This window comes from Tachypleus tridentatus, chromosome 10, assembly GCF_004210375.1.
Source record: "Tachypleus tridentatus isolate NWPU-2018 chromosome 10, ASM421037v1, whole genome shotgun sequence".
Taxonomy (NCBI): Eukaryota; Metazoa; Arthropoda; class Merostomata; order Xiphosura; family Limulidae; genus Tachypleus; species Tachypleus tridentatus.
Window position 1 is genome coordinate 78,738,007 of NC_134834.1, and position 136,235 is coordinate 78,874,241.

At 33.4% G+C, this 136,235-nt stretch overlaps 1 protein-coding gene and 1 non-coding gene across 14 annotated transcripts; one reads left to right on the forward strand and one right to left on the reverse strand.

Annotated features, from left to right (window-relative positions):
- Positions 1–4,022: 4,022 nt before the first annotated feature.
- On the reverse strand, positions 4,023–117,106 carry LOC143229663 (uncharacterized). Of its 13 annotated transcripts, XR_013015991.1 has the most exons (15): positions 116,828–117,103; positions 70,188–70,658; positions 66,541–66,783; positions 47,792–48,049; positions 47,233–47,289; positions 37,878–38,058; positions 32,189–32,424; positions 29,771–29,860; positions 27,950–28,525; positions 26,228–26,318; positions 22,100–22,191; positions 15,701–15,922; positions 11,555–11,768; positions 9,993–10,035; positions 4,023–4,603 (listed from the first exon to the last, which is right to left on the reverse strand). XR_013015991.1 is itself a non-coding variant. In XM_076462286.1 (14 exons), the coding sequence occupies exons 2-13, from the start codon at positions 70,611–70,613 to the stop codon at positions 11,571–11,573; spliced, it is 2,670 nt and encodes an 889-aa protein (XP_076318401.1). In that variant the 5' UTR covers positions 70,614–70,658; positions 116,828–117,103; the 3' UTR covers positions 4,023–10,035; positions 11,555–11,570. The 13 variants fall into 13 exon arrangements, 11 of the variants coding, with proteins under 11 accessions (XP_076318401.1, XP_076318399.1, XP_076318396.1 ...); XR_013015990.1 differs by having other exon boundaries at positions 9,993–11,768; XM_076462286.1 differs by having other exon boundaries at positions 4,023–10,035.
- A 2,791-nt stretch (positions 117,107–119,897) lies between these two features.
- Positions 119,898–119,981, forward strand: TRNAL-CAG (transfer RNA leucine (anticodon CAG)). The gene has a single exon. It is a non-coding gene; the product is annotated as a tRNA-Leu (tRNA).
- The last annotated feature ends 16,254 nt before the right edge of the window (positions 119,982–136,235 follow it).

The window sequence follows — 136,235 nt, forward strand, 5'->3', positions numbered from 1 at the left end:
AAATATAGAAAAGTTACACGAAAAACTACTATTAATATCTCAATTAGTTTCCCTAATCACTGTCGAAGTCCAGTGTACATTTTAAACAGAAATAAATGATTTCACTCAATTTTATTTATATTCAGTTTAATATACACTGAGTCTTTCAACCAACAAAAACCAAAGTACTCAGTTCAGTGTAATACACGTATAAAAACCCGTAGTGGAAGGTTTAAACACAAAATATTAGTTAACACGAAATAACTCCACTTTGTTTCTATCTTTCATACTGGAAATGCAACCGACTTGTTATTTCTTCAGACGTCGGTAATACATGCAACTAAGGATTACATGCTTAAGGTGTTAGATACTCGTTCCGTTATTCAAATTTCGCACCTTCTTAGGCCTAGCAAGGTATATAAACATTTGTTTTACTTACTTCATCGCTCGTCGTCAACGTAACCAATTCCTGTCGTGTAGGGTATAGCCCTAATAAAGCAATTTAAAATGATGTTACATTTGGTAAGGACTAGGTTTAGTGTGTATTAGTGAAGTGATGACACTTGGGCTTCATTTTGAATAAAGTAAGTTATTTTTGTTAAAAAGGGTAACCTAGCTTTGTACAAGAGAATTTCAGCTCATTTTTACGTTCAACAAAGGTTTCCGTTACAGTATCAATTTACATTGTTGAGAAAATTAATAATGTGCGTGTTAAGGCATGTTAAAATTAAAATATATGTCATAATACTTTATCTGATGGCATGCTCCAAATGTTAATAACTGAAGATAAAATAATTTATAAATATCATAAATAATGAATTTCACTTGTTTTGAGAAAGTTCTATGGTTTGTTCTGCGTTAGTCGTCCCTAATTCAGCAGTGAAAGACGATCTGTCTGTCTCTGGTATTTGGGTATATATAATTTTTATACCCAGGAGAGTCAGGTACACCGAGACCTCTTTCTCCTTCCATAACATAGTGTAAGCCTAGAAGGTTTGGTTTGTTTGTTTTGAATTTCGCGCAAAGCTACACGAGGGCAATCTGCGCTGTCTCTAATTTAGTAGTGTAAGATGAGAGGGAAGGTAACTAGTCATCATCACCAACCGCCAACTATTTTACCAACGAATAGTGGGAATGACCATCACGTTGTAACGCCTCCACGGCTGAAAAGGCGAACATGTTTTGGAATGACGGGGATCCGAACCCGCGACCCTCAGATTACAAGTCGAGTGCCTTAACTACCTGGCCATGCCGAGCATTTTTTTTTGTTTGCTGACTACCCTGTTTTTTTAATTATTAAGGAGCTAAGACAGTACAACGACCGTTTCTAATCTTTGCCCAATTTGTGAATAAAAGTTTAAATATATACATATTAATGTTAATTTAGGGTGTAAGTAATATTACACTCGTCGTGTTGACGCAGAATACGGCAATATATGTTGTGTTCATACCTGTAATAAATCTCAACTTTGGTATTTCTAAAAGTTTCCGAGTAGAAGTTTCAAAACTAAAACACTGAAATAACGAACTTTTCAAGCAGTTTTTGCTACAAATGCTAAAACACATTGATATAAAATGGACAACAACGGATCAATCTTTGTTATTGTTTTTTTCTATTTTCCGATATTTGCACAAAGCAACTAGTCGTCGCTAATTATGAACTGAAAAACTTAGATACAAAGCAGCTATTCAATAACACTTACCAGCATCTCTCAAGATACTCTTGTTTGATCGATTAAAGGATTTGACATTCTCGTTTAACAGTGTATTACCATCTGCGATAACAGAACCCGAATATCGAGTACGAAGATTTATAATCCCGCACGCTAACTACTGAGTCATACTCGACCTGATGACTGTCGGCGCTATTAAATATTATTCGATGACTATCAATGTATCTTGTATAACCAGAATGAGTTCATACAAGATGGGATATTACTATAAACAAGCTATTTTTATTAATTAAGTACAGAGCAACCCAATTGGCTATTTGTGCTCTGCCCACCATGGGTATCGAAACCTGATTTCTAGTGTTGTACTTCAGAAAACATACCAATGTGGGGCCAACTATTAAGAACTACCAAGCTATCTGAAAATACCGATCTTAAAATCAATGGTATAAATAAGTACTTTGATGGTAGGTAGTACACGAACTGTTCATTTGTCACAAAAAAAAACAAACAGGCGCGGTGTTAAACGTTCCATTACTGTCTTACTTGATCGGTTGAGCTCTCACTCTTGGCATGAAGACGGTTAAATTGAAATAGCTGGCGACGTCGAACCATTATTACGATTGCTTATTCTACGTATGTTCCCAAATTTTGATAAAATTGCTTCCACAAGTTTTTCACAACTTGCGACACCAGACAAACATCGTCATTTTGACGTTCAACAGTTTTGTTAATTGAAATTTGTTTGACTTATACAACAAAAACTGGAAATAAAGAAACCAAAAAATCGAATAAGCCTTAAATCGTTTTTGCTGAATGTACTGTGTAGTTTGTAAAATGAATCGCTTTTCGTGTATGGACACTTTTAACCTGGGTAGTTGTTTATAAAATACTGTTGTTTGATGAACAGCAGAAAATATTGTTAAAAGGGAGAGTACCCAAGTTATTAAATAATTCTTTCTAATATTTACAATTAAGAACTTCAGAAAACTATACTCATCACCAGATTAATTTTTAGTTTCGTTTTAAATAGGTAGTTTAGCCTGATCGGTAGGTTATATTAATTATACATTTCTCGCGCACCAGAATCAGGCAAATTCTGATTACACACACAAACTACTGCCAGCAATGTGAAACATGCCCTGCTATACTTTAAAGGCTTATTTACGCCACTGACTTTGGCCTCGTAGGAATTTAAATAAAGGCAACGTTACGTAAAAAGGTTAGGCGTAATGAAATGGAGAGTTTGTCTGCGAGATATTCTTGGCCAATCCTTTCAAAGAGTTCCCCCACATAACATATTTGTTCAGAAGGTTTCCTGTATCAGTCCACGTACGTTTTTACTCCAAATAGTCTTAAATAAATAAAATATTTTTAAACATTGATATGAATTCTGTAAATTGATGGTTATGTCAGTTTTTCATCATATTATTTCTAGTTTCTTTTCAAGATATCTTTTCTTTGGCATTGCAACTTTACACATTATTAATAAGCTTTCATCTCAGTAACTAGTTTCAGAAATGGAGAATCAAAAAAACGTTACAAAGCAACAAGATAGAATTTTAATCATGATTGAGGATTCTTATCACAAGGCAGAAAACAAACATATTAATTTCATAAACTTCCTTATTTGCCCTGCACTCATTCCTTTATAGACTTATTGCATAATACTTTCTTGAACTACAGAAAACCTGACAGTTTTAAATTTCCTTCCTCCTACAAACAAACAATAGTTCCATAATAATACTTTGGTGTTGCTGTGAAGATTTGCAATTGAACATTATTTTATATAAAGTCTGAAAAGATTTACAAGTTGTTGAATTTTTCACATTTTGAAAACAGTATAATAAAATACTGAAAGTGTATGTTAAAAAAAATGTTCCCATAGCAGAATCAGAATTTCCTAAAAAAATATGACTATGTAAGGGACAAAGGTAATTTAGATTTTTAGGCAGAAATATGTAAAGCAGCATTATAAATAATTACACCACAAACTGAAATTAAAGTATTAAATGGAAATTTCTTGTATATGTTTAAGTAGAAAGAGGGCTGTTAAGTTTCTTTTAATAAAATCCAAGTAACAGAGTACTGTGTACACAAGTTAACAATTACAGCATGCCCAAGCCACTGTGAATTAAAAAACCCAAGGTTTGGGCCCTGATATACTTCTAAACATACTCTGGACTTTCAGTTGTGTTCATTATAAAAGCTAAAGTTAGTCCCACTATTTGTTTAAGATTAACCGTGTAACTTGTATATAAGAGTATACCTTTGATTTCAAACACATTATTAATGAACCTCTGGAGATAATATGTTGACAATTTAGGCTTTTCATGATAATTCAAGAAGTTATGCATAATAATACAACACACAGTCTGACAAACCTTAGATTTTATTTCACTTCTTAACTTGAAAACCAATGAATTATAAAAGTCTGACACAAGGTAGCCCTGTGAAGTTTGAAACAACAGTGCTATTTGTAGTATATTTAAATGTAACAAAAAGCAACTTTAACAACATACTGCAAATGGCAAGCATTCTCTTAAACATTATTTTGGTTTGAGCTTTAATAAATGAGTATAGAAAAGCAAACTAATTAATTCAATAATATGTAATATGCTAAAATAATTCCAAACATGTTTTTCTAAAATATACTTGAAGATATTTGATGCTGTTCAAATGAAGATTTCCTTTTGAAAACCACTTCCCAAACAGTTCTGTCACATATTATTCAAATGAAAATTGTCACCTCATAATATCTTCCAAGATGATCCTGTCTTATCACATATAGTTAAATGAAGAGTCCTTCTGATAACCACTTCCCAGATAGTCTTGTCATACCACATGTAATGCAAATGAGAATTTCCACTTGTCATTACTTCCAAAATGGTCTTACCCCCATCACACATAATTCAAATTAAACTTTCTTCTTGAAAACCACTTCACAGGTAATCCTGCAATACATAATTTTTTATTTCTGATAATTATCTAAAGACAGTCCAGTCACATTTACTTTAGCCAATAACAGTAAGTGGCCATAACAAATTTAGTATATCATTTTTGACTAGAATATTAAAAATATATATATCTAATATATATACATACAAACAAATTGTAATAAATGTGATATTGACTTTGCACATTAAAATGTGCAACTGGAATTTGAAAGACAATCTTCTTTAACAAAGTGCTGAAATACATGTAACCATACAAACTATACAACACCAATTTAAAACAATAAGTGGTTACATGTGTAGAAAACATGATTAAAACCTTGGATTTTCCAAGCATTCCTTCAAAACTGTAGACACTAATTCAAGCATTACATGTGATTGTCAAGATGTACAAACAAGCCACATCCTTTTTCTTTTACTCATGAATTTTATATACAGACTGAAAACACACCATTCTTATAGTTAAAGAACCCTCAATTGCAATTTTAGTATGCATAAAATATTGAATATACTTTAACATGTCATTCACTTTAAAAATTCACTTTCAGTTTTACCCATATTACAACTTTTGCACAAATTTATTTCATAATATAAGTCAAATAAGTGCTTTTCAGCCACAACAAATCTAGTCGTCAAGAAATATATTTCAAAACTCTATGTTATATCACTCGATAATATATATTTAATTTATAAATATATTTCTTTTTAGTTTATATTTCTAACTTATGTTCCTTATACAGCACACCATAATTGCAAAAGCAGATTAGACTATTAATGAATAAAATCATTACTTGCCATTTCACTCTCATATCTTTTATCTTGTACATATTGCATACACATGCATAAAAGTTAAACAATCCATTTCATCAATTATAACAAACCAAACAATGGTTTACAAAAAAACTACATCTACTTATAAGACAGATTTGCAAGATCAATTTTTTCGTAGCATTTTTCCACAATCACCTTTATTACACCATCCTATTCTATACAATAATAAAATACTCTTATCTAACTAGTCTCATTAACTTTCATCTGCTATTAATGCTAAACTGTTTACAATTTAAATTACTTTATCAGTTTAACAAACATTTTTCAGTAGTAATCTGGCTTTAACTTCAGGGCAAAATATTAAAACAACCATTTTTTTCAATTAACCTTCCTGCTTCAAACCTAATACAGTACTATGAACAATTTACAATAAAATATTCTACTAGTTTTATGTTAGTAGATACATTTTTCTTCATGTTGTAAAATTAAGATCCTCTTCAACAAACACGTTTTAAGAAATGAATCTCTATCAGATGTTAATACAGAAAGCAACAATACAGCCTAATGGATAAATATATTATTACACACAGCATACAAGTTATACTTTAAAATTGACTTTTCAACATCTACAAACAAATCTAACCCAGGCAATATTACAAAATAAATGTTTCTTTTAGTATAACATTTTGTCTATAAATGTTTCCTTGGAATTCTAATGATTTTGCCATTTCTTATTAAGCACATACAACTTGATACTGAATGTCCAATGATTATTGATAATAATCATGTTATAAACCACTAAAATGCTTCATAAACTGTAAGTAAGACAGAGGAGTTATACTGAAAAGGAAATATTCAATGACACTCTGGTCTTGTAAGAAGTTACTATAGGCAGCAGTTTGTTTTTTCCTTTTGAGTCTTAAAACCCTAAAATTTACACAACAAAGAAGATTCTTTTGTAATTCTAGAATTAACTGTTTCTTTTAGACCATTAGGACATGTGACTGAGTTCACTTATATGTTATTGATATCCATATAGCTAGGACCTGGTCATTATTTCTTAAATCATCATGAACTAATCACTCAGATCCACATTTTTTATTCAATGTCAAAAGCATATTTTCTATCATAAGCAATAGCTAAATTATAGAAGTTACCTAAACTTATGAACATACATTATGTAAACACAATTATTTTCACTAGAATACATTTACAAGAAACATTATTAGTAATAAAAAAAACACTTACAGGTATGAGAAAAATAATGAAAACAAAACACAAAGAAGCAAGCATTAGCTTTACTGGTTGTGTGTTATCATTACTACCAATTAATATGTTTCATTCAACTCAAGATTTAACAATAATTTGTATGATTTATTAAGAGTTGTATAGAATTGTTACACATTTTACTACACTGACAAAACCCAAACTTAACTAAATCTCTCACGAGCTAAAAGACATACATATTTGTAATGAAATACACTTGCTGGTCCACAAGTCAAACTTCCAAAACTATTCAACATTCAACCATTACTGGAACTTTGCCCAAAATAAAAATATATATCTCTTTCTGCAAAAAATATTAATTAGTCAATTTTTAAACAAGGAAATATAAAATATAAGATAAATATTTTATATTGTACATTAATACAGAAACAAATTTCAAATCTATCATTTGAAAATATTTCTAAATTATACCTTTCTCAAATCTATGATTCATATTTGTTATTTTAAGCCCAAGTCACCACATTTACTTTTGAAGTTACCTGATATATATAAAAAACATACTGAATACATACACTACCTTTCTTTACTAAGTAATTTATACTTATGATTACTCTTTCATAAACTGCAGTATTATGAAAATTATACAGCTAACTGTGCACCCTAATTATTTGGAATTTATGTATTGGTAGTTAAAAATATTCATGTAAACCTAATGAACCTAAAAGTCTTCTTTCAAAAGAAAAATCACATGTTTTGATTTTGTGACATACAGGTGCACTCAAACTCTTGACAAATATAATCTAGCATGACTATTCATAACTGAATAAACTAAACTAGATCATTCTTCTCACACCATATTAAACTATTGTTTTACAGCTGAAATTTGAGGAATGAGGAATTTTTTAATTACTAAAAATAAGTTGTTTTTTTATCCACAACCACATACTGGAATTTCTAAAACAATCCTATATACATGCTTCAACAATGCCTATTTTAAAATCTAATGCTAAATAGCAGATCCACACTGACATATGAGCCATATATTTTACATAAAATGACAAATCTAACCTTTCATCATCTCATTTAAACCAAGGTTCTTTAAATACTTTAATTTATTAAAAAACAAGAAAAGAATATGAATAGTAAATTTCAAAAATATTAGTATTTTATTGAAAGAAAAAGTGTATACCATTAATAGGACATCTTTACCTAATAGTAACCAGATAAAAAATTTGTACATAAGTTACAGACACTCACAGAACTAGCTAACATATTTTTATGCGTTTTAACCAAGTTTCACATATTGCTAAAATCACATAAAGTAGCTCAACTCTTCTATGACTGTTAAAGATAGAAAAGTTAAACTTGTTCTAACCTTGCTTTTATTTTTTATGTGATGATTTTAACTATGATAAACTTGTTTTCGAATCATCACAGCTTCAATATAAATATTTATAAAGGAAGGAAAGGAGCAAAGCATGCAAGATAATCTACAAAATATATCAACAATCCTGTAAAATGGACAAATATTTAACAACATAGACAAGGTTTTAAAACCTTAAGTAAAAGATACCAATGTATGACATCTTTAGCTTGGTCTCTCATGTCCCACTAACACAAAAACCAATCTCTATACCTAACAGAAATCTGCAGTCAAAAAAAGTAAGCCCAAATTGATAGAATAATTAATTACCTTTTAAATGAAACAAATACTGGCTTACAAAGCAACAACTGTTGTCACTGGATTACAAGCAACTGAATGACAAAGTTGATGAAGCTACACATTTTGACCAGACCAAAAACAAAATTTCTTCCAAAACATCTTATAACTTCAAAATCTACAAGTCATCCATTTGTTAATGAATTTTTAATTGGAATGGATAATCTAATAAGATTTTTGCACAATTAGTGATGTACAAAACATTGATAACATACCTCGAAATGCAGTGAATCATTTACAGGAAAATGACAATTAGCAAACTTCCAAAAATTAATACTTCATTGAAAAAACAACAACATATATGATTAAGAGGACATCTCTGTCTAACAAAACAGAAGGCATATATTAAATTCATGCAGAAGTTAGTCACACACAGAATTAGTTAAAATCTGTCACATCACTAAAATCACAAAAAATATCTCAATTCTTTTATGAATGTTAAAATATTTTAGAAGATACAAAAATAAGAAAGCAGTAGTATTATTAGTGAAAAACATAGCTTTGCAAAAATTAAAAACAACCTACAAACTGAGTAACAAATACAGTCATTGAAGGTAAGACATGGAAAAAAAAATATTACGTTTTTGATACTGGTTAAACCAGAATCTTGATCTCTGTAACATATCCCCCAATCCACTACTGGTTGAACCAGAATCTTGATCTCTGTAACATATCCCCCAATCCACTAATGGTTGAACCAGAATCTTGATCTCTGTAACATATCCCCCAATCCACTAATGGTTGAACCAGAATCTTGATCTCTGTAACATATCCCCAATCCATTACTGGTTGAACCATAATCTTGGTCTCTATAACATATCCCCAATTCACTTTGGGCAAAAACTTTTATATGCAAATTATCTAATAAATTCTATTCCACATGTGAACTTCAAGATTTAGTGCATGTTAGGAAAGGTGAATTTGAAAACACAAAGATAGAAAAATGTAAATACAGTATTGGTGAAACATCATTCTTATAGATTATCATAATTCCATTCTTAAAGTTTAGTTTTGGTCAATTATAGATATCTAAGCTCTCCTGATGGTGTCAATATGTAAACTTGAATAAACTTTACCTACTTAGCATACTTAATTCAGTAAACCATAAAATTTTTTCTTGTGTAATCATATTTTGTCAATGGGTAGAGTACAGAGTAAAATATGTATTTACAAAATAACATTTTTTATCTTTTCTCATCAAATACTTAATGCACCCTCAGTCAGTACAGAGCTGTTTTCACAGCACTCATCAAATACTTAATGCACCCTCAGTCAGTACAGAGCTGTTTTCACAGCATCATTATTGCATTGCAATTACATAACATGCAAAAGTGTTAGGTTATAAAGTAAGACTATTATAAAGAAGTTAAAGGTTCTGTTGTTTTTCTAATTCCCATTGCAACAATAAAAAGAATGTTTATAGCACTTAAATATGGTTTATACTGCCTCGTGTGTTACAAGAAAGTATAAATACCTTATGCCTTGAAATAAACCATGATCAATTTGCTTGCTGTCAGAAAAGGAAAATTAATCCAGATATTTGTTTTTCAAAATAGATTCAGTTAAGTGATCCAACAAGAGCATAAGAAGCCTTGGAACTAAGACAAGTTTAGCCTTTTTTTGTTTAAGTTATTTAAACCAATATACTAGATTATAAAAAGCTAGCACCACCTCTCTCATCCTTTTCACTTTTCCATATTTACTTTCTTGATTCCTGTAGAGATACAAAGAGAGAAAACAACTTATCAACATTATGTTTTCCTTTGATTTCACAGACTTCACTACCATAATTTTTTATAGAAATGTCTAAAAAGAAAAACTTTAAAAGAATTTTGATTTATGCTTACAATTTCAACACAATTCATAATTTCAGGTTTATCAAACCCATTAACCAGGTCTGTATTTCAGCACATGCTAGAAAACATTTTTCAAAAAGTTACTTAAGTAAATTTGTATAAAAACTTTTCCTCAAAGTAGATTGTTTGCAAATTTTAAATGTTATACAGCACAAAATTCCAGTTCTAATGAAACTAAACATAACTTGTTATACCAAATATCTTAATATAGAAACAAACACAATCAGTGATGACAAGAAAACCCACTTGTAGAGAAAAATATATATGTAAAAACGGCTGGTTTGGGTTGAGAAAATTTTTTATGTAGAGGAGCGAACAACGTTTTAACCTTCTTTGGTCATTGTCAAGTTCACAAAGAAAGAAAGAGGTAACTGACCGATAGCTGACCACATGTTTATAGGGAGTTGTGTAACTGAGTGTAGGAATGTAGAAGGCATGCTTAGATGTTTGAATATTTTTTTTAATATAGGTATAAAGGAGCAAACAGACAAACTAACTGCTATATACAGTTTCATTTAGGTAAGCATGTTGCAAACCAACTTATAAAAACCTGACCTTGTGATAAAAGAAAATTTTCATAAACAAACAACAGTAAAAAAAAAAAAAGATTACAAAGACTTGGTTTGTAAGCTCTTACTGTAAAATGTGAAAATTTCAAAAGAAAACTAGCTGATCAATAGAAGAGCAAGTTTCATCATCAAAAATGAACAGAAAGAAAATTTACAAAAAAATCTGTCAGATTACAAATATTAAAGAACAACATATATGATGATATGCAAGATTTAGACTGCCAATTTAGAACTTAAACACTGAATTAAGCAGATATTATCACACAATAATTGTACACCACTGTGTCTGCAGAACATGATTTAAAGCTATTGTCTTATGCTACTATCAATGAACCAATACAAGTTTAAAAGACAGAATGAAAAATAAATCTGATGAAACTTGTTACATAAACAACTGATATTCTTAATAAAAAAATGAAAATAATCATTTTTGTCGATGAAACACAGAAAATAAGCACACACATACTTGTATGGTAAATGTCATACAACAACCAACATAACTCACCAAACTGAAAACTAAGATAGGATATAATAATAATCCACTGACATTTAAAGTAAGAAAAACATTTTCAAACTTAAAAACAATTACAATAATAATGATACTTGATTTTCTACAATTGTATTTAAACAGAATTCATGTTGCAACAATCAATACCTAATTCCATACTTAAACATGTGAGTAACTTATGCACTGACCAAAAAGAACGGAATCTATGTTTCTCAGTGATAAACAAAACAAATGCTACAGTTGCACAAGAAATTTAAAAGCCAACACTATTCATTACAATGCCCAGTGTAATAGAGATACCAGTAATTATCAGTTTTCAAGGTATTTCATCCTTTAGAGTGTTGATGCGAGCGCAAATCTTCAAAGCTGGACCAAGTTTCATACACATAGTAGACATTAAGTGGTCTTCTTTGAGCAGTAGGAGAGCTTGACCATCAATCTCTTGAGAACGAAACTCTTCTGCATAAACAGAACATCCAGGAAGCCCACGGATAAACTCATACACTTCTAGAACCTGTTTCATCATAAAAAGACCATTAGTTTCCAATACATTAAATAATAAAAAAAAATTATAAGATGACGGCATGAGTATTGATTAATTTACTTAATCGATAAACTTCAAGAAAAGTTGCATTTTCTACTTACATTTACAATTTCAATAAAGAATTCAAGCTGTTCTCATAGGTTTCAAATTTCATATCTACACAGTGGTGATACTTCCAAGAAAATATCTCTTTCATGTTTTAAGAACAAGAGAAATTAGAAACTTAAACCTACAAGATTTTTTTATCAAGTAAGACAAAATAAGTTGATACAATTTTAAATTTTCCTAGTTGGAAATTCTATCACCAATAAATACTCTTCTCTTGTCACAGAAATGTTATTTCACTCATGCATCTGCTCATTAGATTTTCAAGTCACTAACTTTGAGCTAATTCCCACCTATGTGCTGGTCCATGATATAATATCATCACCAACAGGAAGATGACATCTCCATGTGCAGTAAATCCCCTATGTACTTGCATTCATGATAACTCGAGTATTAGACAAGAAAAGAAAAAAAAAGTGAACTAAAAGTGGGGAAGACAGCTGGGAATGAGTGTATAGAGGTAAGTATCTACTGAAAGTACATTTTCAGACTAGGAAAATGTTAAATTCTGTGATAGTAACTCACCTCTCCACACAGAAATGCTAGATTCCAAAACTGAAGTGTTGGAGTGGTTGGTTCAAAAAGTAAATGTAGATGAGCTCCCTTCAAAAAGCACCCAAAGAGAAAGCCCATAGAATGTGACACCTAGTGGCAGGGGCTTCACAGGGGCACACCCATGGGAAAATATATCTCAACAATAGTTTACTCTTTTACTCAAAATGAAAGGAAGGAAAAAACCAAACGAGTCTGAAGTGTCACACAGATGGGCAAGATGTGATGTTCATCATGACGAAAAACCCACTTGAAGTGAAAAAGTATCTCAAGATGGTTGGTATGGGTACGGGTATTAAAATAAAGCAGAGAACAACTTTTCGGCCTTTGTAGATCATTTTCAGGTTAACAAAGAAGTGTATTAAATCAAACAGCCAAGAACACTTGTATACCATGAGGATATCTTAAGCAGTCTTCCAGAACATTTTCCATTATCTGGGTTTGATACAAATGTTGGGAAATAAACAAATCCAAGAAAGCAACACCAGAAAACTGAAGAGATCCTGTTCAATGGAAAGAAAAATAAACAAAAAGAAAACATTCTTACTTGTATCAAAAGACAAAGGATAGACTGAATTATAGCAACTGGGAGAAGTCAAAATTCTGCAGAAGAAGAAACTGCCAGATGGCAAAGATAATGAGTTATGAACATGTGTGAATTGCTTACATGCTTGCCTGGAGATTCATATCCAAGGGCCAGCAGAAAGAGAAAGCAAGAAAATGAGAAAGATGACAAATTGGATGAAAATAAATGAGAAAGAGCCTGTGAGTGTCACACACAAGGAATAATGCATTAACCAAAGGAGTTGATGCAAAAAACAACAATGGAAATATAAGACTGGATCAAGACCAACTGATCATTCAGAAAGAGTAAGAACTTGGAATATATCTGATGAACAGTGTGAAGTCTGACCACATTGATGCATGATGGCATTCAGAGATGTGCCTAAACCTAAAAGGGAAGCATTAATGAAGAGACAGAGACGTGGTTTTGAGGAGGTGAGAAAAAAATCATGACAATTTCTTAAGAAGAGAAAAGAGAAGGGTCACATTCAGGGATAATGGAATTTGAGAAAGAATCCATTGGATCTGCAAAATTCATTGGAAGAGATTGATGTATGTGTACCCCATAGGAATGAGGGGTCCAAGAGAAGCCAGAATCTTCAAAAGTGAAAGAGCCTCTTTATGACAAGAGACCCACCTGAAATAAAAATGTATCTCAGAATGGTTGGTATGGGTATTAACTTCAGGTTAAGATGACCTAGGAAGGTCGAAAAATTGTTCTCTCCTTACCAATAAAAGTGTTAATACCCATACCAGCCATTCTGAGATACATGAAAGAGCTTCTAATGTACTTCTCACTTCTCATTTTACATATTTTGGTGACCAAGTTTTCCATAGCTTACATGTGGAGAGAAGTCTAAGCTTGGCTGAGACAACAGATGAATAAAACAGCCAGATGTATCAAATACTGAATGGGTATGAGAAAGAACTTGAATGAATACCTTGACAAGCCATTACATTCAAACAACCTTCAGCAAAAGAAGGGAGGCATAACAAGAGAATACTTTCCAAGAATAGGCCAATGGAAACTAATTGTCTAAGAAAAGGAATGACAGCTCCAGGCTGTGAAAATGGTGAAAGAATGCCCTCAAAATCAGAAGAATACAAAAGGGAATGGTATTATATTGAATGAAAGAACAATATGAATTGGAAGATGTGGATCTGGTGTCAGGGATGTACAAGGTGTCCAAACACTGACTATGGTCAACCACAAACTGGATGAAAACAACCACATATTGGGTCAGAGAGAGGGAGAAGAAAATGGTAAGAGTAGCATAGAGAAGTAGGCTGTTAGACACCATGAGAAACAAACATGAAAAACATCTGTCAGCAGAAACAGAAAAAAAAAATCTGGCAAAAAGAAGTGAGTACCCATGCATGTGTGACATGATAAGAGAGAAATTACAGAGTGATGAATCAGATATCAGTTAGTGAGAAGACCTGAAATCTGGAATTGGAAGGGTAAAAATAGACTTATCTAGATGAAGAACATAAGTTAAAGGGCAAGACAGAGAAAGTAGAAAAACTGTGAAGATAATCAGAACAGAAGCATTGCAACATCAATACAGGTCTTCAGTGAGAAATGAAACACCACCAAAGACCTCTGAGTGAAAAGCATGAGTCCAATAAAAACTATGTATACAAGGAGGAAGAGGAAGGTATACAATAAAAATAGAATGCAACTAAACACAACTAAGTAGGGAGGAAAAAAGAAGTGGAACAGACAAAATTAGCAAAAAGAAAATATCTCTTAACAAACCCTTTGTGGACCACAATGAAGTGCCTCAAGCAAACAAATAAAGGAATAAAAAGAACAGAGGAGGGTGATGTGAAAGAGATAAAAATGCCAAAATAGGGGAACCAGACAGCAAAACAGAAGAAAAAAGAACCTGATGCTCAAGCAGAAAATGCAAAAATAAATGAAAAGTGTCTATAAAAGTGCCGGTAAGAGAAAGGAAATTGCATATACCATAAATAACAAAAAACAAAACAATCCCAAGAACTGGGGTCATGGAATAAAGAATAACTAATATTAAAGGACATGGATGAATGATAAGGAAAAGAACATACCTGAGAATGTTATCCATAAATAGATTGGAAGTTTAAGATAAATCCTCAAATAGTAATGCACTGCCCAAAGCAAATACATTGATTCAAAGCACAATAGGCCTTTCAAGACTGAAGAAAAAACCCACTGGCTAAAATTGACAGGAGTAATAGGTCTAATAAGTATGTGATAATTCATGACACACTGAGCAAAAATTGTAACATCCCTAACAGTTAACAACCCTCCAGAATCTATGGTATAAATATGGACAGTATGTATAGCATCATCACTCACTAAGGACTAAGCAGAAATCACCATCATTTGAAACCAAACGTTAAGAATCAACACTTTTGAAACAAAATCAAGGTAAAGAAACAAACTGACAAAAACGAGGAATCTGAATAACCTGCTCCATTTAATGCTGAGGAAAATAACAAAGTTATAAGGAATGGAAGTGTTTAGAAAAAGTGATTCTGCAAAAAGGTCGTATTGCCTTCCAGTTTAAATACATGAATTTAGATAGGAATTAGCTCAAGACTAGTAACATGCAAATCTCAGAGGCAGATTTGCAACAAAAATAGAATTTTTGTGTCAAGAGGCAAGTTATGGTTTCAGAACTTTTAATGTTCCTTACTGTCCATTTTAGTGGATTTTTATTTGGGGTTCCACCAATCTCTTGAGTCTCAACCTCCATCTCTTCTCGATGACTGGAAGGTGTATTTGGAGACACAGAACTCTCTGGTCCTGAAGGTGTGTCTGTGGTCTCTTCTTCTGTTTCCTCCATCTGAGCCACTTGCTTTGTTAACTCTTCATTTATTATCTGAGAATCCATGGCATTAGCTTCATCACCTTTATTCTTAAAATGGAAAATACCAGCAATTTACTCCTTTCTTATTAAATATAGGAAGTTTCTGAAGAGTACAAACAGCTTACACTCAAGGAAATCCAGACACCTAGTTTATACATTTTGAATAAGTAGAATAACATAAAAAGAAACTATAATTTCCCTTTCTACATGGAAATTTTTTCCTTTAAAATTTTTCAAACATAAATTTGGATATTTTATGCTCTTTCAGATATTATACCTTAAATGTACTAAAAACACAAGGATCAATAAACTTTCTCTACATAATTATTTAATCAGTTAAATCTATTCAGCAGATTTAACTATAGTTGTAAAAATGCAAGAAAACTAATTATTACAACGTTTTGGCTAAATGCTCTGTCAGCTAATTGCACTCTATTACATTCTGTTACTACAAAACTTCAACACAATGTTTACAGCTTATACTAGATATTCTGTAGCAAGTGTGCTCTTACATCACTTCCAGCTGTCAGAACTTACAAATTACTGTTGGAGTCAAGTTGATGCAATAGAATTAGTGAATCTGTCTTTCATAGCTGCATTGCTTACTACAATACCTCAAGCTATACAGTGTTACAAAAGATGCTGTCAAAAGTTGTTTCTTGTTACTTACCAAAGTATGCAGAGATGTCAAGAATGTTCATGTTATACATTATGATAATCATACTAATGCAGTGCTGAGCATGTTACTTATTTTAGTATTAAATATGTAAAACTGTTAAGTTTTCTTTCTGTTTTTATCAAGTAGGTCATAATACTATAGTATTGAGTATGTAGGTTGTTCAGTTTAGTGGTCAAGCAACTGCAACATTGAGTAATGTCCTTCTACATGTCGTTTATTGTGGTGGTCATTAATACTGTTGCATTAACTAATGTTCTACTATCTATCTGTTATAGTAATATTGTTTACTATGGTAGTCATTATACTGCAGTACTGAGTATGTTGTACTATTTGTTGTCCCATTATTTATTACGGTGGTCATTATTACTGCAACATTAAGTAAGTTTTACTATCCATTGTTGATACACTGTTTACCATTGTGGTTACACTACTGCAGCATTGAGTATGCTCTATTATATATTGTAGTCTTGTTGTTTACTAATGCAATCACTCTACTGCAGTACTGAACATATATTGTCAGTGGTGTTGGTACTGCAATAAACATAGCCATCGTTATCCTTAGCTTCCAGAAAAAATGGATTAAAATATCAATAACAGTCAAATACTCTTAATGATGAGACTAAAACATGTAAAAGTAGCAGTTATCTGGATACACGTACAGTGTGTGGGTAGAACAAAACTCTTTTCAGGAAAAAAATAAAATCATAATTCAATAATTAAAGCAGCCCGGCATGGCTAGGTGGTTAAGGCACTTAACTTGTAATCTGAGGGTTGCGGGTTCAACTCCCTGTCGCAACAAACATGCTTGCCCTTTCAGCTGTAGGGGCATTATAAAATGATGATCAATTCCACTATTCAATGGTAAAAGAGTAGCCCAAGAGTTGGCAGTGTGTGGTGATGACTAGCTGCCTTCCCTCTAGTCTTACACTGTTAAATTAGGGACAGTTAGTGCAGATAGCCCTCGAGTAGCTTAGTGTGAAATTCAAAACAAACCAAACCAATAATTAAAATATTTAAAAAAAATCAATTAATTTTTAAAAACATTTACACTAGACTATGTGCTATTAAAAACAGAAACAACTGTTGTTAATATCAGTACTATATAAAAAAATATATAGAAACAAACATTACAGCTAAACATTATATAAAAAACAATTTTTTTATATAACATATTATAAATAATATACTGATTCAGATAATTATCATCTGATAAAAGGTATTACTTTCTTGCACTGAACATACATTTCTAATAGATAATTTCTCTTCACACATTTATAATTATTATTGTTTAGTGCTGTTCTCTATATGCAAAATTTTTCCACATATCACTAGCCTTGAAATTCTACTTACCAAATGATTAAAAATGGTTCACTGCTTCTTTGCATGTATATCACCATATGACAATGTGACACCAACTTCACCTCAAGCTGAGCAGTATGGAAGGATATACTTACAATACTGATCCACACAAATCCTCAACCAATCTTACAGGAACCTTACCTCTGACTGACAGGAAGAAGGAATGTGCTAATGTGGTAGTTCATAACAAATCCAAACCCCATTAGATTGGCTTCATACTGTGCAACATCATCTTCAGATAGTAAAACATCTAGAGGTGAAGCACCACAGATATAGCCACTTTCCAAGCCAAAATCAACCTCGGGGACTCGTTGCACACAGAGGAAGATCAGGAAACAAACCTACTAATAGGATAAAGAAGAACAGTTAACATATGTGAATATTTACATTAGCTAGTCCAGCTCCAATAGAAAAACCACTCAGTCAAAACTGACATCTAAGTGATAATAGGGCAATCAATCCAAAACACATGGGTGAACTACAAAGTGGCAATTATACTCAAAAGCAACATTATCCTCCAAATAAGTCTGCAGAGAAACTGGAGCACAATATCAATGTCTCTGAGCCCCATTGTATGGAAATGTATTGCCTCTAAAATATATGAAACTGCATCCTCCAGATAGAACTGTACAGATGCTGGGTGCAGCACCAACCACCTGGTCCTACTGCACAAAAGTGAGTCATCTCTATAAAATACATGCAACCTCACCCTCCATACAGAAGTTGGGTGTAATATCAAACTTCAGGACAAACCACATGGAAGTGGAGCACATGAAATGAGGATCAAATGTCACCTACACCAGTAGAAAACACTGCCACCTTGATCTCAACCAAAGTGAAAAGATAACATTCAGGTCGACTTCTCCATGATTCTCCACCCCAGTGGCTTGGAACTGAAAAGTAGCAAGAACTCTCATACTCTATCAGAAGAACAACAGGAGGGGACAATGTGTAACAATGACTCCAATGAATAACACTGACTTCAGAAACAGTACAACAGGTGACCACAAATGAAATCCCTATTTTGAAAAGCATACTTCCCTTACTTATTCTTCTATCAGTGGTACAGCAGTACATGTGCAGACTGACACTGTTAAAAACTGGGTTTTGATACCCATGGTAGGCAAAGCACAGACAGCTCATTTTGTATCTTTGTGCTTAATTCCAAATAATAAATCAATCAACCTCATTTATTCAACTGAATGATCAGCACCGATGAGCAGCTACCTTTTTCTGCTTTACCCATGTAAGTCTATGGGTCAGAATGATTCAGAACAGGCATATTAAAGAAGCAAACACATCATGAGAAAAAGCCTACTACTGATATTGTGGAACACCCCATCTTCTTACTATGATGGACATAACTAGTATGTATGTATCTATATATGTAACCAGAACTATAGAAAATGTGTCACCATCTACTGAATAGCACTACAAACAAAAATACATAAAACTTCAATTTTTGGATATTCAAGATTCAGAGAATTTGAAAAGTAATTATGGTATGTGAAATAACTTTCTTTATGACAAAACACTAACAAAAATAAAAGTAATCTTCCATACAACAAGTATATTTCTTTCATTAGGACTGTATGTGAGGATTTTATTTATATCTTTATTACTACAATTTTTAAAGGCAGCATTTCTGCTAGCCTCAACAACGTACACTACTGGCCATGAGTATTCATCAAGATTGTTGGAATCAATCACCACCCAAAGGAAACTTCAGTAAGACATCTCATAAAACCCTCATCACGCTACCCCAGATATGACAGCACAGAGACAGAAATGCAGTTACCACCATCAGATCAACCCATGAAACCACAGTTTGCAGTATGATCTGATCTGGGACCACATCAACAGAGATCCACTGCAAGTATATGGAATGACACAGTTACTAGGCATTAAATGAAATACTCTAAAGACATTCATGGCCGTACAAACCAGAATATGAGATATAGGTAGTATACCCATACAGGTAATGCTTTCCAATGAATGGGATCTGATACATAGTATGGACATGCTACTGGAAAGAAAAATAAGATACAGAAAAGATAAATTACTAAGTTATAGCTACACAAATAATGACAGGCAGAAGGTAATGGATGTCCCAACGAGGAAGAAACAGCCACCTCGTACAGTTAGTTGGAGATAAACGTATGAAACGTAGTCCACATACCTGACTGAAGAATTTCTTCCAACAGATGATGGAGGTGAAATGTCAAGGAAAAGGTTAGGTGCCTGATCTGATATGACAATAATGGAACATACTACAGGATAAAGCAGACAAAAAAGAATACGGAAACTGAGTAATTTAATGAACAAACCTGTAAGGGTAGTGGGACAAAGATCACATACAAAAAATAAAAAAGTTGCCAAGAAATATAAAGGCAGGAACAGGAACTACAGAAAGATGCTGTGTGAGAAATATAACTACAAAGGGCATGAATATGACATTGAAGCCTATCCAGATCAAACCAGAAATAAAGTAAGAAATGAATGACAAGGAAAATCAGTGAAAAACAATGTTCATGTTCCTTATGAACTGATGAATTTTTGGGTGGGAAAGATCAAGTCAAGATAAAGATAAAATTTGGAATGCAACAGAGTACATAAAACATTAGTGGCAAAGATATCAGACCAATGAAACCCACAGGCTAAAAGGAGTAGGAAATACATCTTAAGGAGTAGGAGATGCAAGGAACATAAAAATAAAAGTTCCAAAGGTGGAAGAGAGTAAGGCAGTGAAGAACAATACTTACATTTCAATCTGGAAGAACCATATGAAGAGAAGGTTGACAAATCTAGAAAGAATGTAATAAAATGGAAACAATAAGAGAGAAAAATACCATAGGGTACCTGGAAAATGGAGTTAAAGAAAATGAGGAAATCACAGTTATGCTAGCCAGTAATGAGAAATCAGAAGGGCCTGGCAAAGAGTGGAATAGATGACTGAAATCACTATGTGAATGAGTTCAATTGGAGGGTAAACAAAAGATTCTGGTTGGTCCAGTCCTGACTGGAAGCATCCACTGCAAAGGCCTGAGGATAAAGAAAAAAAAAAAGGTAACTTGATGCTGAGAATAGCAGCCAAAGCATACTGAAGTACCTCATGAACTGCAGAATCACTCTAAAGCCTGAGGGACCACTCTTGTGGGATAAACCTGATTGATTTGGGAAATACAATTGGCCACTGGGTTAAAAGCACATGAAACATGACAAATAGTGTGACATATCTGTATCATGTGATCCCAATATAACAGTTCTAATGTTCCACCACGAAGAGACAAGAGCCATTTTGGTGATTGATTCAGGCTACAACAACAAAATGATCAAAAGCACATCACACTGTCACAAGTTCCAAGATGTTGATACAGTATGACACTGCACTCCATTGACTATAAAAGACCTACTGATTCACCCACACACAAACTACAGAAAGAAGCACTAGTGAGCAAATGCAAATAGGGTAGAGAAAGTTATTCCTCTGTCATCATATTGTCGTTGTCCAACCACTAATGAAGGCTGTCTGTAATGAAATAAGGAACAATAACTGGAAAGTCCAAGAAATACCTAAGAAGAATTTTGACTTTGGCCAGAACTTCTTAATAAGTTTGAAAAATATTAAAAAACAATACTAACAAAGTTATTGGTGAAAAAACTACAGAGAACCAAATGTAGCAAAATAATAATAAACTGTATTGCAACATGTGAACAGAGCACAATTGAAAATGTCTACACTAAAAAAATGCATAACAAGAAGTGATAATTTTGTGGAACCTAAAACAGGGGTCACTTGTATCAGGAGGGTGTGTGACACCACTTTTGTTTAAGGGTTGTTGCATGATGATTTACACATGAAGATGCAGTGAACTACGTTAATTGTTGAGTAAGTGGGAGTTCAAGGTTTGTAGCATGCAAAAATGTTTTTGCATATAGAGGAAAGCACTAAACAAGAATAGCTATATGTGCAAGAAGAGATGAGATGTTATATTGCAATAGCATAATAGCGAGTGCATGAAATTATGTTAATTAATTACAAGAGATAAGCAATAGATTCAGATGCACATGCAGGTCCTGACATTAAAAAAGGAAGATAAAGCTTTTATGATTTTTAACCCCCCCATTTTTCAAATCCTAACGTTTCCAAATTTCTGGTTACCTTGACGAAATATGTGTACACTTACCCAGTTATTAACAGCTTTATAAGTTGTTTTTTCACTTTGCTTTCTCCATTTTTTCCATGATTTACGACCTCTCTTTTTCTTTCCAACTTTTCCTGTAAAACAAGGAATTAAATCTAAGATATAGTCAGTTAGGTAGTTAAAAAGGACAAAATTAATGTTGTAAATAAATAGTAAACATTTCCTCAGAAATCAGAGAAAAGTATAATAAAAATAAAAATTATAAGAAGTGTTACACGTAATGAAAATATTCAACTTTAATATAGTAATGTAACACATTAAGTATACATAATCAAGAAGGTCTTACACACTGTATCCTGGTAAAAATCCTTTGTACCAAAAATTCAATTTGAACATCTTTTCCTACTCATGGCTATCAGCATGTCACTATATTAGTATAGTCAGTGAAGCTAAATGTGCCAAACCACTTAGATACTGGTATACTAACTTCATGGAAAATGTTTAAAGTTTGACTTTTATACATTCGAAATGTCTGCAGCAAAAACATTTAAAGATGTAGTTTTATGCATCTCATTACCACTTTGGTGTATTCAGGTGAACAGGATATATGTTCAAGAAATCAAATAGCCACACCAAATAATAAGAGATTGTTTCAATATATAAATTACAAAGAGTATCTTAAATGCTTACTTAATTGAATCAATACAAAATAATGATATTGGACAAGACCATGTTTCACATTAGACTGACTAGTTGGAAGAGAAATTTCAGACTAACCAGATATCAGGTTGCTTAATTTCTGAAAATACCTTACATTTTATCACACTGACATGCAACACCCAAACAACTGTCATTGTTATTACAACTTTTGAAGGATACAGTTATTGACATTAAGTAATGTCATATTAACCAGTGTTCTTCACATGCAGTAATAGGTATTGCCTACTTTGAGATTAACAAAGAAACAAAGGTAACTTGAAATGAGATCAATATGACAGTTTTTTTGGACCATGTGTTATTGAAACCTGCTTATATCAGAACAATTAATAAACTGAGAACATGAGCAAAAGGTACAATAATGAAGTATAATCACACATAACACCACCAAATAGTGAAAACAAAAAATTCATACCAGAAATGACCTAGACACAAAGCTCATTTTATAAAAAATATACATTTTCCTATTTTTGTTAAAATCTTCTAGCAGTTAATGGCCTTAATGCAATGCTTTGACAATCTATAAACAGTTCTTACCTGAACACAAAACAAAATTTTAAGGTTTTAAGAAATGGAACATTTTTTTGTTTTCTTTAAGTTTCCATTTTCAAACTATTATTTGTCAGGTTTACAAGCAGTAGTTTAAATTCTTAATACTCACTCATTCATTAGTTTTGGAAAGCTTAACACAATGGCACTAAAAAAGGTTTTATCGTTATTATCTTTCCAAGTCTATTTTCAAATCCTCATCACACCAAACATTCTTGCCCTTTCAGCCATGGGGGTGGTATAATGTGATGGTCAATCCCACTATACATTGGTAAAAGAGTAGCCCAAGAGTTGACTGTGGGTAGTAATGAGTAGCTGCCTTCCCTCTAGTCTTACATTGCTAAATTAGGGATGGCTAGAGCAGGTAGCCCTTGTGTAGCTTTGTGCAAAATTCAAAAAACAAACAAAAAAAAGCAATCTAAGACTATCACCCAAACATCTAAAAACACTTCTAGCTGACACACACACACTTAATTGCAAATTGTTTATCATCTTTACTATTCCTCGTCTGCATAAAGTGCAAACTTTTCTTCAGAAAAAATAATGCTTTTTAAAAAACACATTTCAGCTAAAGACACAATTACACAACCACTTTAATCCTGGAAATTACTGTATGTATAATCTGATATTAAAATTTACAAAAAGAAAACTATATTGCAGCAATCATGCAAAATGTACAACATATAATAATAAAAACAAATCCTCTATCTGGTTAAAATGTTTATCAAATGAATAGAGGCAAAATAACTACAGGATTGAAACACAACCTTCTCAAGAAGTAATAATATATTTTCTTGAACCCAAAAACTTTATAATGTTACTGAATGATTTACAAGAAGCATGAGTGCATTGTGTTCACTCAAAACTTGTATCACAAAGGATTATAGTTACTTAAAAATTTCATTAAAATACTAGATCTAAAAAGCACACAACTTCCTCTATAACAACAGAACAAAGTACACAAAAAAAATCACTCTTCAAATGTAAAAGCTAAAACTATTAAAATACAAACTATAAAATCTTCCACTATCATGCAATTAAAATGAGTTTTAAATTTACAAGTCTTATGCTCAAGTGCTACACTACGTGGAATTATTTTACTGTACTTTATATATTACAATATATTTCTTTACTTCTAATACCACCATGTAAGGTAAGTCTGTCTTCTTTCAGCATGTTAATTATCTCAGACACACATGAAATGGAAACTGCAAACTGTATAGGTAGTTAATACAAGCAGAGCTCACGTTTTAAATGAGAAAACTTTAACTCACATATTATTCCAAATATTTCTTCACATAACAAAAAAGTGACTAATACATTGACAATTGTTAAATGTGTATTTCACACTCAACAGTATTCAAAAATCAGTATCATCATTTCTCACAAACAGGCATATAAATTAAAGTAATTTTGATAATATGAGGAAAACAACTGATATAATGCCATTCAGTAAACAGTTTCTATTGTGCTACACTACACATGCACTTCCACTGAAAGCATTTTAACTAGGAAATTTCTCAGCTGCTTGAGCTTATACGTAAATACAAAATTAAAGCATCTTTCTAAAATCTTCTCAATTTAAAGGTTCTCAAGAAGCTATGTGAGCCATGCAACTTCCAGTATCGTGGAATGAGAAAAATGAAACTTAAAATGACTTCGATAGTTGTTTATAATATAGTTTTAATATTAGAGCACACCTAGCTATCAACTTTTATATTACAAATTGTGTTTTTACAACTTTTCTTTTAAATTAATATACTATTAATATATAATGAATGGTTCCAACAACTTATTTCTCCAAGCACAGATGTAGCATAACATTAACAAAAAAATAAACTTGTGCCATTAAGTAAAACTGGCTAATATCAACAGTTCCATCCAGAATAATGTAACCTATTTCACTGAAACTATAAGCTCCAGTATTTTTTCCAATTCAGACCAATATTTATTTATATTTGAAACAAGTTTAAATTGCTCTGTGCACAAAGCCAGCAACATAACTATTTACACCTGTGTAATGATTGTTTGTGGCTCATAAAAATACTTGTGTTAAAGCAAGTTCTCAGGTGTTACATTCTCTATTATAAAAATAAATGGCCAGCAAATAAAAAGTGACAGACTTATCCCTTTTATAAAAATAATGTGCATTTTCTTATAGCAAAGCTACATCAGGCTATCTGCTGTGTCCACAGAGGGGAATCAAATCCCCAGATTTTAGCGTTGTAATTCTGTAAACTTACAGATGTTCCCTCAAGGGATGATATACAAATGTCAATAACATTTTTAATTTCTAGGCATTTTAGTAACTTAGTGGTTATGGTGTTCAACATGGGATATACAAGTCATGGAATCAAATATTGGGTGGCCACCCTAATTTAGTCTGTGCTACAACACTGCTGCAACAAAAGACTCCAAGTGTTTTGTGCAGGAAGGAACACCTGGGCTATTATAACAGCTAGTGCTATTATCCCTCTAATGTGCACCTTTATCTGTTATGTTAAGCACTTATCTTTCCTGAGCCCCAAACATGAATACATGAAGGTATAACAATGAATACCCAGCTTTATTCTTTACAATGCTGTTCAGTATTCTTTTATCAACGAGCTTTACAAAGATTAATATTAATAACAGTTTTTAAAGATTTTGAACACTGTGTTCAAATTATTTTAAGCTCCAACTTCAGGTAAGGACAAGCTTCTCTTAATGCATAACATAAATGGATACATATAAATGTGCTGGACATCAAAGTTGTACATCACTAAGAATAAAAGTAATGTTGGGGTATGACAAAAAAAAATTCTTCAATACATAAAAATGATAAAATCAAGCATTTTTCTATTTATAATTCAGTGCATAGCAAAACATTAAACCTGATACTCAATTTAACTCTTCAAAACAAACCTTTAAGTGATGGAGCGACACCTGTCATCACGGGTTTTCCTGATAAAACATGTTTAGCTTGAGAAGAGGCTGTTAAAACTGATCTGCTCACCTAGAAATTATTTTAAATTTTGAACTGGTATATTATACAATCATTACATACACAATAAATAAATTACATGAACTTCAGTAAACAGTATTATTTTTCAAAAACTTAAAAAACATCTTGACTCTTTAGAACAAACAGTGATGTCACTAATCTCTGAGCTATCAGTTAAATACATAAAATATTTTATTTTTAGGTATCACACACACTATGGCTATACTTATGTGATAAGTCAGAATTAGATCACACCTATAACATTTCTGAGAGTAAAATTCATCTGTTTCCAACACATACTTCAAAAATAAAGCACCATAAATTGTACTTTTTCTCAGATTTAAATCTCTACTAAAATGCAAATTGTTTCTTTGATTTTGCATATATAAAACTATGCATACCTGTATGCAGTCCATCACATGAAATCAAATCCCTAATATTGGCATTATAAACCCATAAACTTACTTTTGACACACTGGAAAACTAAAAGCAGTGTTATTTGTTATTGACTTTTACATTTTCAGTAGACACAATACTCTCTGCTCCCCAACCTAAACTGATATATAACACCTTGTACATTATCACTTATTTATATATACCTAACACCTCCCTGTTCATTAAAGACCAATAAATTATACACAATACACTAATACAAAAAAAATTCAACATGAGCTTTCAAAAGAGGTGTTTGTAGGGTATTTAATCACATGATTTCTTTAAGTGATAATATATCTTAATGAGTAGCTATAAAACAGTTTTTCTGCTACAAATGGGCATTGACTTGGTAAAGAATTAAGTGCAATATCTAACATCCACATAAAGTTAAATATCAAAGATTATTGCCTTCTTATCTGTTAATAGAGGAAAGTAAAGGGATCAAGATATTTCCCAGAAGGAATCTTAGAGTAGCCAATTTTATATATAGATCTAATTTTAACCTGTTCAGTGCCATAGAAAAGATAACTCGTCCAAGCTGATCGGTAACACAGTGCCATGGACAAGTTAATTCATTCTCAATAATACCTAACTTCAACGCTAGATGTCAGCACCATACATGCATTTGACTTGCAAATTGTTTCACTTTGGATCCAAAATGGCGTCATGAAAAAAGTTACAAAATGAAGAAGCATTAGAGTTGTATTATAGCAGCTGAAATACTTGAATGTGAAATTAAAGATTATGTGTACACTCTAGTATTCTTACAATCAAAGGGTTACTTTTACCACAGTACTTCAAAATTCTAGGTGCATACCATTTATGGCAATAAGGCAAATTTGACTCTCTGTTTATGAGGATTAGAGTATTATAGTTGAAAGCATATCATATTCCAAAAAATTATTGTAATAAATCTATACCACTTAATCCCACAATATAGGTTTAGATTGTATGGGGGGGGGTCACAGTTACCCCACATTAACATTATAGAGTTTAGCATGGAAGAAATGTTACTATAATGCAGTCAGCCTACTTGTAATCTACATGTAATTATGTACATTTCTCACAGTTCTAATTAAAATAAAAAGTAATATTAGTAACTTCCAACCAATTTTTATTTTTGATCTTATAAAATGATAAATCCTACTATTTTTGTATTTAAAGACATTTTACATTAATATGTTACAATGCTGTAGATAAACACTTACTGGAAAAGGATCTAGAGCTTCCTGAATAACATAGCCTTCTATCACGTGTGTTAAAACATGCGGTTTGACAATAGCTTTCTGTGGCTGTTTCACTTTGGCCTGCTCTTGCAGTAAAGGATAGATATGAGCATCATTTCCTGTGGCAGCATCTTTCTTCTCAAGTAATCTAGGAACAGCAGGGATTTTGGTTAGTGTTTGAGTGGAAACTTCATTCTCTTTTTTCACCTCTTCTCGTTTTTCTTTCTTGTTCACCATCACAGGAAGGCTAATGTTAGTATTAGTGTTTGTTGCAGTAGTGGCTGTCACAAGAGCTGTTGTTATAGGGATGACAGGAATATGAGTGGGCTTTATTTGGGCTGACTGTTGTTTTGTCTCAGTGCCAGTTGACTTATACTGTATATTATGACTATGAGCATCAATAGAGAGCTTCGTCTGATTAGCTGCATCAGCCTTCATACTCTGAGGAGAATTAGTTTGAGTCTGGCTACTGGTTGTTTGGGAAACTTGTTGTGCTTGTGTTCCTGAGGCTTGAGATGAAGTCTGTCGAGCAATCTGAGCACGAACTTTCTGTTTAACCTTTTTTCAAAGGATTAAAGAATCAAAGTTAATATCTTAAACAGTAAAAAACTTTTGTCCAAACTACTTGTGTTCAACATCATAGTTATGGAGCAATTTAATATGAATATGTGGGAGATGCTTGATCAAAAGATATTTACAAAAAAAAAACTGATGCTAGTGTTTAAACATTTTGAAATTCAGTTGTTATTTCAAGATAATACTATCAACTTAATATGCACCACAAGATATCAACATATGGCATTTGTACTTCTTATCAATAAAATATCTGTGAAAATTTGATGTTTAATGAAAGTTATTGAATATAACATATGGATGTAAAACACAATAATATATCTATTGTAACACATATTCCTCAAAAAAACTTAAGATACATATAAATGGAATATTAAAAGCTCTGTAGACACAGCTGTATATATCCTTTAGAACTGTATCATTAATGACAATGGCTGACTTTAGCCTAACAAATGAAGACATCAACCCCACTTTACAAAACTGATCGATACATTCCACCCCTTGAATAAAACAAAACTAAACAAATGTAGTGCCCTTGACACTCACAGGACTTATGTCCCATGGAAAAAAGTTTGAGATGCTCTTGAAAGAGATATATGTTCTTCAAACAGCTTTTAATGAAGTGAGAAGTGGTTAAGGATAACTTGGGATGATTTTAAGCTCTCAACTTCCATGCCAGGCTATTATAATATCCATACTCTTGTATGTTAAATACACTAAGTTAAACATGTAATAGAACATCTATAAAATTTTAATTCACAAGAGACAACTGAGTCAACTTACATTTCAGATCATAAACTGATCAGATGCTTGGTTTACATAAAGGTTTGCTGAAAGTTGGTTGATACTATTTCCCATTAGATGTTTTATTTTGTTATGATTAATATTACATATCCAATTATCCTTCAGAAGTTTAGAATGATGTATAATTAAAATGCATAACATACCAGATGTTTATAAATATCCAACAATTTTAAATCCAATTCATAAAACTATTTATCTTTATGTTTGAAGCATATGTCATGTAAATTAAAAGGGATATTTGATTTCATTTTGAAACCAAATGAAATATTACTTATACTCCAAAAAACAATAATAGTTCTAATTACTGATACAGCCTTACTTGCAAGAGTGTCTATCAGTTGCCAACAGCTGGAATGAATTTTATGTTTTTTAAGTGAATATGATCTGGTCTTAAGAATTTTTTGCATGTGTAAGACATACACTTACCTGAGAACGAACAGAAGTATTCGACTGGTAATGTGAAGATGAAGATGTAGAAATTGCTGTTTGAGTAGCCACCGAACTTGCAGGACGTACCTGTATCCACACACAGACAAAACAAATATATACAACTGAACTATACATGCTATAGTTACTTTAATTTTAATAACATGCTAAAAATATTTATTAATATTTGAAAAATTATCAGTATCTTATAGTTTTCAGTTTATTAAGTCATGATGATCCAGCAAATTGTGACAAATATGCATATTCTGCTAAAGGTTACCAGTAGAAATTGTCTTATAACATCAGAATTTTTGTAAAAACTAGCTTGACAAACTGTAAATGAAAACTTTGTTAACACTTATAGATTGTGGGAAAGTAACAAAGTATAGTGACATAATTAAAGATTTAAAGAAAATTCTTCAGTGTTTATGTGATGAGAATTATTGGTTTCATATCTCATTAAAATTATTTTTTTTCCTTTTCGGAACTTCAAACAGGTACTTGCTTCTTAAATAATGAAAGCCTTTCCTTGCCGAGTTTCAACTCATATTGTCAAGTAGTTGAATCAAAATGTTCCAATGTTCTTTACATGTTTTCATATATACAACATTTACCCCTGAAATTCCATTCTTCCACCTTCCTTATCACTTATTCAGCATGCTTCAGTGGATCATACAGAAGCTATGTTTTTCACTCTAATTTAAGATTTGTTGGAAAGTTGCAGTATTGATTACAGTTTTGTTGTAGGAAGGTGGGACAGATGATGTATCAAAGAAGAAAGCAAGTACATGTTTGAAATTCACATTAATTCTAAATATGTAAGTTTCAAATCAGGTTAGATTTATCCACATTGTAAACCCCAAACTGAACAAAAAGTAATGTAAATATAAGTATAAAAATTATTTTATTTGACATAATTACCTTCAAATGTAGCTGAAATGGGTTTAATACTGAAAAGATAAAACATTCCTCAGAGTAAAAGCTGAAACCAACAGAAGTGTTCAGGATTAGAGATAACACTGTAGCAGATAAATTCAATTATGCACAGGCTCTAAAAGCAATAAGGTCTGATCAATCAATGACTGTCATAAACAAAAACAAACTCAGAGTGGTACACAAATAAGGCATCCACCCAAACAGCATACTAATCAGTAATATCAAAATGCAATTGAATCAATGCAGGGAGCTATCAATGCTGAGAATGTATTAGTAATGTCAACCTGCATAGTACAGGCAATTTTCAGAAGACCTCCAACAAAGGCATACAACCAAAGTTGTTACACCACAACTGTCAAAGTAATCTAACTTATGGCAGGAAAGCAGAGTTTACAGTTGTTAGTTTTATAAATTGTGCATAAAGCTATTCAAATGCTATCTGCACTAATCATCTCTAATTTAGAAGTGACAGGATAGAAGGGAAGACAGTTAATCAACAACTCCACTCACCATCAAATCTTGGTTTGCTGTTTTACCAAAAAATAGCGACATTTATCTCCACAATATAATACCAACACAGCTGAAAAATAAACATGTTTGAAGACAGGATTCAAACCCGTGACTTACAGATTGAGAGTCAACTGCTATAACTAACAAGCCATGTCAGGTAAAGAGCTTATGTAAGACACAATGATGTACAAATAATAAATTGTGAGAAAGGTAGGAGAGTTAATAATTATGGATAAGTAAAGTATATGCTAAGCAAATATATAAAGGATATTCAGAAATTTAACTACATGTTTTGTTGGCAGCACGAGTTCACATTTGAGAAAAATCATTCAGTATTTCAGGGGTAAATCTGCCTGATTTGAACCTCATATTTCTAGCTCTATTTCTCCTACATCTTATGTACAGTTTTTTGTTGTTGTTGCTGCTGTTTCTTTCAGCATTATTAGGCAGTGGTTATAATCCTAACAGAAAAGCTTGCTTGATACTGTTAAGCACAATATATAGGGTTCCTAAACTGTCACACAAGAGAGTGTGTGTAACATAATTTGTATCTTCAGTGATTACTGAAACATGATTATCTCATCATACTGTGTAATTATATACATGGTGTAACAAATGTTATACACATGTGATATATTTTGGATGCTATCTGTTTTAGGTATAGAAGATCTAAATAAGTTGCCTGTGATATAGCTTAAGATTTTCACACATCAAACAATATGATACAATTAAAAGACATCACCTGCAATAGGTGTATCTCTGAGGTCGCCAGCACTGATTGAATGTTTTATGTAATTATACTTGGTGTGTTACTTTTAATGAGCTTCATATTATAACATGTTATTAAAAATGCAAATAAAATTGCTTATTGTTTACTGAAGTCCCTGAAAACCTCTACTTAAAGCTTATGTTGTTTTTTAACAGAACATCTTAATGACAAAAATACTGTTCAAATTATTATGTATATTTTACCTGCTTTTGTTTCTGTACTTGGATACCAGTGGCAGAGACTGATACAGCACCTGTGCTTGCCATTGGCACAGCCTGTAATGCTGCTGGTGCTGGAGAAGGTGACTGAATAAACATGTCAGAATGTTGGCTCCTGATGAATATAGGATTCTGAGTTAGAACAGCAGGAGACTGAAGGCCCCCTGGAGTAGCCCATGCTATTGGTTGACCCAAAGGAGCACCAAGTGTTTGGATAGATCCTGAAATAATAATTACAGAAATACATGTTTTAATAAAACTATGTTAATTGCCATAAACTGTATAAAGCACTAGGAATCTAAGTCTCAAAGACCCAACCACTCAGAAAAAAATTAAGTTCCTTTAATCTTTTACACAAGACATCAGAATAAATGTTTTAACTTTCTCATTTGCCACTAACTGTATTAATGTTTGAGCATTTTTTGCATTACATAATTTTCTCATGACATTTTCCTTCTTTCTTCCACCATAAGGTCTTCCATATCAGATAGTACATTATTTTAAAGACAAATGATGCTGCATCCAAGTCAACTTGCCATGTGGTGAATTCTGTAAAATGGGACAGAACATTTCTGCCCTGAACACCACAGGAAAGAGTATGGATATAGTAGTGTCAGATCAAAGTAACATGCAGCCAAAACATCCCAATTTCAATAAAAACTATACAATGTTTATTCTAAACATTTTTTAATCAACCACCAATAATTTATTCCTTGACAAACTGACTTGAAACTTGGTATGGTTATACATTTGACCAATAAGCAGAGATACCACTTTTAACATTTTAGATTCAGGCATTTTTAAGGACTTTATGGGTCAAAGGTCAAACAATCCAAAAATGCATACTTTGTACTTCTGTGTAATTATAATTACAGCAGCCAAGATGAAAATTGGCACAAATATCAGTTTTCATGCACCCAATACAAAAACATTGGATATGACCATTTTGAGTCTCTTTATGAGGGGTCAGAGGGTCCTAAAAATATAATTTTGGGGGTCTTGGTCATTTACATGAATGTATTATGCCCAATTCACATGAGACTTGGCACAAATATACTTTTTTTTCAATTTATTTACAGGTCCCACACACACTGACAAGCAAAATTGATGGATTTGCCATTTTAAGTAATTATAGGAGGATCAAGATGACACAAAATCATAATTTTAGGATTTTAAAAAATTACTTTATTAAATTTCAGTCAATTTTCATGGTATTTGGTATAAAGATACTTTTTCACAAGACCCTTCGATATACATTTAAAAATGTGGAATATGCCCACTATTGGTTATTTTAGAGTAAGTCAAAAGGTTAAATAAATCCACAATTTGAGGGGATTTGGTCAATTACTTAGCTATGTTTGGGCCAACTTACATGGAATTTGGTATAAAGAAGCTTTTATACAGGCAACACATGTTGACAAATAAACATGATGAACTTGCCTATTTTTTCTTTTTCACAATTGTTTAATGTCAAAATCAGCTATGATACTATTGCATAGAAGAAACAGGTTGCATTAGCCCACAAATGTTGGGCTCTTTTAATTTAGTCTGCATACATGGAGTGTATTATAAGGCAAATTTTTTTTGTCCCAAACATTAAAATTTGCACATTTACATGTAGAAAATACATAGCATAAAACACTGGCAACTAACCTCTTTTGTCTTAGGCCTGATTACAACAATTAAGAAAACAAATGAAGCACAGTCAGAGTTTTATTAACTGTGCAGCAAGTGGTATCATTGATTAAACTTTAGAAATACAAATTATAAAATTACTACACTGATGTTTGATACAAAACTTTGGTACATAGGTACACAAAGAGACAACTGCACAAATGAAAAAAGTTCTAAAGTTCTACATATTGTCCAATTTTTTTCAACCCAAGACAAGCAGATAATGGAAAAAAAAAGTTCATAATTTACAAATTCATTTAACATGGCATTAGGTGTAGACTTGCACAATGAAATTCTATGATATTTATCTGACAGCAAATATTACTGAATTTTTTTAAAATGCCTCACTAACAACAGACTACTTACATAAACATGTTTTTGTACAATAAAACCTCTGACAAAATGAAAGTTATAATTTTTTCTACACTGAAGATGTATTTCTAACAAACTTAACTCTTTTCACCTAAATGTATAATATTGTTCAGTGCTATCCAATATATGCAAAAGAAACTTTACACATGCCACAAGCCTTCTATTTCCCCTCCACTGGAATTGAATGTTTCCAATGCATCTCTCATGCAAATCATCATGCATCAACCCTTTACCAATAAGAGTGCAACATAACTGCATGACATACACGACTCCTTCTATTCAATTCTACCAATCTGTCACATCAAGTTTTGATAAAAGATGAAAGCACCAGTTCTTAGTAGGGAGGTAGGAGTAGGAAGTGTGAAAGGGAACAACTACCTATTGGAAATACATTTTCATTGAAGGAAAATTATAACTTCCAACAGTGCATTGCTTCTTCTCACACAACTATTTAAGAATCCTATATTGAATAGGTGGAGGAACTGCTGCAAGGGAAACAAAAGAAGTATCTTTCAAAAGCATCCAAAGAACATTCCTTAGAGTAGACAGATTTGAAGATCTAATGTGGAGAACTGCACCATTCCTGGTAACTGTCAACCAACACTTATGTGGGAATATGGTGAAGAATCCCAATCACAGGGGTTAACTGCAATTTTGACAGCTCACCCCCATTTCTGTTTCTTTCATTAATGGAGGATATCATTTCATCTACAACAGCAGAACACCACCACCCTACTCTTAACTGAATGATTGTATAGTTATTTCTATTTTAATTTTATTTCATATTTCATTAACTCATTCAGGAGAATGCCTTTATAGTCCACCACAACAGTGGCTTGGAACTGGAAAGTGATAAGGACTGTCAAACACTACTAGAAGAAAAGAGGGGTGAGAATGCAACAGAGAATCTAGAAGAATGACAATACCCAAGACAGTGCAATGGGTAACCATGAAACCCTACTTTTAAAAGCAGACCATATCAGTTTATTCAATACAAGTCATAGGGATGGATAGCTATCTCCTTCAGCTTTACTCATGCAGTCCGTTGGCGAGTACAGTCTGAAACAGGCACATTTCTTGTTAAAATTCCATTACAAGTATAAACTTGTAAGTTATCTTATGGAACAACCATCTTTGCAGCATGGATTTCATGGCCACAGAAATATAATATGCAAGTCAAAATGGCTTTACAGTGTGGATCTGACATCTTTAAAGAACACCTTGTCAGATCATTACTGGCCAAATAGAGGTAATGAACCAAAATATGACATACAACAAAAATTTCAATGACACTGATGGGATAAAACCTCTTGGCCACAGATCAAAACCCTGAATCTTCAAGTTGATCAATTCATGCACTCCATCCTTGAAGAGATGCATCCATGAAATGTGGGAAATTTGATGAAGACAAGGAAACAATATACCTGCCAATGTGAGAGTTGTAACTAACCACCAACTGACAACAATAGTAGGAGGAAGGGTAATAAAGATCCTTGCAAAATTCTACTGTTTGTAACAAACTCACAGAAGAGCCTGATTTAAGGGGATAAGGGCTACTATGGAAGACCAGATCCTCAAAAGTGAAAGAACTTGCAACAATGGTGTTGCAATGACATTCCTCTTTGTCCTTGATAAACCAGGAGAAAAAGCCGATCAAGAGACAAGAAATGACTCCAAGGTAAAATGAGGTAAACTTAAAATTAGAATGAGGTTGGACAAACCTAGTACAGGCTGCCAGTCTCCAGTTTGGCATGAAGACAACAAACAGCTTGGAGAAAGATAATAAACAGGAGCAACAGCCTGTGGAGACAAAAATCTTGTGGAGCCTTGGGCAGACACCAGGCTGGCAGCAGGATTCCAAGTCATGAGGAAGGAAAACGGTACTTAAAACAAAGGAGTTGGGAAAAGAAACAGTACAACAAATTCCTCCAATAAAACCAAAGAATCCATAGAACTGTAACAAAGGATTGCCAAAGGTTAACAATATAACATAATTAAGATCCCACTGAACCAGAACCCTCTGGTTAGTCTCCAATACAGTTGACAACATGCCCATCAACTTTGAATAAAATGAGGGGGGGAGCTAGGACAGATAAATAAGGACCAGGATAGGAAAGAAACAGGAGCATGTTGTGGCTTCAACTACAACAAATGTGTAATCAAAGAGGAAAGGGTCAAGGGTTGTATACAACATTCTAATTTATCAGATATATGATTATAAATATAACATTAAAGAAAACCTACAGAATTCCCAAAAATAGAGAGGTGGCAAACATACCTGAGACAAGGTTGCATCTCGACCCAAAGAAACCCAACTACAGTGAAGATGACAAATGAACAACATCAAGGGATGCTAATAAGTCAAATGAGACAAGGCATATTTTGGGGTGATCAAGACAAGCAATGGACTCCTCATGTTGTGTGCCACTGTAACTGACTGTTATTTCTGCATGGTAAACACAACGGGTGTTGGGAAGAAAAACCGAAGATGAATGATTTAGTGTGGGATTTAGGTCTTTCAAAGAAAGCAAATCTTGTTGATCACTCTGTTAAAGTATCATATTTCAGTGTTTTTTGTGAACTATGACATCAAGGGCTTCTCAAAGAACTGGGTGTACCTTACTATAGTCAACATCAAGGAAATAAGAAATGATAGAAAAATGGGGAATTACATAAAACATAAAATGTCTGAGAAATCATGTAAAAAAAAAAAAAAAAAAAGCGCCATATTAAGCCTAGTTCATCCTACAAGAAAGGGACAAGAAAAATCTAGTGGTGTAAAAAGGCTATTAAATTATTTATCATTGGCCAAAACAGGTTTGGCTTGTTCAGGAGGTTGAAGTTTACTCATATAACAATCAATTCCATGATGGCTAATATAAAAGAAATTCAATGATAGGTCTCCCCCATCTACAGCATGTGAAACAGTTCTAAAGGTATAACATCCAAAAACGAAATACAAGCCTCAAAATTTATTGTAAAAATACATAAATCACACAAGTGTTTGATGTAAAATATGTAAATGTAAGAAAGAAAATAAAGACTGGGAAATTATGTTAAAATATTTCTTCAATGTAAAGAAACAAATAATAATGAAGAAACCCCACTTCAGTAACTCAAATATTAAGATCACAATTCACCCAAACATCACTAAAAGGGAGAATTTCTGAACACAAGTACTGCCAGATAAGAGAGAAATGACAGCTCAGTAGAATAGGGAGAGTCACAAGTCAAGACAGTATGTTGCACTCTTATTGGTGAAGAGTTGACTCATGATAATTTGCATGAGAAACACAATGGAATCAGTCAATTCCAATGGAGAGGAGACAGAAGGCTTTTGTCACACATAAAAATTGTTTCTGCATACAGAGGGCAGCACTGGACAAGAACAGTTATTTATGTGAGCAAAATTAATGTACCATATTGGTAATAACATGCACTTGTAAATAATTCCAGTTTTTGGAAATGAATAATTGCATAAATTATCTTAATGCACATGAACTGAGCATGCACTTGTATGCAGAGAGTATTATTATCTTAGATTAAATTTATGTAATGAAAATGTAAAATGGAAGAAAGTGTCAAAATTAATAACAATAATCATGCTTTGTGCAAGAAAATTCCTCACCTAGAATCTGAGAATGACTAGCTATCATGGCTGCTGGAGTTTGTGATGATATGATTTGGGGTGAGGAGGTGAACTGCTTCAGTTGAGTGCTAGTGAAAGACTGAGGTGAAGACCCAATTGACGATATAGGAGTAGGATAAATGGGTGACCTGGGTTGTAGCGCAGCACCTTGGCTCATAATCTATAAGAAATAAATTATTTTTCAACACACATCATTTTTTTTAGGTAATATGTGATCATTTGGTTTAAGATTATTAAAATCTTGTTCACATATCATTGATTATTGTTTTTTGTGAATCTATCTGTCATATTAAACAAACTATAAAAAAAAATTAAATGTCATCACAGCAAAACCAAATGCCTCAAATTGATTCATAAAGATGTTAAATATTATTTCAATATCTTATGTTTTTTGGTGGTTTTTTTTAAGAGAAATAAAATTTCAAAGTTCAATTCTCCCAGAGGACTTATTGTACTTGCATCAGAAGAATATATATAATATTTGCTTTTGGATTTAAAAGTTACAGTTGTGATGTAAACCACACATTTTATGGTGTTTGGCAGGTGGAGGGTATGTACTTCAAAATTAGCCACCTATTTGAATTTCATTTTAATTCTAAAAGCCAAAATATGTACATTGTAATGAAGGAGGATCCAGAGTTGAACCTACTTTGGTTCTGAATTCCCTTCAACTCACATTTTCAGTTGTTGAAATCTGTATTGTTTGTTCCCCTTCTGCCCAAGAACCCAACTTGAGCAGTACCACATCTTCATCACCTTCTAAACAACATATGAAACAAAAGTCATATGATATTTATTTACCTGTGAATCTATCACAGGTGGTAACTTTAGAGGTAATTAGGGTCAGATTGCAATTCATTGTTTTGTTTTTTTGATAAAAGAGTTTAAGAGGAACAGAACAATAATAGCTAACAACTGGATATACTCGTAACATTATAGATTGTTAAATCCACATACAACTCACAAAGTTGACCCAGTACCAGGGTAGGATAACAAAAAAGATGAAGGCAGACATGAGGACAGGCTCTAAAACTCAAGGACAGTGAAACAGAAACACCAGATAGGTTAAGAAAGATAAATAAAGCAGTAAGGTGCTCTTCATCCTGGTGTCTTAAATCTCAAATTCTCTGCAAGGATGTTCATGAGAAGGTTGGAAACATAACCACAAAGGAAACATCAGACAACATCCTCTGTCCTTTCTCATGATGTACAAGCACAGAAGTTCCATTTTAAATATAGGAAAATTATATCTCTGACAGGTACTTACCTCCTTTCACAAGATTACCTATTCTCATTCAGTGCTGCTTCTATATATATATATATAAGCTTTCTGATAAGATTCAATACTATTGTAAATTTCTGCCTCAGAATTAACACTGGTTTCTGAATTCATTGTAGAAATATCAACAATATAACTGTAAACAATAAAATTGGGATTACTAGGGGAAAGCAGAACTTAATACATATCCTCCTGGTACAAGTGCATTAAGTGGAAAATGGGATATGGAAGAGCTATGGGTAAGTTGATACAAGCTCTATATTATATCTAAGAGATTCAGGGCTTTAATCACATATTTATTAAAACCATTAAAGCAACTCAATAAGAAAATACTTTTTATATTTCAGAGATAAATATGCCTGTTATGAATACACTCTTATAATAACTAACTAAAATCTGAATATTTTATCCATAATAAAATAACTTCATGAATAATATACAAGTTAATACATTGTTCTAAAAATCTCAATTTGCACATGTGCTATAGCTTGCATACACATTTATTAGCAACTTTGATGTTGAAAATAATTTTGTTGCCAGATAATCCAATAATGTACGTTATTTTGAAAGCAAAAGCTCCATTTTTATTTCTCAATTTCAATTTTTTAAAACCATAATATGAGGGTAATACCAACAGCATCATTAATTCTTAAAGTACGAGGGCTGTTCAAAAAATACGAGGACTGACGTCATAAAACAAAATGTACTTTATTTAGAAGTTACAGGTCTGGGACCCCTTCAAAGTACTCTCCTCCCCAACGCACACACTTATCCCAACGGTGTTTCCACTTGTTGAAACAGTCCTGGTATGCTTCTTTTGTAATGTCCTCCAGCTCCTTCGTCGCATTTGCCTTAATCTCGGGAATCGTCTCAAATCTTCTTCCTTTCAAGGGTCTTTTGAGTTTGGGGAACAAGAAAAAGTTGCAAGGAACAAGGTCAGGTGAGTAGGGGAGGTGGGGAAGAACAGTGATCGAGTGTTTGTCCAAAAACTCATGAGTTCAGAGGCACAAATTTCGCAGCAACGAGGTGCATCTTCAATTTTTCGGTCAAAATCTCGTAACAAGATCCAACTGATATCCCACACTCTTCAGCAAGCTCCCTGACAGTCAGACGTCGATTTTCCCGCACCAGGGTGTTGATTTTGTCGACGTATGGGTCGTCAGTTGACGTGGAAGGACGTCCAGGATGCTCATCATCTTCAATGGACTGTCGACCATCCTTAAAATGTTCATGCCACTTGAAACATGCCGTACGCTTCATAGCAACATCACCGTAAGCCGTGTTAAGCATAGCAAAAGTTTCAGTCTCAAGTTTAACACAAAATTTCACAGCAAGTCGTTGCTCCTTCAGATCATTCATTCTGAAATCCGCCAAACGAAAAACTCACACTTCACTTAAAACAGCGTAGCTAATACACAAATAAAGATATCTGCAATTGGGAAATGGCGTCGTAATCAGCTGATCTGTGCGAACCTAGTGACACCAAGCGGATTCCCCTGGAACCAACTGGAGCCGCGCAATTCAAACAGTCCGCGTATTTTTTGAACAGACCTCGTATATATATTTTCAAAAATTATTTTTTGGAATTTACAGGTAATAAATTAAATTGACACTTAAGCATTAACTTCTCCAAAGTAATTAAAAAATAAAGCATAAATCAAAACATTTTACTTCAGTTAAACTTCCTCAGCTGGTAAAAAAGAAATAGAACAAAAATCTACATTGGCTTTTAAATTGGAGTTGTATGTGATAAAAGGCATTCAATAATCATAAAGAAGAAACCCTTTATAAACATTTAAGTCTGTGTAGTTTTGTTAATTATGCTTCTTTAAATCTATCTTTTACTTACATCTTGTCCTTTGCCCATTACTTGTCTGTGAATGATAATTAAGGAAGCATTATTCATAAAAGTAAATAAACCTGACATTGAAATGATTCTACACCTGAGCTAAAATAACCTTCCTAAAACCAATCCTGAAAACTAGAATTCATTTCTGCATATACCAGAAAGGAAAAATAATTCATTTGGAGTAAAAGTGATGAAAGGTTTTGTAGCCTGCCCACTGACATTAATTTTATAATATTTTAACACTTCATTATGCTCACAAGATTAGCTATTCCTTTTCAGTGTTGCCTTCAATATGCAAATATTTTTTCTTTATGACTGTCACAAGCCTTTTCTCTCCCCCTACTGGAATTAAATTATTCCAATATGTCTCTTATGTAAATTATCATTGTGACACATGTGACTCCCTCCATATGCTTCTACTGAACTATCACTGAGGTTTGATGGAAGATTTAAGCACTAGAAGGGTGGGAAGTGTGAGGGGAAAGAAGTACCTATTGGAAGTACATTTTCAGCATAGGAAAATAATTTTTAGAGTACCTTTCTCCATTCCTAAGATTAGCTAGAATCCCCCATTGATTATGCGATAGAACCAGAGTAAGGGAATGGTAAAAATATCCCCCAAAAGCATCTGAAGAATACCACTCAAAGAGACAAGTCCGAATATCTGATAAGTGGAATTTCACCACTTCTAACTAGGTATACCTTTCATCCATCCATGAAATATGCAGTAAATATTGGTAGAAAAAGACAGGAGCACATCCAAGTGAGAGAGAACTGTGGCAGGATAGTGATCCTAATCATGTAACTATTATGCAACTTAATCCCACAAAGTATAAAAGTGGGTAAATCAATGGATGTGCTTCTAGATGTACAGTGGCTAAGGCTCGATGGACCATACATGGCAAGTCACCTGCATCTGAATCCCATGTTGTTGAGAATCAGCATCCATGAGGATCATACAATCTTCACCTCAAGTTCAAGAGGTCAGGGGGAACCACTCCGACTCCTGAGCATGACATATGTGTTACCTTTAATCTGTTGATCCAGTGACCTGATATCCAGGTATCAAAAGGATGACTGTATAATTCCAACATTGAAACTGATTGGAATCATCCAAAAGGTAATAACATCCTCAGAATAAGATACAACAAGGAATAGCAAAAAGACCAGGACCAGATAACAATCCCCCTTACTTCTTATGTAACCCACAATACAGAAGGAGTATGATTGAGGGGGGAACATCAACAACTATAAACATGTGTAAGGGCTTATGTTGATTAGTTCTGCTTAAAATTCAAAACCCACCACAAGATACAAACATCCATATGGGGGTAAAATGAGGCCTCCTAACTGAAGGGGTGAACTGTAATTTGACATTCATTCCTTTGTGGCTGTGTATTGCATTTAGGAGCATAGCACATCATCTACATTTACAGAAGTCTACCACCTTACTCTGAACAGAATGGCTTCAACCATCTTTGTGTGGAACTCAATCAGTAAGGTGCCTCCATGGTTAACCACCTCAGTGACTTGGAACTGGAAAGTAGTAAGGACTCCCATACTCCACAAGTAGAAAAGGGATTGACAGAACAGTTGAAATGTCCAAAAGGAACATCACCACAAAAGACAGTACAATGGGTGACCATAAAACCCTATTTTGAAAAGTAGATGACAGTGATTTATTCAATACAAAGCATGGTTTTGCTTTACCCATTTAGTCCCTGAGTGGTATGGCCTATAACAGTGAAGTTTAAGAATCAATTACATTGTGAGGTTATTAACTTACAAATGATCTTATGGTACACTTCATCTCAACAGTGAGCATTACAAAACCATGAAAACTAAAGAGTGAGTCAACATGGTTGTACAGTGCAGATTTCAAGTTGAAGAATACCTGGTCACACACCACTTGCGACAAAGCGAGATCCATATAACAAGTAGATAAAGAAAAGCTTCTGAAAAGAAAAGTATGAATATAAACTTGCCCAAAGTTGCACTGAAGCCTAAAAGACAGCCACAGGCAAAAGATGAAAACACAACAAAAAAAAAACCACAACATATGGCATAAATAATGGGAAATTAATATATTACATGTAGTCCACGTGTAAAACTGTAGGAATGAATATCATAGAAAAACCACAGCATCGAAGAATACAGACCAGACACAGATGGATTGGGACAAGGATAGAGATAAGATATAGAAGGAAACGAAACAGCTGAAAAGGAGGATATACCTTCCCTAGCTGCCAAGGCATTTGGAAGGAAGGAGCGATCTGTATAAAGAAGAAAGGCAAAGTGTTCATGAAATGTCAATGGCAAACAAATCAGACCTTTGACATCTATAGGCTAAGAGAAGAAAATAAGTTTTAAGAGAATGATGAAATACAGAGACTGAGGAAAGTGGTTCAAACAAAGATAAAGCAATGGAATGGAATACCACATTAAAATCCCAGTCCAGAAAAGTAGGCCAGTTGGGGGAGAATGAATCTGAAAAGGTACACATTAACATGGTAAGGACAGGAGAAGCAAAATCTCTCAGTGGTATTGGGAAAAATAAAAAGTATAGGATAATGCAGAACACTTTCCATTTGAGATGATACTCCTAAAAGAAAAGCTTCTAGATGGAAGTAACCTGACATCCTTGCAAATGAAAGTATAGGATAATGCAGAACACTTTCCATTTGAGATGATACTCCTCCATTGAAGGAGGACATATAAAATAAGCTAAAAGGAAAGCTACTAGATGGAAGTAACCTGACATACTTGCAAAGGACCAGATAAAAGTCATGCATGAAGATGGAGGACATGAATGGCTGGATATGGAACAAGTGACCAAGGTTGAAGAATAAAGGAAAAAGACAAAGGGAGAGGTATGAGAAAAAGTTGTAGATGATATAATTGTGGAAACCACAAATGAGCTTCTAATTGCTCCTTATAGGGCAGGAGTTGACATGAAGTAGTACTGATAAGTAAGATCATCTGATGAAGTATTAAGATAGGTTAATAAATATAAAGGAATTTGTGGAAACAACTCTGGTTGAAGGAATCAACAGCCAGAGCCCAAGAAAAAGGTACTAGGAACAACAAAAGAGGGGTAACTTGTGATTAAAGTATGTGACAAATGCATTTACATGTGGAAAACCCCATAAATTGTAAAGCCACTGGAAAATGAGGAGATTAAAAGACCACTAAAATCTATACATTTGGTAAGAATGGGAAATACAATCCACTGTGAGACTGAAAGTGCCCAAAACATGACACAATGAGATGAATGTGGTACATGTGAGCTCAATACAGTAGATCCAATATTTGTGATTGATATGTGCTACCACCATGGAATTGTTGGAATGAATCATCACCAGACATTGTCTGGCAAAAGGAAGGAAGTCATCATAGCCTGATGGACCATAAGAAGCATGAGAACATTAACATGCAGAGACCTTTTGTCTACAAACTAATGACCTGAAGCCTGCTGGTAATTGATCCATGAACTCCAGCCTTGAAAGGATGCATCTGTGAAAAGGTGTAAAAGATGAGGAAGAAGAAGCAGGACACACACCAATGTATGGGACCTGTCTGACCACCAATGCAGATTGTTCATCAGCATCAGAGAAATGGGAAATAACAAAGGATCCTAAACAAGGTTCCATTAATTGTGGAGAGTCCACTCAAGGGATTGCATATATGTACTACCAAAGGAAGACAGTGACGTCAATAAAGACCACATCCCAAAAGTGATAGAACTTCACAAGCAGAAAGTGAGAGAGCTGAAAGGTTGTGGCAAACTAATAGTTCCATGGAACAGAGTCAGACAGGAGAGGGTTGGGCTTAACTGAGATCAAAATGGACGCCTAAGTAGACAAGATTCTGGGTAGATCAGAAGGAGGACTTGAATTTGATTAACCAACCCCCCCAAGTAGCCACTAAAAGGAACTAAAAAGTATGCCTGGTCAAATCCAGTTAGAAAAGAGCAAGAATAATCCAGTCATCCATATAAAGAGGAAACTGCAACTCCAGAGCATGAAGATGGTGAAATAAGCTCTGATCACCCAACAGAAAACATAAGAGGCAGAAGCAAGCCCAAAGGGTATGATGCAAAATTGTTAAACCACCCCATAATAAGTAAAATAAAAGATACAGACAAAACTATAGTGATACAGAGATAAACCTTGAAAATGTCCATCTTGGTCAACCATAGTCCCAGAGAAAATGCCCAATGCAGGATGAGAAATGACTGTATGGTAAAAGGAGGCAATTGAAAAGCAACTGAGGCTGGGTCAATCTGTGACAGGCCTTCAGTCCCTGGTTTTCTTGCAAACAATAGAGAGTCTGGAATAAAAACCTGGGGAAGGATACAGAACAGGTTTAATGGCCTGCAGAAATAGTAGTTCCTGAACCAGCTCCAACAAACACCAGTTGATCATGAGATCCTGAGGAGGAGAGAAAGCAGGGAGACACAGAAAGCAGGGAAACAAACTGGATTATAAATCATTCTGATATAACTTGATGAACTCAATGCTCCTTGACAAAAGGATGCCAGTGATGATAAAAATATATATTGGCAAGTCAAGTTCACATCAGGTAGTTACCATACTGTTAGCAATGTGACATGTGCTGTCAAAGAAAACAAGATAAGGCACACCCAAAGAAGAAGAGACAGGCAAGTGTTGGGAAAGAGATAGATGGAAAATGGTAACAGGTGCCATGTGGAACTTTTACTGAAACAAATGAGCAACAAGATCAGAAAGGATAGACTGTTGTTTTACTGATACATCTGGTGATTCCAAAAACTCTGGGATTATGTCAAAGATGTATTGCCACAGAAATATGGGTTCATACATAAAATCCCAAAGATAAGATGATGGTAAAAGTATGTGATTTAAGGTTGCATCATCACCTAGAAAGTCCTAATAAGAGAATAAACATGTATGTAAAGTGAGAGCCAGAAATGACAAATACACCACTGTAGAGGAAAGAAGAGAAAGAATGTACCCAGAAGTTCCCTCAGGATTTTGGTGGAGAACCTCTGAGATGAGATGGATGGCAGAGAGACACTGTAAAAACAGTTGTGAGAGAAAGAAGAAGAAGACAAGAAAACTGGGTATGGGTCAGAGTTACAGGAGATTTGAGGCCCACACCCTAAACAAGCAAAATGGTCCAAAGCCCACTGAGGGTGATGCATGCTAATCCAATCACTTAACTGTGAAGCAAATTGGTCAACATCGACCTCAATATCCAGTGAAGGAAGAACCTATCAAGGATGAAAAAGATTGGTTATGTGGTAATGAAGAATGCAATGCAGTTTAAAGGAAATAGTGGAATAGGATAAAATGTCACATACATGAGAAATAATATCCATAAAGACTATATTAAGCCTAACTGACCACACATGTGGGCCATGGGAAAGCAAAGCAAAATCAGAAGGTGGCAATAGGCAATAAAAGTCCTCATCCACCTGAACAGGCTCAGCTTGTTTAGGAGGAAGTGGGGCAAGGTCCAGAGACAGAGGTTGACCCATGTAACATTCAATCTTATGGTGAATAAACAAGGATAAAGCCTCCACCAGTTCACCCTCATCTGAGGCCCGAGACATAGTGCTAGCCACAGGTGTGATCCATAAAGTGGTAACATGAGCTTCAGAATTCATAATAAAGAAGAGTCAACCAATAATCAATAATTAACAATGGAACTGCAATAAACTGCGAGTAAAGTGAAGTATGGGGCTTAATAGAAACTAAAAGTGAAATAAATGACGAACACTTCATAAATATACTAAAAGATGAACATAAAATTTTAAACAAACAAAAAGGAACACGTCCATGCACAAAATCTGCCAAATGAGAAGTTATAGTTCGATAGAGGCATATAGAGAGAGTCACAAGCACAACATAAATATGTCATGCTCCTATTGGTGGAAAAGTGATACATGATGATTCACAAGAGAAACCTGTTGGAATCATTTGATTCCTATAGGGGGGGAGCAGAAGGCTTGTGGCATGCATATCTTGTGAGAAAAAAAGAGAAGTAATGAAACAGAATTCATAGTAAAAAGAAAATATTTAAAAAACATCAACATTTTCCACTAAATGTAGTTGCAAATAACACAAAGAACATAATAAAATTGTCAAATGTCTGATATAAAAAATTTGGTACATGTGACAAGCAATAAGTTGCTCTTTAGAAACTTGGTCATTGTACTAACGTACCTTAGGAGGAAGTATAGAAGGGGATCTAAATGACATGGAAGTAATATTTCCCATAACCTACAGTGGGAGAAAAACAAAATAAAAGAAGAAAAAGAAAAAATGTAAACTGAATATCATTTAATAATGTAATAAACAAAAGTACTAAATAAGAACTGAAAAAGAAATAAAAGGTATGCTTAAAACATTTATGAAAAATAATAACAAAACTAATACTGGAACATAAACAAATCTGTCCACTTTGACTCTTAGAACTGTCTCGTTAAAAAAAAAAACTTTTTACTATGCTATGCAAGCACATGCTGGGAAAGCTCACCCTACAAAGTAACACACACTAAAAAATATGGTTTTTGAGATTAATGCTGGTTTATCATAATATACTTCCATTTACATATTACAATACTGAAAAAATCATGGTTCCATTTACTTTTCACTAACAGTCATGAAACCTGTCCCTTTAAACAAAAATGACACACCCATTGCTTCCTGAAATCTGTTTCAGTGGAAAATAATTCAAGAGAGTTGATAAGAATAACATTTTAGTGGTAATTTGAACACTCACAAAAGGTTGCTTCCCTCTGGAATTATCACCAATGACTTTATTATGTGTAGGAAGAAGTGATGCCTGGCTGGAAATCACTCCTAACTGACCAATCACCACTGCCTGCTGGCTTGTGGTAGAAGGAACAAAGCCTGTCTGACCTTGAATAACAGCAGTAGACTTTGCTGAGATCATCTGTCCTACAACACAACTTTTCCCACCTGTTGCAATAACTTGCCCTCCTGCAGATACAAGGTTGGCTGTGCTAATCCCACTTCCCTGTATAAAAAAAAATAAAATCAGAACTGTTAATTCCACTTTTGAACTGAAAGTAAAACAAAAGGTGGGTAGAAAGCAGAAGCCAATAAGCATATTGCATGACCAACATCAAATACAAAGCAACAATTCAACATACCTGTGTATGTATAGTCTGATAATGATAACTAAAAATCTACAAAAATCACTAATACCATGGATGAACCAAAATCTACAAAAATCACTAATACTATGGATGAACCAAAATCTACACACACACACACAAATTAAAAGAGAGACAAACTATTATTTTAAATATTGCTCAAACTTTACACCAGTAAAGTGTTTTACTGAGAAGATTCTCATCAAGTACTTAGGTACATCTCAATATTGCTTTTCTCAAAGACAATGCCAAAAAATTGAAATGTCAAGGTTCAAAAGATTAATTTCATATCCACAACCTTCCTTACATATAGCTACCATGGCTCAAAACATTATACAGTACTTCACATAAAGTATTTCATAAATGAATCAAATTCTTTTCTTGATATCACAGTAAGTCACTTTTACTGCACCATACCACACAATAACTACTGCACAAAAAAGAGCAGATTAAAGTCTTATTAAATATCTTTAATAAGCAGGATAATTATATTTTCACAATTTACTACATTTTAGTTTGTGCACTGTTTTTTATTTTATGGTTTCTGTTTCAGTTTCTTCTAAGTTTCTCTTTAGTGTCTTTAATACTAATCCTTACATAAATGTCATTGAAAAATGTTTTGTTCTATGGAAACAAAATTTTATATCTAATTTTTCCAGTAATAATTCACTCCTCACTGATGAATTTTATTTTTAACACTTGTCTCTTGAAACACATAAAAATTGTTCAAAGCCTAGTTTTCCACATAAGTTCTACTTTACTCTAAATCAAATAAAGCAAGAAATGGTAACCTGAATATTGTCCAATATCTGATTTTTAATAATTGTAAGTAAAATTCAACATTCACCAAGTAATTCACATTCACAAAGTAATTTGACAATTGAAGATTGGTTTTGTATAAACATTTGAATACAATTACAAGTAATGCATGAATTTTGACAGGTGAAAAAAAATACAAAAAAAATGAATGATGTATTATAAATTTTAAATAGCAGTCAAACAGTATGTATGGCTTGCAGTATGGTCATGATATATAGCCAGCCAATTATTCAGAGATCACAGAAATACTAGCAAGTAAAAACCTAAATAAATATAACTTAACAATCACAAGAAAGTAAAAAAATCTTTCTACATAATTTAAGACTAAAGGCTATATATATTCTTGTCTTTAGGCTAACATAGTAAACTGTGGCTTAGCCCTAGTAATAAACTAGAGAGTTTAGATAGCAAAACATGAACATTGATAAATATTAACATTATGTCAAGTGATACTACAGTCAAGAAGAAGATTCAAAGCAAACAAAGTTGTTGTACATAACAGTTTGCATACAAATGACAACAATATCTCTATAAATTACCAAATAAAATTTTACACATTAGAAGAAAAAAAAGTAGCCAATCAAATGGGTAAGTTTACTGATCACAGGAATAGGTTAGTGTTAGGTTAACTTAACTTTCTGACATAATATCTACTATTTACACCATTCTACATCAAGATAAAATACTATAAAAATATAAATATTTATTTAATGTAAATCAAAGTTTAATGATGAACAATAGGACAACAATAAACATTTGACATGTTTGTGTACTGTAATCCTTTAACATTTCAGTATGCACATATTGCATCTTCAACAAACTATATTGAACTATATTAGCCCAGTGGCATAGTGAGGGGGATGCCAAGTTAATGTTTACCCAGAATTAAGCTTTCCATAAAAGTAAAAAGTAAGAGAGTAAAGGGTGGGTGAAGTAGGGATCTCAGGGAAGGGCAAATTATATTTTGTCCCAGGCACAGAATTCCTCACTAAGTCACTGTATCAGGTACAAATAACATATTTTACACCTTGTAAAGTACACTTTTTTCTTAAAAAATACCAGGAAAAACCCCTATGTGTCTTCCAAGACAAAAGTGATGGATTAAGACAAGAGGTTAGTTAAGGGTCTACTCAAAATGGCTTCTTATACAGATCGTAATCTCACTACTTATTAATTACAAGTACTTCCAATAGCATAAAATATTCAATTTAAACTAATAGTGTCAATAAACTGTGAAGAATATGATGTACTTGACTGTATTTACTCAGTAGGTTGAGAAAAAGTCAAGACTGTGTCAAGGTGTTGGTTGCAGAGCCAAAATGTTTTATTTTTTTCTTACAATTGTCTTTCTAAAATTAAGGTGGATCTTCCATGATGTAGTGTCTTACAAGGCATAAATTACAGTATTTTTAAAATCTCTAAAGTTCTGTATTTTCAGTACTCTTTACAAAATGTTAAAGTAAAAGGATGAAATCACTCAAAAGCAGAAACAAGGAAGAACAGAGTAGTGTAACAATTGTACCAATATTCTACAAGTTATTAGATAAAAACAGACTTCATTGTACTAAAGTTGTGTTATTATTTAAATTTGGGAGTTCATTTATAATAAACTTTCTTTATTTAAAAATCAGTATTGGATAGTCCAAATGAGAGGACTTTGAAATGTTTAATCTAGATGGGATGGTTGACATTTTTACCATGTGTGTGTGAACTGCACAGTCTGAAGGAAATTTTATAGTTTATTACCAGTTCATCTTGATACTCCCATATATTTTCAGGTGTAATTTGTGCATAGTTTTGGCAGAGTAAGTATCATTACAGCCACCACATGTGTATTAGCACATGATCTTCAAATGCACAAAAGTAGGTAATAGGTCTTTAGATTTGAATAGATTTTGAATATCATTTGTAGTTTAGTTTATTTAATTATTCTGTAAGGTTGTATTCTAAAGACGGCTAGTACAGGTATTAAAACTTTAATTAAAATAACATACAAGAAAATGTTGACCTTCTTGGGTCATTTTGTCAACCTGAAGATAACCTAAGAAGGTCGAAACGTTATCCTGTACTTTATTTTAATTAAAGTTTTAATACACATACCAGCTGTTGTTAGAATACATTTTTACTTCAAGTGGGTTTCTCATCATGATGAATTATTCTGTAAAGTGGTTATTTCTGAATATTCTAATAAACAACACTGCCCCTTGCATTTTATTCAAGTCTTATCACACAAGTTGCTTTCTGATAAAACTGAACCCCCACAGAAACAATGTACTCTAGACACATATTCGTTAAAATTTATAGTCCCTTTTCTAAGTAAACAAAGTATCACACTATAGTCACAAATTTTAAGAATAATTAAAACTTTTTATCCAAAAGTTGAAGTACAAATGACATTTAAATCATCTTTCAAGATTCAAAATCTATTCACAACAAGACATTTATTGCCTACCCCTATACTTTCCAGGGTTACATATCAAAATACATGTGGTGGCTGTATTGCCACTTATACTAGCAAAACTGTACACTAAATCAACTTACAAACACATGGGAGTATCAAGGTAAACTGGTAACTATAAAATCCTACAAACTGTGGAGTTCACACACACACACACACAGTGAAAACATCAACCATCTCATCCAGTTAAAATTTTCAAAGTAATCTCATCTGGATCATCCAATATTGAACTTTTAATTAAAGAAAGTCTATTACAGAATGATCTCCCAAATTTAAACAACACAAATCTGGTACAATTAAGTCTGTTTTATCTAATAACTTGTAGAATATTAAACCAATTGTTATACTTTTCTATTCTTTCTTGTTTTTTTAATCATCTTCATCATTTTACTCTGTATTTTAGGTGCTCTTTACAAAGTGTTGGAGCTTTAAAAATTTTGAAAATATTTATAACTAATATATTTCCTTGTTCAATACATCTTGCTGAAATTGAAATAAATACATTTTAAAACATTCAAGTATTACATGTTTGTTTCCATTGATAAAGTGTATATTATAAAAAAACATTCTTGTGTAAAAAAGTACAGGCTAGCCATCAACCAATCTGAAAAGCAAAAACACTTCAGTTATCCAAAGCTATGAAATTAAACACTTTTGCCAAAAATGTGGGAAACTTGAATACTTGATGTGCTTTGTGTATCACTTTGATCATAACTGTACCTTTTATTGAAAACCCTTGTCATTTACATGAGAATATCCTAAAATATTAATGACAAAAAGTTATTTACAACAGAAAAGGATCACATGGCAAGTGCACCATTTTAAAGATGCTCACTTTCCAAAATATTTAACTTTGCAAATCTTTTTAACCTTTATAATTGTTTTATATTATTAAGTATATATTTTTACACTACATGTTTTTGATAATATTTTAACTTTTCTTTTTCTTCCTTTTAAACTGTAATAAAATGGATGCTTTTATGTATTTTTTTTTTTTTATTTGCTGGTTCCATTATAACATTTCCCAACTCTTATTTACAGGATCTGCCTTAACCCATCACTTTTCTAAATAATACATCACACACTGATGTCAATTCATTTTATATCATCAACTACTTAACTTGTAACTACATGCATGTGATATGTAACAACAAATTCAATTCCTTTACTGTAATTAACAATGATCCTTGAAAATTGCACTGTGGCATTAAACATCCTGTATAGTTAGTTGACTACAGAAAATGTGAAATTCAATATACAAATCAAACTTCACAATTTTTTAGAAGCAAAATAAATGCTCTCCCATCTTGTACCTAAATAATATACCTAAGTTTCCTCTATCTACACAAACTTTATGGGGTACACTTTTGAATATTTTTGCATACAACTTAGAATTTTGTAGTAAAAATTTAAATGATTCAAGTGTTAAAATTGTGAAAACAGAAGGCTACTAAATAAAAATTCTAAAAAAATTTATTACTTTGTACTTAGTGATAGAGTTCTCAAGCCTATCAATTTTAAAAAAATCCATATTATTTATCAATCGATTACATGTTGGCCAAACAAGTCACAGATATAAACAGAACAAACAGGGTTAATACATAGAAAAGTTGCTACAAAACCTCCTAGAAGTTTATCAAACTAAATGTCTCAGAGGTCAAAACATTACCTTATGAAGGCTATCAGTTGATAAACTAACTTTAATTAAATGAAGCAAACAATTAATAGATGGCATTAAGCTTGATGAGCAATGTATATTATTATCAGTTAAACCTAAAACAACAACAGCTAATAAATGTACACAAGTTTCCCTACAGTTTCATTTATTGAAAAACACTTATATACAACAGTTATTACCTCGCACTTGTAAAATCAAATACCCAACTGTTAGTTGTTTATGAAAAAGGCCCTTCGACGTTAGAATCTTTAATTATAAAAGTGTTAAATAACATAACCAAAACTGAGTAAAGGTTCTAAATTCAGAGATTATCTTAATATTAATCAGAAATACATTAAATAAGTGCTTAACATATCACTCAATAATATTTTGTTTAAATGGACAAATAAATAAAGATAGAGAACTTCAAATAATCATATTTATAAAATGGATAAGAGTTAGACTCCCTAAATGCATAAAGTTTGCTATTTACAATTCAGAACAAGATATAAATAAAAAGAAGTTACTGAGAACTTAGATTATAAACATGGTAGATATGTCATCACTCTTTCCAATTAAAGAACTACTAAAATTGTTTTTATTTGTAAAAACAAATTGCAACTTTGCAAAAAAACAAGGGACACAAAATTGTTAAAGCCACTATAAACACTAGAAAAAGCAATAACAAAGGATTTATCTTGTTTTAATAAATAATAGTCTGAAATACATTTAAGGGCATTTAAACAAGTACCATAGTATTATCAAGGAGAGCTGGTATTAATTCATTCATTACTATCAGTAACTGCATAAAGATAAAACCATTAATAAAAAAATTAGATTTTGGTAATGTTTACACTAGTTCTACAATTGAAAATTCCTCCTTCACCAATATAGAGATATTTTTAATAATGCTGGCAAATGAAAGCTATGCATTAGTAAAAACGAAATATTTCTACTGTTTGACATAAAAAAATCTTTCAAACCATTTTTTTTTTTATTTTATAATATATTTGTACAGTTCAACCAAAATATCTTCCAACAAATAAAAGGAATTCCAACAATAACTCATAAGCTGCAAATCTATCTCAACTTGAACAAGAAATTTCATACATAATAAAATTTTGCCATGTGAAAGCTTTTATTAGTCTTTCTTACTATTATTCTCGTAGATATATAGATACTGTTCTTAAATCTAATTACCAAGTAGAACAAATTTACCTACCAGAAGTCACTCAGGAAAACAAGCTGTTTCACTAAAAACAAAGCACACTACTTCATTCTAGATATCAAAATTATTAAATCAAACATTCAAGTTCAAAGTTTTCAATGCAACTTTACACTTTGAAGTTATAGACTTTCCATTACAATACTCATAGCTTATTAGAGACATTAGCATTTATTCAATATTAGAATGTTTGTGAACAAATATATATGCAAAAACGGCTCGTTTGGGTTGAGAAAATATTTTAAGTTTTTTACAAGCCGTTTTTGCATATATATTTCTCTTCAAGTGGGTTTTCTCGACATCACTGATTATTTGTGAACAAAGTTTGTATACTCACTTCCATTTTGTATGAACAAAGTTTCTCATATCAAATTTGAACTGTAAGTTCATTCAATTTTGTAGAAAATTTAAAAGTAATTTTCTATAGATTATGAATATAATAGATTTATGCAACCTTCCAAAACTTTCATATTTACACTTTAATTTATTAGAAGCATATTAGGTACATCTGAAATGTCTTAATGTACTAACAACCATTAGTTTTACCTTCTGTTAGTTAAAGCTCTTAATATATTTATTTCTAGTCTTAATGTACTAACAACCATTAGTTTTACCTTCTGTTAGTTAAAGCTCTTAATATATTTATTTCTAGTACATTCTTAGGGCTATCACCCACTACACTAATAAACTGTCTGAACTTAGAGGTTTAGCAGCTGAAGCCTACCTTGAGGTCTGCTCAGACCTAATGATAGTAGGACTAACCATATGGGAGCCAGAGATAAAAGGGTGGTACTAGTTAATAGTCCTTAAGACCCAAGACAGGCTTAGCAAGCCATTGTGAAATCTAACACTTGCTCTAGAAACTTAAGCATGTTAAATGGTGAACAGCAACATATGGTACACTACACTTTTTGAAAGTGTAGCCCTGCACAGTTTCTTCTTTGACCTACAATTATTTAATATTATTAAGTTTATGCAGTAGTTATTATATTTCCGTTTCATCCTTTTTGTAAATTATCATTCAGAATATATGTAATTATCTTATCTTGATTATTTTTATTGTCTTGTACTTTCTTAATTATATCTCAGTCATAATTGACTTATAATGGGTTTATAATTAACATAATATAAATTTTGTTTTAACACGTATGAGTTAAGGTTTAACAATGCCTATTATTTTACATACATTGCACATAAGGATAGATTTAACTTGTACTTGTGAAGTTTGTTAGCTCATACTAATATTGTTTTATACACTTATAAATGTTTCAAGGACAGCCAGTTTCCAATTGTTGTTAAAAACCAGTACAACATTAACCAATCAGCCTCTGCACAATTAAGTTTGTACAAGTCTAAACAGAAGAAGCATTTTTATATCAACTTTGTTCAGCCTTTTGTACAAGTTTTCATTTATAATTCATTTAGCTTTTCTTTAATATATTTTACTCTTTAAACTGTGACAGCTTAAAACTGGCTTCTGTAATAGATTTTATTATCAACTTGTTATAGATTCTTTACATTCTTTCTCTTTCTAAACATATACACCCAATTTTTTTTAGTAAAGTAACAGAACCTCCTGTATTATATTAAAGATATTGTACTTAATACACATTATGATAAAGGTTTAACATGCAGTTGTAAATATGGTTAGTTCATTCTTTTTTTTTTTTTTTTTTAAACTTAGGAGTTATGCTTCAAGGACATCCAGTTTTAAAACAAGTACACATCAATCTCTCAAACAAAGCAAGGATGGAGATTTTATAAAAATTAAAATCTGACATTACATTTGATGAAGTAAAAACACAGATCACATGGTTGTTTAACACAATGATTTACAATCAGTGGGGCAAATGATGAGCAGTTATGGGTCACTGTGGGCTGGAACAACTGTAACTCTCATGAAATAACATGTCATAAGCTGCAAGTATAGCCCTTACTACTGTACCAAAAAATTAAGAGGGCCTTAAGGTGCAAGAGCTTGAAAAACCTTTGTCTAACAAGACAGGAAATGACCATATGACTAGAGAATCAAAATATACTCATCAACATAAAGACCAATTATATCTTTCAGCAATACAAGTATCAGGAAAAAGTGCAATTCATTACACAGCAAAAGGCCAGGAAATATTTTAGTACTACTGAAATGGGCTTTTCTAACCATTGATTGTATCAAATTATTGCAAGTTGTCATTGAATATAATCACACAGAAAATGAAATTAATAATCAATGGTCTACAAAATTGCTCATTCAAGTTATTTTGTATTTGTGTAGTTTTGTTTATTTATTTTGAACTTGGTCAATTAATTTTTTGACTTGCAGAAAAATAATGTTAATGACTGTTAAATGCAAAGTTTTGTTTAGAACATATGGCAGATCTAGCATAAATATTAAAAACAAAACATTGTCTTAATTAAACTTAAATATAAGCTTGTTTTCTGATGTTAAACATATGTACACAAATTACATTGTCCTTGGTTCCATACACCTAGCTTATCAAGTCTTATAGTTTCATAGTTCTCCATATGATTTTAGAAATGGGATGAAATAGCCTTGCATTTCATATTCTAAAGATAAAGCTGTGAAATGAGGGCCAATACCAAATTATTAGGGTACCAATATTAATGATGGCAATGATGCCCAAAGTAATAATAATGCTTTGCCTTCATATCACAGTGATATTCTGTTACTGTTGGAGCCACTTGTATTTTTCAATGCGTATATTTTACATATCTTAATGGGGTGAAAAGTACTAATTAATGTCACATATATTAATCAACTAATCAAAATTCAGATTATATAAATTGTCATAAAAATAATCAACTAACTGAAATTAATGTTTATAATTACTATTATTTTTTCAAATAATGTCACCAAACTTACTAGCATTGCCATTGTTACAGCAAAACTACTAAGGTAATATGTCATTGTCAATAATTCAGTTGCTGACTAGAGCAAAGGGAACAAGTTTCAGTGTCCACCACCAGCTTTTTCTTTATTTTAAGAAATGCTGACTAAAAGCAAGGCAACTTTGTGGCAACACTCTCTATCAACTGCACTAATCAATTAATAACATTTAAATCAGTTAATGGGACCCTTGGTTAACCAATTACCAAAATAGCATTGATTTGTCAATTCTGTTTTCCACAACAATAACTGAGTATATTTAAAGTAAAATAAAGTAAAACCTTTTTGAATAATTAAACCTTTACATAATTCATAATGGAAGCTAACATCTGAATAACATAGGTCTGCAATGGTTTGTCTTCAAAAGATTTACATGTTCTACAGTAATTCCTGTATGCTGATTTTGAAAAGGATATCCATTTTTCTCAATCATGTATACATTTTCCCTGAAATGTCATATGTACTTTTACATAACTGAATCATTTACACTGAAATAAGCTTAATATGCTCACTACAGATTTCTCAGGATCACTCACTGCATGAGAGTCTTATCAGATGTCCTACAGCCCATGAGAAACACACCCCTAGTGTATAAACTGTTAACAGGCTGTGTGATATGTTATTTCTGGATAATATTTGTTTGCACATTCACAAACGTCTTTCTTTATAATATTAATTGCTTTGGCAAAAAAGGCTGCGTAAATGACCCAAACACATTATGTTATATATGTGGTAAATTCATCACAGAGAAACAAAGCCACAATATTACAGAATTCATCAAAAAGTATATTATGCATATATTTGAACAAAACTTGGGGACCAAGCCAAATCATGGGCTCTGCACAAAGCTTGCAATTTTTGTGTCCAAGAATTGAGAAAATGGCCTAAAGGTAAGAAAAAAAATGCCTTTTGGAAATTCCAGTAGTATGCCATGAGCACAGAAACCATGTAAATAACTACTATTTTTGCTCTTGTAACAAACAAGACTACTATACTTAAAACAGAAAGGAAATTTATTATCAAAGCTTTCAATCTGCTATAAGACCTGTTGCTCATGGACCTGATGCACCTATACTGACTATTAGAAACTCTTAATATAGTTACCTAATTCTGAAACTGATGTTAATAGAAATGTCTGGTGAACCACAAATTTTCAAGCAGTGAACTTAATGAGAGATTTGAGCATTCTAATGGATCTTTCACAAATTTTTGGGATCCAGACTATGGGCTAAAAATTTACTTTCTCCAAAAACATCACTTTAATGGTACAAAATTTGCAAGAAAGAGTTTATACCATACTTTTCACAAGAGAGTTCTGGTTTACTGCATAAATGTTGCTGAATAATACCAATTCTAGAAGCTGCAGTCTATGAATCAAGTGGGTAGTAACTGTACATCAATTACTACAAAAGAAGTCTAAAAGTTGTTCTCCTTCACAATGGTAATATATACACATTTGTTTCTATTGCTAATTTGCTTCACTTGAAATAAAGGTATGAAAATCTTAAACTTATTCTTAATAAGGTTAAATACAAAGAACATGGCTGGCTACTTTGTGGAGACTTAAAAGACCTCTGTACGTTGTTGGTTCAACAATATTGTCATACAGTTTCCATCCTTTTAGTGTTATTGGTAAACTAGAGCACAAAATCACTACTGGGTAAGGAAGCAACAGCCATACAGATACCAGAATAAAAAAACATTTAATGTTAAAGTTTGATTGACCAAATATAATCCTATTACCTTCACATAAAGCTGGACTTGATGAAGCATTTTGTAAAAGCATTAGACAAAGATGGCAGCTGTTTTAAATATCTGCTGGGGAATTTCCAGCTCTTCAGAAGTGAAACTTAAAGAACAGATTTTTATTTGGCCTCATATTAGGAAATTAACTTCAGATGTACAGTTTGAAACGACAATGAGGAAAGATGAAAAAGAAGCATGGACTGTCCTTAATTGTGTTATTGACAAATTTTTAGGAAATGTCAAGGGCCCAAATTATAAAAAAAATTTCAATAACATGCTTGACAAGTTCAATGAAATGGGTTGCAATACAAGTTTGAAAGTTCATTTTTTACACTCACATAATGACTATTTTCCTGAAAATCTTGATGCCATCAGCACAGAACAAGGAGAGAAGTTTCATCAAAATATCAGAGAATTGAGTGAGGATATCAGAATAATGAAACATTAACATGATGGCTGTTTACTGCTAGTCATTGAAGTGAGATACTCCAAACCCAATAAACAAAAGACTAAAACACAGTTTTGAGATTAAATGAGACTTTACACACACACACACACAAATCAGGATGAACAAGGATATCAGGATGAACAAGGATGCATATTCATTTAATCATAATCAACTAAGTTAACATTTTCTTAAAATGAAAACTTATTTCTAATAATACTTATCTCTGTAGCCTGGAACTGAAATTGCATGCTATAGCTATTAGTTGACTGCTAGATTTGAAGAATGACTTTTCAATTAACCTTACCCATCTAAGTTTTTTCTTAAAATGCTCTTTCTAATAATACTTATCTCCGCTCCAGTTTTGACTCTTTTCTTTCCTTATTCCTCTACTTATTCCCTATTGGCCTTCTCAGTATCTGTTTCATGACACTCTCCAGATATGTCAATGTTACCCTAACTTGATAATGTATATAAACACCTATCAATATTATCACTTCTTTGAGACAAATCCAGTCTTTAATACTAGCTCTTAATAGGGAGGAGTGGTGGGAGAGTGTAACAGGGGGTAAGTATTAATGGAAATACATTTTCAATTTAAGAAAATATTAACTTCAAAAACATCCATACCTCCTTTCACACTACAGCTAGAATCCCACACTGATAAGATAGAAGGGTTGATAGTGAAATATCCATACATAATGCATCTCCATAGAACATGGGTGTGCCAATAACAGATTAGCACCTCAGTGAGGAAGCAGCACTACATCCAGAACAGATATGCTCTTCACCCAGAACCTAAATCGTGCAGTTTGGATTGAGCTTTGAACGTGATCAATTATCATTATAAGCCAGGCCCCAACCAAATAGCTGAGGTCCAATGCTTAAAATTGAAATTATAGGGCCAATGTTCCTGAATCCCATGTTGGTGGCTAGGACTGAAATATATTTATATATTTGAACATATCTCAACCTGTAGTTCAGTGATGCATTAGGAGCCACAAGAATCATAACAAGAAAAGGAACACCAAAGTGCAAAAATCCTCTCCTCAATCTTAAGAAATCCAAAAGGCAATACCCTAAACTTGGAATAATAGGATCCTATATACAATATTCAACCTGAGTTAACAGAACTCTTCCAGTCTCAAATTATGAACACTCTTCCTCACTTCACAACCATGTGGGCAAGAAACACTCTAATAGCTCATAGAATTATGGAAAGGACATGGAACAAACTGTGCTCAATCAAAGGCCCAGCCAAAATGGGATCACTCTGCATTCAAACTTATGAGGAGACAATGAAGAATGTATTGAATCAACACTGATCAAAAAAGAAAGGCCACATTCAACTCAGCTGGTTAGCTCAGCATTAAATCTGAACCTGTATTACAAGTAGGCTACCACATATGCTAGTATAAATGTTGAATAAGATTCACATACCAGCCTGCACAATACCCTCTGTGGGTAATTAAAGAGGCCACAAAAAACACAGAAATGTGACAAATCTGATAAGATGTGACAAACAAAGTCTACTTGCATCCAAAAATAAGCAATATGAATCAATTTTTATACCCACTCAATCAAGGTAACCAGGGATAAATCCCAGTCAACTGGTTAGTCCCAATGAATAAAGAGCTGTTGTCCAGTGCCTCTAAGCTTTGGTGCAGGCAATGTAACACTTCAGGGCCCTCACTGATCATAACACACAGGTCATGATCAATTACTCATAGAGGTGAGATGAATATGTGAAAAGGATATATCCTCCTCCCTGGCTATCAGTATCTCAGGTAACCTGTCTATTTATAAAAGAGCGTAAGTAGATTGAAAAAGCATTCTCTGTATGTGCAGTGGAGATAACTAAAAGAGGTATTAATGTTTGCAGGCCAGCAGCAACAATTAAATCTTAATGTAAAGATGATGCATGCTACATGAAGCTAAGTGCTCTGAAGATACTGAGAAAAGAGAAAGTAATACCACCATTATTTCCCAGTGAGTTAACTGACACTGTTTGGAATGAATAACTGCAAAACAACTTGAAAAGCCCAGAGAGCACTAGAAGCACAAAGCATTTACATCTCTTAGAGTATCAAAATGTAGCTGATAAGGTTATTGTGGGTATATAAACACAGTAAGTAGAAGATGTGAAACCCTTGTCAAAGAGCCAGGTCAAAAACTGAGCTACAATAGGTACTACTAGGTGAAGTGGGTTTAACCTCTTTGTAACACATCACTGCTGATATGTGTGCACCATATCCATTGGTAAATGTTCATTATGGAATGATGCAAAGACAAAGACAGGCACATGGCAACCTCAAAAATCAGACCCCAACACCATGCTAATGAGTGCATAATTTCCATGCCCAAAGCTTGAGCTCTGAGATGAACGTATGGGTGTAAGGTGTCAGATCATGGCTGCCTCAACAGATGACAACCAAACAGGAAGAGGTGGGCACTCATGAGGCTATCACTGAAGTGGAAACCAGGGATAAGCCAACTAATTTCGTGCTACAAACAGAACATTATGAGGGATAGAGAAAATCATTGCTAGAGCTCTAGGTATTGATGAACTAGTGAGTACACATACAGTTACAAACCAGTCCAGTCCATAATGAATGTATCTATTGCCAATGCCCAAGTGAAAGGTACCAGAAACCCAAATAGCAGTAGTTGAGTGTTCTAAAATTGGGAGCAAATCCAATGGGAATAATCCTTGATGAAGCATCTATTCTGTTGGAAGAAACCATTTGATCCAATATCAAACTCATCACCCTCAGAACATGACAAGCTATTAGGATGATATGATTAGAATTGGTTCAATATAGAAGATGTGAAGTCAAAAAAACAGACTCCTAGACCAACTGTCCCCTTGAGAAGAAATGCAAGATGCCACAATAGAATTGTAGGAGTGATGCATGATGACTTTATCCTTTAACAATTCCAGATCTTGAGACATTGTCTTTTGAACAGCAAGAAGTTCCAAAACACTGATGTGTAGGGAAGTTTGATTGCTTATCCGTAGACCTTGGAATTCCTAATCACCAATCCATGAAAAAATAGAACTTAGATGAGGTAGGGTAAGAGAAACACCAATCATTGTACTGTTCCAATCTAATCTCCACTCAAGATCAAAAGCAGAATGGGATGCAGAGAATCACTGTTCATGACCTGTTAGTTATGTAGATACCAAGGAATAGATCTCACCTGCAATTGTCCCAAAGGGATAAGGGTAATACTCTCATCCCCAAAAGATGAAGAACCATCCAAGCAATAGGAGAATGAGATGTAATTAAAGTTGGACTGCTCATTTCGTTATTTAGAGCTAAATGGGAATCAGCTGAGCCCAACTGAGATATGTATTGAAAAAGACACCCAAATGAATGATATATTAAGTTGATGTGAGAATACAGATTTTAGCTCTGATAAGAAATCCTGCTGTGATTGCTTCTGGAAGTAGAACCTGGATATAACGTTCTGCAAATTAACAAGATGGAGCCAGCATTAATTGGTCATCCACACAATGGTGTGCATGCACAAGCTGAGGAAATGAAGATTACAAAAAATGGTTCTTACAATGCAACAGAACACGTATATGGTGCTGATGCTAGCCGAACGGATAAATGACCCTGAACTGCAGCTACTGACCCCTGTGCACAAAACACAGATAGTAGCAGAAAGTTTCAGCAATGGGAATGTACAGTTAGACATTGGTGACACTGAACTTGGTCATCACAGGTCATGGTAAAAAATGAGAACACAGAGGGAGAAATGATGGCATTATTAATTCTGGAGGATTTATAAATTGACTTAGATGAGAAAAATCAATGACCAGGTGTCAATCCTCTGTCTTCTATGGTACAACATATAGATGGAAAAGAGCTGGAATGACTTTCTCCACTGCTTCCTTGACCAATAAATCTCTGACAGTCATGGAACAGAGTTCCAAAATCCAAGGATCTGTGGTAGGCAGAAACATCACAGGTTAAGAAGCTAATGAATAGAGTTGGAGATGTGAAATAAATAAATAATCCTGATGCAAAGGTCTGCAGTACCCAAAAATCTATGGCAGATGCCTTCCTCAAGTTTAAAAATTCCTAGAAGATTTTGTTCTATTCAGTTTGACCACTGTGAAAACCCACATTTCCAAGAGCAGGTCTAGTTTCCAAGAGTCTAAATATGCTTTCATCTGGCAATGATACGCTTAAGTATTTTGCTCTAACAAACATAATGGATAAGACATAGCATAACTGATCAGAAAATTCTCCTTCACGAACTTCAATATAGACAGAAAACTAAGTATTTGGCCTCAGATCTTTCTACCATCAACAAAGGCATAGACTCAAAAGTAACCAAGAAAAATCACTTGATTTACTACTCAAAAGAAAGAAGTCAGAGGCAGCTTATCCAAACTGACCCACAGGAGGCTGACAGAGCAAAGGAAGGCACTGAAAACAGTAAACCAAAATTTTCTCCAGAACGTTCTAGAACATCTGTAAATGAAGCCTCAGATACCCTTTGGAGAAACACCACCAGACTGAACATGTTTCCATCTCACTACAGATACGATTGCAGAGAGCCAACTGATGGTAACAAAAATAAAATAAATAACATGAAGAACATGCAAAGTATCTCCCACAGTCATAGAACAGAGAAACATTAAGGAATACTTTGGGAGAAAAAGTGATTATAATAACAGAAGAAGGTACTTATAGATAATACCAAGATAGAGGTGCATTAACATAGGTGAAGTGTGTGAAGAGGAAGACAGTACCAAGGGTAATTAAGTGGTGAATAAAAGACTGGAGCAAGCAAGTAAAAATCAGACCAATCATCAGATGGCCAAAGGAAAAAATCCTAGCAGTCAAATAATACCTGTAGTGTGAGAAGAGGTATGTATGTTTTTGATACAAGTTTCTAATTATTACAAATGTCAATTATTCTAGCTCTTTAGTAATTAAAATTATGTTAAAATCGCTTAACATAAGGAAAATAATTAACTAATCGAGATTAGTATTTCCAATTATTCTAACCATCTAATCATTGAAATATTTTTGTAATGATTCTTTATTAATTCAAGTTTGTTCAGCTTGACCAATTAGTGTCACAACACACAAAAAAAGTAACCAACTACTTGAAATTATAATATCCAGTTATAACAATTTTTTATTATTCTAATTATCCAAGTAACTGAAATGTTGACATTATATTTGTTAAAAGTAATGAGCACAAACAATTAACTAATTAACACAAGTGCACTAATAAGCCCAGCTTTAATGGACTCATTTCATGGAAAATGATTATCTCCTACAAGGACCTTACATACAAGCTGGAAAATATTAAACCCAGTACGAATGAAGACTACTCCATGTAATCAATCACTTCTTTTTTGAGAAACATGTCAACTAGATTAGTACAGTAAATATAAATATTATTATCCATAAGTTTTAATTCAGAGTCACTTGCACTAACAGTATGGCAGCACAGTCATAGGAACAGTCCCTATGGATGCCATTAATAGTAAATTCCAAAGAATGTAGAGATCAGTACATCCATCAATGCTTAATCCCTTCCTACCCTAACCATTGTTCCATCACTGTAAAGTGTATTATAGTGCTGTAAAAGAATGGTTTTGGATCTTCTTACAGGTCCTCTCAAAACCAGTATACTGTTTTTATTTGACAATGGGATAAAAAATAACTTATCTGACTACAAAAAGAACAAATTGTTGGTCCTTTAACACACTACTCTACACAAGTTGTTTTGTAGACTGATGTCAGAAGAATGCATACAATCTGGACTTATTATACTTATCTCTAACCATCTGCAAAATAACAAGATATCCAGTAGCAGCTGTAAACATCAGATTCAGTCTCCAAATAAGTATCCTGTAATGGTACCAAGCTAAAATTAACAAGAAGTTGTTATAAACTAATGAAAATACTTCCAAAATATACAGATTAACTAATTTTCCCCTTTACAAAATAAAATTTTTAAAAAGTTTTAAAAAACAAACATTCTCTAGTCTGTAGATACTCTGACTATTGGACAAAAGCCTATCTTGGTAGAGATGGTTTTACATCTTTACAAGCAACTGTAGTTTGAAGGTGATTCCACATTCTTTCAATGACACTGAGAAATACCTGCTGCAATTAGACCACTTGCATTTATCCAGCATTTCCCAAATTTGGGAAACAACCTAAGGATGTGTAATCATGATTCACAAGCAATTTGGCTTTAAACTTTGTGAGTTACAGGTCAGGTAATATTCTGAGACACACTACATAATGTACATACATGTAGCATAAGCTAAATGAACAATTATGGTTGGTTGTCAGAGGACTAATCTACATCAAAAATACTCGACAGGTATGACTAATATTAATTTAGAGCAGAGGTTTTCGTTTTCCTCACTCTTAATATGACAAATTCCAATTATTCTTTAATTGTTTGGCATAATAATTTGTACATCACAGCCCATAGTGCAATATGCATCCTTATTTGAGAATTCAATATTTCTTTTTCAATCTTAATAAAAAGATATAATATTAAAAAAGAAATTAAAGGTCTAGTCCAACAGTAAAGAGAAACCATAAAACAATGAAGCAATTATCCTAAAATAATTCTTGTTTTTTTTCTATAATACTTTACAAAAATATTAAAACTTGTATATACAAAGCTTTCTACATCAGAAAATAAAAGGGCTTTACACCATCATAAAAGTTTTCAAATATCTAATTATGTATAAGGCATGATGAAGCAAGAGAAAAATCATTCTGGTGCAATGAAGTTTCTTTTATGTGAACAATGTAGCAATACAGTTTTGTTGTTTTATTTCCTGACCAATATGTGTATGTTCTAAGCTATTGTAACAAGTCTTATGGCTTTGCAGGAGAGCCAATTAAGGTTTAAAACCAGTTCATAAGAGTAGAAAGACCTGAAGTTCTTTCTTTTCTATACGTTTATGTAAATAATTCTCAAAACATTAAAAATCATTTAAAGTTGCAGTTAAGCAGTAAAATAATATCATAAAATATCTGTTTAAATGCTTTAAATTATTCTTAAAAGCAAATACTATTAAAATAATGTTATTTCTTACATACCTTCCCAACTGTGCTCACTGTCTGTATTGGTGCTGCTGGAATTAAAGTTGGACCTGTGACAGCCACTCCTTTTTGATCCACAAGTCCTTTGTTTTGTAGCTGGAAACTTAGAGTTGGTGCAGATCCCATATTTTGCAATGACTGACCCAAATTTGCTTGCTGGATGGTGAGGTTTCCAGGAAGGAGCATTTGTGGCTGAGGATACAGCTGCTGCAAGCAACTAGGATTATGGATCACTTGAACCTTTACAAAATATGTGTGTGTTAGAAAGGTCACTTCCACTGATTCATAACATGATTTATGTATAGTAATAATAAATATATATGTGACAATAAAGTTTGTTAGAAACTTTACTTTTACCAATTCATAAAATGTCTTAAAGTACTGTAAAAATGTGAAATTAAAACATCTTTCAATTCTGGCAAACCATTGATAAACTACAGAATAAATCAGATATCCATACCTAAAACACAAGCTGTGTTAGTGTACAAAGAGATAAAAATGGACTCCACATTACTGGCCTGTATACAACACACCCATTAAATTGCACTTCCCTAATAGCTTAACTAAACCAGTTTGTCTGCAGTGGTAAAAAGAATATGATCATTTGAACTAGCAACAGGCAAAGCAATATTCTATACATTGCAAATGGTAATGGAAGAAGTATGGCATGTCCATGTTCTGTCATATAATGAAACTGTTACAATTTCACTTTAATGGATGATTACACCTGCCCTCAGTATGTTAGACAGTAAAACTACTTAACACAAACCTTGGAAAAGAGGATATTATCATATTTTGTCAAGCAACTACAGACACTAAAAGTATCCTGGAAATAACTATTTCAGAGAAATGGTTAAAAAGTATATTAATTTATCAACACAATTTTCAAAACATGCAATATTAGTGAAATGTCAGTTTTATTGCACGTTCATTTATAAGCAGGCTGAATCGCAAATTATTTTCTTTTTGGATCATATGATGGACCATTAAAGTTACTGTTTTCCTGTACTGAAAATTTATTTCCACATGTATTTCACTCACAAATTATCTATTTCTATTTGGTGCTGCCCTCTATATGTAAACTTTTTTTTTCAATGCATATTGCAAGTGTTCCACACCCCCATGTTGGGATCAAATTATTTCAATGTTTCTCTCTCATGGAAAGCATCATAAGTCACTTCTCCACTTGCAGAAACATAGTAGAATCACATGATAGGATGCATGAGCAAAGAGAAGTACCTATCAGAAATGCATTTTCAGTATCAGAAAATTATAACTTCTGGTATGGCATTTCCCTCTATCACAAAATTAACTAAAACCCCAAACTGATGAGGAGGATGGACTAAAGTGAGTGAATAACAGACATACACCCTAAAAGCATCTTGCAAGATAACTCTGTATATGAGAGAGAGAGAGAGTCAGATCTGAACAGTGGAATTGAACAACTTCTAATCCAAGTATACTCTTTGTCCAAATGTGGAATTCATAAGAAAACAAAGTAGGAAAAAAGAGAAGCACATCTGAGTGGAATAGAATATGTTAGAGGTTTGATCCTAGCCAGAGAAAAACATACTATCTCAATCCCACAAGAAGTTGGTGAATGAAGATGCACCCTGTGATGCAACTAAATCCAAAACATCCTTGTATGGTACTGACACCTGTGCAAAGGAATGATAAGGATCATAACATCTCCGCATCACACCAAAGATCCTAGGAATTGAAAACCATCATCCAAAAAACAAGCAAACAGGGTTAAGAAGAATAGTTAAGCAATAATGACAGACACTGGTCAGAAGATATAGCAGCAAGAGACAAACTTCAAATATTTGAGAAATAAAGTCCCAAAAGCCATGGAAGGCCAATTAATCTTCAGAAAGAGCATGGGAAGGCATGGCAAATTCCAGAGGTGTAAAAAAGGCAAATAAAAGTCATTGTCAGCATACCCAAATTTCAAACATTCAGGAGGAAGTGGGGAAAATTCTGAAAATAAAGGTGGACTGGTGTGACATTCATTCTCCCCATAAATAAAAACTAACAAATCTCCCAATAGATCAACAGCATATGAAGCCTGTGTGAAAAGGCCTGTTGAATGTCAGACATTCAAATTGGTAACAGTAACTTTGGAATTCATGTTGTACACGTCAAGAAGCATTTAAAGTAAAAATAAAAAGTAAATGCCACTTTGATAACTAAAAGTTAATCTAAAGCACTAACCAAGACAAAGAAATACCTTCAAGTGCAAGTGCTGCCAAATGGTAAGTGACAATTTGCACATAGGGAGTCATGTGAATGTACTATACTGTGCTCCTACTGGTGAAGTGATGCATAGCAATTTCCACAAGAAACACGTTACAATCATTTGATTTCAATATGGGAGTACAGAAGGCTTGTAGTATGCATAATATTAACATTTGCATATAGAGGGCTGCACCAAAAATGAACATCTGTTTTGCATAATACTGAACTGAGGAAGGTGACTGATGTTATTTTATAACAATGTTTTCTTTTTGCCTTATCATAGCTAAGATTTTATAAATTCTAGATTTACTACAGATGTTAATTTTCAAGAAGGAAGATTCCATGCACTTTTTAATGCACATACATTCAGTTATTAGCTACTGGCTAATGATTCTAATAAACATATTAAATATAATGTCAACTTATTTCAAGGTCAAGAAAACTTTGTTACCTGTAATTCCTTTTATGAGAAATTGTTTTTTAAATCTTTTGTTTCCTTCTTATTTCTCTTTACCCATCAATGTCAGATGTAGTTTACACATTGGAAAATATACAATTTAAATTATGGTGCATTAATGTGCACATGAACATATATTGGGCAAAAGAAATTACAATTCAAAAAACTGTTTGTATATATTTTGTCAAAAAGCAACAATAAACCTCATAAATTGTTACTTAAAACAAATCATAGCCCACTAAGCAATGAACATACTACATTTTTGTTGTTAAAGCAAATACAAACAACTGTTGGATCATGAATATCAAACATCAGAATTATCAGAATGATTACATGATGTCCACCTCAATATTAAGAACATCAATCCTTCATTATTATATACTTTTCATTAGTTTCTGAATGAAAATTTGGAGAATGTTTCCCTATTTACACTTACCACATAAAGCAAATTGTTTAGAAATTTATAAAGACAGACCATTCCAAAAAACACAAACTAGATTTCCTTAATGAGATTTTTTATTACATAACAACTTTATCTTCCTTCATAAATATCCATTATACAAGTCAATTTATCTGAGGATTTCAAGATGTTTGAACACATTTTTTGTTTTTAATCAGGTTTGTCACACAAGGTAATGCTTGTAATGTTTAACACATTGTCATATTAAGACTATACAAAGAATCACTGAAACACAAACAATGAGCAGAATTTTCCAAACAAGTTAGAGATTATAAAAAAAAAACAAAAAAAACAGGAATCAAAGTATTACATTCCTGAGGAATCTAACTCTGCTTGAGGTATTTCATTTTTTTTGTTTAGTTGGCTTTCCCAATCAAGAATGCAATGTCCATCTCTATTCCTTTAGATATGAGCAACAAAACCAAACACATGATACAATTTTTTTTATTTTATTTTCACCCCTGAGAAACTTAAATACTATAATTTTACCTGTGGAAATAAAGAGGATGCCACATTTGCAATTGCTGTCTGTCCAATATTTTGATGAGCAGCAGTATTCACTGAGGACTGAGTCTGGGGTGGAATAGTTGGAGTATGACATGGTGCTGGTGTAGCCATTCCTTCTTGAGGTGGTGGTGCTGGAGTAGCAGGTGGTATTGGATGAGAGACAGTTGCTGAAATGGAAATGGGTCCTGTAGTCATTGCCATGGAAACAGGTACTGAAGTCATTGTCATAGAAATAGGTACTGAAGTCATTGCTATGGAAACAGGTACTGAAGTCATTGCTATGGTTGTGGTGATCAGACTTGGTGGTGGTGCCTGTATATCAACAGATGATACTCCAGAAACTGGAGAAACAGCTGATATTGGAGAGTCTGACATGGAGAACTGGACTGATGACTTTTCTGTACTCATTTCTAATATAACAAATTACTTGCACACTTTTCTACAATTAATGATCTGCAAGAAAAGAAGTTTGAAATTAAAATACTTAAGAACAAATCATGATGGTATTATTGTAAGTTTCAGTAATATTACATAATCAGGTTTTAGTGTTTACTGTAAATTTACGAGCATAGAAAAACAAAGTTCAGAAAGTTAACTGGCCAATCATTATCATCCCTCACCTATAAAAATAAAAGCATAAAATCCAAAATAAACATTACCCTTCACCTCCACATACCTTTCCCATAGGAAGTTTAAAAGAATTTTAACTAGTAGAACATATTACATCCTCACGAAAACCATTCATCAGTTTTACAACTATCCAAAATAATAATTTCCTTGAAAAGGAAGAGCACATTTACACATCTAGAACTTAAAACATATTACCTACACTATTCAAATTAAATTTCTTAACTTTTTTTCCCAAAATATAAATATACCCATCCTGGTGAATGTATTATGTTGGCATCATCAAGATAGAATGGCCTTCAAACTTGAACAAGTCATTGAGTTTATGCTAATACTCAATATACTACAATTAAGTCTACTTATTTCATGATCACAAAACTGGCAATTTATAGAAGTTCATGGTTATAGTTATTTGACACGTGAATTTCTATGGCAAAATTGTCTGCTATAGGTGAAAATCTTTGAACTCTGACTAAATCCTTCAGCACATAGTGTGCAACAACTCTAAAACCACTCACCATTCCTGTGCAAGTCATAACACCATTTTGTTCTTAAGTTTACAATGCCTATAAATAAATAATCTTCAAATTATATTTTCTCTTTTCACCACAATTCTCCAAAGAAAAAGTCTAATCTGTCATATGCAAAGTCACAAAACTTTTCTTACTCTTAAATTAAAAAAACATTAAAATTCCATCAAATAGGGAAATTCAAACTCTATAGTTTTAATATAGTGAACAGAGGAACATGACATTAACAACTGGTAACTGGAATAGATTATCATACCAAATAGTTTTATTGTACAAAATTTTAATTAATCTTCATTTGGATTGATATTGGCAACAGAGAAGGTTTAAATGAGCCTACTAGGTTAATTCCAGAGATTAACAGATGGTCAAAGGAAGACAGTTCGAGATGTTTTATCTTGTTCTCTTACAAAACAGAATGGTTAAGAGTTATCCAACTGAAGTATTTAAAAATATTAAGCAAAATAATAAAATGGTAAATCATGGTTATTAATGTTGAATTCTGAGAACACTTAGGACAAGAAGTCATGAATTTAAGATTTGCAAAGCTCAAGCATATCTTTTGAGAAAATTTTATTTCTTCAATAAGTAGTAAATCTGTGAAACTAATTGCCATCTAGGAGTGGTAGAAGTTAAAAACTTACTGTAGATTAAGAAAAGGACAATTGAAATTTTTGAGATCAAGATTAGATTTAGTAATTGGTTTTTGTTTGTTGACAAAGGTTAGGAATCAGGACATCTTGGATAGGTCAGTTCATTTCACAACATTTAAACTTTCACATAATTTCCAAAACTCAAGCTCTTTTACACAACAAACTTAAACCATTAAAAATTTTAGTAGCTTGTCTTTCAACTCTTTCTAAACATGTTGATATTGTTGACATTAACAATGTTTTAATTTAGATTTAGCAAGAGAACACAAGACCAAGATCAAATCATTACAGCTGCAGAAACAATGTCAATCAACACACTAAGATTTTCCATCAATAAACTCCTGGACTTGTAAATGATTTTACTCAAATATTGTAGTAAGTGGGATATTTTCTGATGAGCTTCAACCAATAAATCAAGTTACTTCCTGTCTTTCCTGTTGTATGGTTAGCTCTTTGTTATTCCCTTGATCTGATTTGTTTCCGAGATACATCCTCCTTGTTTCTTTTGTATAATATCAACTGTTGATTCTTTAGTCTTGGCTGTAGAGGTCATATTTCTTGCAGTTATGACAGATCTTTCCTTCTAATATCTTCTGGGAATTATCACTCTATACCAGCCTCAATCAACATTTGAAACACCTATTTTCTTGTTGCTTGTTCCCTTCATTCTGCAAAAGTAGCTTTCTGAATAATTATTTCAGTTCTTCAACACTAGTGTTAGAGGGGAATTGATGTTTTAATACTACACAATCTGAAATTCCCACAACTTCTACAGGAATCTTTGACAGTTCATCTGTGACTAACAGATTGAAGTTCCATCAACAACAGCACTTCCTTTATGAATGTACAACTAATTCACTCCATTCTAAGTCTTATACCTTTGTTTGGTATGGCATCTTTCAACTGGTCACCTGCCAATGAATCCTTAATTCCTTGAGAAGCATCTGGGTAAATTAATTGGGCTATCCTTTTCAAACCTTCTGAATCTTCAGAACTTTTCCTGAACTTTGTTTTGGATACTTTCTTCTGGTATGCCACTCTAAATCTGTTGAATAAGGCAGATACTAATGTTTGATAGTTGACAAGGCTCTCAGCTGGAAGATAATGTTATAAAACTGGTCCTGTTAAATGAATACTTTGTTAACTATTCCTTCCCCTCACTTTAGATTTTTTTTTCAAAATTATTCTAATATGTCTCCTACGTTACCTTTCCATCAGAATCCATTAATTTTTTGACTGATCACCTAAATTTTAAAAATGAATTTGGTAATAATATGGATAAATGAATTCGCATAGGTACTGCAGTCAAACATAGCACATCAGTAGGGGCAAACAGGTGTTGGACTAAAGAAATTTTCCAACTCTATTTTGAAGTAAATTATATTTTAGGTTGGAATTATTGGGCAGATGGAGAAAAAAGTAATTCACTTAATCTTTGTCTTGAACATTTCATTTTCCAAATATTTTATTCTGTTACTCATGTGTTTTCTACTTCACTGATCTTGCTGTTATAATCTCTCTACTTCACAGTCATCTTTCTGTACTTCACTTTGGACTACTTCAATTTTATCATCAGAATATTTCTGTACCTTACTGATTTACATACTGGATCAATGCTGTTATAACATGTTGTGCTTTTTAAAATTTTATAACAGATTTTTTAACTTAAGTATTCTTTAAATAGTATTTCTTCTTTTAATTCTTCTCTTAAATTCCCATCTCTTACCTCTTGATCATGTTTCAATTTTCTATAATATATTTCTCTTGATTTTATTTTCATTTTCTGTCTATCTTCTTGCAATAAATTAATCTATAGTTATACTTGGATGTCACTTCTTGACCATGTGATTGTCATCTTAAACAGTTAAGCAAAACTTCAAGTATATTCAAATTCTATTTTCACAAAAATAATCCTATCTCCAACATTAGTGTTACACTGATGAAGTTCTTTTAAATTGTATGGTGGAAATAATTTGAGCACTAGCTTGCATAATGATAATAAATTAGTTTATTTCTTACTTAACATTTCTATAAGCTTGTAGTACATGTAAGTATACTGGTTGATTGAGTAACTGAATATATAATGATGACACATTCATTCAAATAGTTCAGTGAATGACTGGCACTCTACTTACTAACTCACTGCTACTTTATTAATGGACTGACCAACTAGTATTTCTATCTGATGTCTCTCTTCTAAATATTTGTCAAAGTTACTGAAATTTCACAGACATATTAAGAACATTCTAGGTATTCTAAAACTACTTTCTCACTAAAATGTACACTAAAGCATTGAAAATGTAGCTTACAATAACATGTTGAAGAAAAAAAAATAGTGCAAAGACAAGCTACTAGAACTCTTTTTGGTTAAGGTAATTTAAGCTGTGCAGAAGGACTTGAACTTTGGACTTGTTTTATCTGCAGTACAAAATCTTAGAGAGGTGATTGAAGTGTTGAAATATTTAGTTTGAGAACCTTCCTATTGGTTACCCATTTAGGTAGTGTAAAAATTGAAATACAAACCTGAATATTAGAAATAGTTTGGAAACCTTGATACAGCATTGTTTTAATAACTATTTTGGTTTGTTATGTACTTACAAAATGATATGCCTGATATGATAATCTTTACAGCTAGTTTGAATTATATTTCTGTTAAACAATCACACAGATCAGGATATCTATACATAACATTTACAGAGAAACAAAGGACCAATTCCATCCAATAAACTAAACTTGAAAAATAATAATAAGTCAGTCCTTATTGCTTCATTATTCATCAAGTCTTTCCTTAAACTTGTTAAATTTTTGCATCTACCACAATTGAAGGTATCACATTCCAAAGGCCAACCACCCTGTCAGAAAAATACAACCGTCTCAATTGAAGATGATTCCTACCAATTTAAAATTTACATTTCTGTCCCTTGTACTACTATTATAACTACTGAATGCAAAATAAAAAGATGTATCAACACTATTAGTTTCCTTAACAATCTTAAACCATTCAATCAGATCCCATGTTTGAGTGTGCATGCATTTATATATTACACACACACACACACACACACACACAGTTAAAATGTTAACTTGAAGCAGACATTTTTGTAATTAAGTTAAACATTTCTATCTTGCTTTTTTCATTTCATAAATCTCATCACAAATTATCTCAGAATTCATGTAAAATCAGTTACAAAGCAATTAAAATCAACTGCATATTGTTAAATATCTTATCATAAACCTCTGCACTAAAATATTCAGTACAGAAATCTATAAAAATAACCACTAACTTATGCTAAAGTTGTTTTGCAACCATAACATGTACTTTACTTTGAATCAAGTAATAAATAGGCTAAAGAGACACAAAGAAATGGCTTTAAAAGGACTTATGATTTAAAACAAGTTATAACTATACAATAACAGAGCATTACAATTCTGCAATTACAAATTACACACTAACTGTCACTACAAGCCAAAAACAGTTGGTTTTAGATATATTGCCACTCTAGCATATACTTTAAAATCCAATTCTCAATGGAACACCTACATCATCATTTGTGAAATAATCAGTGTGAAAATGATAATTATAATAATATCCTGTTGTTAATCCTCATCCTAAAATGTAACTTAAAATAACTTACATAAATACTGATGATTATTACAATTCACTTAATCTAGTTCACACCAGAACAGTCACTGTTCATGAAAACCAATGATATTAATAACAGCTGGACCACTGCTACATCTGTTGTATCCCAGCTGGTCTAGTGAGCCCTGGTATCAAGAATAATATCTTGTTGGCATTGGATATAGCAGAAGTACTGTAGTTTACCAATCATAACATTTTTTCTTTGCCTCATGAATTCTTAGAATTACATAAACAAATTTATTGTACAGCTTCACTTGAGCAGTTGTACATTTATCTTAATTTGAACTGTTTAAAATTAAATTTTGTTTTTAATGCATAGTTTGTTGAATTTAGAAGAAGCTTGTTTGATATTTAAATTATCTTAGACATGAACACAATTTGCAAGTAAGACATATGACATAGAATGTAAAATTACTGCAAGCCAGTTTATTCTACTAAAAGTAAAATAGACTCTTACTAATCTTGTTGCCCTATGCAACTGCCCACCTTGTCTATCTGTTAAAATCAGATCTAGTCAAAACCAAAGGAATATATCAAGATTAGCAAGTTGGACAAACTGACTGAACATGTTACTCTTTATATCACATAAGTGGAAAAGACTTTTATGTCAAAGTTTATCATCAATGTAATGCTTTAGAAATAGAATTCACTGAAAAGATTGCTGGGGCTCAAAAGCTGACTTTGACATCCCAACATTCATTTTTGGATAAGTTTGGAAATAACTCTGTGCGCTTCGTCCTTCCAGTTTTCAGTCAACATTTTCTTCAAGTTGTTTTAAACTCATTTGTTAACGTTCTTAAAATGTTAATTCTGAACTTTAACACCCATTTTGGTTACTCTTTCAAAAACTTTTGTTGTTCTTAGGACATACATGGCTACTTCATGATAAATTACTCAAGTTAGATGACTATGTTTTGATGTAATTTATGTGCTTTGTTATTGTCAAGTGTTTGTGTATTTCATGAAGAGTTATAAAGTTTTAACAATTAGCAGAACCTGGTATTTTTAAGGAGATACTTTTATTGCCAGAGAAAGTTTTCTAATCCACAAGTTTTATATGCACTTAAACTTACCTTAAGCAAAAAAAAAAAAAAATCCATGGAAAATTTAAAAGTATATAATGTACCAAACAATCTGAAAGCAATACCAGCGAAAATATCAAATAATCATGCTCAGCAGAGCAATACAAACTGTCAATCTAGTATTTATTTTTGTCTAGCTTAAAAATTAGGAATTCCCAGTTTAATTAGTATACAATATAAGAATTCTAGAACTGAAATTTTACAATGGGAACCAAAAATATGACATAATACTATATTCAAGAAAGGTAGGAACATTATGGACTTCCACTTAATAATTTATCCCTTCATTACACGGTTTATTAAATAAATCAAAACTGCACTGAATGGGGTTTGAGAGCTAGAAACTAGTCATGTTTTTTTTTATATCAGTTCTAACTACTGAATTAATTTATTTTGACTAAGCACACCAAATACTAATAGTATTACGTATTTTTCACTTAAAGTAGACTTCAGTCTCAAGTGTAAAAAAAAAAATCTTGGAGCAATACTCAATAAGACTACGAGTCAATTACAATTTTATTCAGAACTTGTTTCTTGAAATGTTGGCAGATTTTCTTTAAAGTACTGAAGACTCAAAATCTCTCTCATAGAACACTTTAATTTCAGAAAATGTATTTTAATTTATAGTCATGAACAATAGAAATATTACCACTAAAAGCAGAAGTATTACCTATTAGGCCTAGGGCTAGGCTTACCTTAGCCCGGCGAATGGGTAATTAGAAGATTATGTAATTACTCACGTAACGTGTCATTTACTTATTTGCTAAATATTTTTTAGCGTGCATGTCAACAAATGTGTGTTAAGTGATATGCTGTAATTTAAATATAAGCTAAGGGATACATGTTAGATATCAGTGTTACGTTTAACGTATATACTCTACACATAACAACGATATACTCGTCGAATAAACTATATCAGACATCACTCATCTGTTAGTATTACACGGCCAGATCAATGCAAAATAGCAAACGGTAAAAACTTACGAATGCGGAAACTGTTTTTCACTATGTACTTTAAGTTTATAGCAGGATCTGACGAAAGGAGCATATCTATATGTAAACAGATACCAAAACGGCTTAATTCTCTTGTTTTGTTTTTAAGTAAGAACTGTTTTCTTTCCCCCAGGATATATTTTGTTTTACTTAACATCCTGAAATCGTTCATACGTTATGTTTTTTTAGGATAGTGTAACGTGTTAACACTATAACAGTGTAGTAAAAAGGAAAATTAAATATAATACTTATCTGTACAAGTTAAATAATAAAAACTTTTTTTAAGGTTAGTGGTGTTATTAAACATTAAAAATGTACGCGATTTCCCTTTCAATTTCTAAAATTTGTCAATATCAAATTCAAGATTACCTACAAAGTCTTTTACATATGCGTGTGATGTATTATTACCGGTGTAGCAACAATTACGTTGTTTACCAAGATAAATTCCATATTACGAATCACGAAACGGAACATAATTTTTATTTAATATAATACAGTAAATTATTTATTTCTTGTGAAACGTAAAGCTACACAATGAGCTATGTGCGATAGCACACTTCGAGGCACCAGGAAGCACGACAAATTTTCCCTTTTTTTTTTTTTATTGAAAATGTAAATTTAACTGGATTCTTTAGTGTATTTTGATGTAATAATAGGAGATTGTAAGTATTATGATAAAATATAGCTTTTTCTGGGTTTTTTTCCCGCGGATTTGAAAGGTGCGTCGAGCATGCGCAACAAGTACACTAAAAAAGGAATAACAAGTGTTTAAAACAATACCACTGGAGGAAGAAATCAAAAGCACCTGACCCTTTCAAGCCCTCAACGACCAAATCCCGACAACAGCCAGACAATAATACCATTTCTATGAATTTAAGACGTTTTCTCACAAAGTGATTCGTTAATTTTGACAAGACATATCACATAAGGTAAAGAAATAAAATCAGTATTCACCAACAAATGATGTATTCTTGATATAAATCAGTGATGTCGAGAAAACCCACTTGTAGAGAAATATATATGTAAAAACGGCTCGTTGGGGTTGAGAAAATATTTTACGTAAAGGAGCGAACAACGTTTTGTCCTTCGGTCATCGTCAGGTTCACAAAGAAAGAAAGAGATAACTAACCGGAAGCTGACCATATGTGTGAAAGGGGTTGTGTAACTGAGTAATATATATGTAAAATCGGCTCGTTTGGGTTGAGAAAATATTTTACGTAAAGGAGCGAACAACGTTTCGACCTTCGGTTCGATCATCGTCAGGTTCAAAGGGGTTGTGTAACTGGATGACCGAAGAAGGTCGAAACGTTGTTCGCTCCTTCTACGATGACCGAAGAAGGTATTTTCTCAACCCAAACGAGCAGATTTTATATATATATATATATCTCTACAAGTGGGTTTTCTGGACATCACTGTGTAACTGAGTGTCGGAATGTAGAGGGCGGTGTTAGATGTTTGAATATATAATTTTATTTTACTATTTCTAATATTGTTATAAAAGTGTTCCTTTATATTGGTTTATTTTGGGTTTAAGTTGTTGTATAAGTAAGGCTTCTTCAATTTTGCGTTTGTTTATGTTCGTTTCTTTATTTAATATTTGAGTGTTTTCTATGATTATGTTGTGTTCATTAGACTTGCAGTGTTCGAAAACGTGTGAAGGTGACTTACGTTCTTTGAATCTGGTTTCCATTTTTCTACTTGTTTCTCCAATATAGATGTCGTGGCATTGATCACATTGTATTTTATAAATAATGTTGGTGTGGTGTTTGTGAGTGTAGTTTTTACATAGTATAGACCTCAGTTTTGTACCTGGTTTTTGAATAAATTTGGTATTAACTGGAATATCATATTTTGTTACTAGTTTTTGCCAAATTTTGGATATTTTTCTGCTGATGTCGAGAATATACGAGGTCTGTTCAAAAATTACGCGGACTAACGTAATAAAACAAAATGTACTTTATTTAGAAGTTACAGGTCTAGAACCCCTTCAAAGTACTCTCCTCCCCAACGCACACACTTATCCTAACGGTGTTTCAACTTGTTGAAACAGTCCTGGTACGCTTCTTTTGTAATGTCCTCCAGCTCCTTCGTCGCATTTGCCTTAATCTCAGGAATCGTCTCAAATCTTCTTCCTATCAAGGGTCTTTTGAGTTTGGGGAACAAGAAAAAATCGCAAGGAGCAAAGTCAGGTGAGTAGGGGGTGGGGAAGAACAGTGATCGAGTGTTTGGCTAAAAACTCACGAGTTCTGAGGGTTGAATTTCGCAGCAACGCGGTGCATCTTCAATTTTTCGGTTAAAATCTCGTAACAAGATCCAACTGATATCCCAAACACTCTTCAACAAACTCCCTGACAGTCAGACGTCGATTTGCCCGCACCAGGGTGTTGATTTTGTCGACGTGTGGGTCGTCAGTTGACGTGGAAGGACGTCCAGGACGCTCATCATCTTCAATGGACTGTCTACCATCCTTAAAACGTTCATGCCACTTGAAACATGCCGTACGCTTCATAGCAACATCAACGTAAGTCGTGTTAAGCATAGCAAAAGTTTCAGTCGCAGATTTTCCAAGTTTAACACAAAATTTCACAGCAAGTCGTTGCTCCTTCAGGTCATTCATTCTGAAATCCGCCAAACGAAAAAATCGCACTTCACTTAAAACCGCGTAGCTTATACACAAATGAAGATATCTGCAATCGGGAAATGGCGTCGTAATCAGCTGATCTGTGCGAACCCAGCGACACCAAGCGGATTCACCTGGAACCAACTGGAGCCGCGCAATTCAAACAGTCCGCGTATTTTTTGAACAACCCTCGTATGGTATGCAGCAGTATAAAGTTTCGTGATTTTTTTTTTATTTGAGAGATATATTTACTTTTGTTGGTTGATTTTGCTTTCTGTCTAGGTGTGTGCGTATAATGTTTTCTACGGTTTGTGGAGGAAACTTATTGATGTTGATGAAGTATTGTTTTATTTTGTCTAATTCATCGTTAATTTTATCTGGTGAGCATAGTTTTGTGGTTGTGTTTATTTGATTTCTTAGTATGTTGAGTTTTTGTTTTGTTTCATGTGCTGAGTCCCAAGGAATGTATAGTCTAGTATGGGTAATTTTTCGGTGGATTTCCGTTTTGAATTGTGTGTCGGTTCTTGTAAGTTTGAGGTTAAGAAATGATATTTGATTGATTTCTTCCTGTTCACATGTGAAGTTAATGTTGGGATGTATAGAGTTAATGTGATTGAAAAAATTTAGTGTGTGTTCTGTAGATCTGAATCCCGCAACCGTGTCATCTACATATCTGTATCAGTATAGTCGTAGATGTAATGCTGTGTTAATTGCTTGTGTTTCAACTTGTGTCATAAAAATAGTGGCTAGAACTGGTGATACTGGGTTGCCCATGCTTAGGCCATTTTTTTGTATATAGTTGTGGTTGTTGAACATGAAGTTTGTCTTCATTGTCTTCATTCCACTCAAATATTAAATAAAGAAACAAACATAAACAAACGTAAAATTAAAGAAGCCTTACTTATACAACAACTTAAGCCCAAAATAAACCAATACAAAAGAACACCTTTATACCTATATTACAAATAATAAAATAAAATTATATATTCAAACATCTAACACCGCCCTGTACATTCCGACACTCAGTTAAACAACCCCTTTCAAACATGTGGTCAGCTTGTGGTCAGTTACCTCTTTCTTTCTTTGTGAGCCTGACGATGACCGAAGAAGAACGAAACGTTCTTCGCTCCTCTACGTAAAATATGTTCTCAACCCAAACGAGCTGTTTTTACATATATATTCTTTATATACATTCTTCAGTTTTCTTCTTTGACAGATAAGACGCGCTAACCTTTGATCAATGACGTAAAGTTGCGTGATATTCAACCATCCAATAAAGAATTGCTCTAATAATTCATGGAATTAGTTGAAAGAGCGGCAATTACATGTCGTTGAAACACAAGTAAGGAGGACGACGTTTCGAAAATCTTCCAACTGGCAATTTCTATCCATTCAACAAAAGTTCATCATGAATACTCTGCCTAAACAACCCATCAAGAAATACTCCAATAATTGTTTATAAATGTTAATACATTAATAGATGATAACAGATTAAATTATACGTACATCAAGTACTAAAACAGCTTAACTACAGTTATATTTTACAGGACACATAGTATACTAGTCCAGCGTTGAAAGAACTGGCAAAAAACAAATTTTTTAAAACACCAGAAGCAGAAGTACATTAGTACTCTACGGAAAGCAATGTTAATTAAGGTATTATTATTGAATACAGCAACATTTATACTGATGCAAAAAATAACTATATATTGAGACCAATTCAGAAGACAGTGATCTAAAAACTTGAGATCATAGATAATTTTTCGTCCCTTTAAAGTTTTATTTAAACTGATGAGAAGGTAAATATGTGGCTTTTATACCAAAAGAAAATAAAATGTCATAGTAAATTTCCTTTTACAGGAAAACAAAATCTCAGTGTTACGTATTATTATATCAGCTAAGTCACATATTCTTGGGGGTAAAGGCTGATGAAATACGCTCGATTCATTGAAAAAAATCATTTTAACATGTGACATAATGATAACATATTTCCCTAACTTTTTTTGCAACAACATTTATAGCCTAACATCTTTTCCACTTCACTGACAAAACGTTGAATACAATAACATTAGAGATGATGTTATAATTATTAAAAAAGGGCTGGGAAGTGTTTTTAATATATAATATTATGCACAGTATGCTGCCACATATTACGTGTACTGAAATCGTGTTTACAAGTTTTCTCAAGTTTCCAAATATTAAGTTTTTGTATTAAACATTATTGAACTCCACTTCCAAGAGCAGCGCATGCGTGCTTGATTCCGATTCTTACATATTTTGTCGAATGAAAAACAAGAACAGCTTTCAAAGTTAAATCTAATCTGTGTTAAATTAAATGTAACAACAATGTTACTACTATTCAAGAGACCCGGCATGGCCAGGTTGGTTAAGGCGTTCGGCTAGTAATCTGAGGGTCGCAGGTTCGAGGCCCGGCATGGCCTAGCGCGTAAGGCGTGCGACTCGTAATCCGAGGGTCGCGGGTTAGCGCCCGCGTCGCACTAAACATGCTCGCCCTCCCAGCCGTGGGGGGGTGTATAATGTGACGGTCAATCCCACTATTCGTTGGTAAAAGAGTAGCCCAAGAGTTGGTGGTGGGTGGTGATGACTATCTGCCTTCCCTCTAGTCTTACACTGCTAAATTAGGGACGGCTAGCACAGATAGCCCTCGAGTAGCTTTGTGCGAAATTCCCAAACAAACAAACAAAACGCAGGTTCGAAGCGTCGTCGCACTAAATATACTCGCCCTTTCAGCCGTGAGGGCGTTATAATGTCACGATCAATCACACTATTCTTTGGTAAAATAGCCCAAGGGTTGGCGGTGGGTGATGATGACTAGCTGCCTTCCTTCTAGTCTTACACTGCTAAATTAGGGACGTCTAGCGCAGATAGCGCGAAATTCAAAAACAAACAAACAAAATTATTCAAGAGTAGAACATTACTAGAACCCAGATACTGTGAAGCAAGTACTTACCTTGGTCAGTCAAGTGATGCAGGTCCCCGTAAATTAAATCTTCACTGTTAAACAACTAGTTTTTAATTTACATACATTTTGAATACTGTTGGTTCTCGTTGTAAAATTAACATATGTTAAATGTTAATAGTACAAAATAATTTCAAAATATAGATGTTTAATAACAATCTTTGTAGCAACAAAATACCAAAAAAAACTCTATGACATCATATTCACTATTAATAATAACTAGGTATTAAAATTGGACTTTTTCTTTAATACACATACACACACTAGACCTGTATCACTTATACCCAGTTATACTAACTAGATAAATTTTCCAAATTTATGCAACTGCAAACTTAGTAATTACCAATACTGCACTATGCTAATGTTTTTTGCCCTGTTTAATTATTATTAAAGACACTACTGCCTTTTATTTAGATTTAAAAATAAATTAAACAAATAATTTCTATATAAAATTACTATAGGCTGCCATACAGCATGGTCGCTGATACATCTAGCAAAGGGAGCCAAGAGGATGACTCAAAGAGGCGTGAGCTGTGCTGGGTTTAGGCAAACAAACAAAACAAGTAGCTTCTTAAAATTCAGTTGTAAGTGAAGACAATGCAAACGCGGCGACAGTTGGAGGTACTGTCCCTCCAACACTGCCAATTCTAAGGCAATAATTTTTTTTTCCTGTCTTATTCTGTTCGTTAACAGAGTCATCAGCAGCAATACTGGCATTATACTATGAAATGAAAAAACTTAAATTGTGCAAGAAATTAAGTGCTTCAAGGCGTTTAATTAGAAGAGGGACAAAAGAGAAAAGATAAGGAAAACAAGCTGGTAATGGAAATAGAGTGGAAGAATTGGATATGAGTTTTGATGTTATCTCGAAACACACTCGTATCGCCACAAATTGAAAAAAGAACAGCTATTGAAAAAGCTACCGAATGAGAACAATATTACAACAGTATAAGGTGAAACCACTGACAATGAAGGAAAATGTTAAAAAGGACATCTCATCGTTGTAACTATCAACACAGTATACTGTCAGTTACCAATGCTAGAAACACAGTGGAATCAGAGATTCTAGCGATAAACATGGAGATTACTGGCAAGGAATGCATCTTGGTCAACTTGTACATCTTCAATGACATCAAGACAGATGAAAAGAACTACACGAACCTGTAGAATCTGCTCATGAATATGAATATAAATGTCATAATTACAGGCACCTTTAATATCAAAACACTAACTGGCTGAGCATTGACCAAAATGTCAATAGAATATGGTTGAAGAAGGCAATGTAAAACATTAACTTAGTGTAGCCAGTGTTGTTTCTTTTTGTCCAACTGAAATTGAAGTTATTGTCTTTAATGAGCAGTGACCAGAACTACACAGATATGTACAGAGCCAATAAAGTTCCATCGCAAAACCCACTCAGACTAAAAGCTTCTAACACAGAACAAGATCCATACCCATCGTGCATAAATGCAGGAAGGCAGTGAGAAAAGATGTAATTGATGAGAAATAAATGTGGTAGCCACAGTAAACCAAAATGTAAGACAATGAAATTGAAACAAGCCTAGAAATAAAACATTGAGGCCAAAATATGTATTGAAAGTGAAGATGAGATCAAGTAGAATTCAACAAAGCTACGTCAGAATTCCAGCACAAAGTTGAGGAAGATATGAATCATTATTTCTTTCAATATGATCCAGTAAACCCCAGTATACTAAACCTATTTTATAAAAAAACAAAAAACTATTAAAAGAGTAAACGAGTGGAAATACAGTAGGATCATAGGAGATTAAAGATTCAAATGGTAAATGTCTTAGAAACGGTGAAAAAAGTAAAGTCTTCTTGAAAATGTATACGAGCCAGCTACAAGAAGTGAATGACATCATTCAACGTGAAGCTGAGCATTAATACTGAATGAATTAAATACAATTATTTGAAAAACAAAAATATTCTGCATTAGAGCCAGATGATAAGAAATATATCCAAAATCAAAACTATTTCCATGTTTGTCGATTATTGAGAAAAAACAAACAAACCACACAGACCACTTAATGACAGTGTTACCCACAGTCATAAAAAATATAGTACATGGAGGATACAGACTGATACCAATGTTAAATATATGTCTAAAGCTCATGGGAAAAAGTAGCTGCAAAAAGACTCCTATAAGAGAAATCATCTTCCTACACAAAAAAAGATATAAGATCAAAGAGAACTTCAATCTCAAATTTGAAGTAGTCACATACAGCATATAGTCGTGTATGCAGAAATCACATCACTCTGCTGTTGGATTACTTTACCTTGAAGATGCCTACAACTGAATGAATACTGACCACATACTAAAGTCTGTAAATCTCTGAAAAATTTTAAGACAGTGAACATTGGTTTTGCTAAAGACTTAATGGACAAAAGTATAATAATGTCTGCACATAACCAGTTTAAAAAGACTCATCCTTCTCAAATATGCTGCTGAACAGAGAACGATCGTCATGGTCACATTTAGTGTAAATACAACCATATATAATCCAATATATCAGAACTTGAAGGGGACAGGCAAAGCAGCAAAATGAGACTAAAACTGGATCTAGGAAAGATATGTCCACTGGAAAACATCAAGATTGTTTAGTGAGTTAAGGCAAATGGGATTAAGTTAAGCACAACGAAGATTGGCAGTACGATGTATATGGAAACGTCAGATCTAGTCGACACAACCAAAGATATAAAATGGACTTTCGAGCAGAGACCAACAGCGATTATAGAAAAGGATAGCTCAGTCAGGAAAGGCAGGACTTTATGGGCAGTGGTTAAGTGGAGAAGATAGACATATCTAGTGTTTGAATGGTCAATTACAAAAAACTAAGATATCCAATTCATTTAGAGAATAATATGAAACATACGAGTATAATGTGGTCTGAATGACCGATAACAATGAAGAGCATAACAGGATCATATTTCTGAGAGACTGCCTATACTCAATCACAAGTTTCGAGAAAGATTTTGCCTAAAATCATGGGCAAAGTCTTAAACACTATTCTAAAAACGTCTCGTTGGGTATTAAAATTTTAATTAAAATAAAGTACATCGTGTTCTGTGCTCTATATTAATTAAAGTGTTAATATCTATACCAGCCGTCTTTAAGTGGGTTCCTCGTCATCATGAAACCCTTTAACAGCTTGAAGGTTCATCTGATAAGAACGTATGTATTCGAGGCTGCAATGGCACATTAATGAATGAAAACTGAATGGCCTAGCTGGTACAGCATAGCTCTTAGACTACATGGTAAGATCTACCAATGATATCTTAATGAAATAACATATAAACAGAAGAAACACGAAAAAATAGACCAGAGGCCACATTGGTTTGCTGAAAGTAATAGGGTGGAAGTGGAACGAGCGCAAAAGTAATTTGAGAGGTCAGATGCTACTTCAATAAAATTTATTTGAGCTTGATTAATTAATAGAAAAACCTTGAGGAGAATATTGTAGGGACAAGAGCCTGTACCAAGGTTAGTACCAAACTCTTCGTGCATAAAATAACAGTATTAAAATCATCTTATCTACATAGAGTACATGGGTATTAAAGTAAAAAAAAAAAAAAAAAATGATTATGTTTGTTGTTGAGCACAAAGCTACACAATGGGTTGTTTGTGTTGTACCCACCACCAGCAACAAAGTCCAATTTTTAGAGTCATAAGTACAAAAACTTATTACTGAACCACTAAGAAACAATTATTAAATCATAACACACCGTCATACTATAATGGAACTCTTGATTGAATGATACGGAAAAACCTTTTTTATTACGCAATGTGCAACCACAAACTTCGCGAAATTTTTATTCTGTATGCATGTAGAATTGCAATATTCTATGTATTCATGACATCATATCTGCACCCTGAGAATACATCACATACAGATATAATGCTTTGGAGCCATCTATATAAATATAATATTACTGTCTGTTGTATGTTCATGTAAATACTTCGCAGGGTGTAAGATGGATCTCCACCAAAACTGGTATGGAGGTTCATTAAGTTAATAAGGAAATACATATAAATTTTCAATTTTACATTTAGCGGTTTTTACGGGTTTTTTTTTTTTTTTTTAACCGCTACTTCGCCCTTGTTGATGGATCTTCACCAAGTTTATACATGAAGGTTTGTTGAGTACATGAGGAGATGCATTCAAATTTACGGTTTCACATTTCGTGTTTTGCTGTTTTTATGGGTGTTTTGGTGTTGTTTTTTAAATTTTATATATAAAGGAAACAACTTTATGTCCCAAGATAACCTTTCAATAATCATGAATTTAAATAACTTCCGTCCAGGGTACGGGTACCCCAGCTAGTAATTAATAATAACAGTTTTAGATAAAAGTGGTTGCTCTTGGCCAGTACTTCCTTTTGGACGATGGTCTGAATTAGGACCAATGTAACCCTATCTAGACTGAGCACGTGATGTGAAAGGGTTCCACGATTAAAAGGAGTACTAATTCCCTGTAGCGTGTAAATGAATAAATAAAACGTTTTATAATATAAGAAGACAACCTATATTAGCACTAACATATTTGAAACTGTTAATTGGAAAATATTTTCAGTTATTAGTATTAATAACCAAAACAGGTTTCACGTGAAATATATATTTTATAAAATAGAATAAAATATCTTTACTACGATGAAAACTAGACATTAATATGAAACGTATTAAACTACGTTTATTGTTTTACAAATTAAGATGCAAATGCATTGTTATATTGTGTGGATATGGACGTCATTATCAATGGTAGATTGATACTTTGAGAACAATAGTAGTAGGAAAGCAGTGTTAGGTCATTAGACTCGCTACCCTTTTCGTATGCTTAAATGATTGTTGGATATCACACAAAGCTACTCAATGGATATCTGTATTAGCTGTCCTTATTTTTGAAGCGATAGACTGATAAAAATCTGACCGTCACACTTACTACATACCCTTTATCTCAAAGTAACAGGGTGCGAACCACCAAACTTCTGACTGATCGTCTGGAACGTTAATCACCAAATAATGAAAGTGTTACCAAAGCACAAGAATGCCATTTATTTCCTTCTCTAAACCTAAACAATGCTCAGAAGTACGCCTAACAGAAACATATAGAAAGCAGAAGAATTCTAAGTATCTCTTAACCATTTTGAGATAATTTCGTTGTTACCGAGAAAATATGCGTTTCATAACACTAACACAAAATTCTTAAACTGCATTACGTTTGGATGTTTATTATACTATTGTGATTTTTTAATATTATTTCGATTTTGAAAATATTAAAGCCTAAGTGCCAGATGATGAACCCTATGGAACCTTTGTATGAAGTAGTCACTCCAAAAATAGGTAGCATTTTTAAAAGCTTTACAAAACAAAACATATTTTGCAAACATTTTTGGTTAAATTTTGGTTTGGTTTGTTTCGAATTTCGCGCAAAGCTATGAGGGCTATCTACGCCCGCCAACTCTTCGGCTACTGTTTTACCAACAAATAGTGGAATAGACCGTAATATTATAACACCCCCACGGTTTGGTGTGACGGGAATTCGAGCCCGCTTCCCTCAGATTACGAGTCGAGTGCCTTAACCACCTGGCCTTGGTTAAATTATACTGGCATTAAAAAAAATCACCTTGCACTGTATCTTTTCAACAAATTAATCCTTTAGTAATATTGAAAACTATAGAATTGAATGTTCACACTACTTTCATTAAAAAACAACAACGGAAGTTTAAAAACTAGTAACTATAACGCAAAGTTCAAAACCAGTGATACAATTTTGACAAAATTCGTTAACGCGTGCCGTTTCCATAGTAACACTTGTCTTCTTAGACTACTAAATCGTAGCAATTTCCCCAACCACCAAACTAATTCAACTAAAAACGCGTTTACTACGAGCTATTTAAAATACACAATAGATGTTTTTAATAATTATTATATAGCTTAAATGTTTTATGTCATATAATAATGCATTAATCAAAGCAAATTTATTTACGAGTTCCCTCGCATGAAAAATACACTAAAAGCAGTTTTATATGCAAGACTATTATAAAACATAATAAGCGTAAACTATATTTTTGCAGTTATTAACAACAGTAAAAAGTTTAATATGCAGTAATTAGATATATCAATACTTCGTACTTGATATTATGAGGCATCTCGAATGTCAAGAGACACAACCGTATGGTACTGAGTAATATATAAAACAAGTGAAACAGAAGTATTACAAGAGATATTTTCTCAAGTAATCAGCGATTTCTGCTTGATAAATGACTTAACAATATAATTATGATGTCTCATCAACTCTATCCATTTCTCCACTTCACGATATAACTTTTTTCTTCCATAACTGAATAACGTTTCAAATCATTCACAGTGTGTGTGAACAAGAGAGAGGGGTGGTATTCAATACGTTCACCTTTATTCTTCCTACAGTATAAGGAATCCACCAAGCGCGAAGCAGTTTATCAGGTCAGTGGTGCATCCATTATAAACCACAACTAGTACTATTTAGGTTACCTATTGTATATGTTAATACTGTCATTGCTACTTTATACACGTTGTTACAAGCTAAGTTTTGGTTTGTTTTTCGAATCTATACACGTTTATACAATCATTTCTTTAAATTTAACAAAAATAAAATACGTTAGTCGTTCTGTAACGAATATTTACACACGTACAGAAATGGAGAATGAACGAGGGAGGTCTGCCAAGTCTATTGTCTTTTTCTAGATTAAATATACCATAATTGTACACACAAACATGCCTGTGTGTGTTTGTATTCATATTAAGCGGAAACTGCAACTTTGCCTAATGCTTCTACAGAATATAAATTTTAAAATACATATAATTTTCCAACCAAGCCAACTATTTTAGTCTCCTCAACCATAAGATAGTGATGTTAATATAAAGATTATGTCGTTTCGTATATACAGCACACGCCCTTACCGTATGTTCGGGAATAGCTCGTTTTGAACTCATCCGGTTTGCAATTATCATAGCTTGTTTCCCAACTGGTTTTAAGTAAAAAAATTAAAATATATTCTAGTTAATTTATAAACGTCCAACATGCGTGAGTAGCAGGAAATGATAAGATTCATATGAAACCTAAATATTAGTAGTTGTATTAAAAGATAAAAAATCTCGTAATATGCCTCGATTTACAAAAATAAATAACTGATCAAGAAGAAAATAGGTTTTTCATGAGAATGACTTGTCAATCCTGTCTCGTCCAATTCGAGTTATTTGCCAAGATTATTAGTCTTAGTTATGGCGTGATATTCATGCGCTAGTTTTGGCTTTCAAACAGCATTTTCCTATATTGAAATACTAACACATAAGCCTTTTAGTCATTGTTACGAATGAAACACGTCACTTTTCCTTATTACAGTGTGTGATATTTTTGTTTCTTTCGATGATATAAACTGATGAAAAACCAAAACAACAGATCTTCGCAAATAAATGATCTCACAATGCATGTAAAAATGCCATTAGATCTCGTATCAGGTGCAAATATACAACAGAGGAAAAAAAGAAGACACACAAAATAACCTATTTGAGGACCTAGTACCCTGTTTTCTTTGGCAACACTAAAAAAGATTTTAAAAAAAGCTAAAAATAAATTCACATTTTCAATGCATCCCGTGTTAAGTCACGATGTGCGTTTGCGAAATTTGTTTGTTTCTTTGACCAAAACGTCCTCTGTTTTAGAGATAGCAGGACCAGTCTTGGTAAGCAGACTCGAGGTATTCTTATCTATACTGTAGCCCATTTAGCGATATAAATCAATTCCGGAAGGTCACTCGGGCATGATGAGGTCTAGAAGTAGATTGCAGGGCCGCTGAACCAGAATCTGGCAATTTATTTTGTGTTCCTAACCCCCTCGGGATTCCAGAATGACATGTTTTAAATTGTGTTCATATATCACAATTAGCAGGACCAAACGTAGCACACGTGTTGAAATAGCATGGACAAATATCATAATGAGGACTGTTAACGGGTACAAATCCCCCTTGGGATAGCTATAAATGCAAATGGGGAAAATGAAGGATATTGATCGGTATATTGATGCCTTTTGAATTCAAGAGGAGGACTTTGAACCTAGAGGCAGATATCACAAATTACTTTATATGTATTTCTTGCGTTTTTCATGTTACCTATTCATTGATACAAGCTTCTTGAATAGTTTTGTTTGAAAAGTTACAAGTTACAAAAGAAACACACCAAAACAACGAATTTGAGTCTCTGAATACTCAGATATGAATATAAAGCTTGAAAACCAGTTTAGGAAGAAACCTTTTATAAAAACGTTTACAGTGAAAGAGATGAAACTCACTCTCTTCTACACTACAATTGAGTACTCTGGAATAGTAAGAAAAAGAGGCCAACACTCGTGGGCAAATGCAATATGTCTACGACAAGCAATCCCACCATGGCCAATTTTGACACAAGAAAAATCGTGAAAAACATAGAAGAATCGAAAACTGTCTACATCACTGCCCGAGACCTGCAACAAGGTATCTTTATGTAAATTGGTGAAGACAAGACCGACTAATTGAGCAAGGTATAACCATACCTAGATTCAAGTTAACCTGCCAAGAAATGAAGGATTGGCGATTGGTTGAAAAGCGTTTGGAAGAAAGATAAGCAAGAGAAAAACAGTGTTGTTCTCTGTAGAGACATAATAAAGCTTGGCAGATACTAACTTATGATACATTCATTTATCATAATCTGCGTATAAACATATACGCTTTAGTAAAAAAGTATGAACAACTAACTTTGTTTTTTAAGTGAATGTGTGAGTAGTAAAGTAATCGACTGTAAGGCGAGAATATTTTTACGTAAAAAGTTCCAAAAAACATTTTTCACTGTTTGATCTCTGTATATTTACCGTTTTCGTACCATTTTTTTAAACCGTAAAGCTCACAGTATTTGATAAGTACTTCATAATAAAATGTTGAATATTCATTTGACCCAATGGGTTGCAAGCGACAAGTCTGAGTTCTTATAGCAATCGGCTTCGATACCCGAAGTGCGCACAGAATAGACAGCTCAGTGTGTAGGTTTATACTTAACCATATTAATTATCTATTTACCGAGAATCAGTAATAAAAGTGGGAGTATTTGTCCCCATGGGTTACGCGCCAGTGAGTAAAAGGTTAAATTTGTTGTTCTGATATTCAATGGTTTATACGGATCTTCGAAAAACTAAGTGAAATCAAACCACGTTTCAAGAAATAAATAAACAAAAAGCTTAAATTCGTTACATTCAAACCACAATTAAACCATTCACGTCACACACAATTGTGTGCAAAGTAATATGATGACGTTAGCAAATTATTGGTAAGGAATTAATTTTAATACTTGATTTTATGCTGCCACTTCGTGGCAAAGTGGTATGTTTTCGGACTTACAACGCCAGAAACCGGGTTTCGATAATCGTGATAGACAGAACACACATACCCCATTGTGTAACATTGTGCTTTAAGTTCAAACAAACAAAATATTTTTCAACTTTCTTGTAGATGTTGAATTATTATTGTAGAGTTTGAAAAAAAAAAAACATGCAATAGGTTGTCCAGAAATAAATGTTAGAATTATCACGATGACATTTAAAAGCTGAATACTGAGTAACTTATCATTGGTTGGTTGACTGGTTTAATCCAACGTTTGTCGCTTATAAGAAGTCTTAGCTGTCTGCCGTTTCAACTCTACTCAGAGTAAGTTTCGCAACCTTCAAGGCAACAAGGGCAAGAAGGGCTTTCGTTTGATTTTCCCCTAGGACTTCAAACTTGGACGAAAAGCTACCGAAACTACATGAAACATCAACCAGACATTCGGCCATTGATCTGTTACTAAATATACAGGTTTCAACATGAAGATGAAAGTCTTGAAAATCATGAAGGTCGTGGAAGAAAGCCATCCTTAGATAAAAACACATTTAGGGAAGCAGTTGAGATAGACCTTCGCACAACAGTACGTGAGCTTGCAGAAAGCTAGGCACAAGCAAATTAAGCATTTCAATCGCGCTCAAGTGGTTGACAAAGATGAAAAAGTTAGATAATTGGGTTCCGCATGAGCTGACTGAAGATCAACAAAAAAAATCGGCGTTATGAGACCTGTCAAGGATGACGCCCCAAAATTGAATGAATTAGAAATCGAGGTTCTGCCTTATTTACCTTATTCTCCAGACCTTTTCCCTACAGATTTTTATTTTTTTCAAGAACTTTGACAACTTTTTTACTCTGATTTCTACAGTAGGAGCATAAACAGCATCGTTGCACATTGGCAAAAGTGTGTTGAAGCAAATTGTGCTTAAAAGACAATGGTGCTAACTTTGATTAAAGCATATTTTACAACACTTGTTTATATTTTTTTTCCAAATTTCGCAGTTCAAAAACATGATTTTCTGGACAGCATAATATACACAATTATATATATATATATATATATATATATATATATATATATGTGTGTGTGTGTGTGTGTGTGTGTGTGTGTGTGTGTGTGTGTGTGTGTGTGTGTAAAATTACCAACTCTACTATCTACCCTTTGACCCCGCGAAGAGCAGAACGCTGTATTTTAAAATGTTAGGTCCATACACTTACACACCAGATCACCGGAAACATGAAATTAGTATTATGACCTATTCAAAATAGCAACAGTAAATACCAAGAAACATATACACTACTACTACTTCATTAGACCTTATTACCATCTAATACACTCGAGTGAATGGCCTTGACAGTCCTAAAAACCCTAAAAAGCAAGTTCAGTGACGGGGATTCAAACCCACGACCCCTGAATTGAGAGACGAGTGCTCTAACCACGAGGTCCACCATAGAATATGTATATACACACACACACACACACACACACATCAACGACTAAATGTCTTCAAAATCACAATGGCCACCATTTTACAGTATGGTCGCATACACTATGTAATTCATATATCTCAAAAGATTAGTTTTGGATTGGTTGTTGTTGAGTGCTTAGCCATACCATGCTCTATCTGTGTTCTGCCACGAATGATACTGAAATACGATTTTTAGCGTCATAAACTTGCAAACTTACTGCTGAGCCACTGAGGGGCATCTCTAAACAAACAGAATTCGGTTTGGAAACTTAAAAGCTTTGCATCGATAAGCAAATAACTAATCATACAGATATTTGACTTAGATGAATGATTCTGCCATTAATGGAAAACTGCAGTAGCAGAACGGTATTACACATATGCATACATTTAACGTTATAAAAAAATGTTTCAGTGGTGGCACGCGATGATCGATGAATTGCATTAAACACGTGTATACTGGTGGTTTGTTGTACTATCACCAAGTGCTTTTGTAAACAGGTTCTCATTTTACACGTCTGTATCTTTAAAATTTCAACTGTGTGGTCCACTTTGTCAACTTTGACAAACAGAACACAGATTCTGTTATATACAAAACATTTCCACCAAAAGATAGTTCAAACATTCACATTTATAAAAAAAACAAAAAACCTTACTGACTTGACAGACAAGACAGAAGAAGTATTTCGAATAAAGCTCAGGGTGAAATCATTACTTAAAATTGTTTAGCATAAAGCCACTCAATGAGCTATTTGCACTCTACCTATCGTGGGAGTCAAAACCGGATTTTTAGCGTTATACGTCCTCCGATTTATCACAAAGACACCGGAAAATGTGTGTGGGGGGTATTTCTTTGTGTGGTTTTGATAATAAACCTTATGTAAATTTGTTTTAATTATGTTATACATGTATGGTTCACGTGTGTTATAAATTTTAACTGGATTTTAATTTTTTTTAAATCAAGTATTAAACTAGGATATATTCAGATTGTCTCTTTGATTGGAATTAAGCACAAAGCTACACAATGGACTATCTGTGTTCTACTCACAACGGGTATTGAAACCCGGTTTCTAGCGATGCCAGTCCGTAGATATACTGCTGTGTCCCTGGGAACGTATTCAAATAGAAAAAAAAAAAAAAAGACAAATTAACAACATTTGAAGCTTGAGGGCCAGGTTGTTAGGGCTCTCGACTCGCAATCTATGGGTTGCGCTTGCGCGCGTGTTATTATAGCAAAGCCCCATTGAGCTATCTGCTGAATCCACCAAGAGAAATCGAACCCCTGATTTCAGCGTTGTAAATCCAAAAGACTTACCGCTGTACCAGTTGAGAACCTGAAGGTCGCGGGTTCGAATCCCCGTCATACCAAATATGCTCGCCCTTTTGATTGGGAGGGCGTTATAATGTACGATCAACCCCACTAGTCGTTGGTAAGTGCAGTCCAAAAGTTAGCAATGGGAGGTGATGATTAGCTGCCTTCCCTCTTGTCTTTCACTCCTAAATTGTGGGCGGCTAGCGCAGATAGCCCTCGTGTAACTTTGCGCAAAATTCAAAACAAACAAATCAAGCTTGAGATGACATCCACTATCCATAAAAATAATCCAGAACAATGCAGGTGCCTTACCTTTTTTTTTTTTTTTCCCGAAATAAAATAACAGTCAAATTCATAGTATTTGTGTTTGTGAATATAGTCACTTGCTGAGAATTGTTATCTTCTTGCTCATTTAAGCAATACACAAATGATGGCTCTCGAGAGAAGACTTATAATGTTGAAATGTGATGTTCGATCACTACAATAGACGTAGCTACAAATATCCATTTTGCAACTTTGTCATGATCTTGAAAGAGTTTGTATATTGTGTTTTGGGAAAAAATATTGTATTTTACCCTTCCAAAGAGTAACTCTTTAAGGTATATTAAATTAATTTTTACGTTATCATGCAAATGTTCTGCACATAGTTAGCGACATCCTTGTAAAGCGGTTGTAAAAGCTTCGTAAAACTGCACCAATTATCTTATTGAGATAAAGATTACACGTCAAACATTGTTCCATGGGGTTTGAAGTCACTCGGTCCTGTTTTTGCGCCATGCCCTTTTCAAGTGTGGTTGAACCTACTCCAAAGGGTGGTGCACGAGTTTGAAATAGTAATATGTTAGGATGACCATTGAGACAGGTAGTACAAGGATCGTGGTATATAGCTTTAGAATCTTGGTCTCACTTTTCAATTTTATTACATTATTCACGATCCTGTCTTTAAGAGGATGAATTTGGTTTCCAATCTGTACTCTAATCCAGCAGGTACTAAAAGTTACTCAGGCGACTGAAGTCAGCCAGTTCAAGGTCAAAGACACAACCATCACCGTATGAATAATTATCTACTTTATTCGTATGTTTGTGCATTTCCATCATTCGCTGTTCGAGTGCAAAAAAAAAAAAACAAACTTACTTGTATAAAATATCTGGAACTTACATTTTGCGAATATTCCAAAACATTTCAGTGTACCTAAATACCACATAATGGACTAAGAATAACTGAAATGGCTGATGAACCTCTAAAAAAAGTGTGACTACATGTGGAATAAAGGTACTGCAACAGTACAACTTAACTGTGAAACATTACCCAGGCGAGACCAAAATATTATATTCCCAGACTGTGAGATCATGTCTGTTGAAGTTTCATATCCTAGACAGTTTTTAGTGATCAACTTCATACCAGCAGCAGTTGTGACAAATTGTACTAATGATTATAATTCTGCAATAAAATGATCACCAAAAATGACCAGTCAGGAACTCAAACATCATACATAAATATCAGTGCATGTTTGGTGTAACAGGGATTCGAACCCCCGACCCTCGGATTACGAGTCAAGCGCCTTAACCACCTAGCTTTGCCGGACCAGCACCTACTGTATGCTATCACGATGCATGACGCAAATAAGCAAGTTAACTTTTTTTTTCTGTATTTCTTCGAGTTTTGGTGAAAAGTACAGCTTCAAGTGTACCTGCGTGTCCACAAGGATATGTAAAATAGATACCTTCATAAATAATTAATGTATGTGAAGATATAAGTTAGGTAACAAGGAAGGCAAATGTGCATGAAAAGAAGTGGTGTAACAAAACAGTACCAAAATAAAAAAGTGTGAACCTGGTGACTTATTTCAGCTTTGTGACAAGTGTGCAACACATAGCAGCTTAGTTTTGTTTGAACTGATACACATATTGACTGATAACAGCTGAACAAGGTGAACTGGAAAGTTAGAGCAGCCACGTGATGCACACAGATGCATCAAGCCAATTCACACGCTTGAGTTCTACACCACCAATGAATCTCTTAAAAACTTGTTACATTACGAATTAGAAATGGAAGAGAAACTTAACTATGAAGATAATGATGAAAGTATTATATCATATGATCTTTACTGGGCTGATAAGGAAGACACTGGCAGTGTGTATATATTTGACTGTTCCTTATAAATCGGATGAGAAAATGCCCAAAAAGGAGAGTGCAGTCAACTCAGATGATCATCCATGATGTCATCAACCATCACCTACTTGTTATGGTTGTTGGAGTTAATTGCAATTAGTAAAGGTTACATTATTTGATATATCAAGCGATGACTCGTGATAAATTTACTCCAGTACACTGTGTAAGTCACTATTATTTATAGAATAGCTTGCTCATTGATAGAGCAACAGATAAAAGGAAGGCATTGTTATTCTTATTTTGCGAGTATAATTTTTAGCATAGAGATATTAATGACGATTCCTTGTTCTGTCTAGCTGAGTTGTACTGGCATTTCCGTAAATTATTGTGCACAAAACACGCTAGATAAACTGATATAACAAGTTAGGTTGTCATAAGATTAGGAAAGTCGTATTTCGCAGTTCTTTATAAATTTTGTGGCTGATGATTATGAACGTTTGTTTGTTAAAATTTCTTGAGTAAACTTTGATTATTGCCCTCAAGTCTGAGTGATGGTGTTACGTCACAACGTGTGATTGTACCTAATGATCTGATGTGTCTGTTACAATTCTGTTATAGCACAGTTAGGTTATTGTTTTGTTTGTTTGTTTGTTATTAAGCACAAAGCTACACAAAGAGCTATCTGTGCTTCGTCCAACACGGGTATCGATATTCGGTTTCTAGTAGCACAAGTCCGCAGAAATAAAGCTGTGCCACTGGAAGGTTCCACAGTAAGAAGTTCGGTTTTAAAAATCTAAAAAAATGGTTAAAACGGGATAAAAAAAATTCCAGTAAAGCAATACTTCACCATTTGCTAACGTGACGTCATCAGGTGTTAGGTTTTTACACAGCATAGGAAATTGCTAATCTGATCTAATAATAAGTTTTGGTTTTTGATTGACTGATTGATAAGAATTAAGCACAAAGTTACACAAGGGGCTATCTATGCTCTGCCCGCCACGGGTATCGAAACCCGGTTCTAACAGTGTGAATTTGCAGACATGCCGCTGTGCCACTAGGAGTGGGGACACGAGTTTTGGTTGTCACTCTTATAACACGCTTACAGACAGCAGTAGTTTTCCAGTTTGTGTGTTGTTGTTACACGTCTTGGTCTGCCTTGTCCGTGTATCCACGAAACTGTAATATTGGTTTCAACTAAATTCTATATTTTGGTAGTGACATTTATAACCAGTACTCAGCAAGATGCTGTATGTAACCAATGCCCATTCATGATGACTCCCATACGCACGGACATCGTCGTGTCTTCTTTGAGGACTAATCTTGGCATATGGACTACTTAGAGCACTTTTAACTTCGGTATTCTACTTCAAAGTTAAATACGACAAGATTGTATAAAACTATCGTATGTATAGCACAACCTGGATGATCAATGACTGCATAAGTCTGATCATCGGATGCAAGACGTACATAACAATGAACTACTAACAGTGAACAGCATTTTTTCTTCTTCGTTCGTTATTCACAATCAGGGTTAATACTTTATACTGAATGGTGATAAGGTGTATTTTTTGTGGGCTTAAAAAAAAGTGTTTATTTTAGAAGTGAAAGAGAAACTATCGCGGATGTTATAATCTCTAGAAAAACAAAAGTTTCACGACGTCAGAATTACCTATCGTTTCGTGATATTATCTTCACTGAATTTGTGCGGAAAATATTGTGCATTTCAAATTCACTTAAAAATTAAATCGTTTGTACTCTCTGTAATGTGAACAGGAAATGTTTTTGTATATACCTGAAGAACAATTACTTTTCATGTTTTTATACACGTAAAGCACAAATCTATAATAACTGCAGTGGACTTGTGCATAGTTGATACGACAGTAACAAAGTATTAAAAACGAATGAATAAATAAATCGTGCCACCAAGCCTTTCGTATAGAAGCAGTAACAGGAAGAACGAGTAATATGAATTACAAACCCAGTGTAGATAAACATCAGACAGACAAGTTTCAAACTATATTTCATTTGTATCTAGTTGAAGTGGGTTTCCTTAGTTAACATGCAATTCTATGCAACTGAAACATAAGCTGAAGTTTCGGAGCGACAGCATCATGGACTTTTACATAGCAGCTGTTTACTGTAATTTGTCACTTTATGCTACGGCCCACAGTGACACAGAGGCATGTCTACGGACTTTACAGCACCACAAACTGAGTTTCGATACTCTTGGTGGGCAGAGCACAGATAGCCCATTTTATAGCTTTGTGCTTAATTAAACAAACAGACTTTAGCCTGCTTCAAACAACAAAAGTTAATGTCAAAGCATTCGATATGTAAGATGAAGCGCACAGTTTTCAGAACAAACGGAATACAAGAGAGTATTGCGTAAAATAAAAAAAAGTCCTTAAATCAAAATCCATGTGACGGCGGATTACGTCGATGTAAATCAACAAAAATTATATTAACAAGAACTTATACCATTATTCGATCCGATTCTCAAAAATTCTTAAGTGTAGATGCATGAACTTATAATGATCAACACTTTGAAACTTCGTTTTAAAATAATTAAAAACTGTTATGTTTCAACAGTCAAATTACAAAAATACATAAAATAGTTTTGGTTTGTTTTGAATTTCGGGCAAAGCTACATGCGTGCTATTTGCGTTAGCCGTCCCTAATTTAGCAAGAATAGAGGGAAGACCACCACCCACCGCCAACACTTGGGATACTCTTACCAACGAATAGTGGGATTGACCGTCACATTATAACGCTCCTACGACTGAAAGGTCGAGCATATTTGGTGGGAAGGGAATTCGAACCTGCGACCCTCGAATTACGAGGGTAATTCTTTCACGCTACTACGATGTATTTTTACTTTAATACTGAATGTATTCTAGAGGTATTTATGCAGGTGGAACTATTGTAAATATACCTAGTTGTTTCATTGCTTTTATTTAGCGTGCAAGAAGGCCCAAAATTGTGAAATGTAATTGTTATAATATTAATTTGTTTTTATACTATTAATTTATAATTTTTCAATAATAGAGTAGATCAGAGCATTATACAAAATATTCCACGTTTGTAAAATGAAAAAAAATAAAACGTATACCAAACACATAGTAATGAAAATTAAAGAAAATGTTTCTCGTTAATTCCTCTTTGGTGCATTTTTTTTTCCTCAGAAAATTATAACCCTCTATTGTTTTGTGTTAAAAGACAGGTTTAATAAGTGGCGACGAACTCTATATTTATATACCCACCAGTTGTTTTCAGAAAATTGTCTTTAAACTCGCTGTATGTTGAAAACGTTCCACGTCAATCTGCATATCGTTTATAATGTTGTGATAAACAGGTGCTGGTTGTTTTCATCAACATAATTCTACGAGCCTGCTATGTGCAGCTGCTAAAGTTTCTTTCACATTTTGACCTGAAATATATTCAGTTTTGAGATAATGAATACATCTGCGGTGTTTAGCAAACACTAAATATTAGTTGAGATTAGTTTGTTGTTCGTATCAGTGTATACTTAACCGTTTGCTTCAACACAAAGCTACACGATGGGCTAGCTATGGTTTGTTGGCCGTGGGGAATCGAATCCTGAATTTTTCATTGTATGCTTATTCAATTAAAGCACTTTAAAATGGATAGCCTCTTATATTCAATTTTGAAAATTCTTCAACAAATAAAAGGCAAAAATATTTTGGATAAATCAAAATATCTCCCGCATTTATAATTATGGATGTTACACCAAACATGCTGGCCCGGCATGGCCAGGTGGTGAAGGCACTTGACTCGTAAATCTGAGTGTCATGGGTTCGAATCCCCGTTACACCAAATATGCTCAACCTTTCAGCCGTGTGGTCATTATAATGTTACGGTCAATCCCACTATTCTTTGGTAAAATAGTAGCCCAAGAGTTGACAGTGGGTGGTGATGACTAGATGCCTTCCCTCAAGTCTTACACTGCAAAATTAGGGACGGCTAGCGCAGATAGCCCTCGTGTAGCTTTGAGCGAAATTCAAAACAAACCAGTTATGGATGTATACTAATCCATGTAATCTCATTCTCCAAGAGGGGACACAAATGTATCTTTGAGTTACTTTTACTTGTTATTTATGCAGTATCACGAATTTTCTGAAAGTACTTCCAGAAAATTTATCATCAGCGAGGATTTCTAAAGAATAAAAGCACATTATGACAATCACTTCAATAACGTTTAAATTTATGCACAAAGTTTCAACAAAGAGCACTTAGCGATCACACAGACGTTTAGCATTCACACGTTCTCAGGCTCATAACACTTAAAAGCCTGAAGGGACTGTTGCAGTGAAAAATTAATATTAAAGCGTTAATATTTACGTGTATACATCTTCCAAAGTTCCTCAATATGCTCTTTTATTTGTTCCTTAATATTCTGCCTCCAAATGGTATAGTGGTACGTCTGCAGACTTATACCGCTAGAACCTGAGTTTCGATACCCGTGGTGGGCAGAGCAAAGATTAATAACAAACAACCTTAATATTTTCTGACCGAAGCAGGATCATTTATTTATTTTTTGTTTATTTATTCATAATCTACCTCAACTGCAAAACAAAGTAGTACTGAAGAATATAACAAGTATTTCACTGGAATCTAGCGTTGATACACATGGCGGAGTCGAAAAAGGCAGTTAGAGAAAAAGACCGTAACTTAATTATCTCAGAAATATTGTCCGGAATTAATTGTGAGGATTAAGTTATAAGCACGTTACTAGGGTTATATGCTAGGCTTAGATTAATTCGTAAGCAGATTGACTTGTTGGACTTTGGGGATAAGTACAATGGAAGAAAGGAACTTTTTGGAATGGATAGTTTACATTTAAACAAGATAGGGGCTGGTTTGTCTGCTAGGGCCATAAACTCAACTGTAAGGGAAGTTAAAAAATAGGACTAGACAGTGGTGAGGGATAGAATACACTAAATACAAAAATAATAAGAAGAAACGTTTAGCAAACGAGTATAGAAATAGTTATAAGGAAAGACTTAATTGTTACTGTAGTAATACTAGAAGTAAAACAAATAAGATATTCTTTACAGCACTGATATCTGTGAAAGTTTTTGATATAATGGGAATAACTGAAACATGATTAAATGCAGGTGATTTTGATTACAGAAATTTCTTTAAAATACGGGGCTTACGAGCTATTTTATAGGGTTAGAGTATTAAATGGAGGGGAAGAGTGACTTTATATGTAAAATGAAAGCTACAATCTGTTCAAGTTGAGGGTGTGAAACACAATAGCAAGGGGATTGATTCCATATGGGTTTCTATTAGCTGTGTGAATTTGTTACGGATCCCCAAACGATACTGACGACATTAGTGAGAAACTTTACAATGAAGTTAAGATTTCAGCTGTTAATGAAATTATAATTATGGGTGATTTTAATTTCAGACATATAGATTGGAAACTAATAGATTCAAACCATGATGGAGAAAGGTTTCTGAAAACGGTTCAAGATGGCTTTCTTCGCCAAGTACTCAAGGAAAATATTAGAGATAATGCTATTTTAATATCGAAGTTATATTCAAACATAGAAATAACAGAGAGAATGAAAATTAGGGAACATTTTGATGCAACTGATCATTGTTCTATTAGGTTCAAGGTTTTGCTGTATATGGAGATAAGGAATATTAATATTTTGGTTAAATATTAAAAAAAGCAACTCTTCAAGTGATGCCACAAGAATTACCTGTTGTGAAATGGGAAGCCGAGTTATCTGAAAACACTGATCAGATGTGGAAAAATTTAAAATATATTTTTAAAATATTCAAGGTAGATGCATTACTTATAGAAAAAAAAATGGTTGGCTCACAAAGAGTATGAGAGACTAAATTTAGAAATGTAAATTGACTGGTACGACAGAAGATTTAGGAATATTATAAAAAGAAAAATAATTAATGAAACAGAAAATAAGAATATCAAAAAGTATGTACGAGAAAAAATTGCCTGAAAATGTAAAAATTAACAGCAAGAATTTCTTCAAATATAATAAAGGTAAACAAAATGTTAGAATGAGAGATGGTAAGGAAGGCTGTGATTATGAGATGGCTGTTGTTAAATTTTACGTTTCCTTCACTCTTTATTGACGAATGTTTGAACAGTATTCCTCTCCTTGGACAGTTGATAGAATGAAACAAGACCGGGCAATATGACTGTATTAAGACTGCATTAATTCCGAAACTGTTAAAAAGGGGGAGAGGGGGGTAGTTTAAAGAATGATAAGACTACTCGATCAAATGACATTTCCCGAAGGGATTGAGCCTGTGAATCACTTGTTACTTTTTTTTTTTTTTAAAGTCTTAGAATAGTGGGCAGGTACCAGAGGATTGAAAGTTAGCTAATGTCACTCCTGTTTTCAAGGAAAGTGAAAAAAATTATCCCCTTAATTATCAGCCCATTAGTCTTATATCAGTTGTGGGAAAATATCTGAAGAGCCTGATAGAATATGCTTTGCGAAGTCATTTAATAAAGTTTAGAATTTTATTGGATAGTCAATATGGTTTCAGCAAGGGAAAATCTCCCCTTACAAATCTTTTGACATTCTTTAGAAATGTTAATACTTGTGCAGATGGGGTGTAAGGTTGCAGGTTTTATCACTTGGATTTTCAGAAGGCAGTGTCATGAGAGAGAGGAATTTTTCAATAATAATTGATCAGTTTCTTAAGTCATCCAATCTGTGGGTTGTTGCTAGTGATAGGGAAATAGAGTTTCAGGTTTTATTTACAGAAATATTTTTTCTATCAGAGAACGATTAATAAGTAAATTAATAAAAGCCGGATTTAAGATATTTTTATAATAGTTTTTGGACCAACAGGCCCCATGTTGTGTTACGTCACGTAATAAGAAAAAGAGTGAACACAAACACTTACAGATCACGAGCTACTACTTTTAGTCAGATTTACCATTAATGCCTTTTAGTGTAGTTATAAATAAGCTAGTGTAATATGTGATGTATTATACCTTCTACAAGTGTATATATATATATAAACATCAATATCATTTGAAAAATTTTACTTGAGAGGATGCGTTACGAAAATTCTTGAATTTTTCTAAAATTAAAATACAATAGTAGGCTCCTTGACATAAAGGGTAAAACTAATACTTTAATTGTCGGTTTCTCCAAATCTTTTTTTTTTTTTTATGGAGGGGGGGGGCTATAAATCGCCCGTCCATAATTGGCATCTCTGTTAGCACACACCTGCCGGTGGATCCTTGTATCACTTATATAGTGGGCTGAGAATGTTATAACAATTCTGAATACTAAGCCAGCAAAACACTCAGTGATAACAACAAGTATAAAGTTATGGTGGAACGGATGTATTAGAACTACATGCTGATAGAGTTTTGGTGTATTTGTAGGTAGTGTGATGCCACTGAAACTGATCGTTTTGGAAAGGGTATTTAACAGCCCTTCCAGAAGTAAAATAACCGTACAATCAGATAATTCAGCTGTGCTTTTATCGACGGTTTGTGATTTACAAGGCAGTAATATCCCAAGTACCTAATGGCATTGGAAAACAAAGAAATATGTTTCAAGTTGAGCTCCATGTCCATCCAGAAAGACACCTGCAACAAACCGTACCTCATTCGTGACAAGTAAATTGCAGCGTCTAGTAACACCCGAGAACTCACGAACAAAAAAGTTTGTTGTTCTGAATTTCGCGCAAAGCTACACGAGGGCTATCTGCGCTAGCCGTCCTTAATTTTGCAGTGTAAGACAAGAGGGAAGGCAGCTAGTCATCACTGGCCACCATCAACTCTTGCGCTACTCTTTTACCAAAGAATAGTGAGATTGACCGTCATATTATAACGCCCCCCATGACTGAAAGGGCGAGCATGTTTGGTGTGACAGGGATTCGAACCCTCAACCCTAAGTTTACAAGTCGAATGCCTTATCCACCTAGCCATGCCGGGCCTCGAACAAAAGGGTCAAAAGCAAAAACCGTCCACGTGCCCATGTAACAGTAAGTAGAGTAATCAAGACGGATCGCCATCTTGAAAAGGGACAAGTCACGCGTGCAACAGTTGCTTCCACGACATACGAGATAACCCTGGCATACGTCAAACAACTAGATAATGAAACGATTATTCATGTTATTCCACACGAAGAAATACCTGTAAAATCGTCAGATGCAGCGCCTATAAACATGTCTACTGTTAGACGTACATTAGATGGTTAATAGAAAACATAAGAGTAGTAGTGACATGTTTTTCATATGAAAGCCTCTCGATAGAACTTTTTATAATGGAAACTACGATGCAATTCCTGTCAGATGAACATAACCGGACGTGGTGAGGTTTAAAATATGTTTAATTTCAAATCTGTACACACACACACACACACATATATATATAAGCTTCTTTCAGTCCATATTTCACTTTCACCTTAATGAACCAAACCATTAGCTTATTACTTTATTACTTACACTGTATATACGAGCATGAATATGGTAAACAAAAACACACGAAAATGTGTAGTTTAAAAAACTGTAAGACCAGTATGGTCAAATTTCAACTTTTTAAAAGTGTTACGAGATTTGAAAAACAAAATATAAAAAACAACAATAACATGGAACCCTAGTTGCCAGCTTGTTTTCTAATTCATTTATTATTCGATGCAAGAACAAACTTACGATGTTTAAATAAACACTTATGAACATATTTTGTATAAATCTTATAATACTTATCTAAACGTTTTACTACATCATCATTAATTATTTGATGAAAATAACTAGATACAGTTTCACTAATTACATTACGTTTTGAAATCAATGTAATGTTATACAGAAACAAATAACCGTCATTAACATGAAACAACATTACAACTATCAGGAAAAATTAACTATACAAGCAAGTTTGTGTTTACTTCCGAGACCATCAATATTAACATAACCAGCTATCAATTATAGATAACAGGACACAAACTTTAACCAGAAAACTGATATTTGTCCTTCCACCTGAGCTAATTGTATCTAATTTTTTGACACCTTTTGAAATACTTCTCCAGTTTCAATGACGTGCTTAGAAAGACCAATGGCCTCTATTATTGTTGTTTAATTATAAAACTTTTTTTCCAGTTAGTTAAATAAGAAAAACTTAACACTTGTTTGTTTTTTTTAAACTATTCTAAACATACTGCGAAAGCACAACTGTAACTTATTTATAACAAAGCTGTTAAGGTTATCTGTCACCATTCCTACTTTTGAACAACTTACTGAAGAAAAGACGGCCACTCGGCAGCTCATACCACCAATCATCCACGTTAAGAGGCTGACTGTCACTCTTTTAACATAACCACAGCTTAAAATGCAAAAGATAACCAGAGTTACATGCAAACATGCTATAAAACGTATGTTGTGAATCTTTAAGTTTTGAGAGCACATATACACCAGTGCCTTCACATTATTGGGAAAACTGCTTAAATAATTTTGAACTAATATACATTATATAGGTTTTATTCGCAAAATTAAAAAAAAATAATTTTGTAGTTGGAATTGGATTATTGGGATTTATTAACAAATATAGTCATTAGAGGGAAAATTAATGCATATGGGTACTCAAATCTTTTTTTTAACAAATTATGTTATCTTGAACACAGTGGTAAGCCGATTATATTACAATACAGACTCCAGGCTTATCGCTGTAAGCACAGCGTTATTACGTTAGAACTGACGATTTGAAAGATATTCTCTTACATCACAAGACAACAACAATAAACTTAACTAATCACCACACATTATTTTGAAAACAATAGAGCGTAGATGTACAGAGACTAATTTCGCTACTTTCGCAGATACGAAGCATGTTACAAGTGCACTTCACCAGTTGATGCAGATCACTCCGAAAGAAAACTTAGTTCCGTTTAAATGGCGTTAACTTAGAAATGTGAATCGTTTCAGTCAGAAGAAATCACTAAAACAAAAGGAACTCTTTCATCTTAAGCAATAAAAAAAAAGTATTCTTATTAGTATTGAAGAGTTTGTAGTCGGTGTGTTAAACCTATAAGATAACTATATACAGTTCCTTATAACTTTGGTGACAAATTCTAAACAGACATAATGCTTCAATTACCAAATGTTTCAACATACTTGTAAATCAAGAAAACACAAATTGATGCATATGTGAATCCAGGTTAAAAACCTTCACTGAACGGATATTTTTTTAACTTTTCACCCGAATACCACATAGCATGACTTGTATGTAATCATACTTTATGTGATAATCACGAGTTTAGAGTAAATTATTTCATACTTCTAAAGTTTCTCTCCGTTTACATGTGTAATTATTATTTACTTTTGTCAATAACCGTTTCTAAGTTCATAGCATTGCTGGTTATTTTATTCCGATCCTTCCGTACTTTGACTGGTTTATATATATATATATATATATATATATATATATATATATATAGTATTTAACAGTTATCTTTATGTGGTATGTTTGTGGTTTCGATCCCATAATTTGAGAACGTTTTGTTTTGTTTATTTTGAATTCGCGCGAAGCTACACGATGGCTATCAACGCTAGCCGTCCCTAATTTAGCAGGGAAGGCAGCTAGTCATCACCACCCACCGCCATCTCTTGGGCTACTCTTTTACCAACGAATAGTGGGACTGACAGTCACGTTATAATGCTTCCACGGCTGAAACAGCGAGCATGTTTGGTATGACATGGATTCGAACCCGCGACCCTCAGATTACGAGTCGAGCTCCCTAACTACCTGATAACGTATAACTTGCTATTACGTAAAAACGACCATCATATTAGTTTAAAAAGCATGTTGATGTTTTATTAGTTTATGTTTATACGTAATAGCACGATGATAAGATATTCCCGAAAAATCGACCTGACCTTCATATTAGTCAGTAGTGAAGACTAGGTGTTTATTCACTTTTGAGTAAAAATTAACTATGCCCTCTAGTGAGAAAAGTGTAAAAGATTATATCAAACTTGTTTGTTGTTGTTGTTGTTGTTGTTTTTATTGCAAAACATTCAAGAGGCATTGTTTCATATACTTGCACCTTGCTTTTGGTTGAGAAGTCATTTAGCAATGAATATCTGTACACAGCATGCTTAAACATATAACCATCAGATAAAGTTTTAATGCATAGGTTCGATAGTCCGAGGCATACCTTTCAGTGATTTAGTTTCAAAATTAGAATTTCTTTCTGTTGGTTTCACTAATATATTGATTTATTTGCTAAGTTATTGTGATACTCAAGTTAGATTGCAACATAACTACTCCACTCCTCATTTAACCAAAAACTGTTCTGAATCTAAAATTAAACAACGCCATAAAAAAAACAAGATATAATGTTCTAAGAACCAAGCATGGACTTGTTTTGGTATTCCCATAAATAAAAAGAAAAGGGTATATCTGAACAGATTTGGTAAAGACTGATATTCATTTTAGTCATTTATCGGTCATTAATGATTTGTTTAACCAAGCCACAAAAGTAATAAAAAACAGCCATCTTGTTTAAAATAAACAAGATTGAAATATCTTAAAAGATTAATTATAATAAAATTTATATGGCGCCCTTTTAATTAAAAATTACAACGCAATCCAAATTATTTTACTATGTTTTTATAATTGTAGTCATCCTTGTCATGTGAAATACTGTAACGTAACACACACACACACACACACACACACACTTCACTTTTATTACCACGCTTTTATAGTTAATGTAAAAACCAGGAGTCCATTTTTCAATTTATAAGGGCCTTCTGATGGGTCACTATAGAAACAAAGATCATGACTTCCAAGTTCCACATATCTTGTATGATTTGATATAGAAATCAGTACGTGTTATGAGACAATCCTCTTATTGGAAACATCAAAAATAAGCAATCTTAAACAGAGTGCGACACCTTTCTTCCTTCTACTCTTGAAATTCTGGTTTGTTGTGTTCCGAAACATCATCAGTTATGTGACTTATGTTAAAACTTCCATAAGATAAAGAGGTTTGGCTACAGTTACGTAAGCGGAAACCAGATCAAGTCTTTGAAGTAAAATAAGCAGCACTTGGCTTTTGTATTTTCGGATTTTGATAATGAAAGAATAATCAATTCATATAACTTAATTAACTTACCTAACCATCAACATCGGTTCCTTTGTGTACCATACACATAGCACCAAATTTAAGAGTGAAAAATTTCTCGAAACACGAAATTAACGCTACACAGGGGAAAATAGAATGTATAAACTATTTTCAAGTCGTTTCTGTAACACTTCAAGTAAACTTTATTTAAGAGCTTAAATAAAATAAAAAACAACCGAGTATGAAAGGGGAGGCGCTGTCAATGGCCGCCGTAAGCTCAGCAAGTTATAATGATTTTAGGTTCCAATAAATCGAAGAAAAGAATAATATAATCCTACCTTAAAAGAAAGGCTAATGTTTTTGTTTGTTTGTTCTTGAATTTCACACAAAGTTATTCGATGTCTATCTGCGCTAGCCGTCCCTAATTTAGTAGTGTAAGACTAGAGGGAAGGCAGCTAGTCATCACCACCCACCGTCAACTCTTAGGCTACTCTTTTACCAACGAATAGTGGGATTGACCGTCACATTATAACGTTCCTACGGCTGAAAAGGCGAGCATGTTTGGTGCGACAGGGATGCGAACCCGCGACCCTCAGATTACGAGACGCAAGCCTTAACCTGGCCATACCGAGCCAAAAAAGGCTAATGAATAAAAGTCACAGGTCCCTCATTTTAGCACACATAGCCCTCGAGTAGCTTTGTGCGAAATTCAAAAACAAACAAAACAACAAACCCTCATTTTGTCGTTAGCTTCAACGTATCGTATACAATTGTTTTCCAGTAACGACTACCAATCTGTAGGTGTTATTTATTATCAAAATAAAAAGTATGTAACTCACGGCCTGGCATGGCCAAGCGCGTAAGGCGTGCGACTCGTAATCCGAGGGTCGCGGGTTCGCGCCCGCGTCGCGCTAAACATGCTCGTCCTCCCAGCCGTGGGGGCATATAATGTGACGGTCAATCCCACTATTCGTTGGTACAAGAGTAGCCCAAGAGTTGGCGGTGGGTGGTGATGACTAGCTGCCTTCCCTCTAGTCTTACACTGCTAAATTAGGGACGGCTAGCACAGATAGCCCTCGAGTAGCTTTGTGCGAAATTCCAAAAAAACAAACAAACAATGTAACTCACTTTAAAAAGGCCACTTTATGGATAAGGAATTTTTAGTTATTAAACAAACAATGAATGATTAAGAATTTTGCGCTTGTTTTTTGAAATTTATCATTGATTTGCCACAATTGTATTGTGTCCGTCATATAATCTAAATTTTGATATTTCTGGTGTGACTGAGCAAACAATTCTACATTATCTAACAGGGCAAAGAATGAATATATATATATACAGAAACTGGTAGTACAGAAATTAAAGGAAAATTTAATAGTTTAAAGAGGTTAGTAGTTTTAACTGTAGTCTAATGCGTCTTTAAAATCACTCAAAAACTGACTTTATGTTACAAAAATACAGATTTTAAAGTTTCACTAATTGTGCTGGACAGATCTGATGATAAACCTTGTGAAAGGATTTTATTGTCCATTAAAAATAAAACATAATGACACAGATTTACGTTAACAAAGTTTTTTTTGATAAAATTAGTAGCTTTAGCTAAAACTTGGACTAAAAACAAGAAGTATCTGTCCTGAATGTGTTCGCAGTGTCACAAAATCACGAATATTTCATTTAGTTTTGTTGATTTATAATTCAGTGTTATACCTTGTTTCTTTGATCCACCATCCAACAATAGTAATTTAAGTAGATTTAGTACATGCTGGAAGTTTCTCAAAATATTGATGAGAAGACATTACGCTGTTTATGTGTGTAGGTGTTTTCTCGTACCAGAGCCATATCAGGCTGAATCCACCGAGAGGAACCGAACCCCTGATTTTAGCGTTGTAAATCTATTTTTTTCTCTTTATTCATCTCACCTCAAAGAGGGGGTATAAACAAAAATACATGAAATAAAACACTAGTTAAATAATTAGCATATGGAAAGAAAACATTGCAAGATACCACCTTGTTAAAAATTACAATAAAAGGTATAAAATGTATTAGAAAATATAAAAGAAGTAATAGTTAGCGGTAAGTATCTAAATCAAACTACACGAAAAACATGAATAAAACAAAGCAAACAATGGAACACTTGTGATAAAAAAAAAAAAAAACCTGTAGAAAAGAATACACTTCATCTTAACAAAGCACGTAACAGGTATCTGTTATCAACCTACCATTATAGTGATACAATAAATGAAACACTAGTTAAGTAATTAGCATATGGAAAAGAAAAAAACATTGCAAGATACCTTGCTAAAAAATTACAACAAAAAGGTGTAAAATGTGTTAAAAATATAAAAGAAGTGATAATTAGCAGTTACACTTCAATGTGTCTCTTGTTACTGTAAAACAGTCACAGTTTATAAAAGTCAATTTGACTACACATAAATACAAGCTTGCTTCTGATTATATTTAAACTATACAAAATGTTAAGACCTTTATGTCTACATGTGTTTACATAAATGTCAAATGGTATTACAGCACCATTAAGGATACGGGAAAGTCATAATGTTGTTTTTATCACCTTAAATTCAAACGTTTATAATTATGTGATTTTGTTTCTTTTCCCACGATCTGATTAAACAAGCGAAATAATTCTTCTTCTTCACCAGTTTTCTACTAACAAAAAGTAGTTTTCTTGTACTCAGAAAAACCATGACTGGCTACATTCCTAACGAAAATCACGTTCGACATTGCACGCTCTACGAGTTTCATAAAAGTAAAACATTTGTGGTATTTATAAAGATGAGTTGAGTGTTCGCGATGGTTGAGAAAATGTAGATTAAGTGATTTTGATCACTCAGATAGGCTAGTAGAACTGAACAATGACTTACGGAGATCAGGCTCCTGTCAAATCGTCCAACATTTGTCAGAAAAACTTGATTCCTATTGATCTAGTGTTCAATAGAATTGTAAACAGATCTGGATGGTCAACTGACAAAGTGTGCATTCCCACACATATTGGAATCATATCTGGGTCAAATTTGAAATAATTTATAAAGTAAATAACGAACAAATCATCTATCATGTTGCCCATCTAAAAATCACCTTTGACAACATTAAGTGACCATCCGATTCATAACTATCAAACACTGTCAAAAACTAACAGGTCTGGAGTGTCGCCCATTTACCTTAAATGGGCGTTCCTAGTAAAATTATGTATTTATTGGCATATGACCAATTTACAGATACCATAGCAGACGAAGATTTGTGAATCAGGCTGTAGAAAACTTGACGTGCATCTTTGAATGAAGTTCTACAGTTAGCAATGGAAATAGAATCCATTAAGGATGTGGATGAATTAATAAAGACATCATCTGGAAGTCGCAGGGATATCACATAGTGAAATATTTAAATATCAACTAGAAGAACAAAATATGGCAGCTAATTAAACAAAGGAAATGAATAAAAAAGCCAATAGACATTTCAAGCGTAACTTGAAAAAACATATTGTTAAGAACTGTAAGAAAAAGCCTGTGTAGAATGAGGTAATTGTTATAACTTTGGAACATCATGTCATTACAGCTGAGACTTAAGAAATCAACAGCTGTTATCAAGGAAAATAGAGAGTCCAATTAGATTAAAAGCAAAAAAAAAAAAAAAAAAAACAAAGTTAATGTAACAACAATAAAACAGAGATTAATTGGATTTATGAGGCGGTGTTCAGCTGGAAATATTCCAGCTACCATAAATAGAAACAAATTCGTTTTGTGAAGAAAATCGCATTAGTCCAGAGGGTTTATTGATAGAAAACCTTGCAATATGCTAACTGACAGTAGTTCAACAACTACAGTTTTTCACGGCAATTTGTTAATGGAAGATGGAAAATTGTCTCCAGAAATGAAGAACAAAAAAGATAATTCAATGCAAGTAGTGGGTGGACATAAAGCCTAACAAAAGCGAAGTTGGAAATTACCCTTACTGTAGAAAGCTTATCCATGTTGGTAACAGATATCGAGATAGAGTGGATTTTGGAAATTACCTCATGTGAAGACATGAATGCGAGATCAATCTACCTTAAGACACTTTTACAGTCTATTATCGGGGCTTTAACGTCCAGAAGGAACACGGATAGTGGCTACTGTACCACAAAGAATTTTTACACTCATATCAAGAGTTAATAGCAATGTTTCTCCAGCATGTCATGGGGGTTGATAATTAAAGAATAAAGATATCATAAAAGACTTTACCCAGGTAATACTAAAGTTAGCGTGTAATAAAATGAAAAGTGCATATACTGTAAGCTGATAGAACTTGATTAGATCAAAGCTATATAGTATAGTTGAACAGTTTTTGTCATGAAAGAGAATGCTCGAAAGTAAAGTTGGCATATAGAGAAGAGGCGATCCAAGCTAAAAGCCATCCACTGTGATTGTCTTTGGAGAAAAGAACCAACTGAATAACTAAAAAAAACTAAACAATTTGTTAGCAGAACCCCAACCAGCAGAAAAGCCCACATTTCCTGCAGAGACTGCTTCCAGAGATCATCAAGCTCAGAGCCATTAGTACCTACTACTGTTCTTCGTACAGGGTCAAAGAAGTCTGCATGTTCGCAGATCTCCAGGTGAGAAACTTCAAAAATCTCACATCAGTCAGTTCGTAAAACATCCCTTGAAGATGTTTTGGGGCTTTTTCAGCTACCATGGCGTTGGAAGCTTGCATATCGTAGAAGGTATGATGCAAGGACCACAGTACATCGAAGTTTTGCAGAGAAGAATCGTTCCAGAATTGAAAAAGAGATTTCCAGACGGATCTGCCATTTTTCAGCAAGATCTGGCTCCGTGCCACACATCGAAACTTGAAGAATTTTATGACTACAACGCGAATACAGGTGCTGGACTGGCCTGGAAACTCTCCGGACGTAAATCCTATTGAAAATCTTTGGGCGATTTATAAAGAAACACTCCGGGGAAAAGACTGTACTACGAAAGATAAGCTAATTGAAGTGTGGTACCGCGATCCAAAAATTAGTAAAGATTGCAGTCAACTCGTGGACTCGATGCCAAAACGGATTAATGATCTGCTGAAAAATAAAGGCGGTCATATCATGTATTAATTTGCGAGTAATTTTTGGATTCTCAGAAATAAAACGCAAAAAATTGAAAAAATCGTAATTTTCCGTCTTGTTTCAATTAATTTGCACAAGGGTGTATACACACGCACAGGGGCTCACCACTTCAGCTTAGTTCTAGCTGCCTAAGTGAACATACAGACCTATCCAAGGAGGCTTTACCAAGTTTCCCTGTTATCTGTTTATCCATTACTGTAATGTTATATAGCACCTTAGTCAGTTTTATTCGACACCTTAAAAACACTTTATTAAAACAACTTTAGAAATAGTGAAGGATGTTTAAAATAGTTTTCAAAGAACACTGGGAAAAACGCCATATCAGTCTATCAAGTTCAATATCTGAGCGTGTGTTACTACGCGAAGATCTCTAATATAATCAAGAACCCATTGTTCACAACATTTGCCAGTACTTGGCGTGTTGCCAAATTGGGTGGAGCTATTCTAGCTGATCGAAAAATTGGTTAGCAGTGTGTAATATTTCAAAATAAAACGCAACTAACTAAATAAGGGTAGCCTGGGAAACGTAAGTCTGCCAACTTGAAAAAAGATTCCGCTACTCTTAACATTGCCACAATCACACACAGACTAAGTATTTATTTAAGAGACCACCTAGTCATAAACATTAAAGCACTGTTTCTTAACTAAGAAGAACTGGCAGTTTTATTTTAGATATAAAACATTTTATCGTGTTATAGTCACTGTAAAACTGTCATTTCAGATTAATATAAAATATACAAAATATTTATCGATGTATCTGTTTGAGTTACTAAGTCGAAGAAAAGACACGAGAACTACAAATAGGTCATCACATCCTACACAAGTCACATACAATATATCTCCAGACACATTTTGAAATGTTATGTATTCATAACACAAATTACAACATATGTAAATACAATTATGAATGCGTTAAATGTGTTACTATATGGAGCCATTTAAAAAAAAACTAATATATTCAGCGAGTGGATATTACTTGAAAAATCAATCCAGCATATATATACACGCATACACGCTAAAACATGGATTAAATACATATTTCTAAATCTAGTAAATGTGTTGTTTTTTGACACAGACATAAAAATTATTCCTAAATTATTTTGAGAGAAATTTGTGTTCAGTCCAGTATTTTTACATTTCGAGATTCTAATATCGAAACGGTTTTCTCCTTGATCTCTGCCTTCTTTAGGAACTGTACTCTCTACTGCAGCCAGCCATACTTCCTATATACATAAATTCGTGATGCTGAGAAACGTCACAGTACGCCGAGTTTGCGTGCGTCTATACATAGATTCATCGCGTTTCTAATATTTTGATTTACGTATATAAATACATTAATCGTCTTTTTGATTAAACTGAAAGTACTGTATATATAAACACATTTATATGTAATTATCAAACAAAAATTATAAGTCAAAACGCCAAGAAGAATTATGACCTCGTATTTGGTTTTAAAAAATAACAGCAAATATACTCTTCTGTTATTTCAAAATTTCTTAGATTGCTATGCGAGTTACGACATTCAAGGCCAATTTATAAGCAAATTCAATTATATTTAACTTGATATTAGAAGTTTTATACTCAAGGTTTACTTCTTGAAAGAGTAATAATAAAAGAAGGGGAACTCTGGAGGCTCCTTCATAAAATTCAGTAGACATCTTACGACATTCAAAGCCAATTCCTAGGTAAATTTAATTACATTTAACTTGAAATAGACGTTTTATACTCAAGGTTTTCTTGTTTTCTTTCCTGAACGAGTAGTAGAAGAGAAGGGAAAGCTGTCGAGGCTCCTTAACAGTTTCTGATATCAAGCGATAACTCGTCATATTCTTTATAATAATTAATATAACATCTGCTTTAATGGTAAATAGTTTTTGATATAATATTTTGCTGTTTTTGTTGTTTTTTCTGGACGAGGGTCAAAAACTTTTGATCATGAACCAAAGAAAGATATTAATTTACTCACTTAATTTTTCATTATTATTTAGTTATAAATATAAGATCGACTTACCCACCAGTAAACTTGTTCGTGTAGTAAAGCGCCACCTCACACTTTGCTGCTAGATGAAAATATACGCGTGAGAACACGACCGTGTGAGTATGGCTGTACACTCGTAGATGTCTTCAAATAGTGAATTTGATTGGAGAAACTACCAATGATCATAATAACTTTCCTGCGTAAAATTTCAAGAGAAGGTGGGACTAACTTGTGCGGCTGGGCATACTGTATAATAACGAAAATAAAAAAAAACACGGCAAACGCAATCACTATTTCCTTGTCTATAATCCAGCAACAACGCGCCCAAAAGACACCAATGAGAATGAAAGAAGGCGTGGTTCGATTACGTATACGTACAATTTAATTGGACTAGTTTTCTTTAACGTCATAACTTTGTACTTCATGACTGGGCAACTACGGGACTCATCCAAAATCTTATAAAGGTAAGGCACCACATAACAGAGCGAAATTGTATCTCGAAAGGGCTGGTATGGGTATTAACACTTTTACTGACCTTCCTAGGTCATCTTGAGCTCAACAAAGATGTTAACCTGGATGAACTAGGAAGGTCAAAACGTTGTTCTCTGCTTATCAATAAAAGTGTTAATACCTATAACAGCCTTTCTGATACACATTTGTAAACAAGTGGGTTTCTTGTCATCAAGAGACATTGTGTGTGAATACAATTAATTATGTAAAATAACTAAATATTATTATATATTGCCATTGTTGATTTGCAAAATAATCCTTTAAAGGGAAAATGTGTAAAATGAGGCAAAAGTATTCTGTGAAGATAAACAAAAAGCAGTTGAAAATGTAAACGATCATTACACATTATAAATATTAATCTTAATATTGTCAATATTAAGTCTGACAAGTCATCATCAAACTATTGCTATGAGCATTTTTACGTTTATTCTAATTTCTTCATACGATATCAGATGTTTGGCAAATATCTTTTGAACCCATCCCTGAACTGATGGTAAGACGTTTATTCTTTAATAAATTGGTCGTACCAGTTACTTCTTCACACACATACCTATTAATATTAACGTCTGATCGGATAAAGATATTTAAGTAGATCACACATTGAAATGAACGTAGTAACGAGAACATATAATGTACTCTTCTTTGTATTGAATAATTTATTGGGACTATCACCACGTTTCTTTGGGTTTTATTTTTAGGTTGTTTTTTTTTAATTAATGCACAATATTTTGGTTCAATTACCTAAGCTTTTACAGGTGCGAGACGTTTAATAAACAACACGATCTCGGGAACAATTCTAATTACAAATTGCCGAGCAAAGGGAGAAAAAAATTAAAGAAGCCATTGCAATAGCAGCCCATGATCGTGGTCCCCCTACAGGCAGTAATTAAAATCATGGATTTCCCGTTCATACTTGCTGATTGCCTTTCATTAAAGAAATCGAACCGTGCAGTGACTCTAATACTGTTATTAAAAGTAACCTAATTTTATTATTATTTTTGTTGTTGTTGATCTTACTTAATTTTTTTTATTTTATTATTATTGTTCAATTACTATTGATGTTAATTTCTTGCGTAACAAACCACAATTATAATATTTCTTGCTATGTTTCTTGACCTTGTAGCATTATTTCTTTCATTTTAGCTTATAAGTCTTCAGGCTTATTTTTGGAAAAGAAACTTAAGGCACGTTCTTGTTTTTACGTTGTTGCTGGACGACTTGTGATTCGAATTGTTCCGTGAGATCCGGTTTCTCAACTAAAAGTCTTGCGCACGTAGATTTCGGTAATTGAGCCAAAAGCTTGTGCATTGATTAAAAGAAAGAAAAAAAATACAAATAAATTACTCAATACAAATATGAGTACACGTTTTAAAAGCCTGAAAAGCTACTTAAATATATTGTTCTTAGTTAGGCAATCTCACTGTTATCTTATTATCGTTATTTTTGGCCTAATGTTAATAATATCCCACGAGTTTCGACCACCTTAAAATAACGTTAAACAGAGGATAAAGTATATTTTATTAGAACATATAAACACTTAAACTGTGTCATCAGAATTTTCTTTTACCTTCTTAGAAATATTGCAATAAAAAATCTTCACAACGGTATACCTACACATTTACCTGTTTTCTTAACAAAGTATTAATAAACGTATTTTACTTATAAGCTAGCATGTGTTTCAATGATATTTGCCATTATTGTTGCTTATTTTTATGCATTTCACATATGCAACTTGTATTGCCTGTTAAAGGAAACTACCTAAAATATGATAATATTTTCATAAGAATAGAATACATAGAATATAATTATACTTGTAATATAAATGAAAAGGTAACTGTTTTAAGAGACTACGTAAATTAAATATATTTTGGGACCCAGGTTCGGATCTTATGTCTTATTTTCAATTTCACAGAACTATTAACTCGAAATTTGTGCCAAAAAAGCAAGTATAAATGAGCAATTTCCTTTATTAATAACCATGATAACAGGCATAAAATTTTGCAAATTGTACCAACGGAACTAAAGTCCAACATCGGAAATGGAAATACTAGATGAATTATATGGTGTGCAGTTTACGATCATTATTGGTATATTTCAAACTTCATAACATATATGTATTGAACAAACTATGGGATATAAAATAGCAGAATATATTAATTTTTATATTTATAATAAAGACTCAGCACACTATTTGTTCTCTAGAGAAACACATTTTGCTTTGATAATGATATTTTGTTTCTATTTTGTAGTTTAAACTATTAAAAAGTGCCTTACTAACAGTTGCTAGTAAGGGTTAATCCTTAAGGTAATGTAGTAGAGTATTTGCTCAGCGTATAATTCTCGGGTTTAATAATAAATTGATAGCTGTATCAGCTTTGGCATAAATACGCTACAGCGTTTACACTGCTGTATTGCTTGTCGCACAGCATTCCCGTATTGTACTTAGTAAAGCAATAAGTGTATTAGTAAAGTTAAGTGTATTTATCATTAACTTGAGACGTAGATTGCTATTATTTTAACGTTTACGATAAATATGAAGCAAAAATGTAAACTTGTATTTGTTATATAGTTTAATAATATGTATTGTTAACATGTCAGGATGGCCGAGCGGTCCAAGGCGCTGCGTTCAGGTCGCAGTCCGGTCTTCCGGGCGTGGGTTCGAATCCCACTTCTGACAAAACTTTTTTCACTTATTTAATATATTTGACATTTAAAAGTACTTCCAAAGTTATATTTCCTAAACTTGTGAAATATACAAATGAGTAAGTGAGAAATTTCGTGAAATGGTATAAAAATTGCATTATACTAAAAATTATTTCTGCTTACATTAAAAACATCTATTTCTAAGAACAATTGAAGACATAAAAACTTTTAAACGTTTTAACAGGAGCGGAATATGGTCACTTTGCACGGTATATCCAACACACAGGTGATCTGCTCATCTTGAAGGGAAACCCCTTCCACTATTCTGTCTGGCCCACCTCCAATCTGGAAAACTCTACATTTTAAAACTATCTTTTTTCTTTCTGTGTACTTAACCGTCATATCTATTACAACTTAACGAAGAAACACATTAATACTAAAAAATAAACACTGTATACTAATAATTCTGTGATAGGTTGTTTAAGACATAATATTCATAATTGTAGAAGTCTTTCGTGTTCAGATCAAGCCGCATGTTCCAGCATTGCCAGGTGATTAGAAGGTTCAACTCGCACTCTGGAGGTCGAGGGTTCAAATCCCCGTCACACCAAACATGCTCACCTTTTCAGATGTGAGAGCGTCATATTGTTACGATCAATCTCACCATTCGATAGTGAAAGAGTAGTCCAAGCGTTGACGGTGGGTGATGATGACTGAATGCCTTCCCTTTAGTCTTACCCTGCTAAATTAGGAACGGCTAGCGCAGATGGCCCTCGTGTAGCTTTGCCAAACTATTTCTGAGTCGGAGAGTACTCGAGAGCTAAAGAGATGATTAATTTATCTTATGTAAATGTCCCACGCTGGGACTGCGGTAAGCTTCGGATTTACAACGCTAAAATCAGGGGTTCGATTCCCCTCTGTGCACACATCAGATAGCCTGATGTGGTTTTGCTATAAGAAAACACACACATACACGAGAAGTTAGGTGACCTGTTTTTATTTCTTATATGTACATTCACTTGGGAGAAGTGACTATTATCATTATATATATAGTACCTGTCTAGTTCGCATAATAAATCATTTTTTTCTCGAAATAACTTAGAGTACTATGTAGGAGTCTACTGTTACTGTTTTGTGTTTGAATATTTGTGCATGAAATTGGATAAAGTTGTACTAGGGACTTTATATGTCATAAGCAGAGTGTTTTGTATTGTTTCTTGTTTAGTTTGTAATAGTTTTAGTGCTACGTTTACACATGCTGGAGCTACGTAGTCAATTACAGGTCCTATATTTGTTTCGCAAATCTTTAATATGTTATCTGCTGTTGTTCCACTATTTTTACCAGTTAGGCTCCTAGTATATTTTATTCTTTGCTAAATTTTGGTTCTAATATTGTTTAGGTGTGTTTTTTTCCACGCTGGTTTTGAATCGTATGTTACTCCTATAAGTTTGACGGATATAGTAGTTTGAAGAAGTGTTTCATTCATATATAATTCTGGTTGTTCTTTCTTGTGTTTGAATAATTTTGTGAAAACCACTAGTTGAGTTTTTGGTATGTTGATTTTAATTCTATATTTTTCACAGTATTCATTTATTCCATTTGATTGGGGTCGTATATTTGTAACTAGTATTTATGGTGTTGCGTCACTTTTCCAGACTGCTACATCATCAACGAACTGCGATGAGAACCATGATTTGGATTGGATCACTCAGAGGCATATTGTTAACATACATGATGGAGAGTATAGGGCTAACTACCACTTCCTGAGGAACGTCTGTCTCTGGAGTAAATAGCTATCGTCAAATCAGCCTGACCAGCTGCACAGGCAAAATTATCTGACGAATAATCAGCAACAGACACTCCACATTCGTGGAGATACCATCATAATTACCTAAAGAACAAAATGGATTGAGAAAATTCACACAAACAACTTAGTTAGACTAACTGAATCCGTTGTAGATAAGTTTTAATAAAAGACAATGCGACTTGTTATAGGTTGAAATTTTCCGTTGGGTGTTCACATAATTTTTGAGTAGGAGAGCTTCTTTGCCATCTTCTCTCGAAGCTTCGTTTTTTTTGTCTTTGTGATTGCTTCTCCGACTCGTTGTTCAGTTATTTTCTTTGTTGATATTGTAGTTGTGAAGTCGATAGTGTTAACTGGGAAGTATGTTTTAAATAGTTCTGTATTATTTGTTTGTTAGTTTGTTTTTGAATTTCGCACAAAGCTACTCGAGGGCTATCTGTGCCAGCCGTCCCTAATTTGGCAGTGTAAGACTAGAGGGATGGCAGCTAGTCATCACCACCCACCGCCAACTCTTGGGCTACTCTTTTACCAACGAATAGTGGGATTGACCGTCACATTATAACGCACCCACGGCTGAAAGGGCGAGCATGTTTGCATGTTGGAGCGACGGGGATGCGAACCCGCGACCCTCAGATTACGAGTTGCACGCCTTAACACGTTTGGCCTTGCCGGGCCATTTATTATTTGTTATGCATTTTATAAAAATGTGTATTCATGTCTGGGTCATGATGTGTTTCGAACGTGTTCTGCATTTGTGTGTGCTATGGTGTTGATGTATGATAGTAATGGGTATTTTTTTGTATTGTTCTCTGTTTGTGACTCTTTTTAGGTGTGACCAGAATTGTTTGGAATCTATTTTGTTATTTAATTTTGTCACAATTTAGCTGAACACAAGTACAATAGTAATAAAGTTTATGTGTCGAACTTATTTTGTAATCAACCATCTACCTCGTTTGTTGTAAGGGTCAATAACACACAAAAAAGTCAATCACAACAGATAGATAATGGTAAAATAATCATGGTATTAATTGAAATACTGTGGCAAGCAGAATTTGGTTTAACACCAAGCAGTTACAGGGAAATAAGTTGCGCACTCTCCAAATAATAGCCACTACATCATTGAAAAGCATACGCTACCAGTTTGCTTACACATGCGGGGTGTGAAAATTACAGTAAAAACTAGCCTTGAAAGGGTGTACGGAGAGGTGTTCATACCAAAAGTCAGACGACTAGAACCAGTTAATAACATTTCACAAACTACTAAGATGAAAATGGGCTAATTCTTTAAAGGAATCGATAATGTTTGTCTAATACGGTGAATATATAAATGCACTACTCAATCACTTGAACATGTTAATTACTTAATAGCAAAATAAAATAGAACTGGTTGAACACAAATCAGACTTATAATTTTCTTCTATTTCAACACATAAGTGGGTTTATCGTCATAAAACCAGGCAATTGTTTATTGCATGATTTCCATTGTTAGAAGTATATTTTCTTGCCTTCTGTCTGGCAAAGAGACCAACCAATGATTCTGCTGAAATCCAATGTATGGGCTAACTAGTTTTCGATTGCTAGGATTCCCAGGCGTCAGTCAGTCTTCGGCAATGATGGAGCATAGACAATTAATTTTCAGTTTCAGCCTTCTATAATATCTCTCCCCTTCTGCAAGCATATCTGGAACCATGCACAAAATGTGAGGGGTTACAGAAATATTTGGTAAAAGTAGATGTAGTTTGATTTTGTGTAGTTTGTTTAGAATACCTAAAGAATTTGATTCAGTGTCATCAAAGTTAGCTTTGTGGATGGTTTTTAGATGTTTCATTTCTTCTATAAAGTTTTCTGAGACATCAGATCTACACTTTGGCAACAAATTCCCTCGTTTTCGAAAGTTCTTTGAAATATCTAGATATTGCCACAAAAAATAAAACATCTAATTAAATCCGTGGCTACTTTATATCTTTTAATTAGCCAACCAATAGCGAAATCTATGATATTATAAAAAGTGTTCGAATTTTCTCTCATCTTCAAGTAGCCAAAGGGTCATCTTTATTTTCATAATGAAAATACTTGGAAACTGTTTTTCCTTTTTGCAGGCAGTTGTGGCAGAAGATCCATGTCATTTTCAACAGATTTGTATTAATTAAGAGCTAAGCTACAATGTTCATGCCGTGGTATTCAAATCAGTCAAGAGACTTTTAATGTTGCTAACTTCAATATCAATGGTAGCTTTGCGAAGATGCAATACTTCATTGCACCAATCGATGATCACAAGCACCTTTAACCACACTCCAGTCATCAAGATGTGAGATAATGATTGCATATAGTCAGTTATAAATTTGACTTCAATTTTGGTTTGAGATGTCAGAGTGAGTTAAAGAATTTCTTATTGGTTACCCAGAATCCCAGAAAGATAGGCTGCAAAACGCCTGACGCAATCCACTCTCCCTGTTCGTGTTTCCGGAAGTCCACGAAGAAAACAGTCTATATTTTTTAAAAGAATGTTCCATTGCTGTGAAATACAGCTGAATAGATTGTAAAACTTCTGAACTATTCTAAAGAATGTCTGAGCCTCGGTGCAATTTTCTGCTGCTTGTGATCCACAAAAATTGAGACTATGACGAGCACATGGTGAGAATGTAGCCAGGGAATTAAATGTTATTGACAAAGGTTGAGCACCTTTACACTCACCAGCTCGTGCTGTGCAATTCACTACTGGTATTTTATGACCAGCTAAGTAATTTAGTATTATGTAAGAAATATCAGCTGCAGTCTTCTTATTGCAATGAATAAATGTTAAAAACCTTTCTCGAATGACAATGAAAAAATATTATGGTGGGATGGATAAAAAGAACAAAAACGTTTAATATCGTTAAACAATTATATTGCTGTGCCACGGGAGTGGGCTGCACCTATTTTCTGGATGATGTCAGTTGTGGCAGTGTAACTGTCAGCAACGAATTATAATTTATATATTTAGTACTTATATCGTCCCTCTGTTATTTAATCAATTATCTTTCTATTTTATCTTCCCTCTCTTTTGGGTCCCATAAAGGCCCTGGGCCTTACATATTTATCCTCGGTAGGCCTAAATACAGCTTATAACTAATAGAATAAAGTAAAGCAAATAGAATAAATACAGTTCAAGCTTATAACGAATAAAAATGAAGTAAACTTGCAATCTGACGAGCTTATTCAGCAGCAAATTATTTCTCAACACGAAAAACCGTTGACTAACCTCATAATTAAGAGATCCAACCGACAATTAAACACAGACGAGATACATCTACTTAACAAAGGACTCAACTTCGCAATGTTGTTTTCAAACAACAGAAAAGACACCAAAACGACAAACCGTTGACTAACCTCATAATTAACAGATCCAACCGACAATTAAACACAGACGAGATACATCTACTTAACAAAGGACTCAACTTCGCAATAGCACCTAGGTACATTCCAACTATAGAAATCAAAACATGTTTAGAAGATCTAGCCAGGAGACTTGTGATACTTTCTACAGAAAACAAAAACAACCAACAGAAAGAAGACAACTTAGATAATATTATTGACATCCAACAGCCAAACTTCCCAGGTAAAATTAAAAATTTATATTTTCCAGAAACACCTAAAAACAACATATAAACGAATTTTTCAAAGAATTTTCTCACAAAACCATCAACATAATTTCACAAAACAGAAAGCTAAAAAACAATCTTACAAAAAGAGACATTAATTCCATTAAAAACCTAAAACAAGACAAAAACATAAAAATTCTAAAAGCAGATAAAGGTAACTCTATAGTCATAATGAACACGAATGAATACATCCAAAAAATGAAGAACATCCTATCAGACACGAACAAATATAAACCAATACACACAAATCCAACAAAGACAGACGAGGCGCAACTAAACAAATTACTACTAAAAATGAAAAAACCCAACACAATTTCACAAACACTTCATTCCTACCTACGTAAAACCGACTCACGCACACCACAAATATACAGCATCCCCAAACCTCATAAACCAGATTGTCCATTACGACCAATAATGTCCACATATGAATCATTTAATTACAATCTTGGTAAATACATAGCATGGACATTCTCTAAGTGTGTAACATTAGCCAGCTCATTCATCAAAGGCTCTTTTAATTTCAAGTCTAATCTAAATCAACTTAATCCTGAAGCCTTAATGGCCAGTTTCGATGTTATATCCCTCTTTACAGAAGTCCCAACCACTGAAACCTGCAATATAGTCTTAGAACTTTATATCCGAGACCCTAACCCAACTATAGACATTCCCAGCAACCCTCATAGAATTCACCACGATGAAGACAAACTTCATGTTCAACAACCACAACTATATACAAACAAATGGCCTAAGCATGGGCAACCCAGTGTCACCAGTTCTAGCCAATATTTTTATGACACAAGTTGAAACACAAGCAATTAACACAGCATTACATCCACCACTATATTGGTACAGATATGTAGATGACACGGTTGCGGGATTCAGATTCACAGAACACATACTTAATTTTTTCAATCACATTAACTCTATGCATCCCAACATTAACTTCACATGTGAACAGAAAGAAAGCAATCAAATATCATTTCTTAACCTCAAAATTACAAGAACCGGCACACATTTGAAAACAGAAATCCACCGAAAAATCACCCATACTGGACTATACATTCCTTGGGACTCAGCACATGAAACAAAACAAAAACTCAACATACTAAGAAACCAAATAAACACAGCCATAAAACTATGCTCACCAGATAAAATTAACGACGAATTAGACAAAATAAAACAATATTTCATCAACATCAACAAGTTTCCTCCACAAACCGTAGAAAACATTATACGCACACACCTAGACATAAAGCAAAATCAACCAACAAAAGTAAATATATCTCACGAATCAAAAAATCACGAAACCATATACTGCTGCATACCATATATTCCCGACATCAGCAGACAAATAACCAACATTTGGCAAAAACTAGTAACAAAATATGACATTCCAATTAATAACAAATTTATTCAAAAAACCAGGCACAAAACTGAGATCTATACTATGTAAAAACTACACTCACAAACACCACACCAACATTATTTAAAAAATACAATGTGATAACTGCCACGACTTTTATATTGGAGAAACAAGTAAAAAAATGGAAACCAGATTCAAAGAACATAAAAAAGTCACCTTCACACGTTTTCGAACACTGCAAGTCAAATAAACACAACATAACCATAGAAAACACTCAAATACTAAATAAAGAAACAAACGGAAAATTAAAGAAGCCTTACTTATACAACAACTCAAACCCAAAATAAACCAATATAAAGGAACGGCTTTATATCTACCTATATTAAATATAATAAAATAAAATTATATATTCAAACATCTAACACCGCCCTCTACATTCCGACACTCAGTTACACAACCCCTTCCAAACATGTGGTCAGCTTCCGGTCAGTTACCTCTTTCTTTCTTTGTGAACCTGACGATGACCGAAGAAGGTCGAAACGTTGTTCGCTCTTCTACGTAAACTACTTTCTCAACCCAAACGAGCCGTTTTTACATATATTTTTCTCTACAAGTGGGTTTTCTCGACATCACTGATTACTCAACCCTGTCTTTGGTGAAAGCTTTGCAGGTTAGGTAAAGATCTAGAAGTAAAAGTGAACTCTCGGCCCATAGTGAGTTCTTTTTTTATGAAGTTCTTGTAATACATTTATACATCTTACCTTAAACATTTTACAGGTTATTTTAAGAAGATTGTACTCCTTCGTTTGTTTCTCTTGGAAACGCCAAAAACAGGTACAAGTTTACTGACAATGAGCAAAATCTCTATAAAGATTTTTGTAGCATTCGTTTTTCGGGTGCTCGACACGTAATCTAAGAGTTGCGGGTTTGAATCTCCTAAACACAAAATATGCTCGCCCTTTCAGCCGTGATGGCCTTATAACATACTAAGAAAACACCTTAAACAACAGGTTGTTAAAATAGTAGCAAGAGTTGGCGGTTGGTAGTGGTGACTAGTTGCCTTCTATCTAATCTTACACTGCTAAATTAGGGACAGCTGGCCCAGATAGCCCTCGTGTAGCTTTGCACGAAATTCAAAACAAACTAACAAACAAATAAATCATTTTTCAAGAAATTTGATGAGAGACAAGGTAAGTGGGTCGGGAATGATGATATGTAGAAATCGAGTCGATAGCAGAAATGGCAAACCAGTTGCGTCACTTCTAATTCAAAGCTGCCTGTTTCACGGTAGAGATTAGTTAAGATTTCTGCTGCCTGAATTTGGTGCACTTAATGCATCACAACGAATATTGATCTTTGCTTCGATGAAAACTATATTCTATATCAAGATGCAAGAAATATCCTTAAAATATACATGTTAATTATGAAATTCTTCCCTTATTCAGGCCCAAACGCTTATTCTAACCCTAGTATAAGCCATAAGTTAAATAGTATGAATCAGAAAAAAGCAGGAAATTGAAACAGCACTAACATCTTTATTTTCCAAATTCTCTGTCAGAAGGAACACGACAACCCTCTCTGCTTTTAGTTCAAACAACAATATATAGCTAATTATAAAGGCAGTCAAAAGTACAAAGAATTAAGAATTAGAACCTGCAACATAAACCACAACATAACATAAATTACAACACACAGAAATAGACCAAACACAACAAACTAGTATTAAAACAAATTCTCCCAACATTGCCTCTACAACCAACGTTTACACGAACAAAAGCATATGCTGCAGCAATACGAAACCAGCCATATAACAAACATGCAAATAATTCACACAAACAACCATAGTCACAAAACAACAAATGAGACAAACAAAAATAATTTCATACAGCAACAAAATCAAGAGTCCGTAGAAATGCAAGAAACTCCAAATACCAAAATCATAAATATAGAAAATAATCCAACAAAGGAAGCAGTAAAGATCACATTCTACGACTTCATCGAATAATTTAAAACCTCACAAAACAAGCACGACTGTATTTCACTTGTAATCTTTGTAGCCAAGAAACATCTAACACCTATCATCTTATACTTAGTACGATAATTCATGGGTGCATTTTTAGCCTAAAAATTCACAGCACAACACATTAAATTCCAGGGTGGTCTCACTTCCAAGAGAGACGTGATTAAAGACAATAAAACAAACATGTACTGATGAATTGGTCACAACTCAAACTATGCTAAACAAGAACAATTTTATTAAATTTATTGAATATAATTAAGATAGTTTGGATTGGTTTGTTTTGAATTTCGCGCAAAGCTACACGAGGGCTATCTGCGCTAGCCGTCCCTAATTTAGCAGTATAAGACTAGAGGGAAGGCGGCTAATCATCACCACTCAGCGCCAACGCTTAAACTACTCTTTTACAAATGAATAGTGGGATTGACTGTCACATTTTAAGGTCCCCACGGCTGAAAGGGTGAGCACGTTTGGTGTGGCGAGAATTCGAACCTGAGCCTCTCAGATTGCGAGTCAAGCACCTCTAACCTTCTAGTCATGCTGAGGTTAATAATAATAATAGGAGATTTTAATAAAAATAAACATTTTGGACGTAATGAAACTATACAGAACGGAAGGAAGTTATTGGGATCTTTTTTCGAAAATAGTGTGGCTGAATAATACCGCTCCTGCACACATAAGTTTCTGCCACAGTTATAGTGATATCTTGGATTTTGTAACGTTTATCACAAATTAGTAAAGTGTAAAATTCTCAGATTAGTTACTACTAGAATCAACAATAAATTTAACAGAGAAATCAGCATATACTGATGATTACTGTCAGACAGTTGCTTAGTGCCTTAACATAGCTGCAGTTGATAATGAATGGCAACCACACACACAAATAATAAAAGAAAGTCACCACCAATGATGACACTATGTGAATAATAGAGACCAGTTCATCAAAACTCAGGTAAATACACTGAAGAACAAAATTCGAAAGGATATAAAACAACTAAACCAAAACAACTGGGACACTTTTTGCTCGCGAACGAACACACAGAGTCACAGACCATAAAACTTTTTGGACACAAATAAAACAATTCACTAACAATCAAAACAAGATTCATCCAACCTTAAATCACGAAAATTAACTAGCATACACTGATATATAAAAAGCAGAAATTTTTATAGAAGCAATTAAGAGACACATTAATAATGCATAATGAACCAGATATGGATACATACTGATTTAACACTAATAACGAATATATAAAACAAAATAAATAGATCTGCCGTTTCCCAGCCTTTTCGAAAAAATTCCAGAATTAATAGATAAGTAACAATGATTATGCAAGCAAATTCACAAACACGATAACAAAAATGGAAATAATTACATCTATAAAACATACGAACACAAAATTCCAGACGAGAATAGTATACAAGTCATTCTTCCCAATAGGGAAACTCAGAAACTGTTTAACCATCTAACATCTTGTTGTATTTGTAGAGGCAGTAAAAGTAAGTGAGCTTAAGAAAAATTTTGAAAGTATTTGAAACTTAAGGGCTGGCTTTAGGATTTTTAAAATAATTTTGAATTAGTTTAAAGAATGGAAAGACCGAGATGGATTATTAGGTCTCATATTGTCCGAAAACATTACGTTATATTAATATATCCCTCAACTCTAATTATATCCAACCGTCTTGAAAGTGAACCAAAGATCTTATGTTTTTAAAGGAAGAAAAACTAACGAATAAATTGGAAAGCTACCGACCAATTAATATGGCCAGTTGTATAGGAAACTTCTAAAAGTAATAATTAGTAATATGTTCTTTGCTTTTCTAGATATCTCACTAAAACTACCTGAAGTTCAAAATATTTTCTGGAAATTTCGAAAAACATCAGATCATTTGCTTGATTAACTGAAACAATAAATGTTTTAACCAAAAGAAATGTGCCATCGTCTGCTTTCTCGATATAGAGAAAGCTTCAAATGTATTCTAAAGACGGGTGGTATTGGTATGAAAACTTTATTTAAAATAAAGTACAGAACAATGTTTCGACCTTCTTAGGTCATCTTTACGTTAACAAAGACAATTTGCAACTGAACGTTGATGGGCACGTCTTAAAGTTTTAATACCCATACTAGCCGTCTTTAGAATACAATTTCACTTCAAATGGGTTTTTCGTCATTATGGAAGAGAAACGTTCAGGTGCTGTATGACATAATGACTTAACATACAAAATAAAACAAACGGATTTACCGACAGGAGTTGTTCGCTGGTTGTCTAAACTTTTTAAATGATCAAAAATGTCGAGTGAACCTGAAAGGTACCTACTCGGAGTATTTCACTCCAAATTTTAGCCTATCCTCACAATTTGAAGACGTTGGCAATATGGAAGCAATTCCACGACCTCTTCGATTGCAGTTACAAATTCACAAGCAGTTTTAAATGAAACAGTCGAGTGTTGTCAATAATACAGAATAAAAATACACGTTCCAAAACCTAACCTATTTCTATTTTCAAAATTAACAAAATCGCTGAGAAATACTCCAGAAATATACTTACACGGAACTCTTTACACGTCGCACATCCTTAGAATAGCGTATGGTTCAAAATTAGCTTGGAAAAAAATAATATCAAAATATAGCAACGAGCAAACTACATCTAGAGACTGACTGATGAAACCCTGGAGACACACCAGAAAATATCATTCAAATTTATAAACAATACATGTGCTTGTTCTGCTAGGGCTAATGTAACACAAACACATATTAAGAAGTTACAGATTACAAAATGGAGCAATCACCACAGCTTTTAGAGTGTCCATATCAACAAACCTAACATTAATGGATAAATACGCAAACATAAAAACCAATCATTTCATTCACAGACTCATAGATTGATCGCTAAATATTTTGACAAAAATCGGTATAAAAACGACTCATTAACCTCAGTAGAACTTTATTTTACACATTATGATGATAGTCCTAAGTATCTATCTTCATTGCATTTTAACTACATGCAAGTGTCCACCTGGACTAGACCATAAAATATCGTATATAATTAGATATCAAAAGTATATTTATAAGGGGTAATACGTGTAAAATACACATCTGGTAACTATTTCAAGTGAAAGGTGACGTTTTACTATGGAAATGTTGGTGTAAACGACCAAATATAGAAAAGTGAAATAGCACTAAATGTATAAGCATTCCATTCGTGGAGATGATCTTGAAGAGAAAAGTAGAATCAGTGTTTCAACTCAGTGTTTTACATAGTGTCCAAGCCTGATTTTTGTGAATATATTATAGTATTTGACAGTTTAGTATAGAATAGTAAAGAGAGGGGAAGTGGTCCGAATAGAATTTGACCTTCTCAGGTCGAGCACAATAGACTCATACCGATCCATTGTAACTGGATATTTTATTACTGTATATTTTGATTATTATGGGAAACAAGTCAAAATGCTGTAAACTTTATTTTCAGTGTTTAACTTGTAGAATTTTACTCAGCTGCGAGCTTTATTGAAACTCAGTCGTTAACAATAGCTACTATAGTAACGATAAAAGGGTTATTCTAAACAATATTTTTATTTTTTAACATATGGGAAAGTTTAATATGATTTTTTTTTTTTTACTTTTGGCTTACATTATCATGCCAAATTTGGTCTGGATCACTCAACTAGTTTAGGAGGAAATGCTCCTACAGGCAGGCAGAATGGTTTTCTCTGTAATGGATACTTGTACACAAAATTCTACCTATAATATATATTTTGATATTTGTAATGACTGACTTTGGAAAGCACGTGAGCAGATGTGTACTGCTTTCCGCTCGTTGACGTTTCCGGAAAAATCGATGCTCTGCGTATATTATAGTTTCTCTCTCATATTTATAAAAGTATGAAGAACCTTAAAATATGATGTGGTTTGTTGATTCAAGGTTTATAGTGCCCACTTTATATCTACGTTCAACTGACAAAATAGTAGATCAAGTCAGCAAATATTCAATATTTCTGTTGTTTGTTTGTTTTTTAACTCGTGTTTGCTTTATAATTACCATTAACGGTACTGTTTGCTTCATACCTGCGGTACCATGAAAGCCTGTTAATGAAGTTTCAAACGATTCGTTAGTAAAAGCCATTGGTGTATACGGAACAAATATATACTTCTTATTTGATATCATGACAGTAACTTATCTAACTTAAACCATTAACGTTAAATAAAAGTTAAAGTCGACTAATAAAGAAAAAAATAGAAAGCGATCAACTTGTTGGTATGAACATTTCAATCAGCATGTGAGCTGGTTGTTTACACGTCGATGAGAACACGTGTGTATGTGATTAGTTGTTCAGCTCGTGTTTCCCCCCAGTGGCTCAGCGGTATGTCTGCGGACTTACAACGCTAAAAACCGGGTTTCGATACCCGTGGTGGACAGAGCACAGATAGCCCATTGTGTAGCTTTGTGCTTAATTCAAAACAACAACAGCTCGTGTTAAATTAAAGATAATTTTTGTTAATCATTAGATGAGTTATTTATTTCGAACAAGACATTTAAATAACGTTAAGAATATTTGTAGATTGACCTCACCTGATGCTTGTACTTTTAACTCTTATATGACTGAAACTTGTGAAATTAAATGTATAAATTTTGAAGCAATCTGACAAATGTGTTAAGTATCATGTTAAATGTACAAATAATTCAATAACTGTAACTTTATACTTTCAATAAGTTTGGCATGTCCTGGTGGTCGGGACGCTGGACTCGTAATCTTCGAATCACTGTCATCGAACATGTCCGCACTTTAAGCCCTGACATTATAAACTTGTGGTCAATTCCACTATTATTTGATAAGAGAGTAGCCCAACAGTTGGCAGTGTTGACAAGTTGGCTTCCCTATAGTCTATCACTGTTAAATAAGGGAGGTTGGCGAATCAAGTCTTCGTGTAGCAATACGCGAAATTAAAAAAAAAAGCAAACAGTATTCTTTAAGTGAAATATTTATTTGTTGTATACCTGAGATTTAACACTGTCCCTCGTCTTATGAGAAGCTCTTGAATAAAACTAAGTGCTTCTTCTAAGCATGTAATGTTGGGTTAGGCTGAAAATATTATTTTAGTGTAATACTTAATAAACTTTAAAGTAATCCATAATAAAGAAAAGGGAGATGAAAATTTTAATCCTTTTGAAATATTTGATTTTTTACTTTAAGTATTTTTCTAACACATATATGCCATGATTTATCACATTCTTCAATTACATATTATTTTGCAATGAAGAAATGTACACTTTTCAATCGCCTATTAAAATCGTGCGTCTCACTTGTGCAAAATATCTTATTTGGTTCTGATGATAAAAACACCATTTATTTGTATCGGCGTTATCTGAGTTAGTTACATAGCAGTTGTATAACACTGGCGATTTTATGTACCTCACCAACTTTTTTAGATTTTAAATACGTTGAAGTTGTGCATGCTGAAGTCATTTATCCGAAAAGTAGTTGCCAAAATCATTTTCAAATTGTTTAAAAAATTAAGACTATGTGTACACAAGTTTTCATAAGATTTATTAAACACTTTATTTGCCAGATATTTGAAATATAAGCTGTTTCCAACTGTTTGGAATGGACTTGTTATTACCCACAAAACTGTACCATGGACGAATTGTATAGTGCCCATCAAACGGACTGAATCTCGAATAGTCATTGCTACGAGTCTTGAGCCACCAAACGAGAGGAGGAGGGTCTATGATACTGTTAGAACTTGACTAATTAATTCATTTGTTTCTTAAGCGGGAAAAACCTGTTAAGATAGCAAGTATAACACATGCAGATAAAAGTATTTTTGGTATAGCCTGTAGGACAAAAATATTCAATAAAGTAAGACAAGTAATTTTGTCTTATTATTAATCAACTTGTACATGGTGGCCCGTAAGTCCCTACCCATCCATATATTATTATAAACAACGTTATAATACTAATGATGAGTTGAAGGCAGCTGTTACCGCGACATTTGGAACAATAACCCCTGCTATGTTGAGGAAAATGTCTCACAGAACATGGCGTCGCATAATATTATGCAGCGAGAATGAGGGACAGCACACAGATACACTGGATACATAAAATATATGGATGGGTAGGGACTTACGGGCCACCCTGTAGAAATATTCTGAATTTACATTGTCATAAGCTGTATCTTCATATCTCTCAAAACACCTAACAACATTTAAATTAAATTTTCCAATTGTTTTTTACCGAAAAACGTGAGCGACCAATATATACTTTTGAGTACAATAACAGTGAAAACCAAAAATAAACAGTTACACAGAAAAGGCATCAGTACAGCCTAAACCTAAAATAATAAGTCACGGCGACTAATATTAAATATTTAAATTCTGGTCTCGAACATTGCACTTGTCGTAGCAGCTGAGCCAATGCCTCGTTACTTCCAAAGAGTAAAACCTGTTTATTAAAAAATATAATCGGCATATACTACAAACTCTTTATTTCCTTAATTAACTAAAAAAAAGTTTCTAATGGAACTAATATATCAAATACAAACCTAAAAAGATTTGGATAAAAACTATGAAACTGCACCCGAATTATTCAAGTTAATCATTTATTTATTAATGATAATAAACTTTCCAATTATCATTTCTCAACCAATTATATTCGCAATAACGACTGAAAAGAAGAAAGCAATTAGAGGAAAAATTTCGTACTTGTTTCAGTGAGATAATCAACATGCTTATCATAACCCATCTTACTAAATATCTCTCTAGTTTTTTTATTTAAAACAAGCTCAACACACGTGTTCATTTCCATCGCTTTGTTAGTACTCACAAACATATTTTAATGTACAACTTACGTAAGCACTTTTGAATATAGTAATTTAGTAACCATATTTTTCTCGTGTGGTACAAAATATTTCAGTGCCTTATACAAACGGTTTATATTAATCTGAACAGCAAGATTTTTTTTTTTTCCTTTTTTTGGAACGAAGATTTGGTTTACTAATATGCACGTCCCGCTACAAGTTTAGAAATGTAATCAACTTTTCTATAATTTTGCAAACTTTTACATATAACATGAAAACGGAAACATGTAAATTGACTTATGTTTACATATTTTATTATAGAGTTGATCTGGGTTTCAATGTGCATTGCAAATAATTTGTAAATTTTTTTAACTCCTAGTTTTATACCAAACCCTAAAAATTACAGGTTGACACACTGTTCAAACTTCACGTTGCATTCCAAACTTAAATTCTATCCTCTCTTCCCCATTTTGTTTCAAGTAAAATATTTCTTTATTGAAAAATAAACAAGTATATATAACTTATATATTTGGTTATATGTATAATCAAGTTATAAGGATAGCTGTTAATTAAACAAATGGCACGTTCATTATAACTTCTTAATTTATTAGTACAGGCATGAGCAAAGTTCATTTTTAATGTTTTATTGAGAGAAATATGAT

Coding starts and splice junctions, on each gene's coding strand:
- LOC143229663 (XM_076462281.1), bottom strand. CDS start 70,613: ATGAGTACAGAAAAGTCATCAGTCCAGTTCTCCATGTCAGACTCTCCA. Junction 38,059..47,232: donor CTTCTATACTTCCTCCTAAG/GTACGTTAGTAC, acceptor TATTTCTTATAG/ATTATGAGCCAAGGTGCTGC. Junction 11,769..15,700: donor AAAATCCACTAAAATGGACA/GTAAGGAACATT, acceptor ATGATGAAACAG/GTTCTAGAAGTGTATGAGTT.